The 144179-nt window shown below is 42.8% G+C and overlaps 3 protein-coding genes across 12 annotated transcripts in view; 1 reads left to right on the plus strand and 2 right to left on the minus strand.

The window, feature by feature from the left end:
- Positions 1–25855: 25855 nt before the first annotated feature.
- LOC144510118 (putative aminopeptidase W07G4.4) lies at positions 25856–77437 on the minus strand. Its single transcript, XM_078239405.1, has 17 exons — positions 77257–77437; positions 69799–69840; positions 65778–65874; positions 62643–62708; positions 55905–55987; positions 55336–55444; positions 51971–52095; positions 51462–51561; positions 49927–50002; positions 48195–48280; positions 43374–43478; positions 40302–40377; positions 39756–39874; positions 33979–34071; positions 29908–29965; positions 27920–28101; positions 25856–26442 (listed from the first exon to the last, which is right to left on the minus strand). The coding sequence occupies exons 1-17, from the start codon at positions 77274–77276 to the stop codon at positions 26308–26310; spliced, it is 1572 nt and encodes a 523-aa protein (XP_078095531.1). The 5' UTR covers positions 77277–77437; the 3' UTR covers positions 25856–26307.
- An 89-nt stretch (positions 77438–77526) lies between these two features.
- Positions 77527–117478, plus strand: fahd2a (fumarylacetoacetate hydrolase domain containing 2A). 10 transcript variants are annotated; one of them, XM_078239415.1, is made up of 9 exons: positions 77527–77589; positions 90880–91163; positions 93209–93425; positions 93948–94007; positions 97747–97909; positions 100642–100750; positions 109152–109239; positions 110669–110749; positions 116224–117478. In XM_078239415.1, exons 2-8 carry the CDS (start codon positions 90997–90999, stop codon positions 110729–110731), a joined length of 867 nt encoding a protein of 288 aa, XP_078095541.1. In that variant the 5' UTR covers positions 77527–77589; positions 90880–90996; the 3' UTR covers positions 110732–110749; positions 116224–117478. The 10 variants fall into 10 exon arrangements, 9 of the variants coding, with proteins under 9 accessions (XP_078095541.1, XP_078095540.1, XP_078095539.1 ...); XM_078239414.1 differs by lacking the exon at positions 116224–117478 and adding an exon at positions 112227–112455; XR_013500568.1 differs by lacking the exon at positions 116224–117478 and adding an exon at positions 112227–112454 and having other exon boundaries at positions 77530–77589; positions 107315–109239.
- A 9389-nt stretch (positions 117479–126867) lies between these two features.
- gpat2 (glycerol-3-phosphate acyltransferase 2, mitochondrial) overlaps positions 126868–144179 on the minus strand; it is a 71079-nt gene continuing 53767 nt past the window's right edge. Inside the window, exons 18-22 of the mRNA XM_078238497.1 lie at positions 142352–142483; positions 141683–141803; positions 130916–130975; positions 129378–129433; positions 126868–127453 (exon numbers count right to left, since the gene is read on the minus strand). Coding sequence (XP_078094623.1) covers positions 127340–127453; positions 129378–129433; positions 130916–130975; positions 141683–141803; positions 142352–142483 — 483 coding nt within the window. The 3' untranslated portion in view covers positions 126868–127339. The remainder of the gene's footprint in view (positions 127454–129377; positions 129434–130915; positions 130976–141682; positions 141804–142351; positions 142484–144179) is intronic.

Below are 144179 nucleotides of genomic sequence, written 5' to 3' on the forward strand. Positions count from 1 at the left end.
GAGATCACAGAGCATTACAGAGGATAAAGGAATTCTCCAGCATTCTGGACAACACTCGGCCTTCGACTAACATTGCCAGAACAAATTAATGGGTCGTTCACCTCATTGTTTGTGGGGCTTCTTATGAAATGGACTTCAGATAAGATGGGGGATGAAATTGGTGCCAAGAGTGTAAAAAGGAGTTGGTAATGAATTGGCAACCCATTTTACACTCTGCCTGAGTTGCTCCATCACTGACTTCACTCATCAGTTTCTGCTGCCCTTGTTTATTTTTTCACCTCTGGTTGCCATTCAGTTTCTCATCTCCTCTGCCTCTATCCCTTTAATTCTTCATTTGGCTTTTGTTTTTTTATCTTTCCTTGCAGCTGCTGCCTTCTCGGTGTGTTGGAGAAAGAAAACGCCAACTGCTGAAGGCTGCATTTGGAGTGAGGTTTGCTAAGAAATATGCTCCTTAGATGTTCCCTTCCTATCCCCCTCCCTCATTCATCCACACTTCTCCAAATACCTTACTCCCTTCACCAAACCTATCCCACTAACTCTTCCTGAGCTTTGTTCTCTGCTATGGTCCTACTAGTCCCACTTGTTCTCCCTTATACTTTATGTCTTGCTGTTACCTCCAGAACATAATCACCAGTCTCCATCTTGCTGCTGAAACCCTCATTCTTGCTATTCCGATTTCAATACTCAACTCATGTCTTCAGAAATATGAGATTTTGAAATTAATTTTTCAACTCTTGTTTTAAAATTGGTAATTAAGAAAACGTCAAAGTGTTTTGGAGAATTGTGTAAACACAGTACACACATTGTACAGCATGATGGGTTGAAATATTTATGATGAATGCTCAAAATAAAATAGGAACAGAGAGGGCTAATTTCATGGACCAACATTTTGATCTTTACTTGAGCCTTCATAAAGGTGGTTAATATATGAAAGTGATCATCATCATCATCCTAACCTCAATTACTAGGATTTATCCTCAGGCCAGTGAGATATGCAATCTGACATTCATCCTTTTCAACATCCGGGTGCTACTTAAGAATGTACTATGAGCTCAACCAAACAATGTTCATGAGCTCCAAGGCCAAATTTTAGTCCAGCCTTGGGACTTCCAGCTTGGGCATCTGCTCCATGCATAATGCCTATTTCAAGCCCAAATGTGACCTGAGTCAAATTTCCATCCCAAGAATCTATAATGAAAAAAGTTGATGCAAAAAGAGCAACAGAAACAAGACAAGACAAACAGAAAGTGTGTGTCGATGTAAAATGTTTAGTGTCATAATTTTTCAAAATAGATATTTAATTTTCAAATTTACTCAAATCAGCTCGAAGTCAGTTCCAGCCGCATCTATTTTTTTGTTTCTGCAGCAATCTAATTGATTCTAAACACAAAGTGTTCGCACTATTTTGGTGTGGGCAGCCAGAAGTATTCATATATTATGTTAATTTCCACTTCAATTTTTGATTAGGTTTTTCACAAAGTATTGAGTGCCTCTTTGAGCTCACTTCAGCAAATGATGGATTTTCAAAATTGTTTAAATGGAAGCATAGCAATAATCTGTTGGCCGGCAGCTGCTCCCATCAGCAGTTAATGAAAACAAAAATGATGCAAGAGTGAGAAATCTGCTTGCATATGCATAAATCTAAAGAGTGCAACAGAAAAAGAACTGAATAACATTAATCAAATGTATTCATATTTCAGATGTTGCTTATCGAGTAACAATAAGGAAGAGCTTGATCAAATGTGTCAGAACATGATGACTCCAGAGTGATAACCTTTCATTCCCTGTTAATCAAGTGTTAAACTTCAGGTTCCCTGCCTTTCTAATTCTTTGTGTTTAGGTTCTCCACTCTTGGCCTTCAGCGATTGAGGCCCTCAAGTCCAGAAATTCCTCCTTCATTCTCTCTGTTTCTCATGCCTCTTTTAAGATGCTCCTTAAAATCTAACTCATTGACCAAACTTTTGTTCACCTCTCCTAATACCTCTGTGAGCTTGATGCCAAACTTTGTCTGATAACACCCCTGTGAAATGCCTACAGACTTTTCACACCTTCCCTCCATCATAAAGTCAGAAGTGTTGATGCTCAATGATTTCATAATGTTCAGCACCATTAATGTTTCCACAGATACTGAAGCAATCCATATCCATATGCAGCAGGACCTGGACAACATTCAGGCTTGGGCTAATAAGTAGTAAGTAACATTAATGCCACACAAGTGCTTGGCAAGACAATCTCGAACAAGTAGGAACATAAATATCTCCCTTGACTTTCAATGCAATTACCATCATTGTTCCACAGGACCAGGCTGAGGAGAAGGCAGTTGGTTTGTTCACTACATTTATTTATTTATTTTAAGTTAAATTTGTGTAAAAAATCAGAGGTTTTTTTTAAAACAGGAAGTGGGCCCAGCAGGAGTCTGGGAAGGTTTTTGGAGGGTTTAAAAGTGCTTAACTTGCAGTTTTCAGCCTCATTGTTCCACAGGACCAGGCTGAGGAGAAGGCAGTTGGTTTGTTCACTACATTTATTTATTTATTTTAAGTTAAATTTGTGTAAAAAATCGGAGGTTTTTTTTAAAACAGGAAGTGGGCCCAGCAGGAGTCTGGGAAGGTTTTTGGAGGGTTTAAAAGTAGGCCGCACTTTTGAGCAGGCAGCAGAGTGAGCAGGAGGCAGAGTGAAAGCTGTAGGGCTTTGGCTCACAGGGCTTGGGCGAGCAGGGGTGAGTTAATTCATTTTTTGCTGTTTCTACCTGGTACTGGCAAGGTATCTAGAGGGGATGGGTGTGAAGGCAGTGCAATGTTCCTCTTGCACTATGTTCGAGGTGAGGGACGACATCAGTGTCCCTGCTGATTATACCTGTGAGAAGTGCATCCATCTGCAGCTCCTCCAAAACCGTGTAAGGGAACTGGAGCTGGAGGAACTTAGGATCATTAGGGATGCAGAGATGGCCATAGACAGAAGCTTCAGGGATACAGTTACTCCGCGGAATGAAAATAGATGGGTGACAGTGAGAGGGGCTGGGAAGAAGCAGTCGGTGCAGGGATCCCCTGTGGTCGTTCCCCTTAGCAATAAGTATTCCGCTTTGGATACGGTTGAGGGGGACGACATACCAGTGGTGAGCCGCAGTGAGATGATCTCCGGCACTGAGTCCGTCCCTGTGGCTCAGGAGGGTAAGGAGGAGAGCGGGAGGGCAATAGTTATTGGGGACTCGTTAGTTAGAGGGATAGATAGGAGGTTCTGTGGCAGCAAAAGAGACTCGAGGATGGTTTGTTGCCTACCGGATGCCAGGGTCCGTGACGTCTCGGACCGTGTTTTCCGGATTCTTAAGGGGGAGGGGAAACAGTCACAAGTCGTGGTACACATTGGTACCAACGACATAGGTAAGAGAAGGGACGGGGATTTAAAACAGGAATTTCGGGAGCTCGGCTGGAAGCTGAGAGCAAAGACAAAACATGTGGTCATCTCTGGTACGCTACCGGTGCCACGTGATAGCGAGTTGAGGAACAGGGAGAGAGTGCACTTAAACATGTGGTTGCAGGGATGGTGCAGGAGGGAGGGTTTCAGATACGTGGATAATTGGAACACGTTCTGGGGAAGGTGGGACCTCTACAAACAGGACGGGGTGCACCTGAACCAGAGGGGCACCAATATCCTGGGAGGGAAATTTGCTACGGCTCTTCAGGGGGATTTAAACTAATTTGTCAGGGGAGTGGGAAAAGGAGTTGTAGTCCAGAAGTCAGTGTTGAGGGTGGTGAGGTATTGGGGAAGGTATCAAGGTCAAGGGTGGGTACCGGTAGACAGGAAGATGGGTTGAAGTGCGTCTACTTCAATGCAAGGAGCATCCGGAACAAGGTGGATGAACTTGGGGCGTAGATTGCTACTTGGGACTACGATGTTGTGGCCATTACGGAGACGTGGGTAGAACAAGGACAGGAATGGTTGTTGGACGTTCCGGGGTATAGATGTTTCAGTAAGTGTAGGGAAGCTGGTAAAAGAGGTGGAGGAGTAGCATTGTTAATCAAGGATAGTTTAACGGCTGCGGAAAAGCACTTTGAGGGGGATATGCACACTGAGGTAGTATGGGCTGCAGTTAGAAACAGGAAAGGAGCGGTCACGTTGCTAGGAGTTTACTATAGGCCCCCAAATAGTAATGGAGATGTGGAGGAAGAAATTGCTAAGCAGATTATGGATACGTGTGGGGGTCACAGGGTAGTTGTCATGGGGGACTTTAACTTTCCAAATATTGATTGGAACCTTTGTAGGTCAAATAGTTTGGATGGGGCACTTTTTGTGCAGTGTGTGCAGGAGGGTTTCCTGACACAATATGTGGATAGGCCGACAAGGGGTGAGGCCACATTGGATTTGGTACTGGGAAATGAACCGGGCCAAGTGTTAGATTTGGTTGTGGGAGAGAACTTTGGAGATAGTGACCACAATTCGGTGTCTTTTGTTATTGCAATGGAGAGGGATAGGGCCGGACGGCAGGGCAAGGCTTACAATTGGGGGAGAGGTAATTATGATGCGATTAGGCAAGAATTAGGGGGCATAAGATGGGAACAGAAACTGTCAGGGAAAGGCACTGATGAAAAGTGGAACTTTTTCAAGGAACAAATACTGGGTGTCCTTGATAGGTATGTCCCTGTCAGGCAGGGAGGAAATGGCCGAGTGAGGGAACTGTGGTTCACAAAAGAGGTGGAATGTCTTGTGAAAAGGAAGAGGGAAGCTTATGTAGGGATGAGGAAACAAGGTTCAGATGGCTCGACTGAGGGTTGCAAGGAATGAGCTGAAAAAGGGGCTGAGGAGAGCTAGGAGGGGACATGAGAAGTCCTTGGCGGGTCGGATCAAGGAAAACCCCAAGGCTTTTTACTCTTATGTGAGGAATAAAAGAATGACCAGGGTGAGGTTAGGGCCGGTCAAGGACAGTGGTGGGAACTTGTGTATGGAATCAGTAGAGATAGGCGAGGTGATGAATGAATACTTTTCTTCAGTGTTCACCAAGGAGAGGGGCCATGTTTTTCAGGAAGAGAAGGTGTTACAGGCTAATAGGCTGGAGGAAATAGATGTTCGGAGGGAGGATGTATTGGCAGTTTTGAATAAACTGAAGGTCGATAAGTCCCCTGGGCCTGATGAAATGTATCCTAGGATTCTTTGGGAGGCGAGGGATGAGATTGCAGAGCCTTTGGCTTTGATCTTTGGGTCCTCGCTGTCCACGGGGATGGTGCCAGAGGACTGGAGAGTGGCAAATGTTGTTCCTCTGTTTAAGAAAGGGAATAGAAATGACCCTGGTAATTATAGACCGGTTAGTCTGACTTCGGTGGTTGGTAAATTGATGGAAAAGGTCCTTAGGGATGGGATTTACGACCATTTAGAAAGATGCGGATTAATCCGGGATAGTCAGCACGGATTTGTGAAGGGCAAATCGTGCCTCACAAATTTGATAGAATTTTTTGAGGAGGTAACTAGGTGTGTTGATGAAGGTAGGGCGGTTGATGTCATATACATGGATTTTAGTAAGGCGTTTGATAAGGTCCCCCATGGTTGTCTTATGATGAAAGTAAGGAGGTGTGGGATAGAGGGAAAGTTGGCCGATTGGATAGGTAACTGGCTGTCTGATCGAAGACAGAGGGTGGTGGTGGATGGAAAATTTTCGGACTGGAGGCAGGTTGCTAGCGGAGTGCCGCAGGGATCGGTGCTTGGTCCTCTGCTCTTTGTGATTTTTATTAATGACTTAGAGGAGGGGGCTGAAGGGTGGATCAGTAAATTTGCTGATGACACCAAGATTGGTGGAGTAGTGGATGAGGTGGAGGGGTGTTGTAGGCTGCAAAGAGACATAGATAGGATGCAAAGCTGGGCTGAAAAATGGCAAATGGAGTTTAACCCTGATAAATGTGAGGTGATTCATTTTGGTAGGACTAATTTAAATGTGGATTACAGGGTCAAAGGTAGGGTTCTGAAGACTGTGGAGGAACAGAGAGATCTTGGGGTCCATATCCACAGATCTCTAAAGGTTGCCACTCAAGTGGATAGAGCTGTGAAGAAGGCATATAGTGTGTTAGCTTTTATTAACAGGGGGTTGGAGTTTAAGAGCCGTGGGGTTATGCTGCAACTGTACAGGACCTTGGTGAGACCGCATTTGGAATATTGCGTGCAGTTCTGGTCACCTCACTATAAGAAGGATGTGGAAGCGCTGGAAAGAGTGCAGAGGAGATTTACCAGGATGCTGCCTGGTTTGGAGTGTCGGTCTTATGAGGAAAGGTTGAGGGAGCTGGGGCTGTTCTCTCTGGAGCGGAGGAGATTGAGGGGAGACTTAATAGAGGTTTATAAAATGATGAAGGGGATAGATCGAGTGAACGTTCAAAGACTATTTCCTCGGGTGGATGGAGCTATTACGAGGGGGCATAACTATAGGGTTCATGGTGGGAGATATAGGAAGGATATCAGAGGTAGGTTCTTCACGCAGAGAGTGGTTGGGGTGTGGAATGGACTGCCTGCAGTGATAGTGGAGTCAGACACTTTAGGAACATTTAAGTGGTTATTGGATAGGCACATGGAGCACACCAGGATGGTAGGGAGTGGGATAGCTTGATCTTGGTTTCAGATGAAGGTCGGCACAACATCGTGGGCCGAAGGGCCTGTTCTGTGCTGTACTGTTCTATGTTCTATGAATCCCCCAATATCAACATCCTGGGGCAGAAACTGAACTGAGTCAACCACAACTGCTTCAGCTGCAAGAACAGGTCAGAGGCTGGCAATATTTCCTCTTGTGGGAGGATTTAGAAATAGGTATCACAGTTTAAAAATAAAGAGTAAATCATTTAAGACAGAGATGAGAATTGTTTTTTCTCTGAGGGTTGAGTCTTTGGAACTCTCTTCCTCAAAAGATGTGTTTGAATTCTTTTAAAGCAGAGATAGATCAATTCTTGATAACCAAAGAATTGAAGGGTTATTGGAGATAGGTGGGAATGAGGAACTGAGGTTTCAAACATATCTTAATGAATGGCACAAGGGGGTGAGTGACCTACCCTGATCCTAATTCATATGATTAGCGTGACCATATCAGACAATCCTGGCATGCACGGAAGGTGACTGCAAGTTTTGCATGCTTTTAACATTTTAAAATGAGGGAACGGGCAGCACAATGGCAAGCACTTCTGCCTCACAGCGTCAGGGACCTGGGTTCGATTCTCGGCTTGGGTCACTGTCTGTGTGGAGTTTGCACGTTCTCTCCTTGTCTGCATGGGTTTCCTCCGGGTGCTCTGGTTTCCTCCCACAGTCTGAAAGACGTGCTGGTTAGGTGCATTGACCCAAACAGGTGCTGGAGTGTGGCGACTAGGGGAATTTCACAGTAACTTCATTGCAGTGTTAATGTAAGCCTTACTTTTGACTCATAAATAAACTTTACTTTTTTTAACTTTAACATTTGATATAAATTGTCAAATATATCAATGCAAATTACATCCTTGTGGTACTCCAGCAATGGGGTGGTGGTCCAATTAGCCACGAGCCCTAACTGTACTTCTGATTAATAGATTAAATGAGTAATAGACTCCATCTTTGCACATGATGTGAATGCTAATATGCACAACATCTATGTGCACACTTTAACAAACATCTTGGGCATTTGTTTTGAAGCTACTAATACCAGAAGCAAAATTTGTGACTCTGTTGATCACTGTGATGTTGCAGATGATTTCTCTAGAGGTGGACATGACTTGCAAGACTGCCACTTACTGCCCACCCATACTTAACTTGAAAAGGTGAAGGAGGTAAGTAAGTCATGTTTTTGAATCGCTTCCTTGTTTACTTAATGTTGGTATATGTCTCATCAGCAAATATTCACATGAAATACATTTAACATACTTTCTACTAAAATTAATGCACACAGATAAGATGGTGGCACCATAGCCCCTTGCATGCTCTTCAAATTTTTCCAATTGACAGTTAGCTGTGTTTCTCCTCACTAAGCCAAATAAATTTTCAGAATCCAGTTAATTTTCATAACTGAAGACTGAGAAATTCAGAATATATTGTATCTTTTTCATGTAGTGGAACAATGGAGATTCTATGTTTAAAACAAGGTAGAGTTCTGCTTCGTACCAGACTCTTAAAGAATCGCAGAAGAAAAATTTCTCCAATTTGAGGCCAACACCTGTAACAATATGTTCATAGAAATCATGGAAACCCTACAGTGCAGAAGGAGGCCATTCGGCCCATCGAGTCTGCACCGACCACAATCCCACCCAGGCCATACCCCCACATATTTACCCGCTAATCCCTCTAACCTACGCATCCCAGGACTCTAAGGAGCAATTTTTTTAACCTGGCCAATCAACCTAACCCGCACATCTTTGGACTGTGGGAGGAAACCGGAGCACCCGGAGGAAACCCACGCAGACACGAGGAGAATGTGCAAACTCCACACAGACAGTGACCCGAGCCGGGAATCGAACCCAGGACCCTGGAGCTGTGAAGCAGCAGTGCTAACCACTGTGCTACCGTGCCGCCCCTGGTAACATGTTAACAGTAAATAACTGTTCAAACTGAGATAATTATTAGATACTTGGTATAATGGCTTCAACGAGATCCAGGAGGTTGGGCTCTTGGAGTATGAACTCCCTGATTGAGGTCATTTAATGTTTTAAGTTTCCTTTGTGCTTAGATTTTGGTTCGGGCTGTTCCCCCTCCTTTTGGGGAGCTGTCCCTTTTAATTTGTCCCTAAGTGAATTTGAGTTTATTTGTTTGGTACACAAAAGAGATATCCCTGATTGAGGTCACCACTAAAAGAGTTCCTTGATTGAGGTCACAATTGCCTGCCCAATCAGGGAGCCTCACCTGTCAGATCCACTGGTACTCCTGATTCTGACTTTGTACCTGAAGCACTTTAGGAATGGACATAGAGTCTGTAAATAAAGAGAATCTGGTGAAAGGTCACTGACCTCTGAGGAGTTATTTCATTTGGCTTGTGAAGCTCATGTAAATCAATATTGTATAAACTGAAAGAAAAACTGGCATAGGGAGTTGTCCTTTTTAGGGTGCAGTATTCTGGCTTGCAAACAAATTCCATCAAACAAACCATTGTGTATCTGATTTCAATCAGATAGGGTTGCGCCAAAGGCTGGGGAGAAAATAAATGATTAACTATGCTGCACATGTCAGTATGCGACATTTCCTGAATGCAAACTTTCGTCTTCAATTCTGCCACAATTATGACAAGGCTGCAGATGAAAATTTAGAATTGATGGAGAACTGGAAAAAACACAAAAACATTTGAAGTGCTTGAGGTTTGATTGAGAGCATTTAAAAAAAAATGTTTGCCAGTAAAGAACTTGAGTATTGCTGAAAAAAATATTTTGTTGAAGCCTTTTGTCTTATATTCATCAATACAATTGCTTGGCCAATGTCAGGGGAAACACCAACTTTATACTGCATGAGAAGAGAATGGTGATTGGTTGTTAAGTGGACTCTGATTGGTAGAGGCGTTGCCATGGTGAATGCACCAGTTAATGGTGCCTGACAATTAATTGCTAAGCATTGTTGGAAAATTTAAACTAGGCAGCTTGAATTTGATTGGTCAATGCATCGCCCTGAGGCATGAACCTGTGAATGGCTGTCACTTACTTTGTTTAGCTGAAACAGGTGCAATGTGTGTGCCTGTTCTTTCTGTCTGCAAAGAACAGGACCCTGCTTATTAACTTATGCAGCTTTCAGTGCACGCAATCCATGCTCCACAATCCATGCTTGACAATCTTAAATTGGTTGTCGGTGCAACTTTAGCACACTGAGGATTATTCAGCAAATGTCCAATTACAGGATCACATCTCATGCTGGATACTGTTTGAGTTTTACAAGCATGGATTGATTGGATACATCTGTAAATTGCTGCTGTGAACAGTGGCCTCCAGACCAAGCTTTCTCAGAAGCTTTTGTTGGAATCCATGAGAAACATGTCTTCAATGGAATGACATTTAACCTCCTATCTCTTGCATATTTCCAATATGTGGATGATATGTTTGCAATACTGAAAGCTGCAACAGGGTGTAATCATTTTGTTGCATTTCTTAATGGGTTCTAACCTGCACTCAACTTCACCTTTAAAATGGAGCAGTCAAATTAACTCCTTTTCCTTGATATACTAGTTGAGAAATCTGACATGGGATTCTCTACCATGGTCTACTGCCAGCCTACCTTCGCTGGTCAATACATACATTGGGATTCTTACAGTTTAACACAATAAGATTGACCTTATTGACAGCCTCATCAATAGGATCCAAGCCATTTGATCATTATGCAAGCCTGATGCTGAAATAAAAGTGCAGCAAAGGCATCCTGCAGGATAATGGCTATGCCGATAAGATCACTTGACACTGGATGTTGCGCAAACTCACAATGTGCCGAAGGCCGTCAGTTTCTGCACTGAAAATTGTCCATGCTACTTCAGATCACCCTGGAAGGGCAAGGTATCTCAAAAGACGTGAAGCTGTCTGCACCACGCTGCTATTATGCAGTAATACAAGTTATTTTCACAACTAAAGGGTGCTGCTGTCAAGTCAAAAAGACATTCTGTCACTCAAATGAGTAATGTGACGTAAAAATTTGAGTGCCAGTGTGATGCTAGATTTCAGGCTGTATATCCCAAAGAATGATGGATCCTATCAAACAGCATGTCCCTGCCCCTGTTCACAAAGGGAAAGGTACAGACTGTACCCAAACAGCCCATGCTTACAAAACTAAAAAGTGTACACGTTAGATTTGATTCTGCGATTGTACATAGACTAAATAATCCTTTGTGCTAAAGATTACACTGATGACCAGTTTAAAATCGTCAGTCAGGCTCGCACTGTAAAGCATTTGCGCACTCTTCAAACTACATATATTAATACAGAGAGTCCTGTTCTTTGCTGTCAGAAAAGCACATGTATGGTTAATAATATCATTATTGATCAATGAATCAAAGCACAATCACACCTGGGTTTACATCAAAGTGAAGCAGAAAAAGAATAATAACAATTTGTGCTTGCCGGCTGTTAGCCGACAGCTGTTTTTGCCTAATTAGGAGTGAATTTTATGGGTAAAATGAATAATATGACTACAGTTTAAGACAACCAAGCCATGAGAGATAACTGCTGTTTTGTGTGGTTCATCTTTTTTCAGTGTTGATGGACGAATGGGCATGGCCGACACTCTACACAAGGTGGTAAGTATTTTACCAGCAGTCTTCAAAGATGCCACTGAAGACCACTATAGGACAGTGGGACTTGGGCCCAGCACGAATAAATATTGAGATAAAGGCAAAATACTGCAGCTGCTGGAATCTGAAATGTAAACAGAAAATGCTGGAGAAACTCAGCAGGTCTGACAGCATCTGTGGAGAGAGAGTAGAGCCAATGAATAAATATTTGGTCTGCTTCTCGTCTGTCTGAAATTCACAGCCCCCGTCAAGGTAGTGTGCTTCCCAGCTCAATTGACCTCAGCTCTCATAAGCTCAAAATGGGAGATACACAGGAACATCGAACCATACAGGTTCAGATCTACAAGCAACGTTAACATGAAACGCAACAATGAAATGTATATGTAGGGTATTAACCGAAGAGCGATGTTAACATGAAACAATATTGTGGTAGGACGACATTAAGCGAGGACTTGCTGCATAAGCAATCTTGTTAGTATGTACTCTGGCAGAAATATATAGAAGACAGGCAAAGAACATGGCTGGCCATGCCTTTGATTACAACCATGGGAAGTGATAATATTCTTTTTCCTTCACTCAGCCTGACACATGAATCAAGTGTACCAAAGGACAGCTAAAAACAGAGGTGAGATGTTCCTTGCCTTAATTAGGCCAGTCCAGAACACAAGATCATTAACTAACTGGTCACCTTGAGCTGTCAGATTAAGACAGTAAATACATGCAGATTATTCCATGAAGCTGTTTTACAGCTACAAACCGTGAAACTATTTGCATACTGATGCACAAAATGATGAAACCCAAAGTCGAAAGAGCCTAATTTTATCTAGTGATTTTCAAATTATTAAGATTCCGATAATTAACAAGACCAATAACACAATAGTTTACCTAAGTTTTCATTTGCCAATGACCTGAGACTAATAAATGGTTGTTTTTTGCACGGAAGAAACAAAGACCTACTGCATTAAAAGTAATGCTTTCTCGTTTACTCCCATCTATCTAACATAACCTGACTCTAACCCTGCCTCAGCTCATCCTTGACCAAAATCCTCATCCATACCTTTGTTACCTCCACAGTTCATATTCCAATACACTCCTAGCCAACCTCCAACATTCTACCCTCTGTAAACTTGAAATCATCCAAAGCTTTGCTTCCTATACCCTTACTCACACCAACTTTTGTTCACCCATCAATCTTGTGCTCACTGACAGTCAATGACGACTGATGAGGCAATGTCTCAATTTTAAAATTCTTATTCTTGTTTTCAAAACCCTCCCAGTTCCTGCAAACCTCTGCAGCCCCACAACTTTCTGGGATATATGTATTTCTCCAATTCTGGACTCTTGACCATCCCCAGTTGCTCCACCACCTAGGAGGACCTCAGTTGCCTAAATGCCAAGCTCCAGAATTCCATCCCTGAACCCCTCTACCTTTATTTGCTCCTTAAAATTTATCTGTTTGGCCACACTTTCGGCCTTCTACCATAACATGTCACTTGTGTCAGATTCTTCCTTATCACACTTGTGATGTGCCTCCTTCAAGTCTTTTATTGCACTGAAGGCACCATTTAAGTACAAGTTGTATTTAATAACAGAAGTGATGAATTGCTGAATGAAGAGGCATGCTGTTGAAGCTTCTTGTCTTGCACTGGTCAAGACAGACACAAACATACTAAATTCAAAAGGAACAACAATTTATACGGCACGAGAAAATGATGCTAAGGGTTGGCAAGTGGACTCTGACTGGTGGAGGCATTGTAAGAAGTCTCAAAACACCAGGTTAAAGTCCAACAGGTTTATTTGGTAGCAAATACCATAAGCTTTCGGAGCGTGCTGCTCCTTCGTCAGATGGAGTGGTTATCTGTTCTCCAACAGTGCACAGACACAGAAATCAAGTTACAGAATACTAATTAGAATGCAAATCTCTACAGCCAGCCAGGTCTTAAAAGGTACAGATGTGGTGGAGGCATTGCCATGGGGAATACATCAAGGAATAGCTTTCCCATGTTTTTATTTGACGGAAAAAGGCACAATGCCTGGAGACAGTGTGTTTGCAGAGGACAATGTCCTATGTATGGATATGTAGCTTCCAGCAAGCTGATGTAAGTTACATTGTGAGCCACATTTTAAGACCGACTGATAATTTTCCAATGGTTAAGGTAATTCTTAGCCCACTCTGGGGTTGTTCAGTAAGTGCTGTCCAATCGCTAAATGGCATCTGCACCAAAATTCATATACATTTACTCATTTATGTGGCAAGAATCTTGTTGGCTTGAAGGTAACATCCTGGGTAGTGGAGAACACCACTTGCATTGTGACAATATAGTCGCAGCGTGAAACAGATAGCTTCATCTGCTGCTCAAATTTATGGGACAGCTTATTCATAGGATAATTTGAGCTAGGTTGAACACTTAGCCTTAGTCCATTCATGAGTGTGTGCAATATATAACAATCAATGATCTGTTTAGGGTCGTCATTATCCTGCAGAACAGCTTTAATGCGCCCTATTTCGGCATCAAGCTTGCATCGTGAGCAAACAGCTCAAACCTAACACCTTGATCAGAACGCCTTTTTTGAATTTAAACCAAAGAGGAGGTGATAACTGTTCCTTGATGCATTCTCCATACATCACCTCAACCAGAGTCCACTTGTCAACCAATCATTAGTCTTTTCTCTGCAATACAAATCGCTGTTTCCTTAGAAATTTTATGTTTCTGCATTTGTCCCGAGTGCAACAGGAAAAACTTTGACAGCATGTCTGTTTTTTCAGCAAAACTCAAGTTTTGTACTATGAAGTGACGCGAAATGGAAATACATATTCAAACCAGTACCTCAAACAGCTCTCACGTGCCATCTGGAGACCAGTTCTGATTAGGACTGACAAAGGTCTGAGAACATATGAGGATTCTCACAAGATAAAGTGCTGCATGATTCAAGGAGGACCAGGAAGAGAGAAATATATCGATAGAAAATGCTCCTCAAAAGTAGTAATTTTGTAACAGGTCTGAATTAACACCACTTCATAATGGAAGTTAACAAGTGGTGGAAAGACAAATATATTGGGCAAGTTTTCATGTAAGCAACATATAGTACATGCAGGCAACAAGAAATCATGCACCCTGTCAGTAAATGTTGGAAAATTGTGCAATCAAATCATGATTTTGAGAAATACGGCATGACATGGGTTTCCTGTGACTTTAGTTTTGAATATTTATCAGAAAAACCATTGTCCTATGTTCATTTTAAAAACACACTCATGGGTTGAAATTATTTTGCCATGTTAAAAACAAATTAATCTGACAGTTTTGGTGGGGCTCCACCTCTCTCCTGCAAAGTTACCAACTCCCAATCCATTTTTAAAATCTATAAACTAATGAGCCTAAAAATTAAAAGAGCTAAGAATTACTGTTTCACTTAATCAGATACCTCATGCTCAGATAAACTGAAAACGCTGATTCGAAACAGTGTAATGAGTACACAGGACCAACTACAGTTCCAACATTTTCAACATTGCCTGTTGCAGCCCTGTAGCAGCCAGGTAAAAATTATATGAAACAGATTAGCATAAGGTTGGCCAATATACCACAGCATGCTGGAGAGATAAGATAGAGAATTAGTCCTTCCCTCAATAGCCCCTGTGGCGACTTGATAAAACAATAAAACAATGCATAAAACACAGTTGCAGACATGAAAATAACTTAATGAAGCAATAAAGTCAGGAAACCACCCGATAAATTCAGGAAATAATCAGGCCCTCTTTGATGAAACAATCACCTCTAGATACTGCATCAGACAAAATCAATAAGAACAAAAGAGCAAATGCATATCCTGATCCAAAAAATGAGACATACAGGCGCCAAGGCACAAACATAAAAAGAATGACCATCGAAACTCGATCATGAAGTTTTGAGGTGGCAAAACTAAGTCAAGTCAGGGCCCCTGATTGGCCGAAAATGACGATGCATGCATTTAAATTGAATTAATGAACTGCCCGCCCAACTCTATCGGCATTTCCCCCTTTACCACCGCTTCGCCGATCCGGAACCGCGCTGTTAAGGACCTGCTAAATAAAAGTCTGAGTCGGGTGCTCCAACCTCTGAAGAACGCGTTCAGTGCTTCCAACGGCTCTCTGGCTCCGATCAGTGGTGGGGGGGAGGAGGGAGGCGGGTGAGATCATTCTCTGGTTGGAGGGGGGAGGAGGGGAGTGAGGTCAGATCGTTGTCTGGTTGGGGGGAGGGGGAGGGAGTGAGGCCAGATCATTGTCTTGTGGCGGGGCGGGGGGGAAGGAGGCGGGTAAGATGCATCTTGGAGAGGGGGGGGGCAGATGGATCTCTGGTGGGGGGGGCAGATGGATCTCTGGTGGGGGGGGGGGGCAGATGGATCTCTGGTGCGGGGGGGGCAGATGGATCTCTGGTGGGGGGGGGGCAGATGGATCTCTGGTGGGGGGGGGCAGATGGATCTCTGGTGGGGGGGGCAGATGGATCTCTGGTGGGGGGGGCAGATGGATCTCTGGTGGGGGGGCAGATGGATCTCTGGTGGGGGGGCAGATGGATCTCTGGTGGGGGGGCAGATGGATCTCTGGTGGGGGGGCAGATGGATCTCTGGTGGGGGGGGGCAGATGGATCTCTGGTGGGGGGGGCAGATGGATCTCTGGTGGGGGGGGCAGATGGATCTCTGGTGGGGGGGGCAGATGGATCTCTGGTGGGGGGGGCAGATGGATCTCTGGTGGGGGGGGCAGATGGATCTCTGGTGGGGGGGGGGCAGATGGATCTCTGGTGGGGGGGGGGCAGATGGATCTCTGGTGGGGGGGGCAGATGGATCTCTGGTGGGGGGGGCAGATGGATTCCCTTCCCCCCCAGGGGAGGGGGGAGGGGGGGATCCATCTGCCCCCCCAACAGACATCCTCCTCTCCCCCCTGGATTTATGTCACACTATCAGTAACCCCCACAGCTTGCCTCCTGGGCTTGCAGAATGTCACTAGCTGTTCTGTCTGGAGACAATACACATCTCGTTAACCTGTGTTTAATGTTCCCTCCACCCACATTGTCTGTACCTTTTAGACCTGGCTGGCTGTAGATTCGCATTCGAATCAGTATTCTGCAACTTGATTTTGTCTGTTTGCACTGTTTCCACTCCATCTGACGAAGGAGCAGTGCTCCGAAAGCTTATGGTATTTGCTACCAAATAAACCTGTCGGACTTTAACCTGGTGTTGTGAGACTTCTTACTGTGTACAGGGGAGGTCCCAGAGGATTGGAGAATAGCCAATGTTGTTCCTTTGTTTAAGAAGGGTCGCAAGGATAGTCCAGGTAATTACCAGCAGGTGAGCCTTACATCAGTGGTAGGGAAATTATTGGAGAGGATTCTTCGAGACAGGATTTACTCCCACTTGCAAATAAGTGGACATATTAGCGAGAGGCAACATAGTTTTGTGAAGGGGAGGTCGTGTCTCACTAACTTGATCGAGTTTTTCGAGGAAGTGACGAAGATGATTGATGAGGGTAGGGCAGAGTATGTTGTCTACATGGACTTCATGTAAGGCCTTTGACAAGGTCTCTCACGGCAGACTGGTACAGAAGATGAAGTTGCACGGGATCAGAGGTGAGCTGGCAAGATGGATACAGAACCGGCTCAGTCATAGAAGACAGAAGGTAGCAGAGGAAGGGTACGTTTCTGAATGGAGGGCTGTGACAAGTGGCATTCCTCAGGGATCAGTGCTGGGACCTTTACTGTTTGTAATATATATATTTTATATATATTTATATATATGATTTGGAGGAAAATATAACTGGCTTGATTAGTAAGTTTGGTGGATTTGTGGATAGTGATGAGGACCATCAGAGGATACAGCTGGAGAGAGACTTGGACGGAGAGATGGAATTTAATCCGGACAAATGTGAGGTAATACATTTTGGAAGGTCTGATAAAGATAGGAAATATACAGTAAATGGCAGGACCCTTAAGAGTATTGATAGGCAGAGGGATCTGGGTGTACAGGTACACAGGTCACTGAAAGCGGCAACGCAGGTAGAGAAGGTACTCAAGAAGGCATTTGGCATGCTTGCCTTCATCAGCCAGGGCATTGAGTTTAAAAATTGGCAAGTCATGTTGCAGCTTTATAGATCCTTTGTTAGACTGCACTTGGAATATAGTGTTCAATTCTGGTTGCCACACGACCAGAAAGATGTGGAAGCTTTGGAGAGAGTACAGAAAAGATTTACAAGGATGTTGCCTGGTATGGAGGGCATTAGCTATGAGGAGAGGTTAGAGAAACTTGGTTTGTTCTCACTGGAACAACAGAGGTTGAGGGGCAACCTGATAGAAGTGTACAAGGTTTGAGGGGCATGGATAGAATGGATAGTCAGAAGCTTTTTCCCAGGGTGGAAGAGTCAAATACGAGGAGGCATAAGTTTAAGGTGCGAGTGGCAAGATTTGAAGAAAATGTTGAGGCAAGTTTTTTTTTTTACAGAGAGGGTGGTGGGTGCCTGGAACCTGCTGCCAGGGGAGGGAGTGGGAGCAGATACGATAGTGACTTTTAAGGGGTGTCGGAACAAACACACAATAGGCTGGGAATCGAGGGATACGGTCCCCAGGAGGGTGGGGGTTTTTAGTTCAGTTGGGCAGGCTTGGAGGGCCGAAGGGCCTGTTCCTGTGCTGTACTTTTCTTTGTCTGTATAGCGCACAAGAAACAATACTTTGCACTGTAATAATACGTGTGACAATAATAAATCAAATCAACGAGTTACTTAATATTGGATGTTGTTTGGGAAAAGGTGTGTCAGAGTTTCAGGTAATGTAGGTAGTTTGAACCAAGGGATAGTTTTGTGTGAAATTAGGTGTGTAGTCATCAGCGTACCCAAGTGTCATATTGTATTCTAGTCCTTCCTGTCATATGTTTTTCTTTCAAGTTCATAAATATTCTTTATTCATTGTTCACAAAACAATGGGCCTGCTTCTCCCTGGTTGGACATCATTCCTCACCTTATGCCAAACAAAACCACGTATAAAAACAAGAACCAGTGTTGCAAGTTACCCTTCTCAATTTTGGGGCACTCACACGCAACATGAGCGGAGTTCGTAACAACCGGCTATTAGCACCCATGAACAAAAGGCCTTAACTAGAGCTAGTGTGTCAGTATCTGATTGGTTCAGCGTTTTAGTGTCCCCTGCCCAATCCATCGTGACAAAGGGTGCAATTTTGAGAATAAGATCCGACAGCAGGTGTGGAAGCTGTAGGACTTGTCAAGAACCACACCACTCCCCATCATCTGGTGCAGAATGGATAGTGTGAACAATTGAATCATACTCTGTCAGGCCGTTTATGCATTTTGCCTCAAGAGGTGGCCTGAGTATTTTCCACTGCTAGTCTATACTTACAATAATACCCCACATTCTTCCACGGGTTACTTTTCACACAACATCCTTGTAAGAGATTCTTCCCATGGATCATCTGTGTCTCACCACATATTCAGACAGAGATGACCAAGTTGATGAGTGGATTGCTGAGTATCATGAGAAGCTAAATTAGATATTTAATATGGCATCCAAGAGGACAAAGAAAGCAGCACTACAAAGAAAAACACTACACCATCACAAGGCCGACTTAGTGGACCTTCCAAATCAAAGCTGGAGTACTCCTCAGGCATAAACATACCAGGAGCAAGATCCCGAAGGTCTGGGAACCTGAACCCCAGAATGTCATCAAGTTGCTTGATACTCAGGTTACACTTCAGTTGTGGAATGTGGAGTTAGAGGGCTGTCTCAGGAAGTGGTTCAGAGGCGAGTGGCTAACATTAAACCTTAAGTGTTGGCAGGCAGAGCAGAGCAGGGGGACAGGAATAGCAACGGGGAATCCAGGTGATCTGTGTGTTGCATACAGAGGTGGTATATTCACTCTGAGAAGATCTACATGACTGGAAGATGGTGTAGAGATGACTGACCGTGAGGCTGTAGGTGAAGCAACAAATGCCACCGATCACAATCGCAGAAGACGTGACCAACCTATAGAGCTGATCCATTTCCAAGCCTGGGTCCCACTGAAAGTGCCAGAATAGATGACAGTCTGAAGAGGTTGTGTCAACTGAATGCCAGATATCATTCAACTTTTACCATTTGCTTCGATCAGTACTGCATAAAAAAAAAATGTTGATTCAAACATGCAAACACAGCTCAATATGAACTATGATCATTCAATTGCTAACAATCACCATTATGATACATATAATTGCTGCATGGTACCTCAGGCAGTTGGCATATGGCGGCACCGTAGGCAGCAGGTAGCTTTGGACAGGGCCAGATGCCGTCAGGCGAGAAAGCAGTCAGGTCAAATCCAGGACTTGGCATCACTTTGGAGTCTGAGAATGCGGACGGGCCAATAACCGGGCAACAGAACACACCTGAATGCAATTGGTGAGTACTGGACTGAGGAGCAGAGGCCCTGACTGCAGCAGAGATCTGGAGCATCAATGGTGAATATTCATTGTAAATAGTTGTTTCTTGGAATTATGCTTTCCCTTGACATTACAGTTTTGTTGCTGGTGCAGAAAAGGAACCTTCTTGCGGCCCATGTGCTTAAACCACACTTTACAGCTCTGCAGTATCCCATAGCCCAAGACACAAATATGTACAAAAAAACAACAGTGTTACTGGCACTGCACTGCATACTTTACTCTCGGGCTGAGGCTGTTGGGTTTAAGGAAGTTGAAGAGATATGATGGGGCGAGAGCGAATTGGATGTGAATTTTAAATCAGTGACACTGGGGGACTGCGAGCTAAAGAATATCAGCAATGATTAGTTTTAAGGAAGTATTCATTGGTCCAAGTTACACATTAGCAGAACCTTTAATGATTAATTTAATAGTTTCAAGAAGTAGGACACGGCCTGGGAATTCTATTAAAATATGAATGACGGGAGCAGGCTGAAATGTTGGGCAGAGTCTGCAGCTTCACATGAGTGAGGTCGACCAGGGCTACTGTCTCGGGCACAATGAAATCAGAATAGCTGAGTCCACAACAAAGTGGGGATCAGGGCAAGGATTTTTCAACCATTCATGACATTTGGGAGCTGCGTGGCAAGCTCAGTATTTATTACCCATCAGTGGATGGAGTGTACACACACAGTGTTGATAGGGAATGAATTCCTGGATGTTAACACAGTGACAATGAAGGAACAATTACATATTTTCCAAGTCAGGATGATATGCACGTTTAATATAATTAAAAGTCACAAATTCCAAGTTGTACTGAAATGACTCGGTTACCATCCTTTTCTGCTCATTCATTGACAGGATGTGACTAGCAACTTACATATTTGTTGCTCATTCTTAATTTCCCTTAACTGAATGGCTTGAGACACATTTCAGAGGAGAATTAGCAGTCAACGTTTTGATTCAGTGCACGCACTTACACACAATTTTTCGAGGGCTTTGGCTTGTGAGAGTACCACGACACCACCATTTCCTGGTAAGGGAAAGGGTTAAGAGACCAAACTGAGCATGGCAAATAGAAATTAATTTAAATCATAAATTAAGTTGAAAACACCTGCTATATTAGTGACAACACTGCACAAAGTACTTTATTGACCATGAAGCACTTCATGACTCTAGCCCATTCTGAAAAGTGCTATATAAAATGAAAATCCTTTCCCCAGCACCTTGTTTTCAAGATAAAATTAAACCAACCATTAAATGGCATAGTCACACGTCCAACTGGATTTGTATCAATTAGCATAACACTCAGGTTAAAATGCTACATAATCTGCAGAGGAATGGTGGCTAGCATTGCTGCTTCAAAGAACCAGGGTCATGGGTTCGATTCCTGGCTTGGGTCACTGCCTGTGCTGAGTCTGCACGTTCTCCCTGTGTCTGCGTGGGTTTCCTCCGGTTTCCTCCCGCAGTCTGAAAGACGTGCAGGTTAGGTGCATTGGCTATGCTAAATTCTCCCTCGGTGCACCTGAACAGGTGCCAGAATGCGGTGATAGGGGATTTTCACAGCAAATTCATTGCAGTGTTAATATAAGCCTATTTGTGACATGAATAAATCAACATTTAAAGAAAAGAATGTAATTTGAATCTACATCTTTGAAAACAGATTACATCTGTTTTGCAATGTTGAAGTTTCCAATAGCAACATCTATGCGTTTCATAGAACTCTTCAGCATACCGAGACTCATACAATTCTTCACTATTCACTGGGTGGCACAGTGGCATACTGTGCGGCCTCAGTGCCAGGGAGCCGGGTTCAATTCCAGTCTTGGATGACTGATTGCATGGATTTCCACTGGTTCAGTGTGCGGAATTATGGGGATAGAGCGAGGGGAATAGGTGGATGCTCTTTTGGAGAGTTGGTATAGAATCTGCATGATACAGATTCTATTCCACATTATGTCAGCCTGACTCAAGATGTCCTGTTGGGTGCATGACCAAAAAGATAGTCAGGTTTCAGGTATAAATTCTCAGAATTTAGGCCAATTTTCATCAAGTATAGTTTGGCTTGCATTGGTTAAAAATCACCCAAATCTCTTGCAAATTTACTGGAAAATTGAGTACAAAGCTATTTGCATTATTATCCACCTATGCTCTGAAAGGGTAACTGCAACACTAGAGGAAGAAAGTGGGTCTAAATCAATTTAAAAGCAATGAGAACAGAGAAGAGGAATTTCATATGGCTGGGCAATAAAAAGAGAAACATCAATTCAGAAATCTTCTACAGATATTGAAAGGAACTGCAACGAAAGTGAGGAACAATATGCTCTCAAGAACGTAGGTCCTAAAAAGATACAACACAAAATCTGCCTGTTGTACCATGTTAACAATTTGCTGGGCTGGATAATTGTTTTATAGAGACAGAAGTGAGATTCCGGTAAGCTGACCAGTCGGTTCGTGCACTTTCCTTCCTCCGAAAATAGACACAAACAGCCAATTGGCCAAATTTGGTCAGGTCAGTGTTTATGCTCCATACGAGTCTATTTTCACCTTTCTTCAACACCAACTTCATCAGTAACATCTCAGTAAAGCAGCAACTTTGAGAAAGCTACAATTCTTAGACAATCAAAACCCATTTTTGTAGGATGTGAAGAAAATACAAAATCAGATGATAGTATTCAGCATGACAGCAAACTGAACCCATAATAGGAAAATCATTGCCACTAATTCATCAAAAATTCCTTACATTGGTTCCATTAAATTGTAATGGACTGGAGATAAAGATAACACTGAAACCAGTCCACATTGGCAATGGAGGTTGCCATTACCTCTTCCTGTATCTCATAGCGCTGTTCAATATCATTCTAGAACATAGAACAGTACAGCACAGAACAGGCCCTTTGGCCCACGATGTTGTGCCGAGCTTTATCTGAAACCAAGATCAAGCTATCCCACTCCCTATCATCCTGGTGTGCTCCATGTGCCTATCCAATAACCGCTTAAATGTTCCTAAAGTGTCTGACTCCACTATCACTGCAGGCAGTCCATTCCACACCCCAACCACTCTCTGCGTAAAGAAACTACCTCTGATATCCTTCCTGTATCTCCCACCACGAACCCTATAGTTATGCCCCCTTGTAATAGCTCCATCCACCCGAGGAAATAGTCTTTGAACGTTGACTCTATCTATCCCCTTCATCATTTTATAAACCTCTATTAAGTCTCCCCTCAGCCTCCTCCGCTCCAGAGAGAACAGCCCTAGCTCCCTCAACCTTTCCTCATAAGACCTACCCTCCAAACCAGGCAGCATCCTGGTAAATCTCCTCTGCACTCTTTCCAGCGCTTCCGCATCCTTCCTATAGTGAGGTGACCAGAACTGCACACAATATTCCAAATGTGGTCTCACCAAGGTCCTGTACAGTTGCAGCATAACCCCACGGCTCTTAAACTCCAACCCCCTGTTAATAAAAGCTAACACACTATAGGCCTTCTTCATAGCTCTATCCACTTGAGTGGCAACCTTTAGAGATCTGTGGGTATGAACCCCAAGATCTCTCTGTTCCTCCACAGTCTTCAGAACCCTACCTTTGACCCTGTAATCCACATTTAAATTAGTCCTACCAAAATGAATCACCTCACATTTATCAGGGTTAAACTCCATTTGCCATTTTTCAGCCCAGCTTTGCATTCTATGTCTCTTTGCAGCCTACAACAGCCCTCCACCTCATCCACTACTCCACCAATCTTGGTGTCATCAGCAAATTTACTGATCCACCCTTCAGCCCCCTCCTCTAAGTCATTAATAAAAATCACAAAGAGCAGAGGACCAAGCACTGATCCCTGCGGCACTCCGCTAGCAACCTGCCTCCAATCCGAAAATTTTCCATCGACCACCACCCTCTGTCTTCGATCAGACAGCCAGTTACCTATCCAATCGGCCAACTTTCCCTCTATCCCACACCTCCTCACTTTCATCATAAGCCGACCATGGGGGACCTTATCAAACGCCTTACTAAAATCCATGTATATGACATCAACTGCCCTACCTTCATCAACACACTTAGTTACCTCCTCAAAAAATTCTACCAAATTTGTGAGGCACGACTTGCCCTTCACGAATCCGTGCTGACTATCCCGGATTAATCCGCATCTTTCTAAATGGTCGTAAATCCCATCTCCAAGGACCTTTTCCATCAATTTACCAAGTGTATTCTCAACTTCTTTTTTGAGCTTGATTATCTTGTATGGGAACCAGAGAGGCATTGTTAGATGATCAACAAAATGTGCCAGCATTGAAGAGGTGAAAGATTAAATAACAAGTCAGAGTGAAGGGGAAGGGTCCTTTTAGCCTAACCCAAATCTGCAAGTGAACAGGAGATGTGGCCCCAGCCCCCTCATTGAGTGCCTTTAACTGGAAATAAGGCTGCAAGAGATGCTGGTTTGTAAGGCTGTACTCTGCTGGTCTCCAATGCCATCCCAAAACTCCATACTGGAGTGTTGCTGGAAAGGGGCACATCCAGGCAGCAGGTCCAAAATAACGTATTACAATCCCTGCACATGTGGGAGATGTAGCTGTCTTTGCAAGAAGTGGCATCATTTGGCAACCACTTGTCTCGTAACCCAAATCCTGAGAAACAGATTCTCATGTAGATATTGCCAAATAGCACACAAACAAATTGAGGACCTCGAGGAGTACCGATGGCCAGACATACCTCCATGATGTTCCCATTTCTCAGCATAGCAGCGCTTGCCAGGCATCGATCATTTCTTCTTGTGATCACTGCAGCACATTGGATGTAAAGAAAGCTGCTGATCTATACCCAGACTGGACCTCCAAGCTGTAGAGTCACTACCAGAAACATAGTGCTGTGAGAAGGCAACTGCAGCTCAGAAGTATTTGGTACTACGAGAAGACAACCTCTTGCTATTCGCATCAGTCGTTGTGAGAGGCTAGGGAGGAAATTGCGGGTCCCCCAGCCGAGATATTTGAATCATCGAGAGTCACGGGTGAAGTGCCTGAAGATTGGAGGGTGGTAAATGTTGTGCCTTTGTTTAAAAAGGGCTGCAGGGAAAAGCCTGGGAACAACAGGCCAGTGAGCCTCACATCTGTGTTGGGTAAATTGTTGGAAGGTATTTTGAGAGACAGGATCTACAGGCATTTAGAGATGCAAGGACTGATTAGGGACAGTCAGCATGGCTTTGGAGTGGAAAATCATGTCTCACAAATTTAATAGAGTTTTTTGAAGGGGTAACCAAGAAGGTAGATAAGGGCAGTGCAGTTGATGTTGTCTACATGGACTTTAGCAAGGCCTTTGACAAGGTACCGCATGGTAGGTTGTTGCACAAGGTTAAATCTCACGGGATCCAGGGTGAAGTATCTAAATGGATACAAAATTGGCTTCTTGACAGAAGCCAGAGGGTGGTTGTAGAGAGTTGTTTTTCAAACTGGAGGCCTGTGACCAGCGGTGTGCCTCAGGGATCGGTGCTGGGTCCACTGTTATTTTGCCAAGCTTCTGGCTGAGACAATCGAAATCAGCACTGCTTTGGAAAGCAGCGCGCACTCAATGGATAACACTACGACACATTAACTCAGAAGGTTGCAGCAAAAGTTCTGATGTACTTTACCTGTTCCCCCCCCAGAACGTTTTTGGAAAAACTTCATGAAAGCGCAAGATATACATTACAATTGTGATCTGGCTTGGGATGTTTTGCGACATTAAAAGCAGTACATCAATGCAAGTTTTTGTTGACTGAAAACCTAAAATTTCACCAGAGCCCAGAAAGATTAGGTTCTGCAGGTGCTGTTGCAGTGACCATTTCAATAGCTGCCTTAATTAATAATAGTTCAAACCAGTAACGCTCGATAACTCAAGTGCTGCACTGTGGAATTCTATATGAGATTTCAGGCAAATGACAGAAAATCACTGCACCGAGGTCTCAAATGTATGTTTCAGTCATAGGGTTGCACATGCCTCAGTCAGAAGTCTCTGACTTGAGCAATATCTGCTAAGAACTGTCCAGTACTTAAGCATGTAGTTCAGTCACACCAAAAAAGCAGTTTGGAAAACATTGCTTGCTAGGTTTGTATCAAACACATATTAAAATGATAATCATAAGGCAAATCATAATATTAGGTTACGAATACAGCTACAACCAGCTTTTGCAAGTAAACGTCAACCCTCAGTTGCCAAGTGAACAGTGATTTCATCTATATTTATTGGCCTTAACTTTTAAATAAAATCTTCCCAAACAATGGCATATTTGTCAAGTTTTATTGACTTTTGAATCTTACAATTCAACTTGCTGAAAGCGTTTTATCCCCTATTTCCTGCACCCGATAGTTTGACTGCCCTTTTCAACAGTTTTTCCCCAAAAAAGCTCAACTTAATTTGGAAACTTTACAGTTGTTCATGTATTTATGTTACACAAATGAAACACTTAAAGAATTTAATTTTAAAAGATAGTTAACACATTCATTAGCTTACCTGAGAAAGTTTGGAATACTGATTAACACGCCTGCAACCAGTTTTATGAATGCCGCACTGACTGACCCACACCAAATTTAATAACTTCATATTTCCTTCAGAGTCAAGGTGAAGATGAACAGCTCATTGAATTAGATCTCCTATAGCATTGCCTTGTCTGAGTGTTGATTACAACCTTCCTAAGTGCTCATTCGGACAATATTGTTTAATTCAGCTATTCAAATGCGATTTAGTACATATTTTGCTGCCAGGGCAACCACTGGTGATCCAGTTGGTATCCCAGGAAATGGGCCAGAAGATCCAGCTATGTCAATATGAGAATAGCGAAGAGGTTTTTCAGAATCCATTCCGTGCTGAAAGAGAGAAGATTTGATTTAGTGAAAATGGTTTCCATGTCGATGCAAAAGTAGTTTTAAGTTTGCTCTATTTGAATGAGATTACATATAAAAATTTCCATCCCACACACAATCAACCCTTTGAAATGAAGCAGTCCAGTTTCCTTGATGTGCTTGTTTAGAAATCCACTATTGGGCTCTTTACTAGTTCATAGCTCAAGCCTACCTTCATCAGTTAATACATGCATTGGGATTTCTACAGCTCCACATAAATAGGGCCTGAGCCATGCTCACCATGCAAGCTAGATGAAAAAATCCTGCAGGATAATAGCCACCATGATCAGATTCTTGCTCTCTGTGTATCGTACACAAATGGGACTAAGGTCACCACTTGCAGACCACAAAAGTGCCCAGCTTGCCTCAAATTACCCAACATTACACTATCCTGAAAATCTGAGCAACAGATCATAGAATCGCAACAGTGCAGAAGGAAGCCATCGAGTCTGCAACGACCACAATCCCACCCAGCACCTATCCCCATTGCCCCACGTATTTACCCTGCTCGTCCCGCTGACATGAAGTGGCAAGTTAGCATGGCCAATCAACCTGACCCGCACATCTTTGGACTGTGGGAGAAAACTGGAGCACCCGGAGAAAACCCACACAGACAGTGACCCAAGCCGGGAATTGAATCCAGGTCCCTGGAGCTGTGAGGTAGCAGTGCTAACCATAGCGTCACCGTGCTAGTATCCAGACAACACAAGTGTTCTTTTCCACGAACACAATGCTATCTTCAAGTTAAAACTTCTGTCTACACACAACTAAGTAACATGGCATACAAATTCACAAATTTCAGTGCCCATGCATACAGATAATGATTAATGACAGTTAGATTCTATAAAACAGAACATCCTTTTGGCTGTTTGTAACAGGAAAAATACTGACTGCACTCAAAACGGCCTGCAAGCTTGCAAAACTCAGAAAATAAAAGGAACATGAAATGTGATTCTACAATTAACCAATGAGTAAATGACAAAGCACACTAACAACAAACTTAAAATCATTGTCGGCCTCTCAATGTGGCTCTCTTGCACCATCTGGAAGATACTTGTATTCAAACACAGGGCCTGATCTCCGCAGGCAAAAACAACATATCCAGGCACTGTGCCATCTTTGAATGAACAAAGGCTTGTGGGTACAAGCTACCTGGTATATTAAGGAAGAAGCCACCGTATTGATGAATTTTTGCCATGTCTGCTCAGTAATGAGATTACTAAATCTCTCTCATCCAACTAAACAGTGTCATACAAAAACAGGAAATACTGGAAAATCTCAGCAGGTCCGACAGCATCTGTGGGGAGAGAATAGAGCCAACGTTGAGTCTAGATGACCCTTCACTTTCAATTTAAAAGCTCTTAACTGGTCACTTCTATTCAGCATAAAATTTGAACGCTATTTAACACTATTAGAATCTTCACGTAGCAAGGGATGCTACCTTATCTAGGCCGGAAGCCATGATGAGGAAAGCTGCAGGTGACTGATGTCCACGGGGTGTGGCACTGGATGGCAGGTTGTTGCACTGAAGAATCTCTTCATACTCCGACTTCCCTTTGTGAAAATCATAGTCTTCACGCCGAATAGTGGAGATTTCAAAAGGATCAGCCACTTCATGACCAGCTAACAGGAAAAATACAACATTAAATGTAGAAAAAAAAACTTTAGATAAACATGTTGGGTCATAATAAGTAAACCCTCCTCAGAATGAAATCATACCCCAGTAACTCATCGGACCTAAAACCAGATGCAAACCAAGCCCTTCCTTAAGAGAACGAAAACACAGCCAGGTGACAGGAAACAAAGCCATGGCCTCACTTAAAATTTGTGGTCTCTCAATTCCAGCGCATCCTTAACAATACCGTATCGAGGTACATATAAAGAGAGGAACTAGAATTTGCCAACAGTTTTTCCTTTATCAGGAGTATCCAAAGCTTTCTGCCCCCACTTCACACTATGAACTCTCGATCTGAGTATTTACTGCTCTCCTTGCCAAGCATTATGAGTCTACGTTGTACTATGTACATTTATATACGATATCTGGCTGGTTGGCTCAATCAGCACATGATTTCAGTTGGCTCAAGCCTCCTCCCATCTCTCATCCTAGCTCTCTATTCCCATGGCTGACTTCTGCTATCTTGCTTCCCCTGAAATGCATCTATGCAATTCTTTCAACCACTCACTGAGGGAGCCATTTGCACTCTCAATGCTCTATGGCTGAAAACATTTCTTCCAAATTCATATTGGATGCCTAAAGAAGGTTCCTAAACACCTAAACACCAAACCCAACGCAGTGAAACAAAAGAAGAAGGGAAAAGGTTAATGTTTTTTTGTACTCAATGTATTTTGTACCTAAAAGGTTGAACTTTGTACCTGGAATGTATCACAAACATAACCCTTCCTTATGGCTAGTCCCCCCTTTGTTTATATTGCTTCTGGTAGTAGTATAAGCCATTTGTTCTTGGTTTCATCTTTTACTTTTAGTATAAGCCATTTGTTCATGGTTCCCTCACTTGTTTATATCATTCTGATAAAACAGACAGTTAAATATAAATGTTGGGTTATAAGTCTTACTTTTCCCGTAGGGTTGTGTATGATTTAAACAAAGGAAGCAGCTACGAAATGGTAGAGTGCAAGAATGGCCGCTTGAAGGAGGACTCCCACTGGGACAGCTGCAATCGCACACAGTCACTTCAAAGGAAAAGCCGCGGGAAGAGCAGGGGGGACCAGAGGTTGCATCTTGACTACAACTACCAGGAGAATTGTGCTTTATGACCCGAGGATACCAGATAGTCTCTAACCATAAACCAGAGCGTATCAGAAGCTGTTAAAGGAACTATAATTTATGATCAAGGACTGTTAACTGGACTTTGCTTTATGGCTTGTATTGGGAACCCTGATGTATAAAGGTCCACGCTTCTTGTGTTCAGGGAGAACTTTGGCTTCCGCTTTCAAGGGGGCAGGTTCTCCCGCAAGTTTGTGAGAATAAAGCCTTACTGTATTTTGACTCAGACTAGCCTCAGAGGTATTTTTACAGACTTCACAAATATCCTGGTTCGTGTTTCCAAGCATCTTTCTGGGCTCACCGTTTTCTGGCTCTGCACTTTTGCAGTCCCAACTACCAGCATTGATCATTATGCTTCAACCCAATTCCCTCCTGAACTACTGGGCTACTTTTGGGTCATCTTGGTCCACATGCTACTTGGTAAGCAAATATCACAAGTTTGTCATATGTCTTTCAAGCATCAGATTACCTAGAGCATTTATGTACCGTGACCAAAGCACACAAAGCTGCTTAAAAACATCTCATGATCATGAAGGACCAAGCAGGACATTTTAGACATTCAATAGCGTCACTTGCTCAAAACTTCAATCAGAATGCCCAATGTGCCCACACCTCAGAGATATGGAGGACCAAATTACTCTTACCTGCTTGAAGTTCTTGAGCAGTTTTCGCCCACTGAGCAGGACCATTATCCATAATGATCTATACCAAAAGATAAACAATGCTAGTTCAAGGTATGTCAAAATGTAAGAGCAATGAATTTTCATACCAAAATCTGAGACAAGGCTATGAACCAGACATCTTCCAGTTTAGCTGAAGAGCAGAATAGACAGTTACCTCTCAACTTTCAGACTGCATTGGAGCACATATACTTGAAGCTCATTTTTATTTCAAAGAAGTTTGAGGTTTTGAAGTGGTTCACTTTAAGTTTGAGGCAAAGCCTATGTTTGGTTACGATGATATAGATGGAAATATCTATTGGACTTTAAAAGGATCAGAGTCATATATATTTTAGCAAATGGACACAATACACCAAAGGAGGCTGATGAATGTCCCAATAGCTGCTGACACGAATGGCTGCAGGGGGTCTCTATGGAACAATGGGACACCTTCCTATGCGTCGAGACAATTAAAAATAATTGTAAAAACACCAAGTCTGATTACCTTCTCTGAAAAATACTGGTCATAACGACTATCTCATCTCAAAGTCCCTGGCTGTAATGGCCGAAGACAGACGAGTACATATCAATCCCCATCTTAGAATTAAAAGCGAGGCTACCTGCCTCCAAGGGCATTCTTTTGTGATTCTGCCTCTCTCTCTCTCTGTTTGTTTGTGCGTGCATGCTGAGAAACAAGTGAAAGTCACACAAACTGAAAGTACCAGTGGTCAGGACAGGGCCTGCAAAGGATTGCAGCTGGAAAAAGAACTGAAGTCTCCCCATCAGGACACCTGAAACAAAGAATCAACTATTTGCCAACAGAAGCCAACTAAACGAAAATTCATTCTTGACCGCCACAACAGCTCATCTGCCCTTCGCAACTCAAGTACTTGGATGTAACTTTTTATCAATTTGTTGTTCGTCCATCGTTGTTGATGAGGACCTCGACACCGTTAGTCATTATGAGGCTGGATGCGGTGTGTCCGAAGATTCGGGCACGGAATGTCCTGGCACATATTGGGCAAACTTGTGTAGGCGCTGTAGTTGTTGCGCTGGTAGCTCTGGACTTGCACAACAACAACAAGTTTTTACCAGCAGAGTTTCCAACGGTAAGAACATTCAGAACACTTAATCAAACTTCATGAATAGGGTTTATTCACTATCCAGATAGGATGGATGCATGCCCAGGCATGGAATCGTGTGTTAATTTGGTTGGGCAGTGATCTGTAGGGGAGCTATGGGAACGTTCACTTTGAACTTCGTGGCTAGCATTCTTTTAACAACAACTCGCGCTCAAGTTGTGCTTCAGCATTGCACCTTGCTTCATAAGCTTGACAGTCCTTGTGGATGAGGCAGCGCCAGGTAGGGCAGTTTTGTGCCAGCGTTTCCTAGGTGGTCGTGTCTATGTCAAGCGACTTCAGGGAGGCCTCGAGTGTGGCTTTGTAACGTTTCTTCTGCCCTCCATGTGAACGTCTTCCAGCAGAGAGTTGTTTTTATCTATTTATAATCTATATGAATGTAGATGCATGTGTTTTCCCATTTCTCCTTCCCCATTTTTAGTAAAGTTCCTCTATCCTAACTCAAGAAAGCCTGATTGAATTGGCTCCTTCTTAAACTATTGAGTCAGGGAAAGACACCCAATGGGAAGAGAACCTTGTTGGATTAAACTTTTGTTGCTTCCAGCAGAGGGACGGTTGAATAAGGACATGGAGCCAGTCATCCCTCTTCACCAGATTTGTGACAATTAGGGGTATCCCATCCGGACAGTGACAATCAAGGGGTCTTGTCCAGATCAATAGCTTTTGTTAACCCCACCTAGGGCTGGTCATAACAATTTTATACAGATGCTTCCATTACATCACAAAATGCTTCACAGTCAAAGAAGTGTAAATATTGCTGCATTGTGAAGGCCCCATAAACAGAAATTGTATGGGTGACCAGATCATCTTGTTTTGTGCCATTACTCAAGGAAAAACGTTGGCCAAGTGTTGGTGGGTTTTTGAGGTGGCGGGTACTGTCAGAAATTTCAGACAATACAAGACTCACGAAGCCAGTGTCTCAGTTTAACGACGTAACCTTTATTTCGACCAACGGCCGCTAGGAGAAATCATCTAAGGGTCGGGGCAGCTCCCCAGATGGAGCAGTTAGACCTCTCCAATGCATTCTGACATATACAATTCAAAACAGATCAATTATAGACTTTATCAATTACTCCCATGTTTCATTAGCTTTAAATCAATCATCTTGAATATACATAAATCAACAATAATACCGGTCATATACTTTAGCCAATCGCATCTTACCCTCTGGCACAGTGGCATTTCATTTGTCCTTCAAATCTGGATGCTTCCTCCCCTTTTGGCTAACAGCTTCCTCTGTTGCCTAGTAACCTCAGATGCGAGCCACGAAGTTCAAAGTGAACGTTCCCATAGCTCCCCTACAGATCACTGCCCAACCAAATTAACACACGATTCCATGCCTGGGCATGCATCCATCCTATCTGGATAGTGAATAAACCCTATTCATGAAGTTTGATTAAGTGTTCTGAATGTTCTTACCGTTGGAAACTCTGCTGGTAAAAACTTGCCTATTTCCAAGTTTCAGCATTCCCTTAGAATACGGCTTTGTACTAATGTCCTTTACCGTGATGTTTTACAGCAATCTGCCTTTGGCTAAAGTGAACAATGATTCTTAAAAATACATTAATACATTCAAAATATCAGCATGGGCTTTTAAAATCATAATCACTTGTTTAAATCTCTTAATGCATTTCATACGAGTTGTAAATTGCTTTCTTGTTATAAGTCGGTGTTAAAGTCATTTGATTCAATGCTGATAGCTCTGTCAGTGTCTGTGTCTAATGGTTTAAAATTTTTTCCAACTCAAGAGGATTTTTCCCCCTTACACCAAGACATTGGCATTACTTTGCTGCCCCTTCCATGGAATCTTTTACTTACATCAGAGCCTTAGTTTTAGATATCAGAAAAGCAAGAGGTCAGACAGTGTAACATTCCGCCAGCACTAAAGTAACAGTTTAGATTACATGCTTAATTGTCAGGACAGGTATGTTTGTCAGGGTTCTTCCTTCCATACCAACCAAGCCAAGGAAAAGAAAATTGTTAAACTCTACACAATCAAAGGCAAATTAGTTGGCAGCAATGATATTTCTGATCACTGGGAACTCATTTGAGCTTTCACAACCAAGCTATAGCAGCAGCACAGTTTACTGGCATATTGTATACCAAACAAAGAAAGAACACTATCCTGGTGAAGACGGGAATGGGTTAATGAACTCTAATACTCAAAGTGTCAAAGTGAACTCTGATATTTAGAGATTGAGAGAGAAATACTGTAGAACTCATGTTTATGTTAGTGTGTTTTCATGCTCATGTATCCAAGAACAGATAAGAGCAGCAGCTGTTCCCGGCTAATCTGTTCAAGAATGTGGCTAACCCGCCATTTTGTATTCTTTAATTATGTATTGCTGTGTAACAGTAGAAGCCTACATGTAGGCCTTCAGTGATCGTATAATGATGCATTCATATATACTCATCGTAACCTGTACCGATATACATTATACAAGTACCTACGTACATATCTAAATTGTTATAAGCCAGTTAACTTGTTTTTGTGAGACTGTAACCTTATACCTAGTAAGATACCCCACCTGTGCTCAGAGAACAACAACACTCGCGGCCTTGGGATAACCGTGAAGAAACCGCCAAGGCAGCAAGGTTCATACGATGGAAGACAAGCCACAGCCTGGGAACCTGCGAGGCCTGGGAAACTGCGGACGTGACAGGGGGGGTATAAATGTATGTTCTTAACCTGTATTTGCTGAGAAGTCTGAGGCCATGTTAAGCATCGGACAGTCTCCCACAATTGTGCAAATAAACCACTATATTTTGACCAACGAATAGACTCAGGAGGTATTTTTACCTACAACACTGGCTTAAAGTATCTCCTCCTGGAAAAAGAAAAATACTGAAAGATTTATTGGCTTATCTGTTATAGTATCAGGCCATTTGAGGCCATTGTACATTACATTGAACTCACTGAGTAGTTGGAGCCAACAGCACGAATAGCATGGCCAGTCAGTGTAGCAATAGTGAACAGTTCGACATGGTCAGCATCATACCCTTCAATAGCCTGCAAAAAGAATGAACATTATGTTTGTAAGCGGACACAAATTTCTGTGATTCCTTAGATTAAATATTTCTTCTAACAAAATCAAATAAATGAAACAGGACAAAGCAGCACCCAGGCACAAAGTGTGAACAGAAAAGCAGGTCTTTTAAAACGCAGAAACAAGGCTGACAAAAGGACTCAGGAACTCACATTAGCATACCCTTCCATTTAATTAAATTGGCTCCAAGGATATCAGGAAGCCCTTATCGAACACTTCAGAAGGTCTCCTAGACCTGGAAGATTTCCTGATATCCAATTAAACACCTATTGTATAAGAAACTCCGGAGATCTCAGACAATTCTCACCTCCCTAGACTGGGCAATCACCAGACTTAACACATCAACTCCGCACCTAAAATCCCATTAAACAGGATGACCATAGCAGAAAACCATATACAAACCATTCACACATCAACTACAGAATATGACTATAAATATAACCCGTTTTGGCGGGCCTTCAGAGTACCTTCGCGACTGTTATTGTATGCATGTCCTGATTGTACCTCCGTCGACGTAAAGCAATAAAGCTGTGCCATTGTTGAACCTGACTCTGGGTCCGTAGTGGTCGTATTCGCCCACTCGCGCTAACATGTACAAAATATTACCAGTCAATGCTTACACTCGTTATCCTCTTTTCATTTTTAAACAAATGTTTTCATGAAAGATGAGCATTGGTGACAAGGCCAGCATTTGTTGCCAATTCCTAATTGCCCTTGAACAAGTGGCATGCAAAGGCATTTCAGAGGGCAGTAAAGAGTCAACCACATTACTTTGGATCCTGGCTTTGCATGTTGGCCAGAATAGCGCAGGGCAGAAGTGAACCAGAAGGGATTTTATAACAATCAACAACACTATTACAGAAGCTAACTTGTAATTCTAGATTTTATTAATTTAGTTTAAATTCCACCAGCTGCAATGGTGGGATCTGGTCATCCACAGCTCTCAAATTACAAAAACTATTCATCCATTGCTGACAGAATATGACCTGCAGATGGATGAATGCGCATCCAGAATTTGATAATTTCTGTACGATGCTCACTGTAAACTAAATTAACCAGTAACCAATTTTGCTGTAGCTGCTGGTTCAGTAAAGTTTATGAAACAAATTTTAACTTCAGTCGAAACTAGCTCTGGGGATATGGGCAAGAATACATCCTGGTTTGGTCCGAAAGAGTTAAGTCTGTGGAAAGCCAATACGCAGTCATGTCTAATATGCAACATGGTCCAATTTCACACAACTGAATATTTTTCACTTTCACCACCTTGCCGAGATCCTCTGCAAAGCTATCGAATGAAGCAATTTTAGTATTTATTATTCACAAGATTGTAATGGGCTCCAAAGGGTTAAATTATGACAAGATTGTATAAACTTGCCCTTTACAGTCATACAGCGCAGAAGAGGCCTTTCAGCCCATTGAGTCTGCACCGACAATAACTACCACCAAAGTCGCATTCATCCCATACCCTTGAATGTTATGATATTTCAAATGCTCATCTAAATATGTTTTAAACGTTGTTAAGTTTCTACTTAAGTTTCCCAGGCAGTACATTCCAAATTGTCACTACCCTCTGAGTGAAAAAACTCCCTCAAATCCCCTCTGATTTTCCTGCCCTTCACCCTAAAACTATGTCCCCTCATCCAAGGGGAACAACTGCTTCTTATTCACCCTGCCTATACACCTCAAACATATCCCCTCCAGGCTTCTGTGCTCTAAAGAAAATAGAAACCTATCCAGTCTCTCCTGATAGCTCCAATGCTCTATCCCAGGCAACATCCTGGTGAATCTCCTCTGTACCCAGAGTGCAATTACATCCTTTAGTGAAGTGACCATAATCTCTATCAATTCTTCGGGAGGAAAGAAAAATAAGGGATTAATTGATCAAAGAGTTCAAAAACTTCAGTAATGTAGATTCTTAGACCTAATTCCTTTGGTGATGGACATCATGTATCAGAGAACATCTTCCAATTTGAGCAAAAAAAAATCAAAAGGGAGCATTGACTACCACTGCCAACCACCAGGGGGGGTCATAGAAATTTGAAACTGGCTTCTTTAAGGCTGTGGATGCAGACATTTGGAGTTTTCCAAATTGAGAATGAATAGATTTTTGTCAGGCAAGTGAACTAAATGGATAGAGAGAAAAACGGAGTTGAAGCAATTTTCAAGCAGGTACAGTACACACCTCTGAAAGGTGGCAAGCTAAATTAAGATGGTTAGTAGGCACATGGAATCCTTGGCTTGATATACAGGGGCATGGACTGGAAAAGTGAAAAAGTAAAGTTATGCTTTAACCTTGAACAGACACTGGTCAAGACCCAATTACTGTATTTTGGTCAATTCTATACACGAGACTTTCGGCCTTCAAAAGAGTGCAGAGGTGATAAAGGTGGCCAGTGCTAGAGATAAAATCAGTTACACTCTTATAAAACTGAGTTTGTTCTCCTTAACGCAGAGGTGGTGAAAGAAAGATTTGCTAGTTGTTCAAAATTATGTAAGATTTTGAAAGAGCAAACTATGTCTCATGGCAGAGAGGTTAGTAACAGAAGACACTTCTAATAGTACTTTCTGTACCAGGGAAATGGACTGAGCAAATTGTTGGAGCTGCATACTTTTTTCTTGTGATTCACGCACTCGGACACTCAGATCCTTCGGCATCTCAGCTCTGCAATCACACTTTAGATAATATGCTTCTTTTTATTCTTCCTGCCAAAATTAACAATTTCCAAATTATGTTCCATTTGCCACATCTTTGCCCTCTCACCTAAGCTGTTGAAATTCCTTTGAAGTCTTGTGCCCTCTTCACAACTTAATTTCCTTTAAATTCAGCAGCCATACCATTGATGCTTTCATCCATATCATTGAAAAAAATCGTTAGAAGTTGAGGCTCCAACACTGATCGCTGCAGCATAGAACTCTCCTGTTTCCTGTCACCAAGGCTGTCTTCAATTCATGCCAATATGTTACCCACTACACCATGAGCTTTCATTTTCTGCAATAATCTTTAGAAGTGCCATAGTGGTAACATCAATACCTTTTGGAAAATTAAGTACAGTACATCTACTGGATCCCTTTTTATCCATATCACCTCTTCAAATAACTCTGATAAGTCAGTGAAACACCATTTCCCTTTCACAAAACCACGGTGACTCTGCCTGATAACACAGAATTTATTCAAGTGGCCCAAGATGTCTTCAAAATGCTTCCAACATTTTCCGTTGGACAGATGTTAAGCTGACTGGCCTGTAGTTTCCCCATTCAAATAATGGCGGCACAGTGGTTAGCACTGCTGCCTCACAGCGCCAGGGACCCAGGTTCGATTCCCGGTTGGGTCATTGGAGTTTGCACGTTCTCCCAGTGTCTGCGTGGGTTTCCTCTGGGTGTTCCAGTTTCTTCCCACAGTTTGAAAGATGTGCAGGTTAGATGCATTGGCCATGCTAAATTCTCCCAAACAGGCGCCAGAGTATGGCGGCCAAGGGATCTTTCGCAGTAACTTCATTGCATTGTTCATGTAAGCCTACTTGTGACATTAATAAACAAACTTTAAACACTTTGTCTCCCTTGTCTCCCCCCACACTTGGAATACAGGGGTTGTATCCTCGATTTCCAATCGAATGGGGCCTTAGCCAAATCTAGGCAATTTTGATAAATTAAATCCAACACATCAACCAACTTATGAGCCACTTGTATTTTAAGACCCTAAGATGAAGCCCATCAGGACCCAAGGACTTATCTGTCCACAGCTCCAGCAATTTGCTCAATCCCATCTCCCTGGTGATTGTAATTTTGAATTACTCCCTCCTATTTCTGATTTACAGCCATTTCTGGGATGTCATTTCTATCTTCTTTAATGAATACCTGTTCAATTCATCTGCCATCTCCTTATTTTCCGTTATTAGTTCCCCAGACTTCTTTTTAGGACCAACGCTCACTTAGCTCTTTTTTTGAAGATCTATCTGGTTTTATATTCTCTAACTTTTACTCCTTATTGATCTATTTCTTTGTTTTTATCTAAATATTCTGATCTGTCACCTAGCCTTGCATAGTATGTTTTTCCTTTAAGTTTGATACCAACTGTAGTGTTTTTCTCGTTATCAAGATGGTGGGTGTTCCCCTTGGAAATTTTCTTTCCTTGGAATGTATCTATTGTCTGTATTCTGAAACATCTCCTTAAATATCTGCCACCACATCTGTTGACCTATCCAACAGCTAAATTGCTAGTTACTTTAGCTCGCACTGCTTGCATGCAATTGTTTCAGAACTGTCCTTATTTAACTTTATTATGAGTGCTGGATCCAATCTTCTCTCAAAATGAATGTAAAATGCAATCATATGATCACTTGCATAATTTGATAAATTTCATAAATTGCAAGGAGACAGTTTCCACACTGAAGAACTGCGATGTTTTATACTGATCCACGTTGTCAATCTCAATCCTGAGCTTTGACCGCATTTTGACAACAGGACACTGATGTACTGCACTGCCAAGTCAAGAAACTAAACCCTTAAGCTTGTTAAGAGGTTGAAAGAACCAGGGTAACTTGTACATAATTAAACAAATACTTAGCTGTGATTTACAGCTGTAACTGTTTACAAGTTAAAACAAGTCTGGTATTTTTGGTCATGAAATAACTGTTACGGGAATATGTGGCATATATCCTTCAGGTGAACAAATGCTAATTCGGTCTTAATTGTGAAAATGGACAACAACACCTTAAAAAAAAAACTGGTTCAGGTTTAACATCAACATGTTAGCAGCATGGTGGCACAGTGGTGGTTACATCGCACCAGGGACCAGGTTCAATTCTAGCTTTGGGTGACTGCATGTGTGGAGTTTGCATGTTCTAATCCATGTCTGCATGGGTTTCCTCTGGGTGCTCCAGTTTCTTCCCACAGTCCAAAGATGTGCAGGTTAGGTTGATTGGCCATGGTAAATTATTCCTTAGTGTCAGGGGATTAGCAGAGCAAAGATGTGGCATTTCAGGGATAGGGCCTGAGCGAGATTGCTGTTGGTGCAGGCTCAATGGGCTGAATGCCCTCTTTCTGCACTGTAAGGATTCTATGATTGTATGAAGGTCACCAGCTCACAGAAAATGCTTCCACAATATTGATCTTGTCAGTAGATTTATGTAAAATGTTGAGTACATTCCTCCTCCCCTCTTTTGTCCCAGTCTTCAGTACATGTTTCAAACTACAGAACAGTCTTCCACAAAACCAAGACTTTTGGGAGAGAAAAATCTCTCCCCATTCCATTGAAGAAACAATATATTTCAAAAGGTCTTCTGTAGTAAGCAAGTGCAAGTGAAAGTTCTTACTTGTTTTTGAACTTGAAAGGAATAAACCACAATTCTCTTATCGGCACAGTGGTTAGCACTGTTGCCTCACAGCACCAGTGACCAGAGTTCAATTCCCGGCTTGAGTCACTGTGTGGAGTTTGCACATTCTCCCCGTGTCTGCGTGCGTTTCCTCCGGGTGCTCCGGTTTCCTCCCACAGTCCGAAAGATGTGCTGGTTAGGTGCATTGATCCGAACAGGCGCCAGCGTGTGGCGACGAGGGGAATTTCACAGTCACTTCATTGCAATGTTAATAAATGCCTTACTTGTGACTAATAAATAAAAAAATAAATAAATACCAACAAGACAACACACACCTTTTCCTTCATGGAACACAGCAAGTCCACCATTGCCATCCGCCCCTCTGCATCTGTATTTCCAACCCGAATTCTTTTCTGAGCACGAGATGTGATCAGCTCATCTGCGACATAACAATCTAGATAAAATGCAAATTCACAAGGTTCAGACATCAAAACACCACCACATCCAGATAACATTCAAGTGACTGAACAGTGACATATACCTCAAATCAGTTCAGTGGGATCTCGAGACAGATAGTAAGCAAAAAGCAAATACTGCTGCCACCTACTATTTCATTCTGGCTCCAGTTTGCTTAATTTGAAATGTACAGCATAATGAGAGCACCATTATCTTGCCAACTTGCAGAACTGCTTTCACCGCAAGAACTTGGCTCATCATGCTTTCACGATGATCTTGTGGTGAAATAGCACAGTACTCGAGTGGTGAGGCGCTCCTGATACACGCAAACCTAACACCCCTTCAGAAAATTAGAACAGCAAAAAGGCAGAACCGCTCTAGAAATGGCACGCATGTGGAGACTGTATTTTTCAGTTTCTCATTACCTGAACCGACACTGTTCCTAACCATTGTCATTGCACCAATTACTTTTATTCCTTTGGGTTGCAAAACGGACAGCACCTGTGTTAGAAGGTAATTTCAAATCAGTAAAACTGCATTTTCTGAATTTAGCATGCATTTATGCAACACCTTAGCATACTAAAAATCTCAGGTTGTTTCAGGAAGAATTAACATTCACCAAAATTTAAATATTACCGAAAACAGTCAAAGGGAGCTTGTTCAGTTCAAATGAGGAAAAAATCCAGAGAGCAAACTGACTTTCGCAACATGATATGGCTGTCAAACTACAATAGTAGGAGGCATGAATTGGCCTTGATGGATAGAAAATTATTACTAAGAGAAAAAAAAACAGTGGAAGACAATGGTAGGCATTTGAAGAGCGACCAGAAGTTGTTTATTCCAGTTGGCGCAATTGTCTAGGACGTTGGTGAGGCCACACCTGGAGTATTGTGTGCAGCTTTGGTGTCCTTGCTACAGAGGGAGTGCAGCAAAGGTTTATCAGGCTGATTCCTGGGATGGCAGTTCTGTCATATGAAGACAGACTAAGTCGGTTAGGATTATATTCACTGGAGTTTAGAAGAGTGAGAGGGGATCGCATAGAAACTTATAAAATTCTAACAGGGTAGATTCAGAAATAAGGCGGGGGGGGGGGGGGGGGGGGGGGTCAACCTCTTAGAACAGAAATGAGGAGAAATTTCTTCACCCAGAGGGTGGTGAATGTGTGGAATTCACTACCACAGGAAGTTGTTGAGGACAAACATGGTCTCATTTCAAGAAGAAATTAGATATAGCCCTCATGGCTAAAAGGATCATGGGATATGGGGTGAAGGGAAAATCAGGATATTGAATTCGATAATCAGCCATGATCAAAATGAATGGTGGAGCAGGCTCGAAGGGCCTACGCCTTTTTCTATTTTCTACATTAAGTGCATACAGTCGCAAAAAGGGCACATCATCCCTGCAATTGCAATATTGCACATGAAAGAGGCAACACCAATTGTAAGACCAAGACACAATTTTGAACAAGATGCAGCTACAATTATCAACTCGGTACAAGTTAGACTGGACGTTTTGAGGTAGGAAATATTGCACAGCATATGTTGGGATCAAAAGACAAGAACACCCATACTACTCACATGAGCATACTTGTAACAACAAACACATATTCAATTTAGGTGCTGTAGAATCTAGCTGAACAAAGTCAAACAACCAAGATCTCAAGTTAGCAGCTTCAGTTTATTGACTACAGTAGTAGTTTTCAGTGAGATGGCACACTTCAATGGGCCAAACAATTCCACAGTGCGTACATTTATTCAGATGATTGCTTATTTATGTCATACTTACTTACATTTGCTATGGTTACGGTCTTACGAGAAAGGTTTCCAACATAATTGAAATTCAATGGATCAGAGTAAAACACAAAGTTGATTAAACATCAACTGACCAGGTTAGTGGAAAACCTGGGGCTGCTGGTCTGCACAGAGCCTTTTGACTCAGGGAGGAATTGATGAGACGTCTTTGAGATATGCAAGTTTAGCCCACCAGGGGAGGTTAATAAGTGCCCCTGCTCATGTTGAAAAGTAAAATGTATCCTGAATGGTGGTGGTGGTGGTTGGAGATTGTGGGGGGAGCAAGAAAGAGTAGGGAGTAGAGAAAAAAAAAGAAACAATGACAGAATAGCAGCCCTGATTCCTGGATGGCAGGTCCGTCATGTGAGGAGAGACTAAAATTGGTTAGGATTATATTCACTGGAGTTTAGAAGAGTGCACTGTAGGGTTTCTATGATTCTATGAAATGGACTCAGTAGATGAAAGGTCATATTAATAAGGAAGCATTAAAAATGGCCCTACTTAGTGTTCATAACTTGGTTGTCTGACTACTGGACATCAGAGTCTGGTAAGACATGTTTTTCAGCAGTTGTTCACTGGCAGTTGAAAGGGCTTACCAATTGGCAGAAGTAAAGTTTCTGTGAAAGAATGCTCAAAGTATTTATCTTTTAAATTGAAACATTTGTTTCCGTACATATCAGTTGATTTCAAGTTCTGGGTTTGTCTTGATGGATAATAGAGACAACGCACAACAGTTTAAACATGCATTTATGCAACAGTTTATAAAAAAGTTAAGTTATAATAATTCTTCGTTTGGTTATTTCAGTGACCTAACTCCTGGGCATAAGACTATTCCACTCAAGATAGAAGTTAGGTGACAGTTATCAGAACATTTTTTTTTGGCAATGCTATTTTTACATGTGTTTGCAATCAAGAGCTCCTTGACTTCTGTACGTCCATGATTTCCTGTTTTGATTTCACATTCCCAGCATCCATGGTATTTTGTGTTTTGCAACTAATACATTTTGGCAGGCGAGGATTTGCTCTTGAGACACAAGCTTTGAAATGTGTAATCGGAAGAAGAGCAGCGGAAATGGACAGCAGATCCCCCCCCCCCAATATCTGGCCTAGATGCAAACATCTGGCTAGAACCGTCCTCTGAAAAGACTACACGTAAAATGCTGGCCTGTCTCTCCCATCCCAGCACACACACATGTGCTCCGTGATTCTAGCCAGCAATTCAGGAGGCAAGGTATTCCATAACTTAGCCACTGTACAAGTGCAGCTATTGGAAGAGAAATCAGAGCCTGAAATAAACGATAATCGCTCCACGTGAATGAACTAACTGGGTGCAGATTGACAGGAGAGCAACCAAAGAAAAAACGTAAGTGAGGAAAACCCACAGTATGCTGTGGCACACTAGCAAGCTTCCTGCAGCATACAGTGTTTGGGAACCACTGGAGTACAGCACTCCACAACTCCACTTTCAAAAGTTGGGCTTGTCAAGCAGTTGACACTGTTTGTGAATGGCTGTCAATGCCCTTCCTGCAGACAACTGAATTGATTGGCTTCTCTCTGGAAGGAAGAGATCGAACCAGCACCTTGTTGCTGCACAGGGCTCACAACAACACACGAGATCAGAAGTTAAGAAGCAAGTCTGAGCCAAGTTACAGATAACTTAAATAAACAGATGTGCACTCAAATGGAAAAAGGCAGTTGGAAAAATACCTGAAAGAACCCTGCAACGGCAGCAGCTCCACATTTGTCTCTGTGCATTCCTGCCATTATACCACCAGCTTTAATGTCTGCACCACCAGTATCGTAAGTTACCCCCTGAAGACAAAACAAAAATTAGGGCAATATCAGACTTCAACCTAACACTTGCATTGATAAAAGCAAATGCTACAGCTAAAAGTTAACAAATATGTAAGAATTTCTTTTCAATAAAGTTGTCTGATTCTCAGAGGAATTGCTCTTCCTGGATTGATCCAGAACACCTCTACTTCCTCACAGTTGATAAATGATTCCAACATTTTCACCAGCACTATAGAATTTGCAAGTTCAGGCAGTTAAGAACAAAATCCACTGTCTGAAAGGTGTTTCTATTAACATTGCCGCTTACCCTAAAATTAAGTGGTACCCTAATCTCTGCAATCAAGTGGTGACCTGAACCCCCGAGAGCCCAAAATGTTAGCATTGGTTGGTTGACCTTCTGACTGCTGCCGCCAAAAAGAGCATCGCGTGAGGCTTCAGGGAAGGACAAAACTCCCTGCTGGACAAAGGAGACCCACGGTGTGCTCATGCAATACAAGTAATTTGGCAACCTACATGTTGTAAAAGCTCTGCTTCAGTCTGTACATGCAAGCAATGGATCAAGTGCATTGAAGGCCTGAACTTCACACATTCTAGGAGCCACTAATCCTAAGGAAAGCCAGGTCTCAAAAGGTCCAGCGCACACCCAATGCTGACAGAAATAAATCCCAACAAGAACAATAGTTTGTCAACTATGCTGGACAATGATCTCTCCTCAAGAGCCATCACCATCAACATAGATAAGGTGAAGGAAGCACTAGCAGCAATTAAATTGAAGACAGTTGGCAGAGATTCTATCCTTCCACAAAATGATTCCAATTAGACCCAAAGGCATTCCAGTGGCTTGCAAGACTGTTCAGCAAAGCAATGGAAACAGAATGCACTACCTAAAGCATGGCATGAGACAATGGTCAGTTGACCATTGTCGAAACTTGGCAAACCAATAGATGATCCAACAAACTAATGGCCGACATTACTTCAGTGCATGACTTAAAATCGCAGAACATATGATTCTATGGAGAATTAAACATTTGCTCCCTTAAGAACAAGTGGGCTTCCAACCTAAAGATAGTTGCTGCAACCAAGCTCTTGCCCTCAACTCAGAGGTCAGTTTCCAGATGAAACTCAAAGTTCGTAGATCTGTCTACAGCCTGTGACATGGTCTGGATTCAAGGCCCAATGCTGAAACTTGCAAGGATCATTCACTGCCCCAAAACTACATGCCTGCTTTGTACAGTGTAGAGCAAGAGGTGGATACATGCCCATCTGGACTTGGCATGATCCCTCAGCAATAGACTGCCACAACCATCAGTACAGACAATAATGCTTTTCAACATCCACATGGAGTGCAATGCTGCCACCAAAGTGACACAAATTTCCACAGCGGGATGATCTTGCCCGACAACACAAATAGCCACTGCCATATTCGACAACTCTGAATCCACTGTGAATAGGGGCCTCAACATCATGTCTCAGTACTTCCAGAAATGAAGACTCAAACAACACAAAAGAGTTGTGGCATTTCATTTGATATCAAGAATGCGAAATACACCCCAATATGGCCCTCTGCAGCAACTTTGTATGACATGACCACAGTCTGACTTAGAGGACTAAGGAACAAACTCATCATGAAAGACCCAATATCGAAGGTTCCTCGTTTCGACCTCCCACAAAGTTTACAGGCATCCCGAAACTGAATCCGTACAACCTGGGCAGATGTGGACAACTGTGCACAAGTGGAAAATTAAAAACTCTATTGTGAGCATGACTGTCGTCACCCATAACAAACCATGGAATGCAAAATGACTCAATGCCCAACTCAAATACGAAGGAGGTGCTACAATGAAATGGAACACCACTGTTGACAGAATATCCTGACGTGACCACAATGTTACATGACAGTTGTTGCTCTGTACCAGCTGTATGAAGAACAATAACATTTTCAGATTATTTAACTCACATCTTAATGCATTTCTTTCCCATGCACTGCACAGCTATCAGTATTTCAATGCCTTGCTGACTGGAACGGAATATACAAACCATACTATGGTACAACCATGAATTTTACTGCAGCTAATGTAGGTCAATATCCGATGGGCTTTGTTGATTGCAGCTCCATGTTATTTGGACATGCTGAGTGTGAAGCTACTATACCTTTAAGAAGTGTATTATTAGTGTTCTCTGTAGTTTGTAAGCAATGCTTTTTTTTTGTCATGGGCCCAAGCTGTTTGAGCCGATGTCTTTTTAGTCTTGCTAAAGTCACATAATAGGCTTGTGTATTTTTTATTTTGGCCTACTGCAATGTCCTGCAGTTAAGAACATAAGAACATAAGAAATAGGAGGAGTAGGCCATCTGGCCCTTCGAGCCTGCCCCGCCATTCAACAAGATCATGGCTGATCTGAAGCGAATCAGTTCCACTTACCCGCCTGGTCCCCATATCCCCCAATTCCCTTATCGATCAGAAAACTATCTACCCGTGATTTAAACATATTCAACGAGGAAGCCTCCACAACTTCAATGGGCAGAGAATTCCAGAGATTCACTACCCTCTGAGAGAAGAAGTTCCCCCTCAACTCTGTTCTGAACCGGCCCCCCCTTATTTTGAGGCTGTGCCCTCTAGTTCTGGTTTCCCTTCTAAGTGGAAAGAATCTCTCCACCTCTACCCTATCCAGCCCCTTCATTATCTTATATGTCTCTATAAGATCGCCCCTCATCCTTCTAAACTCCAACGAGTACAGACCCAATCTGTTTAATCTCTCCTCATAAGCTACACCCCTCATCTCCGGTATCAACCTGGTGAACATTCTACGACCCTTTTGAATTGTTGGCAGAAGACTGTGAATAGGTCAAATGCTTTTGGACAGCTTTTTTTCATAGACAAATCCAGAGTTTTTAGTTAGAAGCGGTTAGGACTGCAGACTGCAAGCAATATTTCTATGTCTCTCTTTCTCTCTCCTGTTATTGCAAATTTGGCTCTTGGTGGCTGGCTAGCTAGTAACTATTGGCTCGGAGTGCCTCTGTCTCTTGAAGAGGTTTGCTGGATAAAAGCTAGAGGACAGCAGTGGCTCTATATCTACCTTGAGGTATGCTGGGAGTTCCAGGATGGGGAAGTCAGAGTTTCAATTCTCCATTCAAAGGACTAATTCACAGTCGGTGACGCAAAACTGCCAGAACCAGCATCATGTGAGCATACATTTTTTGCTCTTGCAGTTTTGCGTCACCGACTGTGAATTAGTCCTTTGAATGGAGAATTGAAACTCTGACTTCCCCATCCTGGAACTCCCAGCATACCTCAAGGTAGATATAGAGCCACTACTGGGACGGGTGTATGGTTGCAAGAGTGTTTATTTGGTGTGAGAACAGTACAGTGACCTGTTAAGGTTTATACAATATGATTTTTTTCATGTTTGTAATTGGTAAAAGATACTGTTAATTTTAATGTGTGTTAACTGTTTCTGAAATACTTTGTTCAATAAAAGCTCCCTCATATAACGTTTGATTCATACCTGGAGTGAAACATCTTGGGGGCAATTCTCCCCCAAAAATTCTAAGTGTCGAACTAAGAACTGGAGTAAATCATGCTGTTTTTTTCAGCAGGAGTTTAAAAAAAGAATCTCCTACATTCTGCAGTGCAGAGTGCACCAGCGTGAATCACGTTAAAATCAGTGGGTCAGGCCTATATCCCCACGAGAGGCTGGCAGCACAGCACTGAGCAGGCCACTGCGCATGCGCCAATCTGTCAGCACCACGATTGGGGCGCATGTGCAGTGGTCCTATTTGCCACACCTGGCCAGAACCACGACCCCCCCCCCCGCAACACCAGCCGTGAGACCACCCCATGCTGGTCTCCCGGACATGTCCAGGCCAGCTTCGATACCGACCCTGCCCGTCCCCCGTTACCCCATCCCAGATGGCCAGCCCCAATTGCAGAGTGGCAGCTGGACCCCCCCCAACCCCACTGTGCATCCTTCCGGAGGCCCCACCCCCAATAGGCCCCACCTCTGGGGGCAGTGCCAGTGTTGCCTGGGCATTGTCACTTCACCCCTTGGGCAGTGCCAGGGGCCCCAGGCTGGCACTGCCAAGATGCCAATGCCCAGGGGACAACCCTCTGGCACCCAACCCTCTCAGGGGGCCTCAATTGCCCCCCCTCCCCCTCCCCCGCTTCATTCCAGCAGGTTCGGGTTGTTAGCGCCCCACTAGTGGGGAGCTATATTGGAGCAAAATACTCCTGGCAGGGAGTGGGGGGTAAAAGAGATGTTAGCGGGCCTGGAGGTTTCAGTCCCGGGCCTGCTAATTGCATTCAATGTACACTGAAATTAGGGGCTGCATAATTTATTCAGGTCCGCACCGATTTCTGGCATGGAACTGACGGCGCCAGAAATCCAGCGTTGGGAGACACACTCAGGCCCGGGCGCCCAGCAGGGAGCCCGCGAAACGGCCCCCACAAGAGTCCCACAGCCCACTGCACTAAAAAAGCAGCGCCCCTTCCCAAAGTCAAAGTGCAAACAATTTATGTTTTACAATGATTTCATAAAACACATTGGAGTTTCTGATCTGGATCATGACATTGAGCCTCAGTCTATGACATACAATTAATTTCAAATCAAGGTTAAATTCTTCAAAAGGAGACAAATTTGCATGTAATCACTGCAAAATACAGAGATCGAATACAAAAATCAGGCTTCCTCACCACATGAAGCGTAAGCTATTTCTCAGCTTTATTACTATGTTCTTACCTTGCCAACAAGCATGAGTGTTTTGTCAATGGTACCCTGTCCTGTGTACTGCAATTCAATAACCCGTGCCTGGTGTCGCTCTACAGCTGTAGGGGTTTGAGGGGGAAATAATATCAGTATTTAGTCTGGCAAAACAATCAAACGCAGACCATATAAATCAGGAGCAGGAAGGTGGTGATAGAATTAGCATCTAATTTGGATCACAGGCTTTTCCAAGTTCAGATGAGAACTATAGTTCTGTTGTTTTAAACATTGCATCAGGTGGAAACTGTTGCAGAAAGGCATGCAAATATACTCTACTTAACAGGAAGACCTCGGGCTTGGTTCCTGCCCAGTAATGAATTCCCATACACTTGGGGGATACGATGGTGGAGAATTAGGTAATGAATGCAAGTGTTTGCAATACACAAAATATTGGGGGGAGGATCATCAACTAGTAACATGCTGAACTGAGATAGCGACTGTTCAGTTGCAATATTAACTGATGCCAGCTGCCTTATTTTGGGCATCATTCCATTTGGGCCAAAGCCAGACACTGTAAATTTTATTTTGGGGGTGCAGGAAAAGCAGTTGCCAATCATGCCTCTCAGTGTAAAGCATCCCACCATGACTAGTTCAAGTTAGCGAAGTATCCAGAGAATTAAGCTAAATTGAAAAAATATTTCTGATGCCTACAATCTGAAAACAAACATGAAACTAGAAAAAGTCCGAAGGTCAGGGAATATCTGCAGAAACTGAAGTCAATTAACATTTCAAATGCAAGACCATTCCTCAGAGCAGAGCAATCCTTTGACCAGAAACCTGACAGACCGGATTCAATTTTCGCAGATCTTGTCGTGCTGTGCATTTCTAGTTTTGTCAATTTCTGATATTTAAGACTATAGATTAGTTTGAATTTTGGATAAATCCCTCAGCTCAAAGATGCATGGAGATGTGGAATATAGCACTACATGAATACAACAATCCATCTAACCAAAAGGACTCAATAACCCCTTGACTAAATCCCATATATATGAAATTACGTCAACACTTTTGCATGCACTGGTCAAAACTGTTGGTGCAAGTGAACCATAGCTCAGTACTGTGAGTCACATGGATCAAGGTGGGTTCCCATTCTTTGCACAATGTAGGTCAAATAACATGACGTCCCATTCCTCAGTGAGGACAAATAGACAAACTGAATTAAATTAAATGACTGAAAAGATAGATTAAAAACACTTGGAAAATCCATTTCAGCGAGAGTGAATTTAAAACCCATAACCACTTCAAATTAATTAATTAGATTTTTATATTAAATACATAGCACAGCAACTGATTAAAAGCAGGGACCTGCTTGCTAAATGCGGTTATCTGCCAATGAACCTCATCCACTCAGATGAGTCCTACACCAAGTTCACTTCAAACTGGAAAAAAATGGCTAAGTAGCCTTGCAATCATTCACTGCAATGATGGTCAGCAAAAGGACTTCATCTTGCTTATTTTATTAACTGTGGCAATGGTGACATGTTATAGATGTAAAACAAAATGGAATTTCCAGAAAGATTGCAGACATTTTTGTGGTCATGAAAATTCTGCAGGCTACCAAGACTTGAACTAGATTAGCATTTACACACAGAACTCAAAGATTGCACTTCTGATTCAAATAGGTTCCGGTGAGGTACAAGTCGACAGTAACATAACTTATCTTTAGGTAAAAAGTGAAAAATTCAGTTCAGTCAATGCGCCAACTTACCTTTGGCACAGCGATTGACTGCTGCCAAGCACGGGTACTTCTCTTCTATTGTTGTTAAATCACTAATCACTGAAACCTAGCAACAGAAAAGATCAGCAATTTGAACTGGCGTTTTGGCATTGATGGGATTCAAAAAATTTGAAGATATGAATTTAAACACAACATTCTTCAATGCTTTCTTCAAAATGGCTTGCAGCATTTATTTGTTAAAAATTAATTCATTAATCCTGCTTTATGTGAAAAACATTAAAATGCACAAGCAGCAACCTGCTCAGTGATGGCCAGTTTGGGTTTTGCCAGGGTCACTCAGCTCCTGACCTCATTACTGCCTTGGTTCAAACATGGGCAAAAGAGCCAAATTCCAGAGAGCCCTTGACATAAAGGGCATTCAACTGTGTGGCATCAAGGAGCCCTAGCAAAACTGGAATCAATCACCTCCTGACTCCCCAAAGCCTATCTATCATCTATACAAGTCAGGAGTGTGATGGAATATTCCCCATTTGCTTGGTTGACAACACTCAAGAAGCTTGACACCATCCAGGACAAAGCAGCCCACTTGATTGGCACCACATCTACAAACATCCACTCCCTCCACCACCAACTTCTCAGATACTGAATCATGTCCTTATGCAGCAAGAGTGGGCAATCTCCAGCTTCAGCTCCTGTGTACTACAGAAATGTCACGTGACACAAAAATATCAGGTCATGATCATCTCCAACAGCAGAGAACCTAACCATCGCCCCTTGACATTCAATGGCATTACCATCATTCAATTCCGCACTATCAACATCTAGGAGTTGACCGTTGACTATAAACTGAACCGCACTGGCTATACAAATACTCAAAGCAGGTCAAGGGCTAGGAATCCTGCCTCCCTAGGCTCAAGTCAGGAGTGTGCTGGAATACTCTTGCACTTAGTGCAACTCCAACAACACTCAAGAAGCTAAACGTCATCAAAAACAAAACAGCCTGTTTGATCAGCGTCCGATCAATAAACATTCACTTCCTCTGCCACTGATGAACAGTGAAAAACAGTGCACACTATCCGCAACATATATTGCAGAAACTCACAAGGTTCCTCAGACAGCAGCTTACCAACCCAAGACGACTACCATCCACAAGGATAAGGGAAGCAGCCACATGAGAACACCACTACCTGGAAGTTGCCTGCCAAGCCACCACTATCCTGACTTGAAAATGTATCACCATTCCTTCACTGTCGCTGGGTCAAAATCCTGCTAATTCCTCCCCAAAAGCCCTGTGGGTGTGCTGACATCACAGGGACTGCAGCGGTTCAAGGCAGAAGCTTACCACTACCTTCTCAAAGGAAATTAGGGATGGACAATAAATGCTGCCTTGCCAGCAATGCCCATATCCCGTAAATGAATTTTCAAAATGCTATGAATGACTGGGGTTGCTTGCAGTGCCCTATCGTCCTAAAAATGTATTTCATGCCAATTTCAACAGAAGTGTATACTGTACATGGAAAACAGAAGTAGCATTTTGAAGTTGCATAAAACAAAGAAGCACTTACAGAGACAACAGAATTACTGAAAATACTCTGAACGTAGTCAGCCACTTTTGGAGCTGCCATTCGCTCTGGGTCAGATCCACCAATATCTCTGCATACAGTTCTGGAAAAGGAAAGACAGATGATTTTAGCTCAGATAGTGCATGCTAAGTAGCAGTGAAGTGATTAAACAAAAACTTGACAGGAATTAAGCTCATCTCTGATCTGCCAGTCCTATAATTTTCCTGCTCTCGGTTCTCATTTTTTCTTGCAATCACAATTTTACTTTGGATAGGGAAAACAACATGACAAGTACAGAGGTAGCATTGCAGAGAGTGTTATTGCTCAAAACAGATGACAACAAGGATAAAAAAAACTTGGGCTTCTAAACAGGGTAGGGCAACCTTCAAAATAATGTAGATGTGAAGGAAACTCACATTAAAGTTACTTGGGTCCACAACAATGTCGGAGACTTAACTTTGCTCAGACGTAAGTGAGTTTTCAAACCTGCATGACCCTCAACTGGTCCTTACCGGCCTCTTTCTAGTGCTGATGACAGTCGGACGAGTTTTGCCCCCTCCTCATGACTTGAGGCCCATACACCCAGATAATCCACTTTAGTGGCCTTGTCCGGGTATCTTTCACGAATCTCCAATGGCTGCAAGACATCAATAATGGAAATACTTAGCTGGCCAGTTGGGACTTGCCAAGATCATTTTAATTGGGATTAGGATCAAAATCACTCAATACACTTCTTTTCCTTGAGGTCCCATGCCCTGAGAGGATGTTGGCGACCATGGGCCATGCTTGGCAAATTAGAGCAATAGTTTGCCATTGCCTTCTGCAGAATGGCTGACCAAGAAACTCTCCTACTTTTATCACCTGCTGTCAGGCATATTGGAAGGGTTTGCAAGCTGAAAGATCAAGCTGTTGCCACCTACCGTGGCCATAAAGTCCTGAAAACCCAGGGCTTCTGGGACCTGTGCAAGAAGGACGGGTTGCATCTGAACTGGAGAGGCACCAATATCTTGGACGGGAAGTTTGCTCGTGCTGCTAGGGAGGGTTTAAACTGGTCACGGAGCTCGGCATGACTGGAGGTCTGGAGTGCATTTGCTTCAATGCAAGAAGCATAACAGGTAAGACAGATGAACTGAGAGCCTGGATTACAGCATGGAATTATGATGTTATATATTATGGAGACATGGTTAAAGGAGGGACAGGGAGGGGGCTATACCAGACTTGGTATTGGAGAATGAGCTGGGCCAGGTGATCAATGTTTCAGTGGGGTAGCATTTTGGGCTTAGCAACCATAATTCCCTAAAATTTTGGGTAGTCATGGATAAGGACAAGAGTGGCCCTTGGGTGAGGTTGCTTAGTTGGGAGAGAGCCAATTGCATACAAATTACACAGGATCTGGGGAATGTGGATTGGGAGCAGTTTTTTAGGGGAAATCCACATTGAGACTTTTAAAAGCCAGTTGATTGAAGTGCAGGGCATGTATGTCCCTGCAAAAATAAAAGATTTGGGAACCATGGATGACAAGGGAAATTTTAAGCTGAGTCAAAAGGAAAAAGGAAGTATACAATAGATAGGTCTAGGCAACTCAAAACAGACAAAGCCCTTGAGGAGTATAAAGTAGGGAGGAATTTGAACGTGGAATTGGGAGGGCCAAAAGAAGCCTTGAAATGTCTTTAGCACACAGGGTCAAGGAGAATCCCAAGGTTCTTTATAGTCAGAGCAAGAGGGTAGTAAGAGGAAGAGTAGATCCACTCAAGGACAACGGAGGGAAGTTATGCGTGGAGCCACAGGAAGTGGGCGAGATCCTTAATGACTACTTTGTATAGGTATTCACCAAGGAGAAGGACATGACAGATGTTGAGGTCAGGGATGGGTGTATGATTGCACTGGAGAATGTCAATATAATCGAAGGAGGAAGTGTTGGGTATCCTAAATTGTAAAGATACACAAGTCCCTGGGTCTGGATGGGATCTATCTCAGGTTACTGCGAGAGGCAAGGGAAGAAATAGCTGGGCTTAACAGATAGCTTAACAGATATCTTCACATCCTCCTTGACCACAGGTGAAGTTCTAGAGGACTGGGGAATAGCTAATGTTGTTCCCTTATTTAAGAAAGGAAACCAGGATAATCCAGGAAATTATAGGCTGGTGAGCCTGATGTTTGTGGTGGGGAAGCTTTGAGAAGGTACTGAGGGACAGGATAGATGCACATTTGGAAGAAAATGGACAAGTTAGTGACAGGCAGCTTGGTTTTGTACAGGGAAGGTCATGTCTCACCAACTTGATTGAGTTTTTTGAAGAGGTGACAAAGAGGGAAGGGATGTAGATGTAGTTTAAATGGACTTTAGTAAGGTGTTTGACGAGGTCCAACATGGCAGACTGGGACAAAAACTAAAATCATATGGGATTCAGGGTGAGCTAGCCAGATGGATACAGAACTGGCTTGGTCATAGAAGACAGAGGAGCAGTGGAAGGGTGTTTTTCAGAATGGAGATCTATTGCTAGCTGTGTTCTGCAGCGATCAGTGCTGGGACTTCTGTTGTTTGTAGTATATATAAACGATCTGGAGGAAAATGTGGGTGGTCTGAAGTTTGCAGATGACACAAAGATTGGTGGAGTTGTCCGTAGTGCCGGGGATTCTCAAAGGATACAATAGGATACAGATAGATTGGAGATTTGCGCACAGAAATGGCAGATAGAGTTTAATCTGGACAAATGCGTTTTGGAGGATCAAAGTTAGGTGTGAATTATACTGTAAGAACCCTGAGGGACATGAACGTACAGGGGGATCTGGGCATGCAAGTCCATAGTTTCCCAAAAGTGCAACACAGGTGGCCAAGGTGATTAAGAAAACATTTGGCGTGCTTGCCTTCATCAGCTGGGGCATTGAGTACAAGAGTTGGCAAATCATGTTGCAGCTATACAAAACCTTGCTGAGACCACATTTGGAGTATTGCATGCAATTCTGGTCACCACACAACCACAAGGACATGGAAGCTTCGGAGAGAGTGCAAAGAAGGTTCACCAGGATGTTGCCTGGTCTCAAGGGAGTTGGCTACGAGGGGAAGTTGAATAAACTCGGATTTCTTTCACTGGAAAGATGGAAGCTGAGGGGAGACCTGATAGGGGCTCCAAAATTATGAGAGGCATAGACAGGGTAGATAGTCAGAGCCTTTTTCCCAGGGTGGAAGTGTCAATTACAAGGGAGCACAGGATTAAGGTGCAAGGGGGAAAGTTTAAGTGAGATGTGCAGGGAAGTTTTCATTCAGAGAGTGCTGGATGCCTGGAACACACTGCCAGAGGAAGTGATGGAAGCAGGCACATTAGCAACATTTCAAAGGTATCTGGATGGGTACATGAATAGGGAGGGAATAGAGGGATACAGACTGAGTATTGGCAAAATATTTTTTTTACTTTAGTTAGGCCATCATGATCTACATGGATTAGCAGGACCGAAGGGCCTGTTCCTGTGCTGTACCTTTCTTTGTACTGGCCCAGAGGTAGATGCTATCTCTGCGCCAAAGAAGTTGCATAATCACTTACACAAGATTAAAATATTAAAAGTCCTTTATTCCTTACTTATTTCAGTACTCCTTTACAACCATTCCTCCCACATTTCTCTTTTCCACAAGCTATCAACTGCGCCCTACCTACTGAACCTTCAACAAATATCACAAAATAAATGCAGGAGGTGAGTGAGCCTAGTGTTCACGACATATGTTAAGCCATGTAGTTGCTCTGTCCGTTGGAACCTGCCCTTGCAGGTTGAAGTGACTTGATGGTGATCAGTCGAATCTAGTCCTGCAAGAAAAGCCTCAAACTGATTCAATTCCAACTGAATCACAAACGATTTGGATTATGGAATGCAATACTCTACTCACCACATACAAAGCATGCAGCGCTCCAAGCAAAGTTGCTAAGGGGGCTTCTTTGAAAAACTCTTGAGGAGGACAAACCAAGATGGGCTTCACCATGCCAGCCTTCAAAGCACTGAGGTGAGGGGAGGGAAGCAAAAAGATCCGTGAGCATCAATGCAACATTTCAGACTTTTCCTAAGCAGACGTAGAAAAAATGTTTATCATCACAGATCATCAACATGGACTTCTTCCTGGTTTGTTGTACTATTCTAGTATGGGCTTCATGCAAGGCAGAACTCACTCCATATCACGATCTTTCATTTTACTAAGTCTGATTATAGCGTGGTCAGAAGTTGAAATGGCAACCTTACCAATAATACTCACCATTGCACGGTCCCGTTTCCAACATTAAAAAAAACACAAACCAATGCATGTTTAATCCAACTCGCGACAATTATTTTGCTACTTTAGCAAACTATTTTAAAATACATCACTATCATTCTAAGACTTCAGAACAATCAGGACTTCTTACTGAAGAAGGGAAACATACAAAGAGATAAAGATACATGTTGCTCATGAACTGGACCACATACCGCTTGATGCCAACGACAGCCGCATCACTGAATCTCCGCACATCATCGTAATCCCTGTTGAGGGGCCCAGTTGGCGCAAATATCTGTACAAAAAGAAGTTTGTGCAAATCAATTATCTTTGTTGGAAAAACTCATGCCCAACTTAATTCTGGTACTATTCCTTTACAGAATAATAGAATGATCACAGAAGGCAGCCATTTGACCAATCATGCCTGCAGTTTGTTAGAACTATGCAATTCATCTCACCCCTTACCCTTTTCTCTATAAATCTTTCATCTCCAGGTACTTATTAGATTATTTTTCTAAGTTACTCTCGAATCTGCTTCCATTATCCTTTCAGGGAGATGATATCAGCTCAATTTCACGCAGGTTATTTTTCCTCACATCACATCTGATTCTTTTGCCAATCACTCTACATCGTATCCGATTTGTGAGCCTTCTACAAAAGGAAAAAAAATTCCTGTTTCCTCCACCAAAGCCCAATGATTTTGAATATTGCCATCAAATCTCCTCTTAAGCTTCTCTGCTCTCAAGAACAGCCCCACCTTCTCTAATCTCATGATTGGTCTCCCATTCTAGTCCCATACTTGGAAGTTTCTACTCCATCCTCTCCAAAGCCTCGATAAACTTCCCCTAATGACCTCCACTTAATCAAATAACTTAAAAATAAAGATACGTGAAGTATGATTTGTCTTCAAGAAATTCATGCAGACTTCGTTATCAGTTTGTACTTGTACAAATGCCAATTTTTTTGACCAGTTGTTTTCTCTGGAGTTTTCTGACTTTAGACTAACTTGCCTGTTATGGTTGGGTTTATTCCAATCAGTTTTGATCAAGAAGGTAACATGTAAATTCTTCAGTCCTCTGCTACCATCCGGATATCTAAGGAAGACTGGAAGATTACGCCCTTTGCCTGCCCAATTCCCATTCTTGCTCCAGTCAGTCAGCAAAGATCTTACCCATTGGAACTTAGTGAATGTTAGTGAACAATGCGACTCTCTTACCCTTTTTATCTTACCCAATATCACAACTAGCTCCTCCTTTACTGCAACATTGGCATCAAGCCTTTGACAGATGCAATGGTCATCTCATGCTGTAGCCTTGTCCTTCACTTCCACAAGGTAATGATCAACACAATCTGTTCTTTTAGGTTTGAGACTTTTAGACTCCCTTTTATGTTAGCTGTTGAAATATTATCTGACTCCTTTTTAAAATCTGCTGCATTCAAGTTGGCTCTCTATATTTGTCTGAGCTTTGTTCTGCTTCATTTTTGTCTAGATCTCAACCACCCAGGGAACTTTAGCTTTTGATACTCTATTTCCTACTCATTCTTCTGCTCTGTACCCAAAAAATCCCATTGCTCAACTGTTCTGCTTATCAGTTTCTTCATAACATATGGACCAGATCCTAATTTATCTCACTGACATCGCCCTTCTCCAGTTAAATATTCTTCCATTTAAATTATTTGCCCTTCTCCATAATTTTAGTAAAGCCGAGATTGTCTTCAAAATGCTCCAACACCAAAACATACTCTCTTGCATTCCTCAGTACTAAATCTAGGACCATGTTCTCATCATTGCATTGCACACACGATCATTCAGAAAGTTCTTGTGCATACTTCAGAAATTCCTCCTGCTCTGTGCTCTTCATAGTACTATCATCCCAGTCTATAATTAGCTAATTCAAGTTGCTGTGTTTGACCGGACTTCCAAAAATGTGCAACAGTGCGAATAACTAAACACTCAAGAACTCTTCTAACTTGTCTACTGCAGCCACACTATTAGACAGTTTCACATCCACTGAAAAACCCCAGTTAACAACACAACAAATAATGAAAGATGCTCAAATACAGCTTATGAAACATGTATTCTTTCACCCAATTAGTTTCCTTCATTTACATACCACACTGCTAAAGCTAGCAGTAAGCTGGCGGATAGGAAAGGTTCATCAAAGGCTATTGAAGATAAAAACAAAACAGCGAAGATGCACTGCAAAAAGAAACTAGCAGAAAACATAAGCATGGATACCAAAAGCTTCCATAAGTATATAGAGGAAGAGAATAGCTAAAGTAAATGTTGGTCTTTGGAGGAGGATACTGGTGAGGTAATAATGGGAAACCACAGAACCAATATTTTGCCCCTGTCTTCATAGTAGAGAATAATGAAAATTTTCCAAAAAATGCAGTTAATGCAGAGGAACTCTGTGTAATAACCATCACTAGGGAGAAGTTATTGAATAAACAAATGAGATTAAAGGCAGATAATAGGCCCCCAAATAATAATGTTGAGGTAGGGAGGGCTATAAACAAGCAGATAAGGGATGCGTGTAAAAACGGAACGGCAATAATCATGGGGGACTTCAACATGCACATTGACTGGCAGACTCAAGTCGGTAAGGGTGGAATGGAGGAAGAGTTCTTAGAATGCTGTCGGGATAGTTTCCTTGAACAGCATGTTACGGAACCGACGAGGGAACGAGCTATTTTGGATCTGGTATTGTGTAACGAGGTAGGTAGAATTAAAGGATCTTATTGTGAAGGACCCTCTTGGGTCTAGTGACCACAATATGGTCGAATTTCTGATTCAGATGGAAGAGGAGAAAGTTTGGTCCCAAACCAGTGTCCTCTGTTTGAACAGAGGGAAATATGATAGGATGAGGGATGAATTGGCTAAGGTAGACTGGGAGAGCAGGCTGGCAGGTAGGATAGCTGAGGAACAGTGGAGGATTTTTAAGGAGATCCTTTTCAGTTCTCAGCAAAAATATATTCCAGCAAAAAACAAGGATTGTAAGAAAAGGGAGAACCAGCCGTGGATAACGAAGGAAATAAAGGAGAGTATTAAAATAAAAACAGCTGCGTACAGAGTGGCCAAAAATAGTGGAGAAACAAGTGATTGGGAAAAATTTAAGAAACAACAAAGAGAGACTAAGAAAGCGATAAAGAAAGGAAGGATAGACTATGAAGCTAGGCTAGCAATTAATATAAAAAATGATAGTAAAAGTTTTTATAAATATATAAAAAGGAATAGAGTGGCTAGAGTGAATGTTGGACCCTTGGAGGACGAGAGGGGGGAGTTAATAGTGGGAAATGAGGATATGGCTGAGTCTTTAAATAAGTTTTTTGTGTCGGTCTTCACGGTGGAGGACACAAATAGTTTGCCAAATATTAACGATAGAGGGTTGGCAGCAGGAGAAATACTTAATACAATTAATGTTACCAGAGAGGCAGTGCTGGGTAGACTAATGGGACTGAAGGTGGATAAGTCCCCGGGTCCGGATGGAATGCATCCCAGGGTATTGAAAGAAATGTCAGAGGTAATAGTGGATGCGTTAGTGATTATTTATCAAAACTCGTTGCATTCTGGGGTAGTGCCGGTTGATTGGAAAACGGCTAATGTTACGCCGCTGTTTAAAAAAGGAAGGAGACAAAAGGCGGGTAACTATAGGCCGGTCAGCTTAACGTCTGTAGTAGGGAAAATGCTGGAATCCATTATTAAAGAGGAGATAGCAGGGCATCTGGATAGAAATGGTTCGATCAATCAGACGCAGCATGGATTCATGAGGGGAAAGTCGTGCTTGACGAACATGTTGGATTTTTATGAAGATGTGACTAGGGCGGTTGATGGAGGAGAACCGGTGGATGCGGTGTTTTTGGATTTCCAAAAGGCGTTTGATAAGGTGCCCCATAAAAGGCTACTGAAGAAGATTAGGGCACACGGAGTTGGGGGTAGTGTGTTAAAGTGGATTGGGGACTGGCTATCCGACAGGAAGCAAAGAGTCGGAATAAATGGGTGTTTTTCCGGTTGGAGGAAGGTAACTAGTGGCGTGCCGCAGGGATCGGTACTCGGGCCGCAACTATTTACCATTTATATAGATGATCTGGAGGAGGGGACGGAGTGTAGGGTAACGAAGTTTGCAGACGACACAAAGATAAGTGGAAAAGTGAATCGTGTGGAGGACGGAGAAGATCTGCAGAGAGATTTGGACAGGCTGAGTGAGTGGGCGAGGATATGGCAAATGGAGTATAACGTTGAGAAATGCGAGGTTATACACTTTGGAGGAAATAATAACAAATGGGATTACTATCTCAATGGAAACAAATTAAAACATGCTACCGTGCAAAGGGACCTGGGGGTCCTTGTGCATGAGACGCAAAAGCCCAGTCTGCAGGTACAACAGGTGATCAAGAAGGCAAATGGGATGTTGGCCTATATTGCGAAGGGGATAGAATATAAAAGCAGGGATGTCTTGATGCACCTGTACAGGGCATTGGTGAGGCCGCAGCTGGAATACTGTGTGCAGTATTGGTCCCCTTATATGAGGAAGGATATATTGGCATTGGAGGGAGTGCAGAGAAGGTTCACCAGGTTGATACCGGAGATGAGGGGTTTGGATTATGAGGAGAGGCTGAGGAGATTGGGTTTGTACTCGTTGGAGTTTAGAAGGATGAGGGGGGATCTTATGGAGACTTATAAGATAATGTGGGGGCTGGATAGGGTGGAGGCGGAGAGATTCTTTCCACTTAGTAAGGAAGTTAAAACTAGAGGACACAGCCTCAAAATAAAGGGGGGTCGGTTTAAGACAGAGTTGAGGAGGAACTTCTTCTCCCAGAGGGTGGTGAATCTCTGGAATTCTCTGCCCACTGAGGTGGTGGAGGCTACCTCGCTGAATATGTTTAAAGCGCGGATGGATGGATTCCTGATCGGTAAGGGAATTAAGGGTTATGGGGATCAGGCGGGTAAGTGGTACTGATCCACGTCAGATCAGCCATGATCTATTGAATGGCGGGGCAGGCTCGAGGGGCTAGATGGCCTACTCCTGCTCCTATTTCTTACGTTCTTATGTTCTTATAAGTCTCCGGGACCTGATGGCCTGCACCCTATGGTATTAAAGGAGGTGGCAGCAGAGATAGTGATGCATTGGTTGTGATATTCAAAATTCCTTGGATTCTGGAAATGTCCCGGAGTATTGGAAACATGCTAATGTGACACCCCTATTCAAAAAGGGAAAGGCACAAAGTAGGAAACTTTGGTTAGCTTAATCTCTGTGGTGGAGAAGTTCCTGGAATCAATCATCAAGGAGGACATGATTGAACATTGGGAAAAACAAAGCTCAATCCACCAATGTCAGCATGGATTTATGAAGGGCAAGTCATATTTGACAAACTAGCTCCAGTTCTTTGAGGACATAACCAGCAAAGTGGATAATGGGGAAACTGTGGATGCGATATATCTAGACTTCCAGAAGGTGCCGCATAAAAGGCTGATCCAGGAGGTGACATTACAGGGGATTGGGGGTAGAGTAATAGATTGGATTGAGGATTGGCTGACTGACAGAAAGCAGGCGGTCGGGATAATGGCTCTTTCTCTGGCTGGCGAACTGTAACTAGTGGGGTGCGGTAGGGGTCAGTCCTTGGACCTCAACTGTTTACAATCTCTACAAATGATCTGCAAGACAGAGCGTAAAATCGCAAAATTTGGGATGATACTAAAATAGATGGGAAAGCAGTCAGTCAAGAGGAAATAAACATTTTTACAGACGGATATAGAGGGGCTCGGAGAATGCGCCAAAACTTGGCAGATGGGGTTTAATGTGGATAATTGAGAGATTATCCATTTTGACCGAAAAAAATAGAAAGGCAAATTATCTAAATGGAAAGCAGATTCAAAGTGCACCTGTGAAGAGATATCAAAGTGTCTTTGTTAATGAATCGCAGAAAGTTGGCATGCAGGTAAAGCATATGACAAAGAAGGCAAATGGAATGCTGCCATTTACATAGGGTGTTGGTGAGACCACATCTGGAGTATTGTGTCCAGTTTTGGTCTCCTTATTTCAGGAAGGATGTGGTGGCATTAGAGACAGTTCAGAGGAAGTTCACCAAAATGATTCCAGGGATTAAAGGGTTGACGTACGAGGAGAGATTAAACAGTTTGGGCTTATACTCACTCAATTTTAGAAGGGTGCAAGGAGATCTGATCTAGATAAAATACTAAAAGAGATTGATAAAGTAAACGTAGGTCAAACGTTCCCCCTTGTGAATCCAAATAGAACAGCAGGTCACAGGTATGGGTTGAGAGGTAGTAGATGTAAAACGGAGAGGAGGAGGAATTACTTCTCGCAGAGGGTGGTGAATTTGTGGAACTCACTGCCCAATACCATTGTGGAGGCTGAATCATGAAATGGTTTCAAGGAGGAGATAGATATACTTCTGATTTTTTTTAAAAACAGGTTAAAGGGATATGGGGAACAGGTAGGGAGGTAAATTTGAGACCAGAAAGAGATCAGCCATGATCTGATTGAATGGCAGAGCAGGCTTGAAGGGCTGAATTGCCTACTCCTGCTCCTAATTCCTATATCCCTATTTATAATCATTTTATGTTTTTAGTGTCTAGTTAGATGTTCCTTCATGAAGCAAGTTGTACAATCTGAATGCCAAATTGGAAAAGAAAAATAAATAAGCTTCATCTGTACACTTCAAGAAGAATGGGAAAGGTTTATCCACATGTTTGTGAGGTCATAACAACACAAACAAAAGTCTTCAGTTTGCTGATCTTGAATGGGAACCATGTATTTCTGTCCTTTTTCTCATCCAACCACACGAGTTCTATTCTATGGTATGGCCAGTCTGTTTCAAACAATAAACAAAATTCTGAGCCAGTTACAATGCTGGCAGCTGGGACCCTTGAATATGTTGCGCAATTTATGCGAAAAGAACGGTCACCATCTAATAAGGTCACTCACCACTCTAGCTCCTGGAAAATCAGGAGCATGAACCAATACCACTTCCTGCTCCAATGAAGCATCAATCTGGAAGACAATAATTTCAATCATTAATTAAGCATCGAAGAAAAGTTAAGTAGAAGCAGCCACGGCTAGTTGGGACATCAGACAAGCAATTCTGAGTTTAAGCAGCATTTTACCCTTACTTCATGGGGGGAAATGCAATTAATTCTTGCTGCAATTATACAAGGGTTTAGTGAGATTGCATTTGGGAGTATGATGTCATTACCCAAGGAAAAATATACTTGCCTCAAGGGGTCCCTAGATTGGATTCCTGGGGTGACAGCAGTGACCCATGAGGAGATATCCAGTTGAGAATGCCAATATTTTCTGGAGTTCAGAAGAATGTGAGCTAATACCATTGAAAAAGAAGATTCGGACAAGTCGTATGCACAAAGGCTGTTTTCCCTTGCTAGTATAGTCTTGAACTAGGGGTCAGTCATTTAGGAGTGCGAATAGAGGAGAAATTTCTTCATCCATAACCATGATCTTTCACGTGCCCTGTGCTAGCCATATGGTTTCATATGTAGACAAGGTTAACTCAGATCACCTACAAGTACCACTCTACATCTGCGTTCTCCCAACTCAACTTATTTTGATGTTCATTCCTGGTAAAAAAAAAAAGCCCTTCCATGTAATCTGCAAATGCACTTTCAAACTCCCAACCAACAATCATCTAGTCACCTATTCTCCATATTTCAGCAGCTACTGTCCTGCTCAGTCACACTCCTGACTCTATCTTCGATGTCCTGGTGCTCATAAAAAAACATGACTCTCGCTTATCCTGGTCATTTACCCTGGTACGGTCCTCATCTAAGTATGTCAGGCAGCAATTGCGGAGTGAAGAAAACATCATGGTGGAAAGTCACAAACCTGAAATGTTAATTCTTATGCCCCATAGATGCTGCATGAGCATCAACATGTATGGCTAACAACTGATTTAGCCATTTTTCACCAGGTCTGGCTGGACAATACAAGTGCTACTGGTCCTGCTCTCCAAATCTGTTTCATGCTCTAAGATGATCCTGGAATGCAAAGATAAGTTCACCACCGACACTTGCATCGACTCCCCTCACTCCCACCACCCTCAATGCAAAGTACACATGGAATTTATCAATACTAAGATGGAGGCTACTTAATAAGCAACTTCTTCTGTCACTTTTCTCCTTTCAAATAGCCCAAGCTATCTTGTGAGCTTACACTGACCTTAGTCTACTTATTTTACACCTCCTCACGTCCTTCTCTCAGCTCACTTACCCACATGACTCGATCCTTATCCTACTAGCCTATACTGCCTCACATCGCCACGGACCCAGGTTCAATTCCCGGCTTGGGTCACTGTCTGTGCGGAGTCTGCACGTTCTTCCATGTCTGCAACCGGTTCTCCGGTTTCTTCCCACAGTCCGAAAGACATGCTGGTTACGTTAATTGGCCATGCTAAAATTGTCCCTCAGTGTACCCGAACAGGCACCAGAGTCTGGTGACTAGGGGATTTGTAGTGTTAATGTGAGCCTACTTGTGACACTAATAAAATAAACTTTAAATTTTATTCTTTGACAACTGCTGGCCATTCAACTTTCCTTTCTACCTGCTATGATTAACTGCTCCTTCTTCTCAGGTACTGTGTACTTCCCTTGAAATCTGAGACAATCATCACTCTTGTAAAAAAAAAAGAACCACTTTGTCCTTCAAACTGAAGTCCCATCTCCAACTTACTTTTCCTCTCCAACAGCCTTTAATGTGTTGCAATTTCCCAAATTTATTCTCATATTTCCTCTAACACTGAAGGATAGCTCCCAGCACCCATTCATTCTTTTCCATCTATATGCTGCCCATCGGCAACAGCATCTGAAGACATCAGCTTCCACATCTACACTGAACATGCTCAGCTCTCTCACCCCAACTCCCTCAAATGCTCCGTGTCTAAATTGTAACATAGCGTGGCTGACATGCAGATTTGGATGAGAACTTACCCAAATAGATATTTAGACTGAAGCCATTGGGGTGAATTTTTCCATTCCACCCGCCATTGGAATCGTAGCAGGCAGGAGGCAGATCATGGGAAGATCCGTTGACCTCGGGCAGGATTTTCCGGCTTTGGGCCGAGCACAACCGGAAAATCCCACCCCTCATCTTTGCGCCCCACCACAAACTCTATGCCCCAGCCACCGTCTCCATCCCTTCCACCGGCAACTCCACAGTTAGACCAGAGCACTAACAACCTTGGGTGTCGTAGCTGACACCAAAATGAGCTTCTGACCATGTATTATCCACAAGATGCACCCTACGTGTACCGCCATATTTCCCGACTCTGCCACTGCCCTCTATCATCTGCTGTCAAATCCCTCATCCATGCCATTATTTTCTCCAAACTATTTATGTACTCTCCTGGTAGCCTCCTATCTTCCACTTTCCATAATTGAAATTCAAACAAAACTCTGATGCCAGGGTCCTAAACTGCACTAAGTCCCATTCACTGATCACTATTTGTGCTTACCTACCTACACTGACACTCCATCCTGAATTGCCTGATTTTTCATTGATGGATCGAGTCCATGGACTCGCATGTTCCTTTCCAAATTTCTGAACTCCTCCAATTCTGCACTATGGGTAGACCTTGCATTAAATTGCTTCACTATTGGCAACCATACCTCCAACTGTCTAAGCCCTAAAAGCCCCCTCTAGATCAGATGCTTCTTATAACCTCCCTCTTTGACCAAGATTTTGGTTATCTATTGTAAAATTTCATGCGGCCTGCTGTTAAGCTGCGTTCGATAGCACTTCTGTGAAGTGCAACTCAATGTTTTACCATGTTAAAAAGTGCCATTGCATTTTGCTCCCCTCTCCATTTTCTTGAAATAGCTTCACAAGCATTTTTAATCAGAACAATTTTCACAGCATGCAAGATTGCTGTTCTGTTCCTCTCATAAATGCAAGTACAATGCAAAGAACATGATACTCGATGTTTCAACAGCAACATTCAAGGATATGAGATAAGTTAACCAGTTTGATCAGTCAGTCTCACTCAGCCCAACATGGCAATTATGAATGCCAAGTGCAAACAACAGTTGTGAACAGAGCATAATATGTACTTACTGATTTGTAGTGGCTAAGTGGAACGTTCAAACGTTGCAGATCTCCAGAAAGCTTGCCAATGGTGTTTGTTACCAAGACAACACCATCAAAGGTTGGCCTGAACATCAAAAAAATGCCTAATTTAGTGCCATGGTTAATTGTACTTGCCAGAATTAACAAATAATAAATCCAGAATTTTCTCAACATCGACCGAGTTAGATGCCCGAGTGGCAAATATTAGCTCAGTTGAAAGTCAATCACTCAAGTAAATCAAGAGCCAGTTATAAAGAAAAGAATGCGCAATGTTAGAATAAAAAGCCTAAACCATACTGAATCAGGGTGCACCAAATGCAGAATATAAAAGGAGGAAAACAATATTTCCAGGAAACAAAAAAAAAATGAATATGTTTCTGCGGAGGAAATGAGCATCTTCCTCTCCCCTCCACATGCTCCACAACTCTCCCCATCAGCCCCCACACATGGAAATGTAAAGTGCGATCTTTCTCAGCAATTATGGGTCGACTTGGGGGCCAACTTACAGTTTCATAAGAACTAGGAGCAGGAGTGGGTTATCTGGTCCCTCAAGCCTGTTGCACCCTTCAAGTCCATGGGCTGATCTTTTCGTGGACTCAGCTCCACTTACCCGCCCACTCACCATAACCCTTAATTGCTTTACTGTTCAAAAATCTATCATTGCCTTAAAAGCATTCAACGAGGTAGCCTCAACTGCTTTACTGGGGCAGGGAATTCCACAGATTCACAACCCTTTGGGTGAAGACGTTCCTTCTCAATTCAGTCCTAAATCTGCACCCCCTTATTTTGAGGCTATGTCCCCTAGTTCTAGTTTCACCTGCCAGTGGAAACAAGCTCCCTGCTTCTATCTGATCTATTCCCTTCATAATCTTATATGTTTCTATAAGATCTCCCCTCATTCTTCTGAATTCCAATGAGTATAGCCCCAGTCTACTCAGTCTCTCCTCATAAGCCAACCCTCTTAACTCCGGAATCAATCTAGTGAATCTCCTCTGCACCCCCTCCAGTGCCAGTATATCCTTTCTCAAGTAAGGAGACCAAAACTGTACACAGTACTCCAGGTGTGGCCTCACCAGCACCTTATACAGCTGCAACATAACCTCGCTGTTTTTAAACTCCATCCCTCCAGCAATGAAGGACAAAATTCCATTTGCCTTCTTAATTACCTGCTGCACCTGCAAACCAACTCCTTGTGATTCTTGCACAAGGACACCCAGGTCCCTGTGCACAGCAGCATGCGGCAATTTTTCACCATTTAAATAATAGTCCATTTTGCTGTTATTATGACCTCATATTTACCAGCATTTTACTCCATCTGCCAGACCCTTGCCCATTCACTTAAACTATCTATGTCCCTTTGCAGGTGTCCAGTGTCTTCTGCACACTTTGCTCTACCACTCATCTAGGTGTCATCTGTGAACTTTGACACACTATGCTTGGTCCCCAACCCCAAATCATCTATGCAAGTTGAAAACAATTGCGGTCCCAACACTGATCCCTGAGGCACACCACTTGTCACTGATAGCCAAGAAGAAAATCACCCATTTGCCCCCACCGTTCACTTTCTGTTAGTTAACTGACCCTATATCCATGCTAATACATTACCCATAACGCCGTGCACCTTATGCAGCAGCCTTTTGTATGACACCTTGTCGAATGCCTTCTGGAAATCAAAATACACCACATCCACTGGCTCCCCATTGTCCGCCGCACTCGCAATGTCCTCAAAGAATTCCAGTAAATTGGTTAAACATGAAATGCCTTTCATGAACCCATGTTGCGACTTCCCAATGGGACAAGTTCTATCCAGATGCCTCACTATTTCTGCCTTGATGATAGGTTAAAGCATTTTCCCCACTACAGAAGTTAAGCTAACCAACCTATAGTTACCCGCTTTTTGTCCACTTCCTTTTGTAAACAGTAACGTCACATTTGCTGTTTTCCAATTTGGCAGAACCACCCAGAGTCCAGTGAATTTTGGTAAATTACCACTAGTGCATTTGCTATTTCCACCGCCATAATACCTTGGGATGCATTCCATCAGGGCTAGGAGACCTGTCTACCTTTAGCCCCATTAGCTTGCCCAACACAACTTCTTTCGTGATAATGATCGCTTCTAGGTCTTCACCTGCCATAGCTTCCTAGTCATCGATATTTGGCATGTTGTTATTTGTGTCTTCCACTGTGAAGACCAACACAAAATAACTGTTCAATGCCTCGACCATTTCCTCATTTCCCATTATTAAATCTCCCTTCTCAGCATCTAAAGGACCAATGTTTACCTTTGCCATTCTTTTTCATTTTATATTTGTAGAACCTTTTGATATGTTTTTATATTCTGAGCTAGTTTACTCTCACAATCCTACTTTTTATAGCTTTTTCATGGCTTTCTGTTGACCTTTAAAGATTTCACAATCCTCTAGTTTCCCGCTAATCTTTGCCACTTTGTCTGCATTTTCTTTCCATTTGATACCCTCCTATATTTTCTTAGATATCCATGGCTGATTATTTCTTTTTCTACAGTTCTTATCACTGGTATATACTTTTGCTGTGAAAAAAAAAATAGCTTGGAAAGTCCTCCCCTGATCCTCAATTGTCCCACCATAAAGTTTTTGCTCCCAGTCTACCTTAGCCAACTGCTCCCTCATCCCATCTCCTTTGTTTAAGCACAAGACACAGATTGGATTTACCTTCTCACGCTTCATCTGTATTTTAAATTCAACCATTCTGTGATCACTCCTTCTGAGAGGATCCCCAACTGTGAGATCATTAATTATTCCTGTCTCATTACACAGGACCAGATCTAGGATAGCTTGCTCCCTCCTAGGTTCCAATACATTTTAAACATACTGTTCAAGGAAACTATCACAGATACATTCTATGAAATCCTCCTCAAGGCTGCCTTGACCAAACAACATGTAGATTAAAATCCCCCATGATAATTACCATGCCATTTTTACATGCATCAGTTATTTCTTGCCCCACTGTGATGTGATTATTTGGCGGTCTATGGACTATGCATATCAGTGACTTTTTCCGCCCAGACGGATTCAACCTTTTTCTCCACAGAACCTTTATCATCTCTCACTACTGCCCTGATGTCATCCTTGGATATCAGAGCTACACCACCTCCCTGTCTGTCTGTCCTTCCAAATAGTCTGATACCCCTGGATATTTAACTTCCAGTCATGACCACCCTGCCCGCATGTCTCTGTAATGGCCACTAAATCATACTCATTTGCGATGATTTGTGCTATCAACTCTTACCTTGTTTCAAATGCTACAAGCATTTAGATAAAGTGTGCTTGTGCTAGTTTTTACACTTTCTTTTCGAATACTGATACCTTCATTAATAACATCTCCTGAGTTCTCCTTCCTTTTGAAACCTCCTCCCACGTGCTAATCTGCTGCTTTGCTTCCCATTAACCATTATACTTCCTGTACTTTTACCCTTCCCTTCCTCCCCCCACTTGCTAGCTTAAAGTCCTTGTCACCACCCTATTTATCCTTTCCACTACTGGTCCCAGATCGGTTCAGGTGAAGACCATCCCAACCTCCCTACAGCCCTTTTCCTCATTCACACAGATAGCAAGTACCTCATACTTGCTGGATCAGGTCAAGAGAGGCTCCTCTGTTCTTGAATTCAGGATCCCTCTGCTGCCTTATTTGCAGTCACACCCTGTTGTCCCTGACCACGGGTGTGACTGCCGCCCAAAACTAAGTGTCCAGGTAACTCTCCCCCTCCTAGATGTGCCACAGTGTCTCAAGCTCAGACTCCAGCTCATCAATTCTGAGCCGAAGTTCTTCAAGAAACCAACACTTGCTGCAGGTGTGGTCACTGCAACTCTCAATGGGATCTGCCAGCTCCCACATCAAACAGCTACTGCACGTCAGAGTGCTATTAACTTGAATTTGGTGCTTTCGTCCATAATTAATGAAATAATAAATTCCAAAAAGAAATGTTAAGTACAATTCAGACAAGAGACAACATCAATCATATTATACTCACTCTTCGGCTTGTAACTGAGTTGTGAAGAATAAGTTAGGAACTCTGCAAAATAAAAAAGTTATTTTTCATTAGAGTAGCTTCTGGAATTACCCAAAATCATTTGACCAACAAAAACAAACTTGAAGTGTCAACTTTCTGCATTCAGGAAGTGATTACTTGCAGCAACTTTTTACAAACTAACATGGAGGGAGTGATTCTGGAGACAGAATTTTCATTTAAACTCAAAAATACTCAGGACAAAAATTATAGATTTACTTCCTCTTCCAACTTGGTTGTGTCTGCAGCGAGTATTGGGAGCAAGTCACGACTGGAGTGAAATGCAGATGGTTATATGTTTGTCATACGTTATGATAAGACTATGATTTTGAATTAAGACAATTTGAGTTCAAGTGTGTGGATATTTATATGGTCCGCTCTCCATTCTCGCCCACATTTGCTCACGATCCACAGTGCACCACCACAATTGCATGCAAACCGGCTTTTTAAAAAAACGGACCCAGAGATTTCCTGTGTCGCCAAATGGGCCACCTAAGATGGCAGTTTGCAAGAGCATGCTGGGATAATTGGACAAGCACTGAAACGGACAGGCTGCAGCCTCAAAAGAAATTGGACAGAGATAAAACAGGCTGCAGCTCAGATGACCAAATACACAGGAAATAGGCCATCTCAAGGACAAAGGATATTTTCTGGTCAAACTGGGTTGTTTACTAGATGTAAAGATGCCGGCGTTGGACTCAACACAGGGGCGCCTTAATCCCTTATTTGGGAGAGAGGTATGTGACCTACGTGCCTCCAGCACCAACAGGCATGGCCATTGGGTGCACACCCAGAGATCGGTATGGCAGCAGCACCTGATTGGACTCTTATCAACCAAGGTGATCAAGCCCTGATCGATTGATTGGCAATGACCAAAAAGGGCGCAAACCAAAGACATATAAAAGGTGCTGCACAACAGAAGAATCTCTCTCCCCACCCAACGAACGAACCACAACAACGGTGACCATCACCAGCGACGACCAGCACGAAGGAAGACCAGAGGCAGAGTATCAGACCAGACTACGCAGAGGAGTACGGACACCAACACACGATAAAGGCCACTTTCTGTCTGGGTACTTACCAGTCACGCAAAAGTTAAGTCAAGGTCCAGTATTGGACTTGAACTTTAGTACTCTGAAAAGGTAACTTAGTATTGATTGGGTGGGTGATTAATAATTGTGTGAGAATAAATATTATTGTACTAACAAGAAATCTACTCGCTGTTCTTTGTCCACCGTCTAAGCGTTAAAACAGACTGTGCAGTGGGCACAACACCTGCGGCTGCTTCCAAATTTGGACAGCTTTGTGGGTCTTATTATTATTGTGAGAAGCTCACCAGAAAGCTAATTCTGCCCAAGGTCAACTGTTGTGCACCAAACATCAAGACATTACTCTTCCTTACCCCTGCAATTTTACAGCCAATTGGATGCTATGTTTGTGTGTATGTATGTGTATGGGGAAGAGTTTGAACGTGGGTGGAAGGTATGTTGTGAGGTAGTTAGCTCCAGAATTGGATTGTTTGTAAAAAAAAATTTTTTAGCCACTTTCGTAACATAATTTGATTGCTCATTCTCTAATAATTGAAAGAGCAATCAGCTTCACTATTATAGTCCCTTTGCCCAACTAATACAAGTGCAATGAAAGAAAGACAGGACCCTATAGCATGCTTCAATGTCCGAAATCATTTTACAGCCAATTAAATCAAATTGCAGTCTCTGGAGCAGCAACGCCGGAGCAGGAATAAGTCATTTTGCCTGTCGGGCTAGCTCAGGTATACAATACGATCATGGCTCGATCACTTAATGTCTCTTCCTCAACACTAACCCTGCATTTCACTGTATTTATAATTCTGTCAATCTCTGCTTTAAACATACTCAACGACTAAGCTTCCACAGTAGAGTATTCCATAGATTCACAATTTGAGTGAAAAATGATCTCTGCACTTCAGTCCTAAGTGGCTTCCCTCTTATTTTGAAATCGTACCCCGTTCTAGAATCCTCAAGCAGGGGAAACAATTTACCTGTACCTACCCTGTCTGTCCCTTCTGGCCAAACGGGCCATCTAAAATGGCGATTTGCAAAGCACTCTGGGACAATTGAGCAAGAACTAAAATGACAAGCTGCAGTTTAAAAGACAGAGACAAACAGGCTGCAACCCTGACGAGTGAATAAACAGGATATGGGTCATCTCCAGGATGAAAGAGACTTTATGGTCACACTGGGTTGTTTATCAGACATAAGGGCACCGTGACCCCTTATTTAGGAGGGAGGTATATGACCCATGTGCCTCCAGCACCGACAGACATGGCCGTTGGGGACACACCCAGAGATCGGTGTGGCAACACCTGATTGGACTCTTATCGATCAGAGTGATCAAGTCCTGATCGATTGATTGGCAATGGCCAAAAGGGGCGTGAAACCCAACGGGGTATAAAGGGTGCTGCGCAACCAGGAATCAATCTCTCTCTCTCGCTCTCTGACCCCACGAACGAGCTACAACAACAGTGAACATCGCCAGCGACGACCAGCACGAGGAGAGCCACCACACCCGAGAAGGAAGGAAGACCAAAGCCAGAGTTCCAGACCAGACCAAACCAAAGGACCAGACTATGCAGAGGATGACCGAGACCAACGCACAGATAAAGGCCAATATCTGCTTGGGTATTTGCCAGTCACGCAAAGTTAAGTTAAGGTCTTATATTGGACTTGAATTCTAGTATTTTCCTGTAAGATAACTTATCGTTGGTTGGGTGGGTGATTATTGATTGCGTGGGTTTAAATAAATATTGGTTGTACTAATAAGACATCTACTCGTAGTTATTTGTCCACCGTATAAGGGTTAAAACAGACTGTGCGGCAGATAAGAGGCAACATCCTTGACATATTTGCTTCACAACCCTCAAATAAAAGGCCCAATTTTCCCAACATATAATGCATGCTATGTTACTAAATTACAGTAAGTCATCTCACAACACCAGGTTAAAGTCCAACGGGTTTATTTGGAAGCACAAGGTTTCAGAGTGTTCCTCCTTCTTCAGGTGAGTGAAGAGTTGTGTTCACAACTCTTCACTCACCTGAAGGAGAAACACTCTGAAAGCTTGTGCTTCCAAATAAACCTGTTGGACTTTAACCTGGTGTGGTGAGACTTCTTACTGTGCTTAGCCCAGTCCAACGCCAGCATCTCCACATCATGTTACCAAATGGCAGAGCAGGCTTGAGGGGCTGAATAACATTATTCCTGCTGATAATACGCATGTTTGTATGTCATTCTGCAGTGGATATGGGGATGTAGACTCAACGGCCTTGGTCATCCATAATTATCTTGCAAACAGAGGGTGGAATCATGGCTGGAGTTGTATTACTGTTGCTAACGAATGTTTACTGTGAGCAATCTTTTTGGGTAAGAATGCCAAGACAGAAGTGTGTCATGGGTTTACAGTGAATCAGTAACCTATTCTGTACTGCACATGATTCTCAACAGTCTTTTCCATTGACTTCAATCTTGTTTATGACCCATTATCCAACTACCTTGGTGCTTTGTTTTTTTGAGGTATGCAAGTGTCAAAATAAAATGGTGCTGCATTGTAGGTATTGAAAATATCTTTGATGAGAAGCAGCAGTCTTTAGGCATGCGAATCAAGAAAATACAGACTTGCAAACCATTCAAATTGTGTTGCATAGAGACACCAGAGGTCTCCAACTCTTCTCACCAACACAGTGAAGATTCATATGTTTACTCATTCCACTTGGTTGCTCAGAAGCCATTGACCTTCTTAATTGATGAGAATTCAATTGCACCCCTTACTTCAAATGTCTTCAACATAATGGAATAAATCTTGTACAGCCGATCTGTATTCCAAGTATTGAAACCTGCCCCCAAATTTGAGTTCACTGTTACCGTATCCACACGATGCATGTGCAGAACATATTAATGAGGATTGTGATAGTCAACAAAATCAGTGTTAGCATCTGCCCAGTGTTTTCAAACCAAGTATTCTCCTGTGAAATTAACAACATTGCACAATGGTGTTCAAGTAAAATTTGGACTTCCTTAGATAAAGCGAAATCACCAAAAGGGTGCACACAAACTAACTGCAGTATAATATCACTGCCGTTCTTAATATTAAGGCCTATGTTGCACATATAATCAAATGTTATTTGCAACTAAATGCCAAGGGGTATCATTTTACTAGGACCTGTGATTGTTTGGTGAACCTTGAAAGGGGAAAAATATCATGCATGACTGAAGAGGAGGAGAAATGAGGGGCCCAGAAACAGGAAAAGCACCATGATTTCTTCCCTTGGCCTGAACCTCAATCATTAACATACTTCACAAATGATTTATTTTGAAATGTAGCCACTGAAAATGGATAAATGCAGCCAATTTGAGCAAAAAAAAACATTTGTACACCCGTCCACCTTCGTGACAATTTAAATGTTATCGCAGGAGCGACAGAGGGAGAGTGCAGAATAGAAACAGTGAACCAACCAAAAGCAATAATTGATGGGCCAAATTAAATAGCATTCACGCCCTCTAATCTACAACTTCTAGAGATAGCATTAGTTTACTTTGTCTGTAAACAAGCACTGTCTTTGAACAAGATAGCATAATCATATGTGCAGTGGGCAATCTAACCTCGAATGAAGTAAATTACTATTAAGGTAAATAAATAGCTGCACATCAAGGCTACAATCCTGAAATTATTCAAGATTTTAAACTAAACTTGCAAAGTCATTTGTGAAGAGACTAGCATCTAAACTGATCGCCAAGAAAGATGACACTTTATTTTACTCCACAAAAAACTTGCAGAAATAAAGGTAACCAACCATGTTGCATCAGGCACCATCTCAGAGTAGCTATGTCACACCCGCCACTTGGTTAACTGTTGTGCAGAGTAATGAGGCCATTACAGTATCAACATTATATAATTAGTCCTTGAAGAACTGTATTCCTGAAAGCCGAACTTGCTTCAACATTTCTTAAAGTTTCAGTAACTAATAGGGGAGAAAAAAAAGCAGTCACTGCTGCAAAAAATACAACACAAGTGGCATCCCAGAAAGCCAACTGACAAACATGAGGCAAATCGGAAAATCACAGGACGATCCCATAAAATACAGATGGCGGTGGTCATCCTGCACTTTACTGAGCAGCTTGCAAATTTTCTAACACCTTAGTGTAATATGTTGCATTCTTCCACAGCAACGTTTTGACAGAATTACTTGTTCTCAAGTCCAAGCCATTAATAAAAATCACTTGGGAGAGGCAAACCGACATTTCAGCACGTGCTTTCCTCCAAATTAAAGTAGAAAGATTGTGCTGCAGTTTATCGCAGGATAAGTCCAAGAGGACAAGGCCACAAAAAGTAAACCTCAAGTTCTTGCTTCCAAAGGTTGCTTTCAAATCTGAAAGCTTGTGGTCAGAGTTCTCTTGCACTGAGCTTGTAAAATGAAACCAGATTTCACTTCTGCAATCTCCTCTCCTTCCATGCCCCCACCTTCAAAGACTTGACTACTGCAAAAGACATCACAATACCACCAAAAACTCCAAATTATTTGATGTGGGGAGGCCATGGCCTGGTTGTATTATCACTAGACTATCAATCCAGAAACTCAGCTAATGTTCTGGAGACTAAGGTTCGAATCCCACCACGGCGGATGGTGGCATTGTAATTCAATAAAATTGAATTAAAAATCTACAGATGAAACCATTGTTGGAAAAAGCCATCTGGTTCACTAATGTCCCTTAGGAAAGGTCATCTGCCATCTTCACCTGGTCTGGCCTATATGGGACTCCAGAGCAACAGCAATGAAGTTGAATCTCAACTACCCTCGGGCAACTAGGGATGGGCAATAAATGTTGGCCAGTCAGCGACGTCCATGTCCCGTGAATGAATATATTAACAAGGCACTTTTGATTCAAAAATGAAAGTAAAATGCAAAAGTTGGAAACACAGCACCTGTAGAGAAACAGACAAATTAACTTAAGTTTGCATTTTCTCTTCAATTCCACACAAGGGAAAATGTTCCTGCTTGTCCCTCAAGATAGTACAAAATAACCCGCAGACACAGGCATTTTTGTCGGCATTTTGGGTTGCGTGGAGATATGTTCATGCCATTATATGAGAGACCCCCATTCCCCATTCTCAAGTGCATCTATGCCATCCACTTCAATGACTCATGTCAACAAGTTCCATGTTCACACCACCAAGTACTGTCTGAATTTCCAATTGGGTTTCTTAGTGACTCCCTTACATTGATGGCGCCCAATTCTGAACTCCCCCCACAAGTGGAAAATAATGTCTCTTCATAATCCTAATGATTATTTATCAGGTCACTTCTCAGTTTCTCTTTTCCAGAAAAAAAAGCCTTAGCATCTTTCCTGATAACCTCCTGCATGAAGTTGGATTAGGGGCAATTGGATAAAATAGCAAAGAAAAAACAAACATTTTCTGCCTGTTGGCATTTTCATTCCTGAGAATGGGGCTATCACAAAGCTTGGTTTAACACATAAGTGGGCAGATCCCCTGGTGTTTGCCTCATCATGATTTCACTATAAATTGACAGATCGGGTCGCAGCCCACCATCTGTCCATGCTGGCTCTCAAACAAATTCTCAAGCAATGCATTCTAAATCCTAACGACTTGCTGTGCAAAAATGCTCTGCAGATCACCATTGCATCTGGCTGTCAAACCATCCCCAATGTGAACAATTTCTTCCTAACTGCCCTGTACAGACCCCCTCACATTTTGAACCTTTCACAACCTCAAACTTTACAATTAATGAAGCACTTTTGAAACAGAGTCACTGTTGTGTAATGTAGACAAACAGCAATGCATCAAGAACCAAACAATCTGCCTTTTCTGTGCTGCTGATGTTCAGGGTAAAAAAAAGTTGAAAGAGAATGCCGACAACCCAAAAGAAACTCGTATCAGGTGTGCACTTCAGTACCAGCAGAACCCAAATTCAGTGTTTCCGCTGCACCCACTTCCAGAATCTTCACCCCCACTTCCAACAATGAAAGAATAATAAACAGGGCAAGTAAGAAGTCTCACAACACCAGGTTGAAGTCCAACAGGTTTATTTGGTAGTACAAGCTTTCAGAGTGCTGTCCCTTCATCAGGTGAGTGAAGGGGCAGCACTCCAAAAGCTGGTGATTCCAAAAAAAACCTGTTGGACTTCAACCTGGTGTGATGAGACTTCTTACTTGCCCTGTTTATTATTCTTTCATTGTTGGAAGTGGGGGTGAAGATTCTGGAAGTGGGTCCAACGCCGGCATCTCCACATCATAAACAGGGTAACACATTAATAAACAGAAAACGCATAACGTAAAAATAAATGAAACTTTAACCAAAGCATAAAGAGCAGCGCTCTAATCTAAGCCCAGGCTTGCTGCTGCACAGCCGGTGAAGGTATTCGCGCTCACCCCAACTGAAAGCTCGCCATCGTCGCACAGCTCCAACCACTTCAAACTCAACCGTCAACTGGGTAAGGCCACTCGCGCTCCGGCCTAATTGGCTCCCACGGCAGCACCACCTTGGCCTATCCGATTCGTCCCCCTCCCGAATCCAGGCCGTCCTTCCCATTATCCCGCCTCTGCTTCCGTCTGACTGGCTGACCTCCCCCCCCCCGCCTCCAGCACCTCCTGAGTGGCAGCGCCGGACCTTCCCGTGACTGTCACGATGTCCTTCCCCTTGCTGTCAATCAGAGGCTTGGCCACACACACGCACCCTGATGAGTTCGCGAGATCAGCACACAGGTAAACTGTGGGCCCAGTACTGAGGGTGGAAATGACAGGCGATAAAGATTCTGGGCGCTGAGCGACATTTTAGCGATAGGTTTTTGTCACTTCCCGGGATTTGTGTGGAATACGGTTATCAAGTTGGTTTATTTTCTGACTTTTGCCCTCCGAGGCTTTTGGAAAGCAATTCTCATGGAAAGAGATAGCTGCATTTTGCATAAAGCAGCAACGACTTCATATAACCTAGTTTAAATAATTGCAAGAGTGGTGTTAAACTGCATTTGGTTAAGATCAAGTATAGTTTTGGCATCCTGCACTTGGTTGCACTGAAGCTCAAGTTGAAGCAATTTTTTTAAAGTGGCATCTAGGCCTTTTGGCTAAGATGCAGATGAGATCAAGCTTTGGAGAATGGAGCAGGCATTGCACTATCAGCTTGGATCATGTAGATCAGGCCCCACCTCTTGTCTGCCTATCCACATATTGTGTCAGGAAACCCTCCTGCACACACGGTACAAAAACTGCCCCATCCGAACTATTCGACCTATAAAGGTTCCAATCAATATTTGGAAAGTTAAAGTCACCCATGACAACTACCCTGTGACCTCCACACCTATCCATAATCTGCTTTGCAATTTCTTCCTCCACATCTCTATTACTATTTGGGGGCCTATAGACAACTCCTAACAACGTGACCACTCCTTTCCTATTTCTAACTTCAGCCCATATTACCTCAGTAGGCAGATCCCCCTCGAACTGCCTTTCTGCAGCAGTTAAACTATCCTTGATTAACAATGCAACTCCACCACTCTTTTACCACCTTCCCTACTCTTACTGAAACATCGATACCCCGTATAGTTGTGATTTATCAAAATTCACTGGACTCTGGGGAGGTGCCAGCTGATTGGAAAACAGCTAATGTAACGTGCCACTGTTTAAAAAAGGAGGTAGACAAAAGGCAGGTAACTACAGGCCGGTTAGCTTAACATCTGTAGTTGGGGAAATGCTGGAATCTATCATTAAGGAAGAAATAGCAGGACACCTGGAAAAGCATGGTTCAATCAAGCGGAGGCAGCATGGATTCATGAAGGGAAAGTCATGTTTGACTAATTTACTGGCATTTTTTGAGGATATAACGAGTGCGGTTGACAGAGGGGAACCGGTGGATGTAGTGTATTTAGATTTCCAGAAGGCATTCGATAAGGTGCCTCACAAAAGGTTGCTGCATAAGATAAAGGTACATGGAGTTGGGAGTAAAGTGTTAGCGTGAATTGAGGATTGGCTATCTAACAGAAAGCAGAGAGTCGGAATAAATGGGTGCTTTTCCAGTTGGCAATCAGTGACTAGTGGCGTGCCGCAGGGATCGGTGCTGGGGCCTCAACTATTTACCATATACATAGACGATCTGGAGGAGGGGACCGAGTGTAGGGTAACAAAGTTTGCGGATGACACAAAGATGAGTGAGAAAGCAAATTGTGTGGAGGACACATAGTCTGCAGAGAGATTTGGATAGGCTAAGTGAGTGGGCAAGGATCTGGCAGATGGAGTATAACGTTGGTAAGTGTGAGGTTATCCACTTTGGAAGGAATAATAGTAAAATGGACTATTATTTAAATGGTGAAAAATTACAACATGCTACTGTGCAGAGGGACCTGGGGGTCCTTATGCATGAATCACAAAAACTCAGTTTGCAGGTGCAGCAGGTAATCAAGAAGGCAAATGGAATGTTGGCCTTTATTGCGAGAGGGATGGAGTATAAAAGCAGGGAGGTCATGCTGCAACTGTACAGGGTACTGGTGAGGCCGCACCTAGAGTACTGTGTACAATTGTGTTCCCCTTATTTAAGAAAGGATATATTAGCTTTGGAGGGGGTACAGAAAAGGTTCACCAGGTTGATTCCAGAGATGAGGGGGTTAGCTTATGAGGGGAGATTGAGTGGACTGGACCTGTACTCATTGGAGTTTAGAAGGTTGAGAGATCTTCTAGAGACATATAAGATAATGAAGGGGCTAGACAGGGGAGAAGCAGTGAGGTTATTTCCACTTACAATGGAAACAAGAACTAGGGGGCATAGCCTCAAAATACGGGGGAGTCAATTTAGAACAGAGTTGAGGAGGAACTACTTCTCCCAAAGGGTAGTGAATCTTTGGAATTCTCTGCCCAATGAAGCAGTAGAGGCTACCTCGTTAAATGTGTTTAAGTCACAGATAGATAGATTTTTAACCATTAAGGGAATTAAGGGTTATGGGGAGCGGGCGGGTAAGTGGAACTGAACCCACTATCAGATCAGCCATGATCTTATTGAATGGCGGAGCAGGCTTGAGGGGCTGGATGGCCTACTCCTGCTCCTATTTCTTATGTTCACTGGATGCTGGCTAATTTCAATGAATTGAAGAGAAATCTGACCACGTTAACTTCGGGAGTGCACTCAGCAGGTCCAGAAGCTGCCATGTTCAGCCCTGGAGCCGGAAGGCCAAACACTGCCTGAGAGGGCAGGAAGAAGGCAGGCACCGGGACAAGTGATGGTGGAGACAAGCGTTTCCAATGAGCTCCCTGAAGGTTGACAGTTGCCTGAGGGAGCTGCAATATTGTTCCAATGACATTTGGACCCAAGAAACACAGCAAAGTCTCCCTATCATGCATGATCAAACAACTGTCAACAGAACATATAATACCTCAATGCTGAAATATTTTCTTTTCTTTTATTTCATCCTGGACATTTTAACCCACCCTGAATCTAGAATGGTGAAAAAATGTGACTGTCACCTGGCCGATTGGCCCGTGTGCCAAGCATAATAGCACATGGCTATGTAAAAATTGGGTCAACTGTATGCTTAAGGGGCTGAATTGTCCTTTCAGTTGTCAACGGGCAAGCTTCTGACTCCTGCTCGTGCCTGCCAACCGATGCATTGAGCGAAGGTGCCACATTGCACACTCAATGTCTTCTAGCACGATTTCAGGAGTTCGGGTCAGGCATGTACCCATTCAAAGAGTGACAGACAGAAATATAATAGATCCATGTGCAGCTTTAAAGTGCAGATGATTTGAGTCCTGTTTAGGTAACTTCTCCCAAGGGAAAATGGCAAGCAGTCAAAGGCACAGACCTCTCTGATGACAAAGCACTTAGAAAACGGCATGCTGCAGCAAAAGGGAACATATCTCACATCAGCTTCATAACAATAGGGTGAATCTAAAGTACAGAGCAGTGAAAAAAGGGAAATAAATAAATAGGATTAACGGGCTAGTAGCAGTATGGTTACAAAATTGGCTGAGGGATAAGAAAGTGAATTACATACCTTTTTTGTACAGAAGGAAAGTACATAATGCAGCTCCCCAATATTCAGTACTCAGAACACTGGTGTTTTGGATGTCCACAAATGACTAAGACTTGAAAGCACAGGGCACTGTTTCAGAACTTTCAGATGACGTAAAATTTGGAAGTGTAATGAAGTGAAAATAGTAATGGACTTCAAAAGGACATCTGTCCTCTCATTTCACCAGCCAGAGGCTTCAGCTTTAAAGCAGAAATACATGAGGAATCAAGTGGTCAGATAACACACGCTGAATTGTACAACTTTAAAAGGACTGCAAGAATAGAGACATTTGTCGAGTATTTGTGCAGAAATCTTTGAAAGTGCCAGGACAAGTTGATAAAGCAATTAATAAAGCATATGGGAACTTGGGCTTTATTACTAGAGCCATAGACTACAAGTCAGGAAGTTATGCCAAGCCTATATAGAATACGCTTTTGGCCCCAACGGATGTAATGTGCCAAATTCTAGGCATCACACTTTATGCTAGGTGTCAAGGCTTTACATAGAGTACGGAAGAGATTTGCTGGAATTATTCCAGAGATGAGGGCATTACAGTTACATGGATAGACTTGGCATTGTTCGCCGTGGAGCAGAGAAGGCCAAGAAAAGATTAGATATGGGTGTTTGGAAAACATTAAGATTTAATATTACAAAGTAAAGACAGCACTTTATTTTTTGAAATTTATATAGCTAATTTCTATAATTTTAAAAACTGGACAAAGACCATACAATGACTGAAGCCATATCTGGTTGTGACTTTCAAACAATAAGAGCTGTTGGGCAGTATCACAGCACCTTGTCTCTGAAGATGCATTATCAACCCCTGTGGCTGCAGAGATCAAATTTCAGGGAATTCTATGAAAGCAATCTGCATTTCATAAGCCACCTGAATCTACCAGTCTGCTTCAACAAAGGACCCTATAACCTCCTTGGAAATTCTTAATGGTTTGAACATTAACAATCTCAAGAATCCAGACAAAGGAATATACATCCCTTTTCAAAGCCAAGTTGGCGAGGTGGGAGTCATGTGACATGGAGAAATCTGTAATTTTGCCATGTGGAAATGCAAAACAGTCTGCCATCTTCCATTTGGTAAGTAGCAGCTCAGACCAAGGGCTTGGTCCAAGTGAATGCCCAACCCCCATTTCCCCTGTTTTTACTTGCACTTCTGATCTTCGATACCTTCGCCGACAAGACTAATTCATCTCTAAGTGCCTATCCCATTGTGGAAGTCACCTCCACTGTAAAAGTGAATTATTCAGCATCAGTCTTCGACCTCTGAAAGATTACACAATTGAACTCTGACTCACATGAAACAATAAATTCTTTGTTCTGTGGGTTTTGCCCTGTAAATCTTTCCCTATCCCCTCTCATTTCTTGCATGAGTGAAAAGGGAGGTTATGTCCTCTAATTGCGTGCACGCGAATAAACTAAAGTTGCCCTATCTTGAGTTAGCTGTGGCATTATTGAGAGAAAGTGGATCACATCAAAATTGAGGGCTTGGGAAATATTCCACTGCTTACAAAGGGGGAAATCAAAATCAAAACATATTTAAGTTTGCAGATGAGCGTTGAAAGCAGAAATCAGGGCTGTTCAAATTAAACCTCCTGTCCATAACATTGGATAAAAGTAAAAAAAATAAATGTTGCCAGTGGTTTAAGGATCAGTAAACACTGCAACAGATTTAAGGTGATTGGAAGTAGCTTGTATGAAGTGATACGAGAAAAACTTTTTAAAATCCGGGGAATTATTAGCATTTGGAATGCATTGCCTGAGAGGGTGGTGGAAACAGATTGAATCGTGTCCTTTAAAAGGGAGTTGGATAAGAAGGAAAAAAAAGGATATGGGGAAAGAACAAGGGAACGGAACCAATGAGATTCCTCTCTGAAAAAGCTGGAACAGGCCAGATGGGTCCAACAGCCTCCTTTTGTAGTATACTCGGTTTCAATTAAAACAACCTTTTTCTATTAGCAACATGTATTTATGTAGCAGAAAAATTCAAGGTATCCCAAGGAGATGCAAGACAAAAAATGAACACAAAGCCACTAATGGGGCTTGGAGGATATTGAGCTCAGTTGAAGTAGTTTGTTTTAAGGATGGTCTTAAAGGATGAAAGAAATGTCAAAAGCTCAGGGTTGAAGAAAGAAACTGGCTTAGGCAGCTGTCAATTGGGGGTTGGGGGGCGGGGGGGGAGGGGAGGGGAGAGAGTCAGGTGGAAATGGGTAGATGATACACAATGTGATGGTCCATGTGCTTTGAAAAACACAAATTTTATGTTAGGGCGATGGTCCTTTTTAAGAACGAGGTTTCTCTGGAAGAAGCTCTTTTGCAAAAAGCCAACAATGTGATCAAGCTGCCTGAGAGATGACCAATAGTCAACGAAAGGGTAAACAAGAAGCTGATTAGAGGGAAGCAAATTCCTGTGTGTGGTTCGGTTTCCAAGCAGCTTAGCTGTTGGAACAAGCTGGCTGCAGAGAAAATCTGAACAAATCAGTTGGAATCTGACTGCTGATGGTAAAAGTTTAAAACACTTGGTAACTGAAGGACTCTACCAACAGTGGTCTTGATCTTCCGAGGAGTGGCAATCAACACCAAACATTCCTTTGACTATGCTCCACATTTCTATGATTTCTATGAATTTATTCCAGGATCTTCAAAACCTGTTTTTCTGGAAATGTGGACACAGCATTCCTCAGAGCTCCGTCACAGCGGATTATATTTGGTTGGGGGAGGGTGCAGACAGCACACACATATACTTATTACTGCACTATCTGCCAAATATTAAGTTTAAGGTCAAGTTTGAATGCGACTCAGTGGATGAGTAGTGAATGAGTGACTGGAAAGGGTTATAGGGTGTGTAATTGGCTGAGGTAAAGGGGTAAGCAGATAGGGTTGCTGAGGTTGACCAGGTAGATGAGAGGTGGCACATGGGAAGTGTGGCTGGTTGGTGAGAGGAGTAGGGTGGGTGAGAAGAGTAGGTTGAGTGGATAGGTGTTGGGACGAGTTGAGAAACTCCAAGGTATGTTATGAAGTTAGCATAGACCCTTTCCCCAGCTGTTTTTGATTTAGGCATTAGTGTGAGTATAAGGTGTTGCACTCCAACTGTGATTCTATTGACCCACTAGGAAGCTTTTATTAAAATAAACTTTATTTACAATACAGTTTAACTATAACAAAAGGAATTAGCATAACTTTTACCAACTGAAATACTTAAACATGCCAAAATATAATTCTGAACTGCTAGCCTATCTCAATTAGTTCCAATTTAAGCAATTTTCCCCATAAACATAAACTCTCCAAAATCAGTTAGCAAAAACACACAGGCTTACGTGGATTTCCAGTCCTCAAGCCTTTTAATACCACTGGAGAGAGATATCTATTTTCTTGCCAGTACCAGACTTCAATCTCCAGTGAGAGATAAGAGCTGCTGTTTCTTACAAATCCAAACAGAAAACTGCCTGCCTCTCTGTCAGCCTAGCTCCTCCCATTAGCGCATGACACACTTCTGTCAATCAACCTAATTAAACGCTACTCTGAAACCCCATGGGTCAACCCAAAAAAGTAACAAAACTGAGTTAACTCAGAATAAAGCAAACACCCCAATAACTCGGAGCAATTATTCTTCTGTATTCTCAGCACGTGGAGCAGACAAATCAGCACTATAATCAGAGCTGAAGTTTAAAAGATTCCCTTCACAAGAAATATGACAGAAAATACATTTCTTAAAGGCACAGTATTGTTACATTGATTGGTGAGCTGGTAGCCAGATCGGAATGTATTGGGCAGGGCCATGGGAGTGATTGGGTGGGAGGTTATGAGGGTCAGTCAGAATGATTGGGTGGTCAGTTCTGTAGTTACTGAGAATTTAGGCTAACGTTTCCTGGGTAACCATCCAGGTAGGTACATTGGAACTGTCCAATGTCTCCAACTGTAATTCACCTGAAGCTGAAATTTTCTGGGCAATTCACAGGTAGGTCAGCATGTCAGGACTTCTGAAAGGCTCCCAACGATTTGGAAATTCAAAGAATTGGGCCAGTGAGTTGGAATTCTGGAATAGCCAAGCTGAGAAGAGAGAGTTCTTGGATGTGTTGTAGGGAAAAATCCCTTGTACCAGTGCATTCAAGGAGGTCGAGTCGCAAGGCAAAGTTCAAAGCGTTTTTCTTTATTGTACAATTACTGGGAACCCAGGGAGAACCAACGTAACCAGCTCCGAAACAGTGGCTTGGCCACGTTGATCTCAATCCTTTCACATCAGCTCTGGATCTTTATAGGGATCCAAATTCGAGCGGGAACATTTGATTATGCATTTTTACAATATGTATAAAGTGGTCTGTCAGGTCAGGAAGTTCTCTGGGAGGCTTGTCAATTTGCATTTGTATGGTGTGTGTTTGTGTTAATGGGACTACCTGTTCTTGCCCCGGTGTTTTAATGTGTTTCCCATTATCCCCTCTATGTGTCCCCTTATATCTATTGACCTCATTGTTTTGTGTCTGTGTTCCCTGCTTGCGAGATTAGGTGTTAATGTCATTTTGTCCTGCTGTGTGTAGGGAGATTTAATCTAATCTTTTATTCCTTTTACCCTAGTTTGTTAAGTTTCTTTGCCTGCCTTGGCCATTTTATTCCTGTAATATTTTATTGATAGTTTGGTTATGCCATATAGCCCACTCTCGGTCTTGACTCGCAGATTTCCCGATCTTCCTTGGCCAAAGGCCGGTTTAAAATGCAGCTTCGTGCTGTTGCTGGGCAGAATAAGGGTCTTTCGTTGGCTTTGAAATTTAAAGGTCTCTCAGCTGTGCAGAGGGGGTTTGAACGAATATCCATCCGGTGTTCCCCTCTGCATTGTAGGCACGTTATGAATGGTGCCAATATGGCTTTTGGAAAATTGCCTACTTCAGATGTAAGAATCCAGAGTAAAAGAATGTTAAAATAAAGTGAGTTCTGGGCCGAAGCAGCTACATTTAATACCTTAGCGACACCTTTGTTGAATTGGGAGTGTACAACAGTGGAGGTGCCGGAGGAAATTTGAAGGGACAACCTTGTCTGAAATGAGCAGAAGGGCCAAGAAATCTAAACCCCAATGCAAATTTTTGAAACAGTACTTAGGTTATTCTTCCAATTTCTGATAAGTATCTAACTTCTGCTTTTTGGAGGCTTAAATCAAATGGCTGTATTAGAAATTTGAGTTTTAAAAGTTCATTTCATAGTATAACCAACTGAGTTCATCATACTTTTAATATCTTTCATGTCACAAACTACTTAAAATAGAACGTGATTGTATTAACCTTTTTTGATTTTTGTGTGCAAAAGTTATTTTGTTTTAAACAGTGAATCTTGTGGCTTAATTCTTTTTGCAATGACCTGGGTTTTGCATTTCCAAAACATCACTGGTCTCTACCAAGATCATCGGAAGATAGGGTGCTGGGTAGGCCATTCAGCCCCTCAAGCTTGCTGCACTATTCAACTCGCCTTCTATATCAATACCATTTTCCTGCACTATCCCCATATCTCTTAGTATCATTGATATTTGAAAATCTAATTTTTTTTGTCTTGAATACACCTGGCAACTGAGCCTCTGCACTCCTTTGGGGTAGAAAATTCCAAAGATTAATTCCTGTCTGTGAAGAAAATACTCCTAATCTCAGTCCTAAACAACGTACCTCTTCCTCTTATTCTGTGATTGTCTCCTCTGCTTCGAGACACACATGAGCCACAGAAAAAATCCTCCCTGCATCTACTCTGTCAAGTCCATTAAGAATTTTGCATGTTTTAATGCAGCCAACTTTCATTCTTCTAAATTCCCATACTGTGGTCTGCGGACATTGGTGGTCCGTGAGGTTACTGCAGGTGGTCCATGAAAAAAAATACAATTACTTGTACCTCTGATGTATCACAATCGATGTTACATTATTCGCACTGGGATTGATTGGTCAAAATGTGTAGCAGTTAGCACAGATGGGGTCCGTGCGACATTAGGCCAACACAGTGGGGTTGTTAGCAACATCCATTCGCTGGAGCATCCATCAGGAGGCGTCAGCTGCAAAGAAAATGTTTGCTGATCTCATGATCTTTTTGAAGGAAGCACTTAAAACAGTAAATTTTATCAAGACCTGTCCACCGAATTCACTAATATTTGCAACTCTATGTGATGCAATGGGCAGTTAATCATCATCAACTACTTCTGCACACCGAGGTCTGCTGGCTCTCCCAAGGAAAGGTATTCATGTCCTTTCGAGTTGCATGATGAAGTGAGAGTTTTTTTTTACTTGACTCAAAGTTTGAACTCTCACAACGCTTCAGTAATTTTCAGTGGCTTGCCAAATTGGCAGATATTTTTGATCACTTAAATGGTCTCAGTCTGAGACTTTAGGGAAAATCAATGACAGTTTTTCATGTGCAGGACAAAATAGATGCTATGATCAAGAAAATGTGGGCCAAACGACTTGAGCAGTCAAATTGTGACTCTTTCACGAATCTGTCAGATGTTTTGGCCATGGCAAAAATGCAGCTTCCAAACAATGTGAAACTTGGTGAGCTGAGTGCGAGTCCTAATGGATAAGGCATCTGACTTCGGGACTTGTAGTGATGATCTCAGAAGCTTGCAGGTTCGAGCCCTGTTGTGGTCGCTTTATACAGAAATCTGATGGAAGTTCCTGGGAACTGAGTTCTCCTGCATCAGCTGAAATCGACATTGGGCGGCACAGTGGTTAGCACTGCTGCCTCACAGCGCCAGGGACCCAGATTCAATTCCGGCCTCGGGTCACTGTGTGGAGTTTGCACATTCTGCCCGTATCTGCGTGGGTTTCCTCCAGGTGCTCCGGTTTCCTCCCACAATCCCAAGATGTGCGGGTTAGGTTGATTGGCTATGCTAAATTAACCCTGTCAGGGGGATTAGTAGTGTAAATATGTGGGGTTACGGGAATAGGGCCTGGGTGGGATTTTGATCGGTGCAGACTCGATGGGCCGAATGGCCTCCAGCACTATAGGGATTCTATGACATCAGAGAGCACCTGCAAAGTTTGAAAACACAGATGCGCAAATGATAATTCTCTGTTCCCGACAATTCAGCAGGATCTGCAATCGCTTTGCGAGCCTTGGTGATGACATTCCCACAAGCCTGACCTCAAGAGAGCAAGACATCTTGTGGAACTGTCCTGTGACAATGCTTCAAAGCTGGATTTTTCTCAGAACGACGTGTCTTTTGGCTTAAAGTTGCTTCAAAATACCCACAACTGTCTGACAAGGCAGTAAAGTTTCCGATGCCTTTTCCTCTAACATACCTTTACGAAGTTGGATTTCCAGTGTTTGTCACATTGAAGGCCAAATATCAGAATGAACTTAACATTGAACCAGAGCTCCAATTTTTTTTAATTCGTTCCTGTGATGTGGGCATCACTAGATGGGCCAACATTTGTTGCCCATAATTGCCCTTGAACTGAGTGGCTGGCTAGAGGATATTGCTGTGGGTCTGGAGTCACATGTAGGCCAGACTAGGTAAGGATGACAGATTTCCTTCCCTAAAGGACATTAGTGAACCAGATGGTTTTTTCTGACAATCGACTTTGGTTTCATGGTCATCATAAGACTTTTAATTCCAGATTTTTTTTATTGAATTCAAATTTCACCATTTGCCGTCACAGGATTCAAACCTGGGTCCCCAGAGGATTACCCTGGGTCTCTGGATTACTAATCCAGTGACAATACCACGAAACAACATCGGCCTTCTCAGTAGTTAAGCTTTATGTTTCCACTGGTCGGCCTACTGCAGGTGAAGTGCTATGACGAGTGCAATGTATTTGTGAGTGTGCATTATAAATAGAAACATAGAAAACCACAGCACAAAACAGGCCCTTCGGCCCCACAAGTTGTGCCGAACATATCCCTACCTGATAAGTTATCCCTAATGATAAGAAATAGCTGCATTTTTTTATACTCATTGACAAAAATAGGTTTGACTCGCATCAGCCATAGGCTATATTAAAAAAAATGTTTAAAATGGCTGCATACATTGTGGTCTGAAAAAGCTTTTGATGACAATCTGGTGGTCTGCATAAAGGAAAAGGTTGGTATAGAGTAGAACAGTACAGCACAGAACAGGCCCTTCGGCCCACGATGTTGTGCCGAGCTTTATCTGAAACCAAGATCAAGCTATCCCACTCCCTATCATCCTGGTGTGCTCCATGTGCCTATCCAATAACCGCTTAAATGTTTCTAAAGTGTCTGACTCCACTATCACTGCAGGCAGTCCATTCCACACCCCAACCACTCTCTGCGTAAAGAACCTACCTCTGATATCCGTCCTGTATCTCCCACCACGAACCCTATAGTTATGCCCCCTTGTAATAGCTCCATCCACCCGAGGAAATAGTCTTTGAACGTTCACTCTATCTATCCCCTTCATCATTTTATACACCTCTATTAAGTCTCCCCTCAGCCTCCTCCGCTCCAGAGAGAACAGCCCTAGCTCCCTCAACCTTTCCTCATATGACCTACCCTCCAAACCAGGCAGCATCCTGCTAAATCTCCTCTGCACTCCTTCCAGCGCTTCCACATCCTTCCTATAGTGAGGTGACCAGAACTGCACACAATATTCCAAATGTGGTCTCACCAAGGTCCTGTACAGTTGCAGCATAACCCCACGGCTCTTAAACTCCAACCCCCTGTTAATAAAAGCTAACACACTATAGGCCTTCTTCACAGCTCTATCCACTTGAGTGGCAACCTTTAGAGATCTGTGGATATGGACCCCAAGATCTCTCTGGGAACCAATACTCTGCAGAGTAGAGGCCCATCTCCATAATCTCTCCTCATCAGACAATCACACGATCCCAGGAATCAATCTTAATTGCATTCCCTCTAAGGCAAGTATATCCGACATGGTATCCTCTTGCAATAAAGACTGACAGATTATTTGCCTTCCTAATTGCTTACTGCAACTGCATGTTAGCTTTCAGTGACTGATGAACAAGATCACAAAGGTCCCTAATAGCATTAACACTTATCAATCTTTCACCACTTAAATGCCCTGCGTTTCTGTTTTTCCTACCAAACTGGATGACTTCACATTTGTTCCATGATATTCTATCTGCCACATTCTTGCCCTTTAGACTTAGCCTGTCTAAATTAGCTTGAAGCCCCTTTGCATCTTCCTTACAAGATACATTCTCACTTAGTTTTGTGTCAGCAATTTGGAAATATTACATTTGGCCCTCACATCCAAATCATTGATATGGACTTTGAATAAGCTGGTGTCACAGGAATGGAAAGTTTGGGTGCAATTGTAATGCTAAGGAAAGTCAGAGGTGAGGAGGAGCAGCAAGGCCAGAGGAGGAACTTAAAAATGAGGATGGGTGTTTTGAATTTGACGTGTTGGGAATGAGGAACTAATTTCGGTCAGTGAAACAGTTGATGGGTCATATTTCATTGGGGATAAGTAGCAGAACTTTGGTTGAGCTGACAGGATGGGCTGCTGGCTTTCTTCTGTACCATAAATGTTGTACATTTCAAAGTTGACTGTGTGTGTGGAGAGTGGGAGTTCAGGCAAGGAAGCATTGGAATACTTGAGTCTGTAAGTCACAAAGGTATAAATTAGGGTTTAAGTGCTGGTCGGCTGAGGTAGAGGTGAAAGCAGGTGATGTCAGAGGTGAAACTAGGTGGAGTTTGTGACGGACAGCACATGGGGCTAGAATTTGAAATTTGGGTGAAATGGGAAGTCAAAATTGTAACCAGTTTTACTCAGTGTGAAAACTCCAAAGAGATTTCTCTGTTGATCTTCTCTGTTCCATTGAAAATGAATGGAAAACCAATGGACCACATCTAATTTAAAACCTTTCCTTATATCTTATCCACAGCTGTGACATAGTTCCTATAATGGGATATATGTAATTTCTCCAACTTAATCAGTGTCTTGAAAAATATGAAAGTTAAATAAAAAGCTATTTTGCTTTCATGACATTCTGACAAAGTAATATAAATGATCACATTCAGTTTCATAATGCAGATTCTTGCTCAAGCAGCCACAATTCTACAATTAGTCCGAGCCAGACCTGGGAACATTTGCTCAAAGCACCGTTACTGTTTTCAACTGAGGCATCTGTCTGGATCCAAAGCTTGGAGGATGAGGCTCGTCCAATTCCTGACAATTGGCGAACAGAATGGAATGAGAGTGGGAGTAGAAAAGGGTGGAGGGAATGTTATTGATCTGAATTCATTTGACAGTTCCCTACCAAGAAATATGAAGGAGTTTCTGGAAAAGGGAGATATCGCCATGGAAACTGCAAGAAGGTATTTTATCTTTGTTCATTATTTTTTCATTATTAAAATTGTTTCACTGTGTATCACATTCAGTAACTGGATGAAAAGTGAGAGATCCTCTTTACATTATAGTGTTTTTGTTAAATATTTTAAGTATGATTGGCTAAATTACCATCCCAAGCTATCTATTTGGCTGAGTAAGAACAGAAAATGATGAAAATACTCGCCAGTTGAGGCAGCGTGTGTGTGTGAAGAGAAACAGCAGTTGGATTTTCCGGCCCCTCCCACAGGTGGAATGTTTTTGTCCTGATGAAGTCAGTCAGTGGGGATTTGAATGGTTCGCTGCATCCATTGGGTGGGGAGGAGGTGGGGCTGGAAAATCCCAACCACAATTTCTGATGCAGGGTCATTCACTTGAAACATTAACTCTGTTTCTCTCCACAGACGCTGCCTGACCTGCTGAGTATTTCCAGCATTTTGTTTTTATTTCAGTTTCTTAGCATCTGCATTATTTTGTTTTTTGCTGCTTGGTAACGTCAGATGGTAGTTTGCGAAGTGCTGTCAGGAGGAAATCATCTTGTGTTTGTTGGTGCCAAAATGGTGAGATAATAGCTCCTGATTTTGAACATAATTTTTAAGTTGAAGGGGAGAATAAAAACAAATATTGTGTTTTCAGTTTTCAGGAAACATTTTGGTTGCACAAACCGACCTGAGTCTGTAAATATGCTTCATGTGTGAGTGTAACTAAATAAAATTAGTTAGAGCATTTCATAAGCCTATGTGGATGGTTAATTTTTATGATCGCAGACATGAGTTCAAAATTCTTGCAAAGCCTGCTTCTTTTATGAATTATTTTCTACATCACAATAAGTATTACTACCAGTTAATGGAAGTGAGGATTTAATGCTTAGGTTAATGACAGTATGCAACTTGCCTCTTAATGACGTGAGAGTTTTTAACCAGCTAAATCTGCAGATAACTTCAAATTGGCAGGATTATGCATTGGGTGAGGAGTATAGAGAGGTGGCAGTCAATTTGGAGGAAAACTGCACCAAATTACAAGGCAAAATTCATAAACTTGAAGAATGGGCAGATAAATTGCAAATTAATTTCAACACAGACATGCAAGGCATTATACCTGGTAAGAAAAGTGGGTTCTATGTTCATTGGGAAAATAAGAGTCTAAATGGGGTAAATGAGCAAAGAGAGATGGAAATCCAAATTGTGAAATTAATAAAATTATTGACCCAAGTTAAAGGCCATAAAAAAATGACAGGATTTTCTTCTAGAGGGATAGAATTGAAAAATAGAGGGATTATATTCAATCTGTAATGAACCATGGTGATTTATACTTAAAATACTGTGTAAAGTTCTGTGTATCACATCGCAAAAAGAATATAGAGGCACTGGAGAGGTTGGAAAAGAGATTTACAGGATGATATCAGAAATACAATGTTGTGCCTATCAGGAAGGAATAAACAGGCTGTATTTCATTTCTGTTGAAAGATTAAGAGGGTGACATAATTTAGATCTAACATAATTTATTGAAGGTTTTGATGGAATAGACATAGTTTATCTTCATCTATTTCTATTTTAATAACATTCATTGAATATAACTTGTCAAATACCAGGATGGCTGATCAGGCCCAACATCTCAAACGAGTTTAAAATCCTGGAGGACAGGAAGTTTTAATTGTGTCTAGCTTGAGCTGTAACTGACCTCAAAGTGTTTGATTCATGCCTCAAGTGTTCAGTTCCCCAGTGCTAACATTTTGAATTTAATGAGAACAAAGTTCGTGAGAAAATCAACGTGAGTGATTTAGGTAAGACTTAGCTTTCTCCTTTGTCAGTGCTTCCCATTCTCGTTATACCTATGCTTGGTAGTATCTGAACATAGCAATGTCACTCCTTCCATGAATGAAACAAGTTGAGAATAGGGTATGTTTGTAAATATTGGTACCATGTGAACAAATTATACATTAAAACAGGTTATTGTGAGTCTGTTGGTCAATATGACCAGCAATGTTGGTCCTTTTAATTTAACAGTCACCGTCCCAGGATTTTTCTGTTTACAGAGCCCTGCATTGTGGAAAGCATGCCCTTCGTCACTCAGATATTACACTTCTGTCACCTGTAACTAACCCAGACAAAGTGGTGTGTGTTGGGATGAACTATATGGATCACTGCCTGGAGCAGAATGTGCCAATCCCCAAGGAACCAATTATATTCAGCAAATTTGGTAGTTCTATAGTGGGACCGTGCAGCGACATCATTTACCCAGCAGAGAGCAATGTGAGTGTGTTTTTATTCTATAGTTGGTTGGTTGGGGGAGGTGGGGGAGGGCGGGGAGGGGGGGGGTCGTGTGCGACAGTTGATCTAACATGACGAGAGGGAGGTTCACAGGAGGAAGAGGAGAGGACAAGGTCCTCTTCGATTGCTGTTGGAAAGGGTTAAAATATTACCTGTCAACAATTTAAGGTGAGTGGTAAACTTTAAACTTGGTCCACTGAGATTACACTGTGTACAGTAAATGATTACTTGTAGTCTGAGGTACATACACTTGAAAAGACAACATTACATTTACTCCAGATCCATTACTGAATTCTGGTGATCCACCTAAAATGTATTTCCCTTTCAGTTGCCGAGTAAGCTGAATTTGTGGCAGTTCAGCATTTATTTTACACGTAGGCAGAAAAAAGTTTTGGATTTTCAATTCCTCCTCATTTAGGCAGATATCACTGTAAATATGAGTTATTTGCCTATTACAATATTCATCAACAATTGTTCTCATTTGTGTTTTAATCCCTTGTGCAGGAAGTGGACTGGGAAGTGGAGCTAGCGTTTGTCATTGGGAAGAAAGGGAAGCATATCAAGGTCTGTCCATGTTGACATCTATTCATTATTTTCCCAGGTTATAAACTGGCAAGCAAACCAGAACTTAATACTGCCTGTGGCACTACTCATCTTTTAATCCGAATTTTAACCTGATGCACAACCCATCTTTATCCGGTCCTGATGTGTATAATCTGATTAACTTTTGACAAAGGGCAGCCACATTAAGTCAAGAAAATCCTTGTTTGATCGAGGCAGTCGGAGATGGCCAGGGTAGGGCTCAGTTCAGTGGCGATTTCACTGATGCGCGGATTGTGAAAACAGAGCCACTTCCGCGCTTACATCATGTGATCCCCGAACAGATTAATTCTACTGGACGGGTAGCATAGGCCCGCTCACCAGTGAAATTGCCACTGTGAACTGAGCCCTACCCTGGCTATCTCTGACTGCCTTGATCAAACAAGGATGCTATTGGAGTCAAGGTGATGGCCGCCATGATGAGTGATGGTGTGGACGACGATCGTGGCTCCCCGGCAGATTTTTGGTGCTCATTTTGATGAACTACGAAATATCCTGCAAAGAATGGATGAAGCAGAGAAAAAAATACTGTCAATGGAGAGGGCAGTTTCCTTGGTGAAAACTCACCTTCAGTTCTTGGAAATCTTGCTGCATGGTGTGTCGTATATCCAGGCTGATTCGGGACCAGATAAGGAGTATCCATGCGCCCGGTCTCCCAAAAGGTTCTGGGGATGAATTCCCGGCTAAATTTGAGAATTGACTGCCATGCTTTCACATTCTCAATTTGGAGGCTGGATGTCTCAAGTTCGATGAAGCATATTGCATCTGGTCTTTGAGGTTTGGTGTCAGTCTAAGACTCTGACCACTGGTCTGACGTTGACTTATCCTCCGTGTTTGTCGAGAAGGATTGGAGGCGGCTAGACATGTTGGGTCCTTATCACTCGCCGGGGCCGAGACTTCAGGGCAACGACAAAGTGGAGTTGCAGAGGCTTCAGTGAAACTCTGGATGAACCCTGGATGTTGCTCAATGATCCTGTCATTGATTTAACTTTTTCAAGCTCCATGGATAGTTAAATTATCCTGCAGTTCAACAGTAATCCTGAACTTTGATCCCTTGAGATTATAATGCTGATTTTATGAATCTGTCAAGCACAGAGGCATTTGTCGCCTGTCATCCTGTTACATTACGAAAATCAGGACCATCTATTTTGATTTTTTGACAAGAAAGCCCGTAGTTTAATTGCTTGTAGGTCTCCTTCTTCCAGTGGGGTGTATACCAAGTCAGTTGACATCAAAGTTGTGCAATATTTATCTGGTTTGTTTTTTCTTCTCTGTGCTGTAATCCTTGCATTTACACAGAGTGTACAACTTTAGTACCCTTTTTCCTACATGAGTAGCGCCACAGTAGGGTGGCAGGTGAGTGCTTTGGTGTAGAGATGGTTAGTATGGCCTTAAGTCCTCGCTGTGGGTGAGGAAAATTCTCCCATTAGAACTAATGGGGGTGCATTTTTCTTTTGTATTTTTGTTGTCTTGAGATTAGGTCATCTTTGCTTGTTTCCTGAGAAAGACAGATCATGTATCCTGGAGAAGACGGAGCTTTTTTTTGTTGTTGGGTGTCTCAGGTGTTGTCAGAGTGGGGGAATTATGTTCTGATGCACGCCCACGCGTAGCTGATTTACCCTTGGATGTCTAGCCTTGTGAGGTTGATCCTCTATTTTGGTTTCTGCAGCTAGTGGCAGTGATTGTTTGATTGCTCGAGGCTTGGAAGAGATGGTGGACGTATCCGGTTGTTGGGGTTTCTCTGATGGGGGGGGGGGAACTGGGTTGAATCTTACTGATAGCAGGGCCCAAATGACACTTTTGGGGTAGCTAGAGAAAGGGTTAGTTTGCTTTTTCCAATATATAGGAGTGATGAGAGTATTCTTGGCTTGTTGGCCCTTCTTTTAGATTGTCGTTGAGCAGGTTAGGACAGCAGTGGAGGATATGTTGGCCGGGAGAGTAGATTGTCTTCCCCCAAGTTGATCCCTTTTGGGGGCTCTTGGACTGTTATCTCTCAAGACTTGATTACTCCTGGGGGAATCCGGTTGATTGCGGGGCCTTAGTGCGCATCTGGGAGTCTCAGTTCAGCAGTGTTGGAGTCTCTCTTTGGTTGGGGATTAGGCTGGTTGGAGTAGTAGGTCGCCTCCTCCGTGTGGTCTTGTATGGAGACTTCCAGTTTGTTGTTGTCTAGATTTGGGCTCCTCTTGGGGGCAGTATCCTGTTGCTTCTGAGGTTGTGCTGTTCTGTTCTTGGTATCCTTCCTGCAAAAGTGTATGTGCAAAAACTATGTCTGGCATCACTGGATAATCCTGATCCTCCTCACTCTCTGGAGCTTTCCTTGTTTATCTGGGTGGGTGGTGTTGATATAGACTCTGATTTATTATTGATAACCCTGGAGGATTTGCCTTGTTTTGTTGGGAGGAGGAGAGTTGCATCTCCCCGAGATACCTTGTTGATGGATGTCATGTCAACTCCTCCCGTAGCGTTTCCTTGATGGAAAATGATTTCAGTTCCCCAGTAATGATCAGTCCCTCTGATACAGCTGGAGAGGAGGGAGGATTGTAATGTTGCGAGATGAGGTGTACAAATCCTTGGCTTGCTGGTTCCCGTGCATGAGAAAGTCTACTGACATGCCACATACTATACCGAAGGCAGTATCCTGAGGATCCCCTTTTTCTGAGTTATCCTTTGATTCCTTAGAGGTCGAGGGATGTTGGGTTGGGTCTCAATATTTTGTATATTATCCCACAAGGGATCCCATATATTATGTAGTTTTGTCTCTGTTATCCTGTGGAGGAGGGTGTGCACAATCATGTGCTCATGATTGTATCCTGAGATCCCCCACTTGTCTTACTTTATCCGCATGAGAGGAGATGATAATTACGATGATTGACAATTGGAATCATTTGTATGAATATTTACTGGTCTTTTCTGTACATTTATGTGGAATAATGGTCATTGTACTGTACTCGGTTGCATAGATGTTGGGGATTTGTTGCATTTTGGCAATTCTAAAATGGAAAACTTCTATTGAAAATATTCTGAAAAATGATTTAATCTCTTCACATTTCCAAGTCCAGCAGCATACCTCTCTCAGCTCTGCATTCCTCATTGGCAGATAAAATCCTAAATCCTGCTGGATTTGAGCATGAATGAGTACCAAGGGAATAGCACTGTTTCCACTCCAGATTTGGGCAGATGTTCTGTACATTGATTGGGTGTCAAGAGAGATAACACCAGGGCAAAAGCAGACCAGCTCTAAATCGTACTTTAGAGACACAGCCCCCTTTTCTTATCCTTTCATGGGATGTCAGTGTCACTAGCACAGAGTCAGCGTTTGTTGCACAATCCTAATTCACGTCGAGATGGTAGCGGTGAGCCACCTTGCCGAACAGCTGCAGTCTATCTGTAGGTATACTACTGTTAGGAATGGAAAATTCACAGTGAATCAGACTATCTAGGGTCAGATTTCAGAACATAATATCATAAATGGTCGGAAACTTTGATGAATAGATGAGTGGCATTGGTGACTACATGAAAGTAAGGCCAGGATGGGAGCAGAAATCTCAACATCTTGATATTTATCATCATCGCCTCAGTTTTCAATATTTCAAAATTCTATTGTGAGGTCCCAGGTGACCAGTTGGCACCTGAGGATGTCAGACAATGAGTACTGTGAATTGAATATTGGGCTGCCAATAAATATGTCATACCCTTCTCATAGAAAGAAGAAGCAATGGACTATGTGGCTGGATTCACCATCGCAAATGATGTCAGTGCGCGTGACTGGCAGATGAAGCGAAATGGCAAGCAGTGGCTCTTGGGTAAAACGTTTGACACATTCTGTCCTTTGGGACCAGCGATAGTCACCAGAGACGCTCTCTCAGGTACTCATAGAGCACTGCATCTGTAACTACACAGGGTGACCATGGAATAACAATGGAACTGTTTGGCATATCATCCCGATGCTCACTCACCCACGTTGACACTCAATTCCAAAATATCTTGATTTAAAAATTCTCATTCTTGTTTTCAAACCCCTACATAGTTCATTTTACATATCTCCATAATTTCCTCCTCCTCCCCAACAACTCTTCAAATTCTCTGCATTCCTCCTACTCTGCTTTTAATTCTTGTCCTCAGAATAATATCAGTTAGCCACCAATTCTCTATTATTTTATTTTGAATTGATTTTTAAAATATGTATGAGTGCCTCTGATATATTTTCCCCAGTTTCTTTGGACCTAGTTGGATGCAATCCATCCAGACCCAGCATTATCCAATTTATCAATTCTCTTTCTTTTGATTTTTGATGTCCTCATGAATTTTCAGATCTTTTCTTCAAATGTCATGTCAATTGTCAGGAAACAGAGGCAGCTTTAAATATTTGTATTTGTGGGTATTACAAATAAGGCATAGCTTTAATTGAGTTTAATTTTTGTGGTTCCGTATTTGAAAAGGTGAATAACTTCAGTTTGGTTTCAGATGCCTATCTGGTAATGCGATTTTATGACCTGAAAGCAAACAAAGTTTAAAGGAAAACTAGATTTTTGCTCAGCAACCAGGGGCCACCCAAGGTTAGAAAATCTTTTGAGTTTAGTTCTTAAACTAGACTCAGGAGAAGCTGGACAGGACCAGGAAGCTGGGGGAAAAAAAACAACTTCCCAAAAGAACAAAGAAAAGTCTCGAAACCAGTGAGTTGGGGACAAAAGAATGTTGGGAAGACAGTTCAGTTAAAGGAACAAAGAACAAGAAGTTGAACAAGGTCCTGTTGGATGAGGACCATCCAACAGGTCCTGTTGCTCCGAGTTAAAGAATCAGATTTAAAGTGAGGAGCCAGACATCAGAAGTATATCACAAGTTTGTTGACATTTTAATACTGCTTGTGAAGCAGCAATATTTTGTCAGAATGGCTGGGTACCTGAGAAATTGTGTGAAAGTTTCAATGCAAGTGGCAATCCAAGGTAGTGAGACACTAGAGATTGAAAATGGACCCTTGGTGAAGGCATCTGAGAGAAATTGTTTGGGAGAAAATTCAAGGCGTGGTTTTTTGAGGCTCGTGTTTGGAAACTCTCACGTGGAAGTTAAAAGTTCCAGTCAGACCAGTTGGCTCACAGTGTGACAAGTATCTGGGGGGGATTTTATGAGAAATCCACAAACCTTGTTTGGGTAGCACCTGCCACTTAGTTTCAGAATGTGTTGCATTTGACCACAGCCTGTTTGTTTACATGGACTGTGTACTTACTGAGAACAGTAAAAGATACATTTTCTTACTTGTGTTATCCTTAAAAGTCTGTGTACATGAGTAAAGGTGTAGTGGAGTGAGGGAGGAGTGCATTATAGTTAATCTTTTCTTGTTTAATAAATGTTTTATTTTTTGGTTAAAAGTTAATCGGCAGTCTTGCAACTCTCTTCATCTGCACCTCTAACAAAAAGGAAAAGTTACAGTCTATTGAGCCGATGTTCCACATGGGGACCTGTCTGTCTAGTGGTAACATGAGCTGGGGTCGAAACACCACATTGTGTCCAGATTGCTGCATGGTCTCATCCTCCCTACCTTTGTCATCTCTTCCAACCCTACAATCTTCTGAGATCTCTGTACTTCGACAATTCTAGTGCCTTAGTGCATCCTCTATTTCCTTCACCCCACCCTGGTATCTTGTCTATAGATGCCTAGAGTCTAAGCTCTGGTTTACTTTCCCAAATCTCTGCCTTTCCACCTTTCTCTTCTTTTTAGACTTAAAATGTATTTTTTCAACCAAATCATGTGTCACTTGAATTTAATTTGCCTCAGTGTCAAATTTTGTCCAGTCATGCTCCAATGAAATATTTAGCTATTTTTTATTATTTTTAAGGTGTTAATAAATGCATGTTGATGTTAGCCTCCCTGGTATAACTTAAGGCAAAGTAACTGTCCAACATTTTTGAAGTTTTACTGTAATTACATATGAATTTATCTTGTGCTTCACTTGGTGGGTTTAGTCCCATCTTAATTTTCCATTTATGTATATAGTATACTTTAACAAATCTTTTTATATATTCTGATAATTCCGTGTTGCGATTTCTCTTTGCCTCACATATTCTTTTATTAACTCCTTTCCGAAGCTCTTAACATTCCCTTTTGGATGTCATCTCCTTTACTCCTTAATTACATTCTCATCTCTTCATAATTAGCTTTCTTGGTATCAATTTGGCCATTCCAAAACATTATCTGAAACCTAATTGCAATTGTCAAGATGCTCCCCTATGCTCACTTCTCTTATCTGGTCCAGCTCATTTCCATCACCAGATTGCAGTGACTGCGTTCTTGTTGCTGGGTAAAAGATGTGTCCTGTAAATATTGTAAAATCTTTGTATCCTCCACATTTCCCCTCTCCTTCCATTCCATTATAAATTGGTCGATAGTTTACCACCATCAGTCCATTCTTGGTCCTAATATCATCTGGATTCCATTTAATTATCTATTTTTTATGCATGGTTAAGTAGAGACCACGACAACTTGGACTGTACCTGGTCTCTGCATTGTTCTCTCCAACATTTACTCATTCTCAGCTAAGAAAAAAGTGATCTTTCATGTCCAGCTTGATTGTGTAGCTCAGCCAAACACTTTATGTTACAGACCCTCACAACCTAGGGATTCGTTGCCGGGTTAATAGAGAAGTGATGCAGGACAGCAATACCAATCAGCTAATATTTAAAACAGATGCAATTGTCGCTTGGGTGTCACAGTAAGTGTGATTATATAATGTCCCTATTTGCTACTGTGAACTGTATTGGAATTAATTTGATATATCTGGCCTTCAGAAATGTCACAGGATTAAAACAACTGCATTGCTACTGCAAACATTTTACAGCACTTTACAAGGTGGAAGAAAGTAGACATCCAACAGGAAAAAATAATTTAGGGAAGAAACTAATGTTGCAGTCAGGGAGAAGCTTTTAGGTGACTTTTCAAAGGAGAGAGTGAGGGGTCATGCTGAGGTGATTTTGGGAGACAGAGAAACCAAAGGAATAGAACACAGGCCCTATAACTGTGTCTTACAGCTCCAGTTATTCTCCACTGTGAAACAGAGTTGTATAGGATGAGTAATATACCAGGATTATGAGTAATACTGTATACTAGTGAAAATCAAATTCCTAATAAAACATAAATATAACAAAGAACAAAGAAAATTACAGCACACAAACCGGCCCTTCGGCCCTCCAAGCCTGCACTGACCATGCTGCCCGACTTAACTGAAACCCCCTACCCTTCCGGGGATCATATCCCTCTATTCCCATCCTATTGTCAAGACGCCCCTTAAAAGTCACTACGTCCCCCGGCAACGAGTTCGAAGCACCCACTACTCGGTGTAAAAAATCTGCCTCGTACATCTTCCTTAAACCTTGCCCCTCGCACCTTAAACCTATGCCCCCTAGTAATTGACTCTTCCACCCTGGGAAAAAGCTTCTGACTATCCACTCTGTCCATGCCTCTTATAATCTTGTCGACTTCCATCAGATCTCCCCTCAACCTCCGTCGCTCCAGTGAGAACAAACTCTCCTCATAGCTAATGCCCTCCAGGCAACATCCCCGGTAAATCTTTTCCTCTCCAAAGCCTCCACATCCTTCTGGTAGTGTGGCGACCAGAATTGAATACTATATTCCACTTGCAGCCTAACTAAGCGTCAACATGACTTGCCAAATTTTTTAACTCAATACCGCGGCCGATGAAGGCAAGCATGCCATATGCCTTCTTGACTACCTTCTCCACCTGCATTGCCACTTTGTGACCTGTGTACCTGTACACCCAGATCCCTTTGCCTATCAATACTCTTCAGGATTCTGCCATTTACTGTATATTTCCCATCTGTATTAGACCTTCCAAAATGCATTACCTCACATTTGTCCGGATTAAACTCCATCTGCCATCTCTCTGCCCAAGTCTCCAACTGATCTATATCCTGCTGTATCCTCTGATGGTCCTCATCGCTATCCGCAAATCCACCAACCTTTGTGTCGTTCTCAAACTTACTAATCAATCCAGTTACATTTTCCTCCAAATCATTTATATATATATATTACAAACAGCAAAAGTCCCAGCACTGATCCCTGAGGAACACCACTTGTCACAGCCCTCCATTCAGAAACGCACCCTTCCACTGCTACCCTCGGGCTTCTTTGACCGAGCCAGTTTTATATCCACCTTGCCAGCTCACCTCTGATCCCATATGGCATCAACATTTAAACAGCTGCTTACATGGATAGGTATTTGATGCTGTACTTTCTTCCTCAGTCTTATGCCTGACAAGATCATGGTTCCCCTGTACTGTTTTTCACAGCAAGAGCAATGGGGGCAAGTGATGTCCTTGTATATGGGCATGTTTCAGAAAGCAGCAGTCCTGTCCTGTGGCAAAGAAAAAGAAAAACATAAATGTTCGAGAAGGTCGATGAGGAGGAACATTAAGTTAGCAGTGACTATCATGGAATCAAGATCAGTCAGAAATTTTGTGAAAAGATTGGGAGGGAGAGAGAAAATCAGAGGCAACCAGACAGAGCAAAAGGAAAATATTGCCTATTCCATAAAGCAATAGTTTGAAGTTTATTAAAAACATTCTGTGCAAGAGACTAACCAGTGAGACCAGATAAAGACACAGTTAAATCTGTGACTAGCACATGATAATGGCCTGAAACTACCTGCAACATTATTTGCAAAGGTAGCATAAAATACATTGTGACTGGTGGTCTTTGCTCACCATGCCACAAAATGCAGTAAAGTAGCTTTCAAATTATGCAGAGTTACCACCCTCTGCCTCACCCAACCATAAACATCCTGCTGTAGTGCATGACTGCCAATTCATCAGCCAAGAGCCTGCTTATGTTCCAGCTACCTGCCAATTCAGTTGGCATTTGCAGGCAAAAGGGACATGATTATGATATCTGGGAGCTCCAAGCGCTCTTAATCAAGACAAGCAGAATAAATAGGAGCAGCATAGATCATTTGGTCTCTTCCACCATGCAATATGATCATAGCTGATCTGATCATGGCCTCAACTCCACTTTCCTGCCTGTCCTCCATAACCCTCAACTCCTTTGCAGATCAAAAATGTATCTCACTCAGCCTTGAATCCCTGGAGCAAAGAATTCAAAAGATTGAGAGAAGAAATTACTCCTCATCTGAGTAACTTCTTCTCTCAATCTTTCGAATGCTTTCTGAAACATGCCCATATACAAGGAGTAAGAAGTCTTACAACACCAGGTTAAAGTCCAACAGGTTTATTTGGTAGCAAAAGTCACTAGCTTTTGGAACAGGTTGTTCCTTCGTCAGGTGGGTGGGAGTTCTGATCACAAACATGGGCAAAAAGACACAAACTCAATTTACATGAATAATGATTGGAATGTGAGTCTTTACAACTAATCAAGTCTTAAAGGTACAGACAATGTGAGTGGACGGAGCATTAAGCACAGGTTAAAGAGATGTGTATTGTCTCCAGACAGGACAGCTAGTGAGATTTTGCACATCCAGGCAAGTTGTGGGGGTTACAGATAGTGTGACATGAACCCAATATCCTGGTTGAGGTCGTCCTCATGTGTGCGGAACCTGGCTATCAGTCTCTGCTCAGCAACTCTGCGCTGTCGTGTCTTGGAGAACGCTTACCCGGAGACCAGAGGCTGAATGTCCGTGACCGCTGAAGTGCTCCCCAACAGGAAGAGAACAGTCTTGCCTGGTGATTGTTGAGCGGTGCTCATTCATCCGTTGTCGTAGCGTCAGCATGGTTTCCCCAATGTACCATGCCTCAGGACATCCTTTCCTGCAGGTAGACAACGTTAGCCGAGTTGCAAGAGTATGTACCGTGTACCTGGTGGATGGTGTTCTCGCGTGAGATGATGGCATACTGTTAAAGGTCTAGACGGGTTAGAGTTTGTAAAATGTGTTCAGGAAAATTTTCTAAATCAATATATAGAGGTACCAACTAGACAGGATGCAATATTAGATCTCCGATTAGGAAACGAGTTAGGACAAGTGACGGAAGTGTGTGTAGGGGAACACTTTGGTTCCAGTGATCATAATGCCATTAGTTTCAACTTGATCATGGATAAAGATAGATCTGGTCCTCGGGTTGAGGTTCTAAACTGGATAAAGGCCAAATTTGAAGAAATGAGAAAGGATCTAAAAAGCGTGGATTGGGACAGGCTGTTCTCTGGCAAGGATGTGAATGGTAAGTGGGAGGCCTTCAAAGGAGAAATTTTGAGAGTGCAGAGTTTGTATGTTCCTGTCAGGATTAAAGGCAAAGTGAATAAGAATAAGGAACCTTGGTTCTCGAGGAATATTGGAACTCTAATAAAGAAGAAGAGAGAGATGTATGACATGTACAGGCAACAGGGAGCAAATAAGATGCTTGAGGAGTATAAAAAGTGCAAGAAACTACTTAAGAAAGAAATCAAGAGGGCTAAAAGAAGACATGAGGTTGCTTTGGCAGACAAGGTGAAGGATAATCCTAAGAGCTTCTACAGGTATATTTGAACCATAGAACCATAGAACCCCTACAGTGCAGAAAGAGGCCATTCGGCCCATCGAGTCTGCACCGACAACAATCCCACCCAGGCCCTATCCCCATATCCCTACATATTTACCTGCTAATCCCTCTAACCTCCATATTTACCCGCTAATCCCTCTAATCTACGCATCCCGGGACACTAAGGGGCAATTTAGCTTAACCAATCAACCTAACCCGCACATTTTTGGACTGTGGGAGGAAACCGGAGCACCCGGAGGAAACCCACGCAGACATGGGGAGAATGTGCAAACTCCGCACAGACAGTGACCCGAGCCGGGAATCGAACCCAGGTCGCTGGAGCTGTGAAGCAGCAGTGCTAACCACTATGCTACCGTGCCGCCTAAGAGCAAAAGGATAGTAAGGGGTAAAATTGGTCCTCTTGAAGATCAGAGTGGTCGGCTATGTATGGAACCAAAAGAAATGGGGGAGATATTTTTTGCATCCGTATTTACTAAGGAAACTGGCATGGAGTCTATGGAAATGAGGCAAACAAGTAGGAAGGCCATGAAACCTATACAGATTAAAGGGGAGGAGGCGCTTGCTGTCTTGAGGCAAATCAGAGTAGATAAATCCCCAGAACAGACAGGGTATTCCCTCGGACCTTGAAGGAGACTAGTGTTGAAATTGCAGGGGCCCTGGCAGATATATTTAAAATGTCGGTATCCACGGGTGAGTTGCCGAATGATTGGAGGATAGCTCATGTTGTTCCGTTGTTTAAAAAAGGCTCAAAAAGTAATGTGGGAAATTATAGGCCGGTAAGTTTGACGTCAGTAGTAGGTAAATTATTGGAAACAGTATTAAGAGATAGGATCTACAAATATTAGGATAGACAGGGACTTATTAGGGAGAGTCAACATGGCTTTGTGCCATGTTTAACCAATCTATTAGAGTTTTTCGAGGAGGTTACCAGGAAAGTGGATGAAGGGAAGGCAGTGGATGTTGTCTACATGGACTTCAGTAAGGCCTTTGACAAGGTACCGCATGGGAGGTTAGTCAGGAAGGTTCAGTCACTAGGTATACATGGAGAGGTAGTAAATTGGATTAGACATTGGCTCAATGGAAGAAGCCAGAGAGTGGTAGTGGAGGATTGCTTCTCTGAGTGGAGGTCTGTGACTAGTGGTGTGCCACAGGGTTCAGTGCTGGGTCCATTGTTATTTGTCATCTATATCAATGATCTGGATGATAATGTGGTAAATTGAATCAGCAAGTTTGCTGATGATACAAAGATTGGAGGTGTAGTGGACAGTGAGGAAGGTTTTCAAAGCTTGCAGAGGGATTTGGACCAGCTAGAAAAATGGGCTGAAAAATGGCAGATGGAGTTTAATGCAGACAGTGTGAGGTATTGCACTTTGGAAGGACAAACCAAGGTAGAACATACAAAGTAAATGGTAGGACACTGAAGAGTGCAGTAGAACAGAGGGATCTGGGAATACAGATACATAATTCCCTAAAAGTGGCGTCACAGGTAGATAGGGTCGTAAAGAGTGCTTTTGGTACATTGGCCTTTATAAATCAAAGTATTGAGTATAGGAGTTGGAATGTTATGGTGAGGTTGTATAATCATGATGTGGAGATGCCGGCGTTGGACTGGGGTAAACACAGTAAGAAGTTTAACAACACCAGGTTAAAGTCCAACAGGTTTATTTGGTAGCAAAAGCCACACAAGCTTTCGGAGCTCTAAGTCCCTTCTTTGGCGATCCTCTCCACTTGGAGCCGGCAGTTTGCGGTGTCGATGGTAGTCATGATGTGGAGATGCCGGCGTTGGACTGGGGTAAACACAGTAAGAAGTTTAACAACACCAGGTTAAAGTCCAACAGGTTTATTTGGTAGCAAAAGCCACACAAGCTTTCGGAGCTCTAAGCCCTCAGGGGGCTTAGAGCTCCGAAAGCTTGTGTGGCTTTTGCTACCAAATAAACCTGTTGGACTTTAACCTGGTGTTGTTAAACTTCTTACTGAGGTTGTATAAGACATTGGTGAGGCCGAATTTAGAGTATTGTGTGCAGCTTTGGTCACCTAATTACAGGAAGGATATTAATAAGGTTGAAAGAGTGCAGAGAAGGTTTACAAGGATGTTGCCGGGACTTGAGAAACTGAGTTACAGAGAAAGGTTGAATAGGTTAGGACTTTTTTCCCTGGACCGTAGAAGAATGAGGGGAGATTTGATAGAGGTGTATAAAATTTATGATGGGTATAGATAGAGTGAATGCAAGCAGGCTTTTTCCACTGAGGCTAGGGGAGAAAATAACTAGAGGACATGGGTTAAGGGTGAGGGGGTAAAAGTTTAAAGGGAATATTAGGGGGGGCTTCTCCACACAGAGAGTGGTGGGAGTTTGGAATGAGCTGCCAGATGAGGTGGTGAATGCGGGCTCACTTTTAACATTTAAGAAAAACTTGGACAGGTACATGGATGAGAGGGGTGTGGAGGGATATGATCCAGGTGCAGGTCAGTGGGACGAGGCACAAAAATGGTTCGGCACAGGCAAGAAGGGCCAAAAGGCCTGTTTCTGTGCTGTAATGTTCTATGGTTCTATGGATCACTTGCCCCCATTGCTCTTGTTGTGAAAAGCAGTACAGGGGAACCATGATCTTGTCAGGCATAAGACTGAGGAAGAAAGTACAGCATCAAATACATTCTTAAATGGGAGACCCTTGATTTTGAAACTATGCCCTTTATTTCTAGATTTTCTCATGAGGGAAAATATCAGAATATTAAATATCTAAATAAAATCACCTCTCATTCTTCTAAATTCCAGTGAATTACCAGCTGCACCTGTTCAACCATTCTGCAAAAGACAACCCTCATCCCTCGTGAACTGTCTCTGCACTGCTTTTAATACATGATGTTGCGTCCCTGCTACCAGGGTAGAGGATGTTGAGGAACAGGTGAAGAACATTCTGCTGGAGGAAAGAGAACAGCCAGAAGACATGATCCATGTTGGAAGTAATTTAGAATGGTTAAGAGCTTGTATATGGCCTTTGGGTAAAGGCAGCAATAGTTTGGGGAGAGTTATCTGTAAACATAAGTGACAGCAAAGAGTCATGGAAGCAAATTTCAGTGTTGCTAGGAATAGTCTATCGAATAGTCTATCGATGTAGCTGGCATGAAAAATTATTTGGTATAAATGACTTTGATCTTGCATTACAATAAGAAAAAAAGTGGAAAAATATGAAGAAACGATTTGTAGAATTTAAGAAGCAATTAGTTTACGATGCCCATAAGTGATGTGAGTAACTTGGGAAGATGTAGGCACAAAAAAACCCTTTAGCTCTTCAGGTTTCTTCTGGCACTTAATGAGAAAAGAAAATTTAAACACATAGGATTACATTTACACAATTAGAAGTAGTTATAAAAACATTTCCCAAAAGATTTCTGCTTCGTTAAGTTTACAGCTAAACACCCCCTTTCAGGCAACAGTCCCTTTTTATTTTTAATGTACAAAAATCCCAGTAAGATTATCACAAGATATCCACTGCTGTTACTGGGGAATTACTTCACATGGCTTCTCTCTCTCTCTCATGCAATAATGGAAATCCAAGATTTGTATCAAAATCTTGCAGAAAAACACTTTTCTCTGTGATGCTGGCTTGGATTCACTCTGCTTCTTTCAAGTTTTCTCTAAGCACAACACATTGTTCAGAATATCATGGCCACTGCTCATAGAGCTGCTAATCTCTCCTTACATGTGTTTTTTCTCTCTCATGTTTAAATCTACTGTTCTTAAATTTCATTACAAGTCCCTCAGGTAGGTGTTCTGTTACAATGATACAGATCTCTTAAAATTTCTGAACCATCGTATTTTACAGTGCATCAAAGATAGATGACAACAAAGAGTCCAGTCGCACTTTATACTACTGAATATACATTAAAAATCTGAATATGAAGGAAGTTCAGTAAACTGGCATTCACTGCAGTCTGATGAAACAACACAAATTTGCATTACATAAGTAATCAATTGACTGTGAAGTGCCTTGGCACAACATAGAGATATGAAAGCTATTTTGTTATAATTGAATTGAATAGCTGTGAGAGTAGGTGCTATTTTGTATGCCTGGAATGTAGTTATTGTTTGATGCTGAGGTTAACAGTCCATCCAGGGCTCCAGGTTTAAATGATTATGATGCTACCAGAAATCAATCTCTCAGAGCAGGAGTTCAGTATGTGGGTGACAGTCTAATTGGGATGGCCGCAGTCACAATTTTAAGTCATTGACTGCAAACATCACCAACCACAACTTGGTAAGTCACCCATCTGGCCAAGTCCCTCGTTTCAATCTTCCACAGAAAACTAGAATAACCTTAACTTAAAGACAGGCCAAGGAAGAACATGAACAGTTCAACATCAGAGGAAGTAATCACAAATATCTAAATTTCACCTTTAAAAATTCTTCCTCCCTAACACAAAGTGATCAGTAAATAGATGAGAAAAAGTAATGCTCCAGATGAGTGGGTTTTTGCTGATGGTATTTGGTTCATATGGTCACCTGATCAATATTAGCAGTGAGGTGGGAAAAAATTCATTTGAACTAGATTGTTTCCTTTGTTACCAGAACACCACTTCTGTTTCTACTTGCTGCCAATTAATTTCTTTAGGTTTGTGACCCTGTATCCAGGAGATGTTTTCTTAACTGGAACACCATCTGGCGTTGGAGTCTTCAGAAAACCACCGGTGTTCCTCAAAGTAAGTCGTGTTAATTCTTGTCTCTTCTAAATAATGACAGTGATTTCAATTAGTCATTGTGCATGAAGTGCTTTAAAACATGTCTGGGAGGTGCAGGGAAGCACAGTAAAAATGTTTCAAGCATCTCTCCACTTCAACACCAAAAAAACGTTTCTATTCCATATTCAATAATCAGTACACAATGTTCCATATTCTGCTATCTGATCCAAATGACCATGAATCATTTATGTGCTTTGAATGTCAGTGGTCTATTTAACAAACGGGACCAACATGGCAGAGGATAATGCTATCAACATCTCATGTCCATGTGGGCACTTTCCAGCAATGTCTCTGGATCACAGTGAGATCCAAAATCCTCACTGAGATTTTTCTCTCTTGCCAAGGAGAATGAATTATGCTAATTGTAATGTCCTTTAGCTAACCAGATCATTTAAAAAAAAGGTTGTTGGCATGTGGCAAGTCAGAATAATGTACAACTTGAAGATATGATTTTGGAAGCTCCGTTATGGAGGAGAGATCATTTGCGAAGCAGCTGAAGTTGATTGGGTCAACAATATCTCCTAGAGGAACTCGTGCAAAAACTGTTCAAAGATAGCAGTCCCAAAACCGCCTTGCACACCACTCATCACACCCCCACCTCCTTATACGACTTGATATACAACATCAGAAGGTGAGTCTTGGAGAGAGATCTGGCCAGTTGTCCACAAGGAGGGCAAGAAAGTCTGAATACATTAAACATTTAGCTCCAGAAGATAGATGGAAGTATGAAAACTAACATCTGAAGCAAAATAAATTCCGCTAACAAGGAACACAAGCAAGGTCTAAGGTCGGTATGCAGTTTGAAGCAAAAGAATATATGAACAGCACTTGCCACCTGTCATTCACAAGGACACAGAAGGTTTGAGAAGGTGAGTGTAGGAACAATATGCTGGGCAAAGTTTCTATCATAAATCTAGAGAGATGGATGATGTTGATGACAGTCCCTTTGCAAAAGACCTAGAATAGGCGCAGTAATTGATAAATGCATGGTGATGGAGTATGATTTACGTTCACTTTGGAGTTTATTCATGGAAGGTTTTCCTTAAGTCAGATATTGGGGCAGAGAAAGTGACTGAAACAACAGTGACCAATCTGAAATGCCTCCCAAAAGCATGTTCGGAATAAATCCTATAATTGAATGAAAGGATGATGGTGTCATTGGTTTCGTGAACACACAGCCTGGAAATACTGACTGAAAGGTCAGTGGGGTGACTGACAAAAATGTTCAAAATTACCTGGATTCTACAGCATAATGACAGTGATCAAACCTGTCATTTTACAATCCATTTGTAATCTGTCAGTTTATTTAATTTTGTAATATTTACAAACTCTGTGAAGTGTCACCAGCTGAAATAAATAAAACATGCTCATTTTGTTGAATTTCTTGCAGAGTGGAGACACAGTGGAATGTGAAATAGATGAAATTGGAACCCTAAAGAACACGATCATTTAGAATTTCAGATTGCAGAAGGTATCAAATAATTTTTAATGGCAAATATTTGAATATTACCCAAAAGTACTGGAAGGGATGGGGAATGTCTGGATGACAGTCAAGCCAAGTTAAATAATGGAGATAAATGAATAGACTCTTAAATCGGCCTCGCAGGTGGAGGATGCGGTCAAGAAGGCGTACGGAGTACTAGCCTTCATTAATCGAGGGATTGAGTTTAGGAGTCGGGAGATAATGCTGCAGCTTTATAGGACCCTGGTTAGACCCCACTTGGAGTACTGCGCGCAGTTCTGGTCACCTCATTACAGGAAAGATATTGAAGCCATTGAAAGGGTGCAGAGGAGATTTACAAGGATGTTGCCTGGATTGGGGGGGCATGCCTTATGAGGATAGGTTGAGGGAGCTTGGTCTCTTCTCCCTGGAGAGACGAAGGATGAGAGGTGACCTGATAGAGGTTTACAAGATGTTGAGAGGTCTGGATAGGGTAGACTCTCAGAGGCTATTTCCAAGGGCTGAAATGGTTGCTACGAGAGGACACAGGTTTAAGGTGCTGGGGGGTAGGAACAGAGGAGATGTCAGGGGTAAGTTTTTCACTCAGAGGGTGGTGGGTGAGTGGAATCGGCTGATGTCGGTGGTGGTGGAGGCAAACTCGTTGGGGTCTTTTAAGAGACTTCTGGATGAGTACATGGGATTTAATGGGATTGAGGGCTATAGATAGGCCTAGAGGTAGGGATATGATCGGCGCAACTTGTGGGCTGAAGGGCCTGTTTGTGCTGTGGCTTTCTATGTTCTATGTAGATATAAGCTGCTGCTGGAATATTGCCTATGAGAACTGATGAAGAACCTTTCCTCAGATTAATGGATGGAGCAGAGTTCACAAGAGGTAGATTGTACATGGACTGAGAGAGAAATGGTCTTTGCTCATTCGATGTTTACTTCAATTCTAACTCAGAATTGTTGCACATTAGACCTGGTTTTTGTCAATTTTGGCAGAAATTGCCACAACAATCACAGGCTAGTTGTTACTTATTTCAAGAAAATGTTGTGGAATAAGTCATTCAGTGTTAAACAGGCCTAAACATTGCAAAGTGGTGAAACTTAATCAATGTTTGAGTCCATGGAGGTGGCTCAAAGTGTTAAGCTGGGATGCTCTGCATCATGAGATGGAAATTTCAATTCAATTTAAGAAGCAGCTGACAAATGGAATTAGATTTAGCTGTTCAATGGTATATTCTTCCCCATGACAGAGTAAAGCTAAAAATAATGCTAATTATGGTTTAAATCATTCATAATTTAGTTTATGTACGTTTTAACATAACATTTTAAATGGCATCAGCTGGGAGCCAGACAAAGGAACAAATATCCACGGTAAAAGTAGAAATGGCAGAGGCATTTAGTCTTCAATTCCCTACAAACTGTTCAAAGAAAACAATCAGAAGCAATTTGCATTATAAATTGAAACACAAATTTAAATGTCAGAAACACATTTGTTTTGCAGGCTGATTTGTCTGGCCATATGGAACATCTTTCTGTGGATATTGGCCAGAACATAGGAGAAAATAGATTACTTGAAATGGACGGCTTGTTTGAGGAGGAAGTAGTCTGATTGTGCAATGATATGAAAGCGTGGACTCTGATGAGAAATGAAACATTCAGAATCACATGATTCAAAGATTAATAATGCACGGTGAATAAAATGCTATCTTAAAATAAACGTTTTTGCTACATTGCTGTGCACATAGAGCTTTTGTAAATATAAGTTCCTAATTCTCTCTCCTGCATTTGAATAAAGGAATTCCATTCGTGATCATAGAGAAAAATACATTGGAGCAGATGCAGTAAACTTCCACATCATTTGATGACATAGAAATTAATGTACTGGGAATCTTGTATGGACCACTTGAGATAGCAGTTGGGACCTCAGTTTAACATCTTTTGAATGAGAGTCGAGCATGGCTTCATTGTCCTCTTCTGTAAATGTAAAAGCACGATTCAGAGTGCACTGAGTTTTTCCTGGTGTTCTGGCTGACCTTTATCACTTAACCAACAGTAAAACAACATTATTTGGTCACTGACCATTTGTGCAACTATACTGTGCACAAATTAGCTTCCAAACTTTACAACAAGTCGCATTTCAAAAATATTTTGTTGGATGGGAAATGGACTAAGACACTCAGGTCATCAAACAAGGTATAGGAATAAAAAAATTCTATCACCGAGTATTAGATATACAAACTGTCTCCAACATTCTCATTATTCTGTTGAAGCTAAACGTTCTTGCAAATTCAAAATTAAAACTGTTCTATTATTGAACCGAAGATCATCTGTAGACAAGAAATATACCTCGACACGTTGCAAGTGTTAAGGTTTAGATATTTCTACTATCCATTTAACTTAGCTTAAGATAGCTTTCCACCAATCTTTGCACATTAGCAAACTTAGGTACATTACTCTTGGTCACTTTATCAAAATCATTTGTGGAGTTTGTTAAGAGTTGAGACAACAACCCTTGTGGTATTCAATCTTTGGACTATTCACTACCGGCCAATTTGTAAATGTCCCATGCATCCCAACTCGCCGCTTCCTTCAACCATATTACCTTTATTTCCACGCGCATTTACCTCGACTACTGACCTTTTGGGTGATATTTCATCAAAAGCCTTTTGAAAGCCCATATATTACTCCCACTTGTTCCTCTTTATCTACCTTACTCGTTACACCCTCAAAAATCTCCAATAAGTTCACAGAACAGGATTTCACTTTGGGAAAATTTATTGACTTGTTCTAAACAATCCTGAAACCAGTGAATCACAGTCAACGCATCCACTATCTCTGCAGCTATCTCTTTTAGAATCCTCGTGTGCAGGCCATGAGGGCCTGGGAATTGAAGACTAAATGCCTCTGCCATTTCCTCATTCCCCATGATCATTTCTGTGTCTCATTCTCATGGAATGTACCAAATCACTGTACCAAGAAGCCAGGCAGCATGCCTTAATGACTATCGCCCGGTGACTCTGACATCCACCACTATGAAGTGCTTCTAAAGGTTAGTCATGGCACAAACCAATTCCAGCCTCCCAGATCCACTACAGTAAGCCTTTCGCCGTAACAGGTTCACAGCATACACCATTTCCCTTGCCCGACATTTAACCCTGGAACACCTGGATAACAACCTATGTCAGACTCCTATTTATTGACTACAGCTCAGCCTTCAACACCATTATTCCTACAAAACTCACCTCCAAACTCCGTGGCCTGGGGCTTGGCTCCTCCCTCTACGATCCTAGACCACAGACTGCAATCATGAAGGATAGGCAGCAACACCACTTCCACAATCATCCTCAACACCAGTGCCCTACTGTGTCCTCAGCCCCTTACTACCTATACACTTATGACTGTGGCCAAATTCCCTTCCAATTCAATTTTCAAGTTTATTGATGACATCACCATAGTGGATCAGATCTTAAAAAATGATGAGATGGAGTACAGGAAAGAGAGAATCTGGTGAACTGGTGCGGCAACAATAATCTCTCCCTCAATGTCAACAAAACAAAGGATATAGTCACTGACTTCAGGAAGCGTAGTGGAGGACATGCTGCTGTCTACATCAATGGGGATGAAGTGGAAATGGTTGAGAGCTTCAAGTTTCGAGGTGTCCAGATCATCAACAACCTGCCCTCGTCCTCCCATGCCAACACTATAGTTAAGAAAGCCCACTAACGCTTCTACTTTCTCAGGAGGCCAAGGAGATTGGGCTACGACTCTCACCAACTTTTACAGATCCACCATAGAAGGCATTCTCTCTGGTTGTATCACAGCTTGATATGGCTCCTGCTCTGACCAAGACCACAAGAAACTACAAAGGGTCGTGAATGAAGCCCAGTCCAACACCAGCAAACCAGCCTCCCATCCATTGACTCTGCACTTCCCGCTGCCTCGGAAAAGCAGCCAGCATAATCAAGGACCCACTTTCTCAATATGACACTGAAGATGCTTTCTAGATTTTATTCTCAGGCTTTGGCACCCATAACCTTTGGACTCAGAAGCAAGAATGCCATCCAGTAAATTATAGACAGACTCAATGATGAATGGGGCACATATCACCCCAGCTGAGGGTCATTAACCAACATCAGCAAAAATACAGCCAATCATTCATTTTGTTGCTGTCTTTGGCACCTTGTCCCTGTCCTGGTCCCCCAATGCTGACAAGACAGTTAAGAAAGCCCACCAACACCTCTACTTTCTCAGAAGACGAAGGAAATAAGACCATAAGACATAGGAGCGGAAGTAAGGCCATTCGGCCCATCGAGTCCACTCCACCATTCAATCATGGTTGATTTCAACTCCATTTACCCGCTCTCTCCCCATAGCCCTTAATTCCTCGAGAAATCAAGAATTTATCAATTTCTGTCTTGAAGACGCTCAACGTCTCGGCCTCCACAGCCCTCTGTGGCAATGAATTCCACAGACCCACCACTCTGTGGCTGAAGAAATTTCTCCTCATCTCTGTTCTAAAGTGACTCCCTTTTATTCTAAGGCTGTGCCCCCGCGTCCTAGTCTCCCCTGTTAATGGAAACAACTTCCCTACGTCCATCCTATCTAAGCCGTTCATTATCTTGTAAGTTTCTATCAGATCTCCCCTCAACCTCCTAAACTCCAATGAATATAATCCCACGATCCTCAGACGTTCATCGTATGTCAGGCCTACCATTCCTGGGATCATCCGTGTGAATCTCCGCTGGACCCGCTCCAGTGCCCGCTCCAGTGCCAGTATGTCCTTCCTGAGGTGTGGGCATTTCAGCTACGACTCTCACCAACTTTTACAGATGCACCATAGAAAGCATTCTTACTCGTTGTATCACAGCTTGGTATGGCTCCTGTTCTGTCCAAGACCGCAAGAAACTGCAAAAGGTCGTGAATATAGCCCAATCCATCACGCAAACCAGCCTCCCATCCATTGACTCTGTCTACACTTCCCGCTGCCTTATCAAAACAGCCAGCATAATTAAGGACCTCATGTAGTCCAGAATTGGTGAATTTGTAGTGAAGAACTTGTGCCTGTGCTGGTTCTTTGAAAGAGTTTACCAATTTGGTCCCACACCTCAACGTTTTCCCTGTTGCAAACACACGAATTAGGAGTTGGCTGTTCATACACTCCACATCAGTCAAGCTTCATGGTGGTATAGTGGTTAGTACTGCTGCCTCACAGCGCAAGGGACCCGGGTTTGATTCCTGGCTTGGGTCACTGTCTGTGCGCAGTCTGCACATTCTCCGCGTGTCTGCGTGGGTTTCCTCCGGGTGCTCCGGTTTCCTCCTCCAAAAGATGTGCTGCTTAGATGCATTGGCCATGCTAAATACTCCCTGTGTACCCGAACAGGTGCGGAGTGTGGTGACGAGGAGATTTTCACAGTAATTTCATTGCAGTGTTAATGTAAACCTACGTGTGACTAACAAATAAACTTTACTCTTTTCCACCTTCTTTCATTGGGAAAAAGATACAAAAGAGTGAGGACACATACCAACCAACACAGGAACAGCTTCTTCCCTGCTGCCATCAGACTTCTGAATGGCCCAACCTTGTATTAAGTTGATTTTCTCTACACCCTAGTTATGACTGTAAAACTACATTCTGCACCCTCTCCTTCCCTTCTCTATGTACGGTATGCTTCGTCTTTATAGCGCAAGAAACAATACTTTTCACTGTATACTAACAAATAATAAATCAAACCAATCTTAACTTTAGCCACTCTCTTTCTATGTACTGAAAAGGCCTACAATCTGTTTTTATATTTATATATGGCTCGTTGACTCCCTTATTCTATTTTATTCCTTTTCATCAATCTTCGGTTTCTAAAACACTCCCAATACTCAGACTGGTTAATGTTATTTTTTGCAATATTGTAAGCCCCCTTAACTTCCCAAATGAGCCACAGATGGGTCTTTCTTTCATGCTGAGTGTTTGTTTTACCTTGGAATGTATTTTTGTTGGACATCTTGAATTGTTTATTTTATGTTGAAATTTTTCCCACTGTTCATTGACAACCCCACCTTTTAGTCTATTTACCCAATTTAACTTCGCCACATATCCCCTCAAACCTATGTAATTGGCTTTACGTTTAAGTTTCTTGTTTTTGATGGGAGTATATCACCTCCAAATTTAACCTGAAATTCAATGATAGAACGATCACAATTTCCCACTCATCCTCAGTTGGTTCCAAAACTTATTGGTCGAAGAAACTCACAAAAACATCCCACAAACTCATATTGTAGACTACTCTTGCCAATTTGTTTGTCCTAGTCTATATAATGATTAAAGTCCCCCACAATAATTGTTGCTTTTGTTACAAGCTCCAATTACTTTTTCTAAAATGTTCTGTCCAATGGGACAACTACCGTTGGGGAGGGGGATGGGGCTATAAAGTACTAGCACTGGTGTTTTCTGACTCATACTATTTCTAATTTTTACCTATACCTATTATACTGAATGATCTTCTGATCTTCTAGGTTCCTTCTCTCCAAAATCCTTATGCGATCTTTTATTATCAAGGCTACCCTTCCTCCTTTGCCATTTCATTTGCTTTCTGAAATACTGTGTACCCTGGAATATTTATTTCCTAATTTTGATTACCTTGGAACAAATTCTCGAGAATGTAGATGAGATCTAAATCATTGTCTTTGTTCGTGCTACCAGTTCAGCTATATTATTGCATGTGCATTCAGATAATAAAATGACCTTATTCCTGCATATACATTTTTTTGTTAAACTCTCTAATCCTTCTGCTTCCATTCTGCTTGTTTTTAACCAACATTGCTCTATTCCTCCATTGCCTCGATGTATCTCTTCAGATTTCTAAATCTTCCTTTACCCAAACCTTCCCCCACCTCTTGGTTTAACGTTAGCACTGAAGTCAAGCAGGACCAAAGAATGTGATTTTAAAGCTGCTCTTTCCAGCTACCAAAGAAAATATAAATCACTCATCAGACTCTAACTTTGGTGGGAACTGTGTGCTGAAAAGGCTGCACGCAGGGTAAGACTTTGAAATGTAAAGCAGGGTGGCACAGTGGTCAGCACTACAACCTCACAGCGCCAGGGACCCGGGTTCAATTCCCAGCTTGGGTCACTGTCTGTGGAATCTGCACTTTCTCCCCATATCTGCATGGGTTTCCTCCGGGTGCTCCGGTTTCCTTCCACAGTCCAAATTATGTGCTGGTTAGGTGCATTTGCTCTGCTAAATTCTCCCTCAGTGTACCTGAACAGGTGCCGGAGTGTGGCGACTAGGGGATATCACAGTAACTTCATTGCAATGTTAATGTAAGCCGACTTGTGACACTAATAAATAAGTAAAGAACTTATGATGCTGGGAACCCAAAGATAAGTTAATTGGTGAACAAATCATTATAAACATGTGGTCCACATCGTGCGGATTCACTATGAAAGGCAACTGAGAGGTTGCAATGGAAATTAGAGAGCTAGAAACTGCCTGATAAAAATAAAATGACTGAAGGTACGATATGAGAACCAGAACATCACTAGCCAATGGGTTTCAGTCACAGTTCATGATGGAATTGACCGACATTCCCATCTGACAGTTTAAAAGGAAAAGCATGCTGGTACAATGTATGGTGCTGCTGGGAGAATGTACATGTTCTGAAGTAAAACATGAACCATATCCCCTGCTTTTTTCAACTCAGCAACTTTCAACAATATTTTGTGAAGAAACAAAATACTTGTTGTAAATTGATGGGAGCAATCACACATTCCTGTTTCTTCTGCCAGGGTTTAAAACTTCGAATCATAGAAACCCGACAGTGCAGGAGACCATTCGGCCCATCGAGTCTGCACCGACAACAATCCCACCTAGGCCCTATCCCCGTAACCCCACATATTTACCCCGCTAATCCCTCTAACCTATGCATCCCAGGACACTAAAGGCCAATTGAGCATGGCCAATGCACCTAACCCGCATATCTTGGAGTGTGGGAGGAAACCGGGGCACCTGAAGAAAACCCATACAGACACGGAGAGAAGTTGCAAATTCCACATAGATAGTGACCCAAGCCGGGAATCGAACCCAGGTCTCTGGAGCTGTGAGACAACAGTGCTAACCACTGTGCTGCCCAAATTGTACAATGTTTGAGGCATATTATGCCCCAGGTGGTTGCTGAACCTCGAATTGGGCTTTTTAAAATTTCACCTGGTCAGTTAACATGAAGATTCAGCCCCTTTATTAGTCAATTGCTTATGTTGCGATGCCAGCTACATTATGAACAAACCCGATTTGCCTGTGGAATTTGCTTTTCTTAATGCTGTGAAGTGACATCCCAAGTGGACACTTGAATACCTTTGAATATGTCGCATCAAAATTCCAGAAGGCATTCATCAAACATTTCACACAAAGGGTCTTTAGAAAATCACAAAACACAAGAAATGTCATGTAAATCTTCAGTGTGAATATGATTGGCTTAAAGATCCAGAACACTAGCACTTATTATAGGAGTTACAGTGGGCCCCAGGACACTCCATGGGACAGCTGAGCTACTGGATCGAGTTCCAGAAGCCTCTGCGTCACCTGTCCTGGAGGCCCAATTGCGTCTGCACCATGGTACGCGAGCCCTCAACAATGGCCCTCTGGACCAAGTCTGGAGTAAGCCTGAAGCCCCTCAGCAAGTGCCCTCTGTGACTCGGCTATGCTCTCAAGGCCCCCAGCGACACAGTCGTGCTTTGGACCCTGCAACTCATAGATACCGTCTCGCTCTCCAGGCATTCCACTATGGCTACCACCTTCGCAGTGCCTTATTGTGTATAAGTAATGCTGGCACCATTTCCAACACCTGAAGGCTGTTGCACTCCTCAGAATAGCCTTGCAGCTGCTGGTATGTCTCCAACATCTCCTCCTGCGGTCTCTGGCTCTGCTTCTGCATTCCCAACAGCAGAACCTTTTTCAGTGACCTGTCATCTGGCTGGAGCCAGCTATGTCCTTGGATCCAGCAGACCTCCGCCTGCCCAATCCAACGGAAGTTCCTGCCTCCACCCAATGTGCATCAGCAGCCATGTAGTGCTCACCAGAAAGTGACCCCGAAGTGCCTTTGCTGATTCTGCCCACCGAAGTGTGTATCTCTGTGAAGGCAGATGGTTTGGGTGATGCCTGTGACACCTAGTTGGGGCTTTCCTCTGAGGTGCTTGCAGCGGTCACGAGTGGGGGGGAATCTGTGGGGGGATTCAGGGGGGTCACACCGACTCCGGAGGGCTTGACCTCATCTGGTGTTGCTCCTGCAAGAGAAGACACGTGGATAAGTGCGAGGAAGGGACAAGTATCTGGGCAATTCAACACTTACTTGTGACACACCTCGACCTCACAGTTGCTCACAACCCTCTCAGGCAAGCTCCATCGCGCGTTTCTCAGAGGAGGTCAGGAGATGCAGTCTGGGGGTTATGCTGCCGATTTTCTCCTGCTCTCTGCTGTTACAGGCCATCTTCTCATGTGGAGACATAAGGCGATGATTGAGGGCTTGTTTAGGAGGGAGTGGTAGTAAGGTGGGAATGGGTGGCATAGATCAGCACCATGCCTCACCAACTAGTGGTTGTGACAGGGAATGTCAGAAGAATTTCAGGTGGATGCTGGGGAGTTCAGGTGCTGGACAGCCGAGTGTTGAGAGTTAGTTGAGTTAGATATTCCTGATGTGATGGACAAGCTGATGCCAGGATGAGATGGGTAGATACTCACCTTTGCAGCCTGACTGAGGTCGTTCATCTTCTTCCTTCATTTTGCCCTGGTCCTGCGTGTTATGCTGCGGACACTGACTGTCGCGGCTACCACGTCCCTGCTCCTGTGCCATCTTCCCTCCCAAAGGTACAGGATAGCCCGCCTCTCCTCCACAGCATTCATCAGCCATCCAAATTCTCTCTCCAAAAACTGTGGGACTGGTTTGCACGGTGCCATGTTCCTGGCATGACTGGCTATGAATATGGCGGAAACATTTGAAAGCAGCTGCTCCTTGTTAACGGCACACAGCTGCGGCCACTCGGGCAAGTCATGCACATCGAGACAGCATTATTCACATGACGACTCTTTCAGTGCACTCAGTGTGAGTGAAATGCGGTGCGCAGCACACCGATAAGACCACTTCCCACCCATTGTTTCTTTTATACTTGTCAACAGCATTGATAATTCATGTAATGTACAATTCTAACCCTTTTAATCTTTTGCATCTGTATGCTGTGAGCAAAAGAAAAATAAAAATCATTAATTTAAAAAACCATCACAGGTAAATTGTGAATAATATAGTGCCTATCACACAGTTTTGCTTGACCACTGTCTGGATTTTGAAAGTGTCTGTTTCAGATCTCCCACAAGACAGTTGCAGTCATTTCACTATCGTGATGAAGTTTCTTCAACATATACATTTTGGTAGTACAATCCATAGAGCCTTGTTATTTAAAATAATTGGATCAGATCAGCGAATGCAATGGTGAGTTTCTGGGTCTTTTTCAACATTTTTCCTGGCTTTGAAACCAGAAGTGGAGTTTTCCTCCCCCTCTGCAGTGTATCGTGGTGACGGGAGGCCATTCGCTGGTAGCAGTTCCTATGGTCCTGCCTTTGTCAATGTATTTTCCTGTTGAATGCACCCCTCACCGCCAGGGTGCGCCATCAACAGGATCATACAATCCCTCAGCACATGTCAAAGGTTCCTCTGGAAAGTCTGAAGTGACATTACATTTAGGAGGATTTCTTCAACTGCAGGTATTAGGCAATTCAGGTGAATACATGTCAGGATTTTCCCCAAGGACAAAGGATAGGGAAATACTTAACTAGTTGCCGCAGCATGATGCATCTCCCTTCATGAAGATAATTGCAATTGTCTTTTTCCTCCCAAAACTGTAGACCGCATGCATGGAGTCTTGATGTGAGCAAAAGCCCATCAGCTTGAAGACTTCAGCTGAAGTACCAGAGCTGCAGGCTTTGTTGCTTTTCTTAATTTTCATTGCTTGTTACAGCTCTTCTATCAATGGTGGTTCATCCATCGATTCTACCACAGGTACTGGAGGATAATCTGCAGTGCATCAGCTGCCACTGTGGATTTACGGTTGTGGAGTTAGTGAATATGTTCTTTCTAGTGCTGCTGTCAGCTTAAAATAGACACCATCCTGTGAGCAATGGGGATTTAGTCCATTTGACTTTGGTCCTCGAGTCTTCAAAACAATTTTGCCTGTCATGATGGTCAGCATTCTGTTGAATCTCAGCCTCTCTTACACCGCTTGTCCTTTATCTTCTAGATTTGTTTTTGGGTGTCAGCCTTGAGCTGATGGAATGCTGCCTCCTTATCTTCTAAACTTGAGTTGTTCTGCAAAGCAATGAGGATTGCTCATTTTTGTTTCAAATCACATGTCTCGGCATCATTTTTGTGGAACTAATTCTGATGACAACGATGCTCAAATGCAATAGTCTAGACACAGAAGTTGCATGCAGCTGACTTCATTTGATTCCACTGTTCTGAATGTGTGAAGATTTGCCAGATTGATTGTGAGCTGCATGTGGAATTCTCTTTGGTCGGGCTGATTTTGAGCTGAGATATTGATCATCTTCCTACAAGAATTCTGGTTCATCACTGATTGAAGAGGTCAATGATCTGTCCAGCAGGCATCATCACCAGCATGTGTCAAGTGAAACAGATATCCCGCAAATCTTTGGTAATCCAGCCATGCCAGTTGTGTGATCTCTAATGCCTCCATTTTTTAAGAATTGTCCTTCTGGTAGAAGAGGATGTTTGTTATAATGAGGCTATGCTGAGCATGTCATCAGGACACTATATGCACTGTCTTTTGCACATTATTTTCCCAATGGTTCCTCTCCAAATGTTGGGAGTCACAGACAACTCTGTATTCAAGTTCCCCAGAAGGATAATGCTTCTTTCTTTTGGGATGGCAGTGAGGATTTAATCAAAGTCATAACATTTCCTCGACAGCTTCACTGGAGTTAAAAGTCAGTGCATAAGCGCCGATTACAGTGGCCTTTTGTTTATGGTGGCTTATTAATTATAGTTGAGCTGTAGGTAATATGTCCTGAGCCTTTCAGTTTTACAATGGGGGAATTCTGGCAGTGCATCCAAAATTTTATTCTGGACAGCAAAGCCAATTCTGTGAACACCAGAGCCTTCCCTTTTCAATAGAAGCTGTATCCTCCCCCTAACTTATTATTTCAGCTGTCACTCCCCAGGAAGAGTTTTAACAACACCAGGTTAAAGTCCAACAGGTTTATTTGGTAGCAAATGCCATTAGCTTTCGGAGCGCTGCTCCTTCGTCAGATGGAGTGGAAATCTGCTCTCAAACAGGGCACAGAGACACAAAATCAAATTACAGAATACTGATTAGAATGCGAATCTCTACAGCCAACTAGGTCTTAAAGATACAGACAATGTGAGTGGAGGGAGCATTAAGCACAGGTTAAAGAGATGTGCATTGTCTCCAGACAGGACAGCCAGTGAGATTCTGCAAGTCCAGAAGGCAAGCTGTGGGGGTTACTGATAGTGTGACATAAACCCAACATCCCGGTTTAGGCCGTCCTCATGTGTGCGGAACTTGGCTATCAGTCTCTGCTCAGCGACTCTGCGCTGTCATGTGTCGTGAAGGCCACCTTGGAGAACGCTTACCGAAGATCAGAGGCTGAATGCCCGTGACCGCTGAAGTGCTCCCCAACAGGAAGAGAACAGTCCTGCCTGTGATTGTCGAGCGGTGTTCATTCATCCGTTGTCGTAGCGTCTGCATGGTTTCCCCAATGTACCATGCCTCGGGACATCCTTTCCTCCAGCGTATCAGGTAGACAACGTTGGCCGAGTTGCAAGAGTAGGTACCGTGTACCTGGTAGATGGTGTTCTCACGTGAGATAATGGCATCCGTGTCGATGATCCGGCACGTCTTGCAGAGGTTGCTGTGGCAAGGTTGTCTTCTTGAAATAGGTCGTCTTCTTGAAATAGGTACTGACTTCAGATCAGAGTAAGGAGAGATTAAAGATGTGTGCAAATACCCCCGCAAGCTGGTCCGCACTCGTCTGGGTATCCCATCCAGGCCAGCCGCTCTCTGAGGGTTAACTTTCAAGAAGGCTGATTCAGTCTGCGATGGTGGCATTAGATACCAGTTCAACCGAGGTTTCCGGAGCTGATGACGTCCTCTCGCTGACCTCTTGCTCAGAATGGGCATAGGAGCTCATCGGGTAGGGCATATTATTGCCGCCGATTCGACACGTCTTTACCTTGTCGGCTGTAATTTCATGTAGATAGTGCCATAATGCATGTTTGTGTGGCTAGCCTGGGACTCTACCTTGGTCCGGTACGGTCTCTTGGTATACTTGATGGTTGATCTTTTGAGATTTGTAAGATTTTCTGATTGAATATCTAAGAGATAAATCTAAAAAGTTAATCCCCTAGAGGGCTAAGAGTTGAAACTCCAAATACAAATTTGTACTGTTTTCAGGATGGTCTTCACACAACATATGAAACAACATCCAGCTATAATAGATTAAATCCTATAATTGTTAAGCAATGATTGGATCCAGCAATGGAAGGATTTTAGGGCCACTGTACTGAGATTGGTTGAAATGCCTTCCACTTTTGAACTTCAAAAAGTACATGACATCCACTAAAGAATTACTGAACCTGTTACAATAAAATACCAGAGCAACATCATCAATTCAGCCAGAAACCTTGGATAGATAGATAGTTTTCTTCGTGGAAGATGAAAGGCGGCACCCAATACCAGAGGTAAGAAAGAATTCTTTCACAGTAATTCATATCATCTTGAAGGTTCTGACGCACTTCCAGTGTGTAACTAAATACGCCATGTCTGCGTGGGTTTCCTTCGGATTCTCCGGTTTCCTCCCACACTCTGAAGATGTGCAGGTTAGGTTAATTAGCCATGATAAATTGATCCTTAGTGTCAGGGGGATTAGCAGGATAAATACATGGGGTTACGGGGATAGGGTGGGATTGTTATCGGTGCAGGCTCGATGGGCCAAATGGCCTCCTTCTGCACTGTAGGGATTCTATGATTCTATGATGCATTTACAAACTGAAGCCACTCTCACTGATGCTTGCCAGGCTCAACCACCTCATGTGAGTAACGTGTCTACAAGGCAATAGTGAACACAGGTTCAAACAGGGACAAGAAAGAGCTCAGAAAATCTTTATGCTGTCCCTTACTGTCCATAATTAGTGTATTTTCAGGAAAAGGCAGACATAGGCCTGTTTCTTAGCCCCCATGAGTGTACAGTCAATTTGAATAACAGCAGCAAACTTGCATTGGTTAAAATTAAGAGGATTGTTTTTTCATGTGTTCATCCCAAAAATCTAAATGCTCTGTTACTTAAGGTCCAGTCAAAGAGAAAAGTGCACTTTTACAGTTGTGAACAAAAGAGCAGTCTATCATCTTGTTGGAGGAAAAGAGTCATTGCAGGCCCACTTAAGAGGCTCTTCACACTAAAGAGTGGTTTCAGTTGCTTAAATCGTGTCTCAGGATTATTGCAGGATTCTCTCAGGGAGATGGATGTTCAGGTCATAAAGTTAGCGTCTTGTTTTTTTTTAATAATCAGCTTTCTTTACAGATAGACTTGGAATAGGAATTAGGCTGGGAGGCTTAAGATACAGCAGCCTCCAAGTTGAAAAACCTTTGGTCTGCAGTTGTGTTCTTTGCAGACTGTTTCTTTTTCATTCTTCAGATAATAAAGAACTTTTGTATCAGAAGCCAGTTTTGGTCAAATGATCAACTATTGTCCAATCAGAATGGTTTAAAGCTAAAAGCCATCGCTTTACAATGTAAATAGATGATGGTCATCCACACCTGCTTCTGGTTAACTGTTTTTTGAAAATTTGGAAGACATGAAGTTTGAAAGTCCAATGATTTTTGAGTTTGGATTAAACTACAAACAATGATAGGTGTGAATCCCATAGTTGGCTTCCTTCTGTATTTGGAGAGGCCCCCAATTATGAACTTCCCAGAATCTTAAGATAACCTGTCTGCTGTATTTGCAGAAGTCACATGACCTTTGGCACTCAGCCACCATGTTGGTGTCTATTATAATAAGAGAGAGATCCAGAAGCTTCCATTCAAACTAAGTCCATGTTTGAAGTTATGAACAAGACATGCCATCACTGAGCATAACTCATTGTAACTAGGTACACTTGGATTCTACTGTGTTTTGGAGAATTTTAAAGAAAATTAAAGTTTTAAAAATGATTTGGTAGTTAAATTTAATCAATTGTTGTGGTACGGAACACTTAAACTGGATGGTCCCAACTTCATTGCAGCAATTCAGCATCAGTGATAGCAAGTAATCATCATTCGTGTGTGGAATGCATGTGAGTATGTGTGTAAGATGGTGCATAGTCATAATGTCTCTGGATCAGTAATCCAGAGGCCCAAGCTAATGCTCTGGGGGGCTCCACCACTACATGCTGGTGGAATTTAAATTCAATTCATACAATATGGAATTGAAAGCTAGTGCCAGTAATGATGACCATGAAGCTATCATTATCGTAAAAACTCATCTTTACCTGGTCTGGCACTTGCAAGTCCACAGAAACATGGTTGACTCTTACCTGCTCTTTGAAATAGACGAGGAGGCCACTCAGTTCAAAGGCAGTTAAGGGCGGGCAATAAATGCCAGCCTTGCCCACCATGCCCAATCCCATGAAAGAATTTTTAAAAATCAATCAGGGTTTTTGTTCCACTGAAACATGCTACAATGTGCTGGTATATCAGCTTTAGGCCAAATTACAGTAACCTTGGCTCGAAGGTTTCCCCAACCCTGATGCCCTCCTTCGACATTCAAATAGATTGCAGACATTCACCATTTCAGCTCGTACATGAAGAAAGCGAGAAACCAGAATTTTGAAACTTGGAAAATATACTGCAATGCAAGTTGCTACCTTCAAGGGAAGGAGTGTGATAAAATATAAAATCAACTTTAAATTTGCAGGAACACTAGAATTGCTGACTTATATATATCCTCTAATAGGCTGTGCACTGGTTACCCTGATTCAAAGGTCACAATTTTCAAGAACTTAAAAACTCAACATAAACCCTAGAGCAACATAGCAGAGTTTTCAACTTCAATATTTCCATTAAAGGCAGACACTGAAGTCGGTCTAACGCATTGCTCACCTAATTTTATTTAAGCACTGAGCAGTACAAGGCAACAAAATCCACCTAACCAATACAAAATAAAAAAATAACGTGAATTCTGAACAAAATTAGTGCTGATTTTTCCATTTAAACTGAAACAAAATTCCTTTCTTTTGCTAAAGTTATACATGAACTTCAAGAATTTCCTCATGAAAGTAAAGGTAAGGGTTTCCCCCTCAACTATGATTCCAGTCTGTAACTCCTGTTGATGCCCCAGCCATTCGGGTTGCAGGGTGAAAAACCACATTGTTTGAACGTCTCATTCACAATAATGGGTTAATCCATGAATCAGGAAGGAGAACAGCCCAGATCAGAAGGACTGGAGAAGTTCAAGCCGATGTCAGTTGGAGCTAGGCATCTCAGAGTCCATGCCATGAATCCAGATGTAAACTGGATGAACCAAATGAAAAAGTAGAACTGTTTACCCCTTTATACTTTCAACATGAGAATTGCTGAACATACTGCTGGAGCTTCAGTAAATTATCAGATTGTTGAAAAGTTTCACTGAGTTTCAGCAAGGGCCCCTCCACTCCAGCCTCCTCTTTGAAAACCTACAAGTGAAAGGAAATGGTTTGGGTTACTACTTCATCAATAATTACTCATTTTCATTCCTACTACATAACATGTCAAGGATTGATACACAGGTACTCTGAAGAAAGTTCAGAAAATCAATTGAAGAGAGAGAAATTACAGCATTAAACTTTACATTTACAATCAAACGCCAAATTATTTGACTAATAGTACATCAAAAAAGCTCAAATTGTAAAACTTCCATCTTTCCAAGTTACCTGGCACTGATCTCAGCCCATTTATCAGCGAGGACTGCAATGCTTTCTTTTCCCTCAGCCTTATCTGCACCAATTACTGCTGGACATGGTTTACATGAAAGATGACCTTCAGTACCTTAGCTGTGTGGCTATTAATTCTGCATGAATATACAGACACATAAAAACTAGAAGCAGGAGCAGGCCGTACGGCACTTCGAGCCCGCTCCGCCATTCATTATGATCATAGCTGATCATCAAATTCAATATCCTGATCCTCCTTCCCCCCATATCCCTTTAACCCCAAGAGCTATATCTAATTTCTTCTTTAAATAACACAACGTTTTGGCCTCAGCTACTTTCTGTGGTAGTGAATTTCATACATTCACCACTCTCTGGTGAAGCAATTTCTCCTCACCTCAGTTCTGAAAGGTTTCCCTTATTCTCAAACAATGAGCCCCAGTTCTGGATTCCCCCACCATTGGGAACATTCTTTTTGAATCTATGCTGTCTAACCCTATTAGAATTTTATAAGTTTCTATGAGATCCCCTCTCTTCTAAACTCCAACGAATACAAACCTAACTGACTTATCTCTCCCCGTTTGACAGACCTGCCATCCCGGGAATCAGCCTAGTAAACCTTCACTGTAGTCTCTCTTTAGCAAAGATGTCCTTCCACAGATAAGGACACCAAAACTGCACACAATATTCCAGGTGTCGCCTCACCAACGCCCTATACAATTGCAGCAAAACATCCCTATCCCTCAAATCCTCTCGCTACGAAGGCCAACATACCATTTGCCATCTTTACTGCCTGCTGTACTTGCACGCTTACTTTCAGCGACTGATGCACGAGGACTCAAAGGTCTCGTTGAGTAGCCACCCCTCTCAATTTATGCCCATTCAAGTAATAATCCGTCTTCCTATTATTGCTACCAAAGTGGATAACCTCACATTTATCCACATGATACTGCATCTGCCATGCATACGCCCACACACTCAGCCTTTCCAAATCTTTGCTTCCTCCTCACAGCTCACCCTCCCACCCAACTTCGTACCATCTGCAAATTTGGAGATAATACATTTAGTTCCCTCGTCCAAATTATTAATATATAATGTGAACAGTTGGGGTCCTAGCACAGATCCCTGCAGTACGCACTAGTCACTGACTGCCAATCAGAAAAAGTCCCGTTTATGCCAACTCTTTGCTTCCTACCTGCTAGCCAGCTTTCTATCCATCTCAAGACATTGCCCGCAATCCCGTGTGCTTTAACTTTACATAGTAATCTGAAATGCAAGACATTGTCGAAATCCTTCTGGAAGTCCAAATAAACCACATCCACTGGTTCTCCTCAGTCAACTCTACTCGTTACATCCTCAAAGTATTCCAATAGATTCATCAAGAATGAATTCCCCTTTGTAAATCTATGCTGACTTTGACTGATTACACCACTGACACTGAGTACGAGCTTGTTGCTCAGCCCCACAGAGCACAGCAACTTAGCCAACCCATTCTAAATTGATGACTGTCCACATACACTACCATGATGAATCACTGTGTTGAGCTTCGAAGCAGGAGTCTCCAGCAGAAATATAAAATATCACTCAACAGAAACAGGTGGTGAAATCCCCAGGGTTCAGCTGTTTGCTGAATAAACTTGGCATTAAAAAAAATGGTAACAAAGTCCCAAATAATAAGAACTTTACTTACCCCCAACTCCTTGAAGGTCTTTATAGCACTGTTGGCAAGACAGAGTGTGGCACTTTCTGTAAAATGTTAAAACATAGATTAGTAGCTCAAGTCTCATTGATCCATGCATTCAAAACCAATTTGTATTCTCAAAAATATGCCACATTGGTAATTAAAAAATATATTCTTAGGATGTGGCAGTTACTGGCAAGGCCAATACATATGGTCCATATCTAATTATCCTTGTGCAAGTGGTCATGAGTCACTTTCTTGACTTCTGCAGTCTATGTTGTATAGGTACTTCCACAGAACAACTGCAGGGCCTGGGGATGGAGGGGTTTGATGGTGGAGATCCAGGTTTATGGCCCAGTGACAGTACAGGAACATCAAGATAGTTCCAAGTCAGAATGGTATGTGATCAGGAGACAAAACATGCTGAAGTCTCAGTGTCTCTGGACTTTATTCTTTTAGGTGATAGAGGTAACAGGTTTGGAAGGTGCTGTTAAAGGAGCCTTAGCAAGTTGCTGCAGTTCAATTTGGAGATAGTAAAACACCAGTGCGTCGTATGGTGTTGGGAGAGTGAATCAAAGTTGAAACTGGTCGATGTGGTGCCAATTAAACTGACTGCTTTTGTTTTGGATGGTGTTAGACTTTTTAAGTGTTGATAGTGCTTCACTCATTAAGGTTAGTGGAGAGTGATCCATCACACTCTTTACATCTGGTGGACACGTTTTGGAGAATCAAGATCTGAGTTACTGATCAAATAATTGGCAGCCTCTGACCTGATCTTGTAACCACAATATTTAATTTACTATTCCAATCAAGTTACTGGTAAATTGTGACCCGCAGGATGTTAATGGTAGGGGATTCAGCAATAGAAATGTCATGGGGAGGTCACTTTGCTGGTGGTTTAACTTGTGGAACAGTAATTGACCACATTAGATTTGTCCTGCTTTCTTAAGTTAGAACATGCTTGGGTGATTTTCCACATTGTCAGATGCCAGTGTTGCAGCTGCACTGGAGCATCTTGCCTCAGGATGCAGCGAGTTCTGGTATACAGGTTTTCAGTTCTGCAACCAGTATGTTGTCAGGACACACAGCCGTTGCTGAATCCAGTGCCTTTAGCTATTTCTTGATATCAAGTGGAGTGCATCAAGTTGACAGAAGACTGCTGACATCTATGATAATGGGATAATTTAAGGAGGAGGCTCAGATGGATCACCCGCTCAGCACTTCTGGCTGAAGACAGTTACAAATGCTTCAGGCTTTCTTTTCTCCAAACAGAAAGTGGTATTAAAACACAGGGACAATAAAATTCCGAAACACTTCTGAATCCTGGATCTCAGTCAGAGTGGTGCTGTTGAGTGGATAATACCCACACCCAAAACTATAACAATAAAAAGCTCCCAGTGCCACTAGAAGTTAAGACATTTGATTTTTTTCTCATCCATAGCACATGACAACATGACATGAACCAATATTCATTTTTTCCTGTGTCTTTGCTGTAGTTTTTGAGCAATTCATTGATTGAAATCATTGTGTTGCATTCATTGACTCACCATATTGTTCCTCTGACTGTGCTTGCAAAAGGTTAAACATCTTCAGCACGCACTGTGGCTCTGAAAGCAAAAACACATCAGATGCATGAGTCTGTAAATCTTGTCAGAAGGACTCTATTACTTCCTGTATATCTCACCTTCGTTAGTGAGGGCTTCATGTTTTTAGGTGTCCAAATCTTGAAATAACACAACCTGTCCTGGTCCCCCCATGCCGAAACTATAGTTAAGAAAGCCCACCAACGCGTCTACTTTCTCAGAAGACTAAGGAAATTTGGCATGTCAGCTACGACTCTCACCAACTTTTACAGACGCACCATAGGAAGCATTCTTTCTGGTTGTATCACAGTTTGGTATGGGGCTCCTACTCTGCCCAAGACCGTAAGGAACTACAAAAGGTCATGAATGTAGCCCAATCCATCATGCAAACCAGCCTCCCATCCACTGACTCTGTCTACACTTCCCACTGCCTCGGCAAAGCAGCCAGCATAATTAAGGACTCCACGCACCCCGGACATTCTTCCAACTTCTTCCGTCGGGAAAAAGATACAAAAGTCTGAGGTCACGTACCAACCGACTCAAGAACAGCTTCTTCCCTGCTGCTGTCAGACTTTTGAATGGACCTACCTTGCATTAAGTTGACCTTTCTCTACACTCTAGCTATGACTGTGAAGGAGAAAATCTTACAGAAAACCATATTTTACATCGTCAAACATATTTACATATTGGACTAATTGGCACCACTCATAACGGGCCAACAATGCACAGGGGCACCCCCGGATGGATATTCGATCGGGTCCCCCCCTGTACAGCTGAGAGACTCACGAATTTCAGAAACTGCGGGAGATCCCTAATCTGCCTAGCAACAGCCTGTAGCTGCATTTTAAACTGGTCAAGGACGATCAAGATCCCTATGAAACGAGACACAGAGTGGGTTATCAAAACCAAGCTATCACTGAAACATTACTAATTCGGCCAAGGCAGACATAAAAATCTGATAAACCAAGATATAAGAATAAAAGGTTAGAATGAAGTACTCCAGACATCCAACAAGACAGGATAACATTAACACTCAATCTCACAAGCAGGAAACACAGACACGGGACAATAGGATCAAATTCAAATAAGGGGACACATAAAGATGATAATGGGAAACGCATTTAGACACCGGGGCAGGACCAAGTAATCCCATTAACACGAACACACACCATACAAATGCAAATTGACAAGCCTCCCAGAGAACTTCCTGACCTGACAGACCACTTTATACATATTGTAAAAAGATGCATAATCAAATGTTCCCGCTCAAATTTGGAGCCCTATAAAGATCCAGGGCTGATGTAATCCAATTGAGATCAACGTGGCCAAGCCACTGTTTCTGAGCTGGCTACGGGGGTCTCCCTAGGATCCTAGTAAATTGTACAATAAAGACACGCTTTGAACCTTGATTTGCGACTCGGCTTCTATTCTGTGCTGGTCAGGGATTTTTCCCTACAACAAAATGGCGTAGTCACAGCAGGATTTGATATCTGACTTCTGACTGATAACCACAGTTTGAAAGTCGGGATCAAATTTAAACGAATCTGATACAAATCCAGAGCAGTCAGAGGCGAGTGCAGGTCTCCGTTCAAAGTGAGGTACCTTTAAGGGTTAGGGTTTGTCTGTTTTGAGTATTGTTGTCTTGTAGAACTGTATAATCTTGCCTAAGTTTTAAATTGAAACAGAAGTCCGCACTAAAGAGGTACAGGTCAGAACAACCGCGTGGAAGAAGGTAAGTAACTGTTAACTTTAATAGGAGTAAAGGACCAAAGGTAAAGATAACAGGTTTTGGGCTATTTGATAACAAAGAATTAAGACTAATATAAAGATAAGTACCGCATGCAGAACTAATTGGTGTAACTAACCCAGGATTGTAAATGAAACCGCTGTCTGTGCCAAGGCAATAGGACAAGGGAGTGCTTGACTCAAGGTGCCCTACCCTAAACTGGACGTTAAGAGGAGAAATCTCCCACGCTAAGGTTGGGTTTTGAAGCGGGCGCTAAGAGGGACAGGCACTCAAGGTGCAAGGCACGGACAGTGTAAATCGGGTAACAACACTGACTCTGAAGGGACGAACAACCTCAGAGTCGATACAGTTACTAACTATAACAGGGGCTTTGATAACAGAGTACAGGTGTGTAAGTGTTGAGGAAAAGTGGACCCGATCCATCCTGACCAAGAGACACGACGACGGAGGATCCATTAGGGACCCGGGCGGAGTTTGATAACCTTGTTCGTCTGTAGAGAACACCACAGCCCATAGCAGGATACCCGGGTTTGGGGTAACGGATCAACCCTGCTAGTGGGGGTGGTGGCCGAGCGGGAGGCGTTGTACTTAGAGGGGCTGGGAACAGGGGCGGACAAACCCACTAAACAACCAGCACACATCCCAATAAGACAACACAAAATAGTCCAAGCGTGAGGTGTCAGGAATAGTTGGGGGAGCCCAGGGGAAAGAGACCCACTGGAACCTCACTACGAGGCTCTACAGCAATACAGACGGTGCTGGGGCAGTATCAGTGACAGGAGTTGAGGCACTTTTACTGTAGCAGCCAGCATACGGGGGTTGCAGGACTGCTAGACAGAAAAATGGCAGACCACGTTGTTAAGGGAGAAACTGCAGTAGCTCTCATTTTAAAGTATCTGTTAGCCAGAGAAGCGATTGTTGCAAAGATGAAACGGAACGGGTGGAACGCATCACAAACTTTAGAAGATCAAAGAAAGTGGGTAGACGGAGTTAAACGGGACAAAACAAAAGTAATGGGAGTAATATTAGTGACCCAGTTAGCTGGACTAATTGAGGAAGTAAATGCCTCCATGGAGGAGAGACACAAAGAGACAGAACAAATTAAAGTATTACAGGAGAGAGTGAGGGAGTTAGAATACAGAAACAACACTGCGGAGATAACGCAGAGATCAGAGGAAACGGACCCTCGGCGCCCATACGAGTCAGTGCAGAAACATACAGCCACTCCAGCATCAAAAGAAAACATAGACAATTATAATCTAGCGCCAGTCACGAGAGGAGGGACGTTAGCACAACCAAAGGCAACCTATAAGCCTTTTACGCCAGGGGAAAGGCAGCAGATTATGGCATCCCTGGGGAAGTTAAAACCCAGAAGCGCAAACCTGGAATTTTGGGGCGAATTAGATTCGCTCTGGGTAGGACACCAGTTACATTTAAGGGACATACACCAGCTGGTCAGGGCAGCCTGTCCAGCGGATAAATGGAGGTTGGTAGCAGGAGGGCCAGCGGCTCAAGCAGCACAGGACTATAATGGAGGAAGGTGGACACATGCCGTTCCTACAACGGCTGAGATAGATGACCAGCAGGCACCCTTTACATTATTCAAGACCGAAGTCCAACGGGTCTTAGGGAATTCCCCCACTAATTGGAGCAGGATCACAAACACTAAACAAGGACGGGGGGAAAGTGCATCGGAATTTGGAGAGAGATTATTCGGGGTATATATGGAATGTTCAGGACGAGACGACGCGGATAGGAGGGACAGGGCTTTTGTTCAGGCATTTAAGGACGGGCTCTCAGAGGCACACCAAGAGATCCTTAAAATGGGGGTGATAGCATCCCAAGACTATGACGAGCTAGTCGAGTGGGCTAGCGGGATAAGAGAAGAGAAGGCTGCCCAAACCAAGCCCAGACGAGAGAGAGTTGTAACCCCCCATAACGGAGATAGGGGGAGAACCGGGTTCAGCTGCTACACATGTGGCCAGCCAGGGCATACGGCTAGATTCTGCAGAGGGACACCAGTCAAAGGGAAACCTGAGAATGGCGGGCCTCGCTGCGACCACTGCCATAAACCAGGGCACACTGAGGCAACATGTTGGGGGAAGCATGGGAGACCCCAGGACAACTATGGAACAACCCCGGGGGCACCACACTCCCGGAATCCACCAGGGTGACTAGGAGAAACCTTAAGCCAGGGAGATGGCAGAAGAGAGAGGGTTAGTGTAGCCACGCCCACAGAAGACTGTGAATCCCGACAAAAGCCGGTGTCCGTCCACTCCACTTATCGGCCAACATTGGTCAAAATCTCACAACCCGTAGCTCCCATCCAAAACAGGAAAGAGGGGGAGAGAATATACGTAGATGCCGTGGTAGGGGGTAGGGAGTGCCACATGTTAGTAGATACGGGAGCAGCCATATCAGTTACAAACCTACCCCTGCCACTGACCAACAAAAGAATACACATAACCGGGGTAGGAGGGGAGAGAATACCCGCCTATCTTAGTGAAACCACACTAGTAGAAATCAACCACAAGTACATTCCAATGCAATTTTACGTTTGTCAAAATAATGAGGGCACAATCATGGGAAATGACCTAATGAGGGAATACCAGGTACTGATAGATTGTGGGAAAGGAAAACTAATTTGGCCACAACCTGACGGTAGAAAGACCAGGCAAGGGACACTAGCCAACCACCTGGGGATGGTTGGGGTAGCCACTGTCGTGGCCCGAGATTGGGACCAGGAACGAGAAGGGTTCGGAGCCATCTGTGCTTCTATTCCAGAAGCCTGGGCTAGGACGAAATTAGATACCGGACTAACCGACACAGAACCGATAAAAGTCCCAGGACCAGAGCACAAGCCCCACAGACAATACCCTATCAAAAAGGAAGCGAAAGGGGCAGTGGTAGAAATAGTCAAAGGTTTAATAGAAAAAGGAATCCTCAGGGAAACCACCAGTACCACCAATTCCCCCACATGGCCAGTCATCAAACCTGACGGGAGCTACCGGCTCACCATCGATTACACCGGTTTGAACAAGGTAACACCTAAATTACACCCCATTGTGGCAAACCCCTCGACTATTTTAAACGGATTGGCACAAGACCACAAAATTTTCACGGTACTAGATATCGCAAATGGATTCTGGTCCCTTCCACTAGACCCAGAATCCCAAGACAAATTTGCTTTCACTGTGGGAGAAAAACAGTACACATGGACCCGTCTCCCACAAGGATTTCATAACAGTCCTGCCATATTCCACAGAACGATGAGCGACATCCTAAGTAGGGTGAAATTGCATGAGGACAATACAGTTCTCCAATATGTGGACGATGTCTTAATAGCGTCCAAAACAGAACAAGGGCACAAGGCAGCCCTGTATGCAGTACTAAAAGGATTGGCAAAAGCCGGGCTGAAAATAAGCCCACATAAGGCACAAATTGCAAAACCCCAGGTCCTGTACTTAGGACACCTAATTTCCCAGGGAGTTAAAAACATGCCCGCAGATCGCAAAACCGCGATTAAAGAAATGCCACGACCAGTCACAATAAGAGGGGTCCGGAAAGTTTTAGGACTATTCAATTATAGCAGGAGTTTTATCCCTGACTTTGCACGGATCGCGGAACCAATTCAGAGATTAGTAAAGGGAGGAAAGCCAGCCCTGGAAAGGATAGAGTGGGGACAAGAGCAAGAGACAGCATACGCAGAACTGAAAGCAAGGTTAGTTTCAGCCCCTGGATTGGGATTGCCCGATGGAAGCAAAAAGTTTCACATCTTCTGCGACAACCGGGACGGCTTCTATTCTGCCGTAGTGGCACAGACTCATGGAGATAGAAAGAGACCCGTAGGGTATTATTCAACGGCTGAGGGACCAGTAGTCACCGGGATGCCCAGGTGCATAGCCGCCCTAGACTGTGCAGCATGGGCTGTAGGGATAAGTGAGCCCATTGTCATGACAGGAGATATTGTACTACACACAAAACATACATTGGTAGAGATGCTAAACACGGGCAAACTCAAAACAGTCTCCAATATAAGGAGGGCAAGGTGGGAGGCCACACTCCTACCGCCTAACAAGTCAGTCACGATCGTAAGGGACACGGGAGAAAATCCCGCGGAAGGGATTTTAGATATTGGGGAGGCACACAGCTGTGGAGAAACTGACAAAAATGACGAGGAAGGAAAGATTAGAGATGAACCCCTTCCAACAGCAGATAAGACCGTCTATGTGGATGGGTCCCGCAAATATGTATCCGGATCCCCAAGGACAGGGTGGGCAGTAGTGGACCAGAACCTGGAAACCCTAGAATCAGGAAGGATCGACGGGGGTCAGTCCGCTCAGGTAGCAGAATTAGTTGCCCTCACCCAAGCCCTAAGATTAGCAGCAGGAAAAACAGTCAATGTGTATACAGACAGCCAATACGCATTTGGTGTGATCCACGATTACATGCCAGCATGGGGGAGAAGGGGATTCATCACAACAGGAGGTACCCCCATTAAACACCAACAGCAGATAAGAGCACTGCTAGCAGCTAGTGAACAACCGACAGAGGCCGCAGTAATTAAAATAAAAGCCCACCAGCGGGAACCTGGGAGGGACACCCCGGGGTGGATTCACTTCAAAGGGAATCAAGCCGCAGACGCAGCGGCACGGCAAGCACTAGAAAACAGTGACATTAAAAGCATGCCCCTTGCAGCAATAACGATAGAACAGGAAGAGATTGACATACAGAAATTACATGGGGACATTACACAGCAAGAACGAGACAGGTGGGAGGAGCTGGGCGCAGTTAAAGGGACTGACGGGGTGTGGAGAAAAGATAACCGAGTATTGGCACCAGGATGTATCCAGAACACATTACTGGAACTACACCACGGGCTTCCCCATACAGGCAGGGATGCAATGATACAGAGCCTGGAGAGAGAGTGGTGGTGGAAAGGATTGGGACGAGATGTGGCCACATACTGCCGCAGATGCACTATATGTGCCCAGCACAACCCCGGGAAGCCCATAAAGGTAAAGATGGGACACCAACCCAGACCAAAGGGACCCTGGGAACAGATACAAATGGACTTCATCGGACCACTGCCCCCCTCTCACGGGAAAACATACTGCCTGGTAATAGTAGACCAATTCACCAGGTGGGTAGAGGCATTCCCCACAACCAATTGTACAGCCCTAACAGTAGCCAAGATATTGGCAGCAGAAGTCATTCCCCGGTGGGGGATGCCAATTCAAGTTGATTCGGACCAGGGAACACACTTCACAGGAAAGGTTCTGAAAAACATTTGCCAACTATTAGGAATAAAACAAAAATTTCACATCCCCTATCACCCACAAAGTTCCGGGATGGTGGAGAGGATGAATCGGACTCTAAAAACAACAATGGCAAAGGCAATGCAATCCTCAGGTAGAAATTGGACAGAAGTCCTACCTGCAGTCCTGATGAGGCTTAGGGCGACCACAAATCGAACTACCGGCTTGACTCCATACGAGCTGATGACCGGGCGAGCAATGCACTTGCCCGAAAACATTATTACAGGCTGGACAGATGTGGGTCCGATAAAAGATAGGATCCGACAATACATCCGAGACCTTAGCACCCAATTGAAGGGGATGCGCCGGTCCGTAATTTCTAATCAGGCACAGGTCGACGCAGAGGGGGACTCAGAAATACTACCAGAAGTCCCAAAAGCTGGGAGCCGGGTATTAACAAAGGTGCTTCCTGCAAAACCAGGATTTGCCCCAAGATGGCACGGACCTTACGAGGTCATTATTAGCGGAGATACCTGTGCCTGTATAGATATAAGAGGACAGGGGGTCTGGAAACACTGGACCCAATTAAAACTATATGAGGACAAATAAACTAAAAAAATACCGTTTTGCTCATTCAACTTCCACAGGAACCAGGACCAGATCCACTATCAAGACGTCGGAACCAACTACCTTTAATTTGATTGCCTGTTTATTTTTTGTATATACTGTAATTGTAAAATACTGTTGAAAAAAAAAAAAAGAGCGATATGGGAACAGGGACATATCTGATAATAACCCTGACCATTGTAAATACACTCCAGCATACGAGGGTTAGGGGAGCAGAACCACCAATCATGGAAGGAAACCTATTCCTGAAAACACACATCCAGATCTATGGGAATAGGACCGCTTGTTACCCCTCAGCGCGATCAGTAAACTCCCTATTCATAGCAACACCAGGGTGGCTCCCACAAGAGTTATTCACTATTGACACATCGGGGGCACCCTGCAAAGAACATATTGGGTACTTTAAGCAAGGGATACAAGGAAGGTGTGTAGAGCTCACTGAGCCGGGAATTCTAAGGGGGACGGGACCCCAACCGGAGGAGACACATGGGAACTACCCACAATGTTTTAAGGGAGAGGGATGGGGGTGCGTGCATGCCTTTGTCCCTAAAAATGATTCGTGCGCTGAGGCACATTGTGCTCTCCAGGAGTGCCGGGTCCGGGAAGGACACTTCACCTGTGACTGCAAGCAACAGAAATGCATTGCAGTCACCGCGGGTAGGCAGCTTATGTGTGGCAAGTGCAACGGCACCCACGTAAGCTCAGCCTCAGGGACATATCCATTTGATTCTCACCAAGAGGTACAATCAAGTGGACAGTCCAGGGGGAGGGAAGGTCCCACAAGATGGGGCCATGCGGTCAAACGACCCCGGGGAAATGCATGTTATCGGGTTAAAGACGGGTACGTGTTTTTATTTAAAAATGTATACATGACGGCCACAGACAGGCCTCCAAGGTTCTTTTCCGTAGGGACAATCAGACCTCTCACGGTTCCATGCCCAAGTGAGGGGCATGTCCAGAAACGCATAGTGACCAGGGCCATCAGCGCAGAATTTTGCTCCGACTGGCAGGCCCCTGTCACACTAGGGTCTTCTTTAGGATATGGATTTCTGGGGACACTATCCCTGGGAGGCGCCGCAGGGGTGATCAGTGCCAGTAATAGGAACTTCTTCATATGTGGACTGACCATTTTAGGAAACAACACCCTACAAGCATTAGGCGCAATTGACCAAGAACTCGCAGAACTCAGACTATACACACAACAAACAAGATATGCGGTGGACTATCAGCTAGCCAGACAAGGGGGGGTATGCACCATCATCAAGGACAAATGCATCACATACGTACACGACGAGACACTAAACATAACAGCAGCCATGTCCGGGATACAAAAGCAATTGGATAACTTTAAACAGGGGTTAACAGGGACTGATGGGTGGTTAGGATGGCTGTTTAACACCGTTTGGGGAGCATACATTATGAAGGGATTAATCCTAGTAGTAGCCATCCTGTTCACAGTCTGCCTTGGCCTAACCTGTATTAAAGTGATATGTGCAAATATTACATCAAGAATGCTACCCACTGCCAGTATCCAGATGCAAGAACTTAACAACGATACAGAAGAAGAGGAGCAACGACAAGGACAACAGCTGTACAAATCACTGTTCCTCTGAAGGTCGTCCATGGGGGGCCAGCCATGAATGGCACCCCCTGGACGAGAGGAGGGACTGAAGGAGAAAATCTTACAGAAAACCATATTTTACATCGTCAAACATATTTACATATTGGACTAATTGGCACCACTCATAACGGGCCAACAATGCACAGGGGCACCCCCGGATGGATATTCGATCGGGTCCCCCCCTGTACAGCTGAGAGACTCACGAATTTCAGAAACTGCGGGAGATCCCTAATCTGCCTAGCAACAGCCTGTAGCTGCATTTTAAACTGGTCAAGGACGATCAAGATCCCTATGAAACGAGACACAGAGTGGGTTATCAAAACCAAGCTATCACTGAAACATTACTAATTCGGCCAAGGCAGACATAAAAATCTGATAAACCAAGATATAAGAATAAAAGGTTAGAATGAAGTACTCCAGACATCCAACAAGACAGGATAACATTAACACTCAATCTCACAAGCAGGAAACACAGACACGGGACAATAGGATCAAATTCAAATAAGGGGACACATAAAGATGATAATGGGAAACGCATTTAGACACCGGGGCAGGACCAAGTAATCCCATTAACACGAACACACACCATACAAATGCAAATTGACAAGCCTCCCAGAGAACTTCCTGACCTGACAGACCACTTTATACATATTGTAAAAAGATGCATAATCAAATGTTCCCGCTCAAATTTGGAGCCCTATAAAGATCCAGGGCTGATGTAATCCAATTGAGATCAACGTGGCCAAGCCACTGTTTCTGAGCTGGCTACGGGGGTCTCCCTAGGATCCTAGTAAATTGTACAATAAAGACACGCTTTGAACCTTGATTTGCGACTCGGCTTCTATTCTGTGCTGGTCAGGGATTTTTCCCTACAACAACTGTAACACTACATTCTGCACTCCCTCCTTTCCTTCTCTACGAATGGTATGTTTTGTTAGTGTAGCGCGCAAGAAACAATACTTTTCACTGTATGTTAATACATGTGACAATAATAAATCAAATCAAAATCAGATCAAATGAAAGTGGAGAATGAAAAGCTTCACAGAATGCTTCTCAAAAAAATAGCTGCATCAAACAGTTGAGTCCAAAAAAGAGATACTGGAGACTGGGGTTCATTTACTCAGCCACTCTGGGCTTCACAGTCAGATTTACCCAATGGGCACAGCACTGAGCTGATTGTTAATATGAAGAAGGAAAACAAAAGATCCAAGTCTAAGTCCCAAAGCGGGCATTTCCACAGCTTCCCTGGCAAAGCCCACAATGCACAAAGCCATCAGTGACATTCCAAAATCATAAAAATAAAATACATAAAAATAAAGAGGAAAAGAGAGGTGAGGCCTGCTTGCCACACTACCATTTTGATGGATTTACACAATCTAAGAGTCCAGCATTCTATGAAACATACAGAATTCTACTTCTAGTTCTGAACACCTTTATTTTATTCATAATCTGATCATTATGGTTTAACGCTCACATACCTTCTATTGGCAAGTCAAATTTGTGGAGCAAACTCGCTGCTGCCTCGTATGCCTTCAACACAGGCTGCAGCAGACTACAAAGAAAAAGGAAAAATGTGTGGCTTTCCCTGGTTCGGCCAAGCTGGAAATAAGATGACAACACATCAGGCACCTCCTATCAAAGGTGAGTTAAACAACAGAAACAAATGGCCAAAAATGAAATGCTCTATACCAATCATCGATTTATTGCTGTCCCAGCAATATGTACTTAGGTGAAGATTTATATAACAGGAAGTGCAGGAAAAACTCAGCAAGTCTGGCAGGATCTGTGCAGAGAGAAGCCGAGTTAACGTTTCGAGTCCAATAACCTTTTCATCAAAACTGCTGAATTTTTCAAGTACTTTCTGTTTTTAATTTCAAAGATGCAGCATCTGCATCTGTACAACTGTACTAATGCTATAAATCGACATCTTGAGTCTTCACATCATTCTGCAACTTTGGTGAACTGAAGCTGACCACAACTTTATTCAACACAGTTCTTTCTTACTTGAATGATGAGTCATTCAACAAATAGAACTATCTATGAGTTTCAGTTACATCATTAACTACTCTGTACAGTATTTAAACCTTTCGGAGCTAGTATCAAAACTTAATTGTGGAAAAGCAAGACTTCTAAATGAGTCAGTATACCTTGAAATAACACTTCCAGACTGCTTCATCAGTGTCACTTTCGGAGTCATCAAAATCATCCATCACCTTCCACGTCAGCTCCTTGGCAAACCGCTTCTGCCATGTGTCACATGCTGGCTGTTTGTTCTCATTCTACCAACAGTGGGGAAAGCAGGAATTTCAAACCACTTATGCAGAAACAAATGTTACAGCAAACTGCAAAATAAAACATGCACCAGCCAAAATCTCTCATGCCTAAATTGATAGTCAGTTTGAACAAAGTTTCATAGTACAGAGAGCAGCATCTTGCCTCAGAAGTCATACAAGTGTGAAACCAGGGAGTACATCTCTGCAGGAAGTGATCACCAAGGCTCCTTTGACAGCAACCTCTACCACCGAGAAGGACAAGTGCAGGAGATGCATGGGAACATCACCACCTGCAAGTTCCCCTTCAGGCCAAACACTACTCTGACTTTGAACTATATTGACATTCCTTCACTGTCACTGGGTCAAAATCCTGGGACACCCGAACAGCACTTTGAGTGCACCTATGCCACATGGATTGCAGATGTTCAAGGCGGCAGCTCACCACCACTTCAAGAGCAATTAGGCATGGGCAATAAATGCTAGCTTAGCCAGCAAGGCCCACCTCCAAAGAAATATTTTTTCTTTTAAATCCTCATCCATTTCCCTCTGATAACATATTAGATTCCAACAGCAGCAATCTTGTATGATGTTTGTCGTCCTAAGCTCAAGGGTGCTTGGATCAGTGTTACAATGATTTCAGCTACTCAGCTCACAACAGGAAGAAAATGTGGAGCCGCACAGCACTGTGCTTCATCATCAAAGCATCAGATGAGCCGATTTGATGTTGCATACAAAAAGGTGTTAAATAGCATTTACAACACAGCCACAAGCCAAATTCATCCCACTGTTATGCTCCGCAAGTGCCTCTTCCAACTCTACATCATCTCACTTTATCAGCTTGACATTCTGTTTCTTTCTCTTAAATGTTTTTATGCTATTTGCCCTAGCTGCTTCTTGTGATGAATTCCACAATCCAACCACTGAGTAAGCATGTTCCTCCCGAATTCCCTATTGGATTAATTGGTGATTGTCATATTTATGGCCCAAGAAGTTTGACTATCGTGACAAACTGTCACTAATTTATTTAAAGTAAAGTTTATTTATTAGTCACCAGTAAGGCTTACATTAACACTGCAATGAAGTTACTGTGAAATTTCCCAAGTCGCCACATTCTGGCACCTGTTCGGATCAATGCACCTAACCAGCACATCTTTCAGAATGTGGGAGGAAATGGAGCACCCAGAGGAAACCCACGCAGACACGAGGAGAATGTGCAAACTCCATACAGACAATGACCCAAACCGGGAATCGAACCCAGGTCCCTGGCGCTGAGAGGCAGCAGTGCTAACCACTGTGCCACCAAATTTATTTTAAACAGCCTGTGGAATCTACAATAATACTGCTGCTTCAATTGTCTGATTCTCTTTACAAACAAAATACCAATTAGATATTATTTGACATCTGGTTTTAAATTCAGTCTGGATAACAAAAGATTAACATCCCCAAATACAAACTCACTCAATGGAATAGACTTCACACACAAAATTCCCTCAGTTTCAAGCCTGTCTCTCAGGTGGCTACAATTAATAAATGCCAGAAGGTAAAAAGACACATTATAATTTCTTCCAAACATCCCAAAGCACTTCACATACCGCATCCTTCAGTGTAGCATTTTTTTTATGGAGACAAATTATGGAACCATAGGTGGTTAGAGGAGGTGGCTTTTTGGCTCGTCATATCTGTGCAAGCTTCTGGAGCAACC

The sequence above is a fragment of the Mustelus asterias genome, chromosome 22 (assembly GCF_964213995.1).
Source record: "Mustelus asterias chromosome 22, sMusAst1.hap1.1, whole genome shotgun sequence".
NCBI lineage: Eukaryota > Metazoa > Chordata > Chondrichthyes > Carcharhiniformes > Triakidae > Mustelus > Mustelus asterias.

Excerpts from the sequence above, each read along its gene's own strand:
- fahd2a (XM_078239406.1), top strand. The coding sequence starts at position 90,853 with ATGATCACATTCAGTTTCATAATGCAGATTCTTGCTCAAGCAGCCACA. Across the intron at positions 91,164-93,208 it reads GCCATGGAAACTGCAAGAAG|AGCCCTGCATTGTGGAAAGC; the intron begins GTATTTTATCTT and ends TTCTGTTTACAG. Across the intron at positions 94,008-97,746 it reads AGAAAGGGAAGCATATCAAG|AAAGAAGAAGCAATGGACTA; the intron begins GTCTGTCCATGT and ends CCCTTCTCATAG.
- LOC144510118 (XM_078239405.1), bottom strand. The coding sequence starts at position 77,276 with ATGGCGAGCTTTCAGTTGGG. Across the intron at positions 50,003-51,461 it reads TCAGTAATTCTGTTGTCTCT|GTTTCAGTGATTAGTGATTT; the intron begins GTAAGTGCTTCT and ends TTCTGTTGCTAG. Across the intron at positions 48,281-49,926 it reads AGTCAATCGCTGTGCCAAAG|CTGTAGAGCGACACCAGGCA; the intron begins GTAAGTTGGCGC and ends AAACCCCTACAG.